This window comes from Pteronotus mesoamericanus, unplaced genomic scaffold (assembly GCF_021234165.1).
Source record: "Pteronotus mesoamericanus isolate MK-2021 breed Mesoamerican mustached bat unplaced genomic scaffold, CSHL_Meso_final contig_164, whole genome shotgun sequence".
Classification (NCBI taxonomy): domain Eukaryota; kingdom Metazoa; phylum Chordata; class Mammalia; order Chiroptera; family Mormoopidae; genus Pteronotus; species Pteronotus mesoamericanus.
Window position 1 is genome coordinate 558,667 of NW_026555065.1, and position 144,179 is coordinate 702,845.

Genomic DNA, 144,179 nt, shown 5'->3' on the forward strand with positions numbered 1-144,179 from the left:
TTGTTTCTGCAAGTCTGTTAGGGAGACAGTGAACAGCAGGAGGGTGTTGGAGAGGCTGCAGGGGGCAGTGATGCTGGTCATCCCAAACCGAATGTAAACAGACTGTCCAGGCACGCGGAAGCAATGGGGTGCACACCAAGACTTGATTGCTGAAAAACCTCCTGTTTCGGGGCTCTTCTAATGTTTAGTGGGCCAAGTACCAATCTGAGCAGACCTGTTATAGAGCCTACAGATGAAATGGGCTCGTTTTCTCGTCTAGCGGGCGCGGGAGAGCGCTGCCGTGGACATCTGCACCCCAGGCTGAGCACGCTCTGCGGGGCTCCTGGGGTGCCGTCAGGAGATGGGGGACCATGGCTCCTGCTTGGGGACCATGGTTTAGAACCTGGCATCTGGGGTCAGACATACCTGGTTGCTAGACCTTGGCTTGTCAAATAACTGAAAGTTGTTTTACTTCTCCAAGTTTGTTTTCCCATCTGTAAAGTTCACATGATGTTTTCAGAATTAGAAAGAATGCATGTGGAGTCCTTTGGCAAGAGCTTCACTGTAGGCCCTTGGCCACTTGAGCTTCAATGACACCACTGCTCAGCCTTTGATTGCGCAAAGGGAAGGCTGCCCAATGCTTACCAGAGAAGGGTCCTCCAGGCTGCGACTGGGGCAGGAATGGGGTCCTCTCTCCTCTTCTGTCTCGGTAGGTGGGTAGTACACGATCAGCAGAAAGGTGTTCAATAAGTACTTAGTGAAAAGGATTGCATGATCTGCAGCAAGTTACTTTGACAGTGTTTCCTTTTCTCACCTATCTCCAGAGTCAGGCTTCCCCCGCAGTGAGTTGTAAATGAGATTTAGCTTGGGGAACTCCTACAACGGTGCTGGTTCCTTCTCCCTATTCCCAAACAAAAATGCCCCAACCAAGAACCATAGTGTGCTCTACCCAGACTCTAAGAACTCTGAACATTTATTCAAGCTTATAAGAAGCTGCCCGGACAATGTCTTGTGGTGGGTATCAGCAGGTGAAGCTAGTGCTTCTCTAGGTTACCTGCAGGAGTTGAGAAGATGCACTGTTGTCCTACCTTGCCATGTCATTGAAGGGATTTGAGAATTAGTTTGGGGCCTCCCGCTCTACACTCAATTGAATTGCACAGTTAATTTCACCTAAAAAAGACAGAATAACAGGCATTTAATGAAAATCATGCACTTTTGCCAAGACCCCCACCCCTACCTAGGGATTTACTTCTTTCTCTAGACTCCAGAGATTAACCCTCTTTACTAGGTTTTCTAAACTGAAAGGGGGCAGCCATGTTTGTCTCAGTGATTTCACTAGGTGCTGATGAGAGCAGCACAAAGTCCCAGGAAGGCACTTGCTCTTCCAGATGGTGAGCTTGGGTGCAGTGAGGTTGAGGTGGCCGAATAACAGCCGGTATAAACTGTTTACCATTACATCATGGACTGCTCTATTTCTTTCTCTGGAGAGACACACACTTCTTTTATTTACTTATTTATTAGACATGGAAATATATTCCCAATATACATTTACAAGGGCTGCTCTATTTCTGATCCTTCACAGGGCATTTTTCTTCCCCTTTTGTTGCTCACTTTACTACTGCTCCTCGATGGTTTGCTTTGCGGTCCTGTCATTTCACAAGATCCTTCTACTCCTGGAAAAGGATGAGCAAAATTACACAGTGTTGCTGCTACTTAACATTCAGGAAACGCAGCACACACACGCGAGTTACCAATCATGCTTACCAGATGGTAAATATATCTCGTTTCATCAGAAAGTGAGCAGCAGCAAACATTCAATTTCATCACCAATACAATGTTTAAATTCATATCTATTTTCAATTTGACATTCTTAATGAGTTGGCAAAATAAAAATCAGTATTTTATCCCTATATTAATAGTTTGTAAGTTACAATAATGCAGGCTTGAGATTTAAAAAATTGTCATTAAACAAATCTAACAACTTGCTATTTTGACATACTTTGAATCTCTATTTTTTCAATACTTCAGTGTTCCGTATTCATAATGGGCTAATGGAAGTGGCACAGGGTAGGAATAAAAACCTACCAGTTGATGTTGGCGCCTACACGTATTTTTTTTTAACACCACTGTTTAAGTTTAGAGGGTACCTTTTGTTTGTTTACTAAGAAAAGTTTAAGATCAATTAGTTCTCCCTTATTGGACCACATGATGAGGCAATGGAAGCCCATGGGGTGGAGGAAGTTCCCGGTGCTGCAATGGCAGAGCCAGGGAGCCCTGTCTCCGGAACCCAAAGTCTAGATTTCTGCCCATTGAATAGTCCCTAAATATCCGAGTTTTAGCTTTAACTGGTTATTACCAATTGAATGGCAACTCTGGCTAGTTCAGTTTCTGGGTGCTTGAGAGTAAAGAGTGGTTGCTATGGGCTTCATTGTGTCCCCCCCAATCCATGTAGAAGCCCTAACTCTTAGGCACTCAGATTGTGACTGTAGTTAGAGGTAAGATTTTAAAGAGGTAATTAAGGTAAAATAAAAGCACATACATGAGCCCTAATTCAGTATGACTGATGTCCGTTCACGAACAGCTTCAGAAAAAGGTAACATAGGGAGGACACAGGAAGGAGGTGGCTATCTGCCACCCTAGGAAAGAGGCCTTGGAAGGAACCAAGCCTGCTGACACCTTGATTTGGGATCTTTAGCCTCCAGAATTGTGAGAAAATAAATTTCCATGGTTTATGCCACCCAGTGTGTGTTATTTTGTTACGGCAGGCCTAGCAAATACAGTGGTCCAGGTTGGAGGAAAAGGTAGAATTTACATTGTATTTTTCTCCATAGTGGGACACGGTTATTAATTAGTTTTAAGTACTAGAAATCAAGTCCAGCTGACTTAGCATACGCAGGGATTTATCCTAAGGATACAGCGGTGTCTAATGGAGCCAGAGTGCGACGCTGCTGGCCCCAGAAGTGCACTGGGCCCAGGATCTCGAGCACTGCCAAAATTCTCTTTCATCTCTTATTTTTCACTGTGAAACTTATTCATTTTTTTGTTTTGCTTTTTTTATCCGTCCCAATTTTGGATTCCTGGGGAAAGAGACTCATTGGCCCAGCCTCAGTTAGGGACTCACCCCTAGTTTAATAGTTGTTCCCAGAAAAGGCAGGGTCCCAGAGCCCTATGGATACGGAGGAGGCGTCCTCAGGAAAGGAGTACTCAGCAGACTGTGGAGTAAGTCCTCTGTGGCATGGAGGGTCTGTCCCCTCTCAAGAGCAGTGGGGAGATAAATATGTGTTCAGTGTGCTACAGCAGAATGGCTAATGTATTAACAGCTTGGCTACAAATGGCAAAATCAAAGCAAGAGCAGCCTGCGACCTCATCCAGACCAAGAGCTGCTTGCCCTCTTATGGCTATTTCTCAACTGAGGATGACAGAGAAGGAAGAGAGGCCAAGAATATGGATTAGCAGCCTGTCAAAATGTGTACCCATCAGTTGGAAAATGCTGATTGGTGATCAATTGGAATTCTGTTATATAAATGCAGAGTGTTTATAGCCCAACAGATAATGTGCAAAGAAACATAATATGAAGCCAGGCTGGTCTACAATTTTATATGTATTTGGGAGCCCAAGTTTACTCTCTGAGAAGGGGTGGTGGGGGGAAAGATTAAATAGTGCTTATTGTTCTGGAGAAGGGACAGCTATAAAAAAAAATAAAGGACGAAATTTCCAATAAATCGAAATCAGATATAAATAGTTCCCAGCCTGAATTAGCATGGGGAGGGCGCCCTTACAGCTGGCACGGCAGCCCAGTTCCGCTCATGTTGCCTTCCCTTCTTCTTCTACCCGGCAGCCAGGCTGGAAGCCCCTGCTTAGCCTCTGTCTCCTTCACAGCAGCTTCTCTGACTGGCCACATATTCACCATTTTATTTTTCTGGAACTGTTTTGTGGACATTGTGTGCTCCCTGTAGACCAGACCTCTTGGTTAAGGCCCATGCGATATACTCCTCCCCATGTTGTCTTAAAGGGTCTGATACCCCTTTTAATAAACATCTGTTGCCTGTCCAGTTGTCACAGGCTGAACAGAAAATATGGTCAGAAATCTGCTTGTTGGGATCAAATAACCTTAGAATAATTAAAGAAGAAAGAGAAATATCCAGGTATATTCCTTTTAAGATAAAAACTTTATTTTACAATTTTATAAAGCAGCTTTACATTAAGCACAAACAATCCATTTACTTTGTATAGAAACAAAATACCTTTCCATCTGCAAAAAATCAAGTTTTGCTGTATATAAAACTAACATGTGCACATTGTGCTTAAACTGCAAAGTCTGTACAGCTTTACAAAGGACTACCCTTCAGAAGGGCATCCAGTAAACACTTTATTGCATATTTAACACATGGTATATAACCCACATGTACAATGGAGGAAAACAAGAAAAAGAATTTCAAGGAGGATGCGAATAGCAGCTTTCAGTGGAAGTTTGCACACTGACAAAGAAAAAGGACTGCCACATCTGGAGAGTTGTGCTTGTGTGTCATTTTTTGTATTTGCTCACATACACTGGATGGTTTTTGGATGAAGCCTTTATGTACAGTAACTGCTTAAGGGTCAAACTTGACCTTTATCTGAAACTTTTGGCTGGTTTAAAAACTGAAGTGGCAATAGATTTAACTTAACATCAAAGCTAACTCAAGATAAGTGTAAACTAATACCCATAATCTTGAAACAAAGACAAATTTAAGGAAACTAAAACTTTAAAACACCTTCCTGATTCTCTCTAAGCTCAGAATAAGTAAACATTTCACATGATTTAAAACCCTAGAGAACTCCACGGGGGTTGAGGAACAAAAATGCAATGGATCGTCTTGGGCAGTGTCCTCCCATGTACGCCCCCAGGTCACCCGCATCAGGGTCACCTGGATGCTTGTTAAAAACTCAGGTTACCATGGTTCACAGGCAGATTTACTGAATATCTGGAATCTGTATTTCAGTATGTTTCCAGGTGGTTCTGAGATATCCTAAAGTTTGAAAACCATTAGTTTGTACGGACGGTGCTGCTACAGGTTCAATTCCCTCTCTTAGAAAACTCTGGGATCACAGAAAAATCAAGTTGCTGTCGCAATGTGGAAGGCAGTGTGAAACCAACAACAGTGAAATAGCAATGCCATTTCTAGATCAAAATGCCTGTCCTTTTTTTGGTGGAAAAGGACAGACAAGTTGTAAGGCACTGATATTTGTCACAGAAGCAGTACCATACTGTTTTCATTGAGTCCCTTAATCTGAAATACCAGTATGCAAACGCAAGGCAGAAGTCAGACTACTCTAAAATAATAACAAATATGATGAAGTAAAAAGGGTTCCAGACTGGAGAAAGTTTATTTTTGAGCACTGAAATTAAAAATGAAGGCATCCAGATATTCTTGTTGAGTCATCTAATGTATAAGAACTACAAAGGCCAAAAGCTATGGGGAAACCTAATAACTTACAACTATTTTATTGTGGGCAAAATAGAGTTGGTGTGCATTTAATATAGGTCACAGACAAACTGTACCGTTTGTATGTGACCCCTAAGAATGTGGGGTCTCATATTTCCAATCTGTTCAGTTATAGTATTGATTTGCTGTATTGTCATGCACGGAAACAAAAGCCAGCAAAACCGACTTCCCTTGGTTCTGACCTAATGCTTGAAGCCCTACAGCAGACACTGCCCGGGGTATGTGGGCAAAGAAACCAATAGATAGAGTGGGATACGGTGAGATATAAAAGCTAATAAAGTCTGATCATACTTGTACAACAAATGCAGTAGCTTCACTTCTATCCAATAGTTTAAATAATTTAAAATTAAAATTGCAAAGGAAAAACAATGATACATAGAGTCAATGGGTTGAAAAGTTGATGACCAAGAATGATCTAAATAGGAAAAAACCTACTGTGATGCTTGTATGTAGTATCTGACCGAGTATTTTTCTTTAAGGGGAAAAAAATCCTAAAAGGGTAGTGGTGGTGGACTTATCAAAATTAGTAGCTCCTCCCCAAATTCAGGTTTATAATAAAATTTCCCAAATAATATTCCCCCAAATGTCCCCTCAAATAGAAAAAAACTCTTGAATGTAGTCTGAAATGAAATACAAAATTCTCGATAGTAACAAAAGAAACCATCACAATGGGGATAGAGGAGGGACAGATTGATTATCAAATCTTTACTGATTGTAGATCAAGTTTCATAAAACAGGTAACATTTTTGTAATTTCTTGTGCAGTCAACGTGTTTCATTTTAGTTGTGCTTACATTACATAACTGTGAAGCCTGAACACTGACTGTGTTTTTAATTCACACATCAAGAAAACCATAAATTCAAAATAGTCTCCATATATAACAAATTGAACAAATGCAACAAATGATCATTTGCCCCCAAGAGGTTAATCTATAGAAAAAAAATCATTTAAAAAAGTTGCACACAGTCCACTATTCAGGCTACAAGTAAGTATTTACTGTATTACAGCACATTATTTTGTAAAGTCTGCTTTCAACATAAACATAAATAATCACATTTTAAAAGCACCCCATACTAAGTTTTCAGGTAAGTGATAGACAGTTGGCCAGTTATAGCTACTTACCATTCATTTTCCCAAACCAAGAGGGACCGGGCTACCTGCGGCACTGCACAGGGTGATAAGCAAGGCAAGGCTAAACATCTTCGTTCAGCCCACTGACTAACACTTTCCTGCTCTAAATGCTCCCCACAGTTTTGGACATCCAACCCGTGGAATGCAGTTATCTCAGAAGATCGGTTTTCAGGATCATTTGTCACTTTGATGCCATCCACAAACACCTAGTCTGCGGCCTTCGGCCTTCGAACATGTGCCTATGCTCTGCTGAGACAGGGCCTGCAGTTTTCGTGCACAGCAGAGGCTGAAATAGGGTTTTGGTTGTGAGCTCTAGTTGTGCTTTGCCCTGCTGCCTTTAAGGTAGCTTTTCCACCTCTTGACAAATTCTTTGAAGATTGGGGACTCATCAATGGTGCTGAGGAGCTGCAGCTGATTGATGTGAGTGGTGTGATAGTCCCAGCGGGCCAGATTGGGAGCGATGCCAAGCATGAAGTGCCGGAGGTCATAGATGGTTCCTGAGCCAGTGTCATACAAGGGGAGCATGGCTTTCAGGGATTCCATGCCATGCTCATACAGGGACTTTGCTTCTTTCCCGAGTTTTTCTCCTGCAGTTTCTTTTAAGTCGTACAGCCCAATTAAAGAATACATAAAGCCATTTAAAACAAAAGAGCTAGGTGTGGTTGGATACTCTTCATACCAGTCATGTTTATTCATAAACACCGCTTTAACTCCATGCTGCTCTGATAGAAACTTGTAAGGGGCTGTTGCCCTTAAAGCTGAATTGAGGAATATATGGTCTTTTGTTAGTAGATAGGCCCTGACTAATGTAGAAATGGCTTGCCCTTGGGCCATGGCAGAGTACCACCCTGGCTCTAAAGACTTGAACCCTTCCCCTAACTTACGGGTTACCATAATTGGCCAGCCACCTTTCTCATCCTGGTTCCTTACCAGCCAATCACTGGCAGCGAAGAATGCAGCCATGTGGGCTGTTGTCGAGATGGTAATGTTATCAAGGAATCCTTTACCTTTTGCAATCAACCGTACCACCTTCTTGGGCATTATTTTGGTTGGCTTGACAGCTTTTGTGTTGGAGAGACCCACTCCTTTCCTGAGGTCAGTGACCAGGTCCCTGGTAATCGTGCTCCATGAAGTTCTGGGTCCAATGCCATAGTATATGTCTCTTTCTTTAAAAGCAATTAGCTGGGTATTTGAGACATAATGTATAGTGAAGAGCTGATTCTTTTCTGTAGTCTCCAGTACCACGGACACACTCCCATTTGTCAAGAACTTGAGGTCAAATGAAATAATAAAATCTTTTGTGTTCCCCAGCTGCAAAGATACACCTTCACTGGTCTCTGCAGGGGATAAAATATGCCAACAAAGACTGATTAGAATAAAACCTCTTTGTTTAAAAGTTAACTACAATTCATCTTTGATAACTACCAATCATAAAAGATTCATACTTCAACATTTTGTGTCAGATCATCATTATTATTGTTGGTCTTATTATTTTTACTAAATTAACCACAAATGATAGGTGAGTCCATGACGCTAGTGAGCATCAGGCAAAAGCTCTTATCTTCTGGCCCATGTGGTTTACATTAGAGGGTTAAGAGCAAATGGCTAAGGTATTGTGATCAAACAGCTTTATATAGATCAAATGCTGGCTGATCAGCAATTAATATACCCATTCTACAAAAAGAAAAAAATAGCCAAAAGCTAGCTGAACCCAGCTGGTCTGGCTCCACAATACATGCTCTCAATCACTATTTGATATTAAATACGATAGGTCTGTTTTCAGGTATCTGCTGGAATTGTGAATAGAATTTCTGGTAATTAAGGAATAAGTTCATGTAGTCAACAAAAAGTGAGGGAAACTGAGGGAAGTAGAGGGAGAAGCACAGGCTTTGGGGTAAAAAGAAAAAAAAACTGCCTGTATAAATTCTTACTCTACCAACTTGCTAGCTTTGAGATGTTCAATAAATATACCTCTTTGAGTCTCAGTTTGTTCACATGTTAAATAGAGATAATATTACTCTGCAAGGTAACTGTGAGAACTTAAGATTATGGCTTTGACCACAATAAAAAAACAATGATAGTGATTAGTATTAGTATTCTGAAGCCATTGGCTTCAGAAGCTGACAGAATAGTAGAAGCTGTTCAGTCTGGCAAATGATTTGGCAAATTATCAAATAGAAAATTTCTCTTGAATATTTGTAGTACAATAATAACTGACTCCCCAGAATGTGGCTTTATCTATACTGCTGTGCTAGATCTACCACACAAAGAAATTAAGGACATTAAATCAGAGAGCATCAGCAGCAGCAGCAAGAAAAACAACCAAAAAATGTCATACGAATTTTATAATATTAAAGGTAAATATAAATATCTTGGTCTTTATAGAGCTTAAATATTCAAAACACATTCACATGTATTATCGCATTTGATCCTTAAAATAATCTACTGAGGCTGGAAGAGCAGGAATGACTGCTTTCATTTCAGGATGAAGAGATAGAAGCTTTGCAAGGTTAAAAGTTTTGTCCAAAGCCAAACGCTCATTAGTGGTGGAGTAGGGACTAGAAACTCAAAGACTGTGAAAAAGAAATGATATTGGAAGTGGCATTCTCATGAGAATAATCAGTGGAAGAGTTATTTCTCTTAAATATGACCAGAGAATCAGATCTGCTTTGAGTAGTCCTTGAGGAAATCTTCAGTGTGTCACCAAGAACGAAGATTGGAAAGGCGAACAATGATAGTGTATGCAGTGTGGTTAGTTTGGAGAGTATTAGCATGCTGAGTTGATCGTTAACTCTCCTAACACTGGACTTTACCAGTCTGGATATAATTGACCCAAGGCTCTTAATTATTTCATCTGATGGACAATTATGGAAATTATATTAAGAGTGAGAACATCTTGACAGACTGATGCATCAAATGATGCTCTGAGTGATTTTTGAAAAAGGGATAACAGAAGTATACTTATACAGTAAAAATCCATTTAATCTGGAAAAATGTCAACATGCAATCTCTCTCTTAACTACTATTTTTCTGCATCAATAGTAAAATGGAATCTGATGCTCAGTACATCCCTGAACACTACAGGATTCTGTTGACTTCGAATCACTCATGATTGAATTATATTCAGCAAAGCAGACTATTTTGAGTGCTTATTTTTTCATTCTTAGGGTAATGCCTCACTGTCAGACAGGAGTATTAACTAGGACATCTATTTTCACCAAAATGGGTAACAATGACTTTAGAAGTCCAAATGGGAGGAAGATGAAGAAGTACCTATTTTTCTCCCAGAATTCCATTCTGATTTTCACTTTCTGTGTACAAATTCAATGAAATCATATAGTGTAGTCAATCATTTTATGTCTCAATATAACAAATTAGTTCAAAGAACTCCTATGGAATGATGCCATGGAATGTAACATTAAAAAAAAACCACTATTAATTTTCCTAAAACCTCACACCACCAGAGGGGATTATTGAGCCACACAAGAGAAGTGACAGAGAAGTCACAATCCCCAATTTAAATCAATCTACTGACAATCATATCTTCATGGCAATTTTATGAGATCATTTTTTTTAATTCCCATTTTATGGACGTACAGAAAGGTTAAATAACCTGTCAACATCATTCAGAGGAGCTGAATGGCAGAAAATGCAATGTGACTATGGTTGGGGCAACCACAGTGCTTTAAATCTACTAATAAAAAATTCTGAGTTTCCTAACTGTTTGAAATCCATGACCTTTTCTCTCTCTAAGTAGTTATTCTTGGGAATCATGACAAGTGTCTATTTTTAGTACATGTGTACACGTACTTTAGGCAACACAGAATGATAAACATTTAAGAGTAGTAGCCTTTAAATCAATGTTTTCACAAACCGTTATGACTCATAACAGTATAAAACGCGAACCGTTATGACTCATTCATTTAATCAACAGGTTTACTATGTGGAATGAGAAGAGGCCCTACTCAAAACCTCCAGAAACGCTGAGAGATAAGGGTCAGGCAGAGGAAGAGAAGCTCACAAGAAGCCTGAGAAAGACTGGCTGCAGAGAGAGGGAAAAGTAAGGTCACGGGAATGAAGTAAAGAGAGTGCTTTGAGAAAGAAAAAGCTAATTTAATTTTTTAAAAAGATTTCATTTATTTGATTCTAGAGTGAGGGGAAAAGAGGGAAAGAAATATCAGTGTGAGAGAGAAACATGAATCAGTTGCCTCATGACTCAACCAGGGTCCCTGGCCCACAACCCAGGCATGTGCCCTGGCAGGGAATTGAACTGGTGACCTTTTACTTTGCAGGCCTCAGCTGGACCAACTGAGCCATGCTGGTCAGAGCAAAAACTAAATAATTTAATACAGTAGGACAGGTATAAGGTTTTAGTTCATTCCATTTTAAAGAGGAGGAACAAAATATCATTCAACAAACAAAACAATAAAAAAATATGCTGCAGACCCATGTTATGATTCTTTCCTCTCAATGATTTTGTACCTTTTCAAGAAGGAAAAAAAATCGATGCCAAAAAAGAAAAAAACAAAAGGCCAACAGCATTCAGGCCTTGGTTCTCCAGGGTGGCCTCTCACTTAGGTACATACTTTTACGTACAAGTCCCGATTTCTTCTCAACAGTGATTTTCTGAATCTATCTCCCATGAGGTCTATGTTTTCTAAGAAGCCTTACCTCACATACCAACACCTTAATGAAAAAGACCCACCTCTGGGACTTCTTTCTCCTGCTCTAAGCAACAACTCCCATGTAACTCCAACTCACTCTCCCTCCAACACGTGTTGACTGCAACACCAGGCATACCCAGGCTATCAAAACAAGCACTCCATCCCCAGCATGCACACTCCCACCAACAGGGAGTTCCAACTGTAGCTTGCGTCCTATGGCAGAGTTCACAGACAGCGTTCCCTCCTCCACATGCTTAAAACCACCTTAGGAAGTAACTATATCTCCAGCTACTGGCTCCAGAAAGAAGGGCTAAAGTGAAGGTCCCTCACTTTGTATGAGGGGACCTATCTTTTGTATTACCCAGGGCATCCAAAAATGCACCATGAAGCCTATTGCTCTAAATAAGATAAAGTTCAAAAGATTGTTCTAGAAAAATTCCCAGCACTTGAGGGGATCAAAATGAGGGTTGCTATTTTCCACCCTACTCCAGACACCATTAGTAATTAGTGCAAAAATAAGTGTCTTTGGTGCACCCTAAACCAGATATCCTTTTGCTTAATCTAATCATTTCCTTCTGCAATAACCTCTTAGGTATCACAAGCTCTAAATATTCTTAAACATTTCCACATACTTTCTCACCCAGCCAAACCTGCTGTCTTACAATAAGCAAAGATGTTCTATATACTGGAATATCACAGAATGGCACAGGAGAAAAGTTCTAGTTACAATAAAAATGAAAGGTCACTCATTATTTGCACTGCATTAAGCACTCATAAATCCATTACTTAAGGCCATTCAGAATGAGTAGATTTGTATTGTGGCTTTCAAGGTCTGTGAATTACACAGTCATCAATAAAGGACAAGGAGAGAATACAGAAGAAGTTGTATAACCTTTTCTCTTTTTCTATTTACTGACTGCAAGGTTGGCGGGAGGGCAAGAATGAGTTCTGTTCTTGACGACATTTCCCTATAGAGAATTTAAGCCTGAGGTGCTAAAATTATTTCATTGTCTTTTTAAGTAATGGACTCATTAATTCTCATGGATATTGATTAGTAGAGAAAAATGCATTACATCCTAATTAATGAGACTGTCTTAGTAAAAGGGGAAATGTTGCATAAAGTTAATTTGATTTTATAAATGATTTTATTAATGAAATTGTTTTATATGAAGTTTGAGACAATCTAGTACATTAACAAAATTCAATATGGGAAGCAGGCCTAAGTTGCTAATGCTGTCTTACCTTGAAAAAAATTAAAAGCTATTGGTAAAAAATAGGCAAAAGAAAGGATAGCTCTTTCTATAAAGGAATATTTCTACCTTAATGCCAAATATTTAAAAAATTAAAGAATACTGTACTGAAATATTAAAATAAACAAAGAAACTTCATTCTTATGGGATATGGGTCCCTGGGAGGTGATGCATGCCATGCAGTAACCTGGGTCTAAATATTCAATCTATGCATAGAGTTTGGCTCTTTACACAATAAATATGCCTTTTGTAACCTTGAATGTTTAGCTGTTTCTTTATTAGGGATTTCTTTCACTTAGGGAGTGACACCATTTGTTTCTTTATATACGTAATATAAAGGCTCTGCTGCTGTGTGTTTTGAAACAAACAAAAAAAAGTTTTAAGAGTGACTCAGATGCCATAAATTAATATAAAATTAGCAGATACACAATATATCACTTACCTGGAGCAATGAATTGTTTAACATTGGTGAATCTAGACTTATCAGCCACACTAGCCATAAAGCAGCCCTTTGGCACAGTCCAGTCACTGGGCTTGCTAGTTTTGTCCCTATCTTCTGCTGCCTCATATACCTCTATGTGAGGAGGTTTCTCCGTTAGATTCTTGCTGTAATGACTCAATCCATACTGTGCAATTTGGATTGGGTAGAAATAGCCTTGAGGTCCCCATTGTGTAGATAAAGGTACACCTATAAAATAGAGAAACAAAATAAATAATCATGTCCAGATACTTATAAGTTTGTTCTGAACACCACTCTTCACTGTCTTACTTCTCGGGATATTATATAGTTATCAGCAAAATTTGAGCTTCCTTATTATACTGTCTTCGTATTTGACTAAAAAATAGTACCAAGTTAACCAGGTATGAAAAACAAAATTAGGTATTCTCTCACTTTCATTTATTATTCAATGACAGACAGCAATGCAATGTTGTAGATTATCTTTTAAGGACTGACTTTTTATGTAACTTTTGCTCATAGCTACAGATGTGATGTTTCATACTTCTGTTTCATAGACTGAAGTTTTACACAATTTAAATACATGTAGGTAATGTTGCCATAGTTTTATTATAGAATATCAATCCTAAAACTTCTTAAACATTTATAATTAACAATAAAGTTAATTGCATACTCCTCTCTCTCCGATGTCAAGATGTATTCTCAAAAGTATATAATCTGATGGTTAAAGCATTTCCTTAAGAGCTCAGTTATGATTAAGCAACTTAAAGTATAAACAAGCTTGCGACTCTTTTTCACATCCTTCATGTCAAAATGTAATTCTTGAGAACAAGGAGTGTTTTTTAAGTGAAGAAAAGCTGTATATTTAAACATAGATTCTTGAAATAATTCATTAATGTATTACCTCTTCGAAAGTTCTAAGGAAAGCCTTTAAGTATTTGGTGTCAGTATTTATTTTAGTAATTACCTACATGGGAAATACAATCATACCACATTGTATTGTTGCATCATGGTGTACGTGGTGAGTGATAAACTCCTGTCTGTATGTAGTTCTGGTCCTAGCAGAAACTAGGAACCTATAAAACTGTATGTGTTCTGACGTAGTTTTGACACAGTTGAAGAAATTAGGGGCCAAAGAGGCCAAGAATCCTAGGCTATAAACAAACATTTTAATTTCTGAATTCTTTCTCCAGAGGGGGATTTGTTTTTTCAAAATTCAAACAGAATTATTTTCATTTAATAAAAGGAAGGCTTATACAAGCCCATTAAAGATGGGTGATAACTATTTACAATAATGTACAATTGGTCTAAGAACTGATAGACTTGATCAATGGAACAGAGGGCCAGAAACATACTCTAGTATTCAATATATTTTAGTATAATGATAAAGCTTGTATCATGAAAAGAGGAGACTATTCAAAACATGATAGGAAAAAAGTCTAAAGTAGATCCTAACTTTTTAGCATTTACCAAAACATTAACCAATTTAGCTTTGCTAAAAAGTTAAATGTTAAAAAAAAAGACTGTTAGAATAGTTGAGCATGGTGTGGCAAATGACATAAGCACAAAAGGAAGAGGTTAAAAAACATCCCTAAGTTTAGTAAATAGGACTGAAAACTTCTAACATTAGCAAATCATATGTAAATGAAAAGTCAAATTCAATGTGGCTTTCTGATCCTAGGTTTGAAATACAAATTTCAAATAGTACTAATATACTCATAAGAAATACCCACTGCTCCAAGTTTGAAAGAAAATCTGCAATAGGTTATAGCAGTTCAGAATAGGTTGAGAGAAAATTGTATCTATCTATTGTCTAGTTCTGAGGACCTGAAGCCTCCATCCAGAGATGGGACCTGGCTAATCTGGTAACAAGACTATATATTGTGACATTGATGGGTCCACTGAATGACCTTTGTTCTTTTCCCATCTCCTCTCATGGGATAATTCTATATTTGAACCAAAATTTCTAGAGATCCTGTGCCTTGGTCTTACTAGTGAAAATTTTAGATTCTGAGGCAGCTTAATGGACTAATCCTATTTGATCTGGTATAAATCACACCATCTAGAAAGCTGCCCTAGGTTCAGAATAAATTGTTTCTCCCTGCTAAGTCAGAGTGATGAAAGGTCTCTTGATAGTAAGCTACATATGTACTTGCTATACAATGAATACCTACAGTTTCTTATTCCTCAACACAATCAGGATAGAAAAATGCAGTGTAGCAGAGATATACTAACCTTCAACCCCACTTATGCACTTGACTCTGTCTCGGACTTCCACATTGTAGCCTTCAAAGGACATAAACACACCATCAGGGTGATAAGGAGCTCTCTGTGCATAGACTTTGGAATAGCTATGAGAGAATTCAAACCGATCATAGCCATCATACTGAACCACCTTTCCATAGACGTCAAAATATTTCTCTATCCAAGTGAATGGAAGAAAGATTTCATTCCCCTCTCGTCTCCCTTTAATTGTGTGGTCATCATTTATGAGACAGTCAATTTCTTCATATTTGAGCCCTAACACCTTGCTCCCCCCATTGCTATTGAAGCCCCCAGCGACAGGGGGTGCTTTCTGCTGTTCCAGAGGAAATGCCTCCTCTGAGTGTTTGGCCAGATGATTCACATAGTTGTTACTCTCAGACGCTGCTGCTCTTTTTTCTAATCCATCCACTCTGAAGCCACTACTCAAGTGCCGTGGAAACTGGATAGCTTTGTCGCTGGAACACTTATTCCACAAAAGTACCGTCACCAAAGTGAAGAGTGCGCAGATGATAATCAAAGTCTTATAGTTGACCCGAGCTGCCAAGCAACGCATATTCAGACCATACCTATGGAGTCAAGAAGAAAAATTCATGCAAAGATGTACTACTGACATTTCACAAGATAAGGTTTTATTTTTTATGTTGAATAACCACATTTGGGAAATTTTATTAATTGCATGTAATCTAATCAGATTTGAAATTACTAACTCAAACTTTTCAGCAGTCACAAAGAGGTGCTTGCCTCTCTTATTGGTTGGCCCAAAAGTTCATTTGTTTTTTTCCATAAGATGGCTCTAGTAGTGCTTAGTTCTCTTTAACTTCATTTGAAACAATTCTGTTAGAGTGTATTGTGACAGCTGTCATATCAGCGTTTATTTTTAAAAAATTTACCAAATTGATGAATTTTTGTGCAGCTATTTTAATACTGAAGATGGAAGGAAATATGCAACATTTTTGGCATATCGTATTTTATTGTTTCAAGAAAGGTAAAAGTGCAACTGAAACACACAGAAAAGATTTGTGCAGTGTATGGAGAAGGTACTGTGACCGATGGAATGTGTCAAAGTGGTGTGCAAAGTTTTGTGTTGGAGAGTTCTCACTGGACTATGCTCCATGGTCTGGTAGACCAGTTGAAGTTGATAGTGATCAAATTGAGACATTAACTGAGAACAATCAATGTTCTACCATGTGAGAGATAGCCAGCATACTCAAAATATCCAAATCAATAAAGTTATTGGTGAAAATGAAAAATATGTCTTTTAGGTTACAGAAAAAAAAAACAAACAAACTTTTTGGCTAACCCAATAAAATGCTCAGTTGGCACGATCCTCTAAAGCAGATATTCCCAAACTTTCTCTGTTTGTGGCTCCATTTGTACCTTAGTCATTTTTTTCACAAAGCCCATGGGCCCAAAGAAACATCTAATAGTTTCATTTATTAATTAAGTAGCTGGGCCCAAACAACTTAGTACACATTTTTGTCTTAACAACTTAGTAGCTGTTTAAAAAAAGGCAACAGGTCTTGCTAAGGTAAACACTGACAACCATGCTGTCCAATGCAACAGTGAATTTTTAGTGCTCGCCCTACTTGATCCCTTAGCAGTATAAAACAGTCTATGACTCCTTGTTCAAACACTTTCTTCCCATGGCTTCTAGGGCACCATTCTGTCTTGGTTCTCCTTATACCCCACTGACTGCTCCGACTCGCTCACGTTTGATCGCTCCTTCTCGTCCCTCTGAATCTCAGTGTTGGAGTGCCACAGGTCCCAGTCCTCAGACCTCTTTTTTAAAAAAATCTCTTTATCTCCCAAAGTTCCATCTCCAGGCCAGACCTTTCTTCAGAACTGCAGACACATATATCTAAGTGGTAATCCAAATAAATGTCATCTTTACTTGGTGGTCAAAAGGACTTTGAAATATAACACCCAAAACTTAACTCCTAATCTTTCCTCTCAATCTGTTTCTCATTTCTAACTGCTCAGATCAGAAATCTGGAGTCCTCTGTCGCTCACCCCATATCCCATCAGTCAGCAAATCCTATTGGCTCTACCTTCAAATTATACTCAAAATCTACCCTCTTTTCTGTTACCTCTATTACCATCTCAGAGCCACTGTCATCGCTCATTTGGAATACTGCAATGATATCCAAACTGGTCTCCGTGCGTCTGTCCTTGCTCTACCACTCTACCCCTGAGTCTGCTTTCAACACAGCAAGCAGTCAGAATGACGCTTTTAAATATAAATTAGATCATGTCATTCCAGTCATGACTGGAGAAGAATTTGATGCTGTTGTCCCTGCTGGCCTGCATGTAAGCAGCCCCAACTGCCTGTTGCTGGGGTCATTGGGAAATATGAAAAATTATGGGTCAGTTAAAATATGTGCAATATATGGAATATTTCAGCCTGCTGAGAGTAAAGGGAATAGTCTCGCTGCTGTTTGCTATAGTAGGTCTGTAATTTATTTTGTTGTAAATCCACAACTATTTCTTTAGAAGATTTTACATATATTTCTAAAAAGAGGGTAAAAAGAGGGAGAAAGAGAGGGATAGAAACACTGCTGTGAGAGAGAAACATCCATCAGTTGCCTCTCACATGTGCCCCCATCAAAGATTGAACCTGTAACCCAGGCATGTGCCCAGGCCAAGAACTGATCCAGGGACTTTCACTTTGCTGGACGACGCCCAACCAACCGAGTCACACCGGCTAGGGCGGCACAGCTAATTCTACCGTTTGTAGTCCTCCTTCCCCATTTCCTTTCAATAGCGTCAATGAGATTTTTCTCTTTAAATCAAAGCCCAAGATGAAAACGTTTAATGAAAAATTACACAATGAATTTCTGTTTTTCAAGAAGATCGATGGTGAATGTGTAATCCATTCATTTAATTCCAAGAGAAGGTAAACTTTGAGCCCCTGCCTGTCTGAAAACAACTTTGTTCTGCTTTCACCTTTGATTGTTTGGATCCTATATCCTTGGTTGTACAGTATTTTCTTTAGAAATGTAGGCAATATTTTCCTGTCTTAAAGCATTAAAGGTTACTGATGAGAAGTTTGATTTCGGACTGATACTTATCACTTTGTACACAACTTTTCTCTGGATCTTTTATCCTAGGAATTCTGCAGTTCCACGTGAATGCGTTACAGTATGATATCTGATTCACAATTTCAGTACTTCATGTGACCTTTCAATCTGAAAACTCGTGTTCTCTTACACTTGTTTAAGGATGTAGTATCTTCTTGCAGCTCTGAGTATATTAGAGTTCCTTTTTTGTAAAGTTCTCTCTGGTTAACTGTATTTTTTCTAGTGCAATTTTTTCTGATTATTTTAGTCTTTCATGCCATTAGTTTTCTTCACATGCTTGGTAATTTCTAGTTACTTATTAATACTTAGGCCCGAATGACTCATTAGCCAACACAGATTTTCTCTGTAGTTACAGAGAAACTGTCTAAGTGGTCTGTTTTTTGATTCGATTGCTCTCCTGAGGGGGCCTCTGTGTAGGCTAGATATACAGTGTTCTTTTAGGGTGTGTAGGAGAGGAGCCAGCAGGCTCTCTAAATGCCAGAATAAAGATGGCATTTGTTTTGGGGACATAACTTGTACTCTAGAAGGCTTAGCTTTCTCCAATTTTTCTAAAGAAAACCTGCCTGGTGTTTTGCCTGGGTTCATGCCAGCTATCTATGGTCCAAGTGTAGGGGTAGGAGAGGTATGGGGAAGTGAGAAGAGGGTGCCTTCTAGTACTCAAAAAGAGATCCAGAAATTGTTCAATTATCACTCTTGAGTAGTCTTTCTATTTGCTGTTTTTGGCTTCTTCATTTTTTTTTTTTTTATCTCTATACATTTTATTTCAGTGGAGCATCAGAAGGAAAAGGAGGCAGAGATATGGGTTTAATTTATCTTGGAAATAATAACAGATTTTAAGAGCTAGAATCAAATAACATTTTATCATCTGCATTATTACTATGAGGGAAATGTGTTGAATGCTAAAAAAACAAAGTGTGGTATAAGCAAACCTTCAGAGAATTTCCTTATATTGTAGTATGAGTAAACTGATAACACTAAATGGTGTTTACTTTACAAAATTCCTTTATTAAAAACATGTATCTGGCCCTGACTGGTGTGGCTCAGTTGGTTGGGCGTCATTCCACAAACTGAAAAGGTCACTGGTTCAGTTCCTGGTCAGGACACATGCCTGGGTTGTGTGCTCAGTCCCTGGTTAGGGCTAAGAGGCAACCAATTGATGTTTCTCTCTCACATCGATGTTTCTCTTCCTTTCTTTCTCCCCCCTTTCCCTCTCTCTAAAGATAAATAAATAAAATCTTAAAATAAAACCCCAAACACTTATCTGCCAAAATTTGAATCATCTGTCAACATTCAGACCAATTAAAATAGAAATATGAAGCTTTTTGTCCCATTTTTGAGAAGTGTTCATTTTCTGTGACTCAAATGAGTATAACCTTGCTTACGAGAACTAGGCTACTATTACGATGGGGCACATGAGGCAAAGGTAAAGACAAATCATAATTAAAAACTTTCAATAACTTCTATGCCCAGATTTTATCTGATACCATTTCTTACTAGAAAGCAATCAGGGCTTCTTAGAGAAATAGAAGATTCCAGGTCTGGGGCCTTACCATGACAGAAAACAAAGAAGACTTTCAAATATCAATGGGATCATAATCTAGGGGATCAATAAAGTAGAAGAGGACAAATAAAAGAAGACTGAAAATGTACTGATAATTACTGAAGCTGAAAGATGCCTGGGAGGTTCACTATATTTTTCTTTATACTTTGTTTAAATGTTGCCATAATTTAAAACATAGTATCATAGCAAAAAGACACAGGACAGGGATTAGCCTGAAAGATCCCCTTCCCTACTTGTCAAAGTTGGGAGAATTAAGACTGACACTAACTGACCCAATAAAAGTCAGTGAGTCACCAATGATATTAAAAAAGAAGAAAGCCAGAAAAAAAAAAAACTTACATCATCTTCTGAGCTGGTTAAAGAACTTACATATCTGACCTTTGAAGGAGAACAAACCAATAGCCTCAGATGTTGAAAAAATCATATTTTACAGAAAAATTGTGGCTAATAATGTAGAAAAAATTCGTTTTTTAAAAAATAATTATTGCATTTTTTCATTACTATTTAGCCCCCTTACACCTTCTCCCCCACGGCAATCACCACACTGTTGTCTCCGAACATCAGCCCTTTTTCCTTTTGCTCCATTCCTCCATCCCCTCCTGACAGTCCCCCCACCCTCCCGGTTAGCTGTCGTCCTGCTATCTACGGGCCTGTCTCTATTTTGCTTGTTAGTTCAGTTTGTTCATTAGATTCCACATATGAATGAAATCATGCGGTACTTGTCTTTCTCTGACTGGCTTATTTCACTTAGCATAATGTTCTCCTGGTTCATCCATCCTGTCACAAAGGGTAAAACTTTCCTCTTTTTTACAGCCATGTAGTATTCCATTACACAATGTCCCTTATTTGTTTTACCCACTCATATGCTAATGGACACATGGGCTGCCTCTGTATTTTGGTGACTGTAAATAATGCTGCAATAAACATAGGGGTGCTTGTGTTCTTTTGAATTAAGTGTTTTGGATTCCTTTGGATATATTCCCAGAAGTGGGACTGCTGGGTCAAAAGTCAGATCCATTTTTAGTTTTTTGAAGTATCTCCATACTGCTTTCCATAGTGGCTGCACAAGTTTGCATTCCCAACAGTGCAGAATGGTTCTTTTCTTCATTCATTGATTTTTGGTTTATTGATGAAAGCCAGTCTGATAGGTGTGAGATGGTATCTCATTATGGCTTTAATTTGCATTTCTCTGATGACTAGTGACATTGAACATGTTTTCCTATGTCTATTGGCCATTGTATGTCCTCTTTGGGTAAGTGTCTATTCAGGTCTTTTGATAGTTCACTTGAGATTTAAACTCAAATTTGTTTATCTGACTTCAAAACTTGTGTTCTGACATGTCATAGGTATAGATATATATTTGAGTAGATATATATTGCATTTCTGAAGCTGAATACTACCCTCCCTCAGGAGATATTCTAATTTATAATAGGTTACCAGTTATGAATTGAACTCAAACATTAACAGGTCTTATTCTAGACACAATTGAATTCTGATGTCAAATCAATAGTTTTGCAAAGGTAAAATACAATTTTAGGAAGAGTTATCTAGTTATTCTAAAAATTCATTAGTATTTCTGAATGAAGCTGCAAGAATTTTTGAATTTTCTTCAAATTCAATAGAGTAACTACATGCCATATTAAGGAGTTGAAATTAGTAATAATTATGAATATTTACATATATACAGTCCAATGAAGCCCTTGAAAATAGGATCCCCATTGGTCCCACAAATCCAGCAACAACTTACAAATGCATTACAAAGCTTCATTCCTGCTAATAATTATACTGATGTTCTGGGACAGCTTGTTAAAGCAAAAACTTTCTCCAGAGATAGAAGTGGAGCATAAGAGTTTCATCAGTCCATGTTAATTTGAGGCTTTGAAAATAATGTGCTGGTGTTCTAAAAATCCCAAGGTAGCAGCATATATAAGGAAAACAACTAGCATTAGTATAAAAAGTTAGGGTGTAAAAAAAAGTATAAATCTTAAGATAAAAATATTTGCATTTCATGATTGTCTTTAATTAGCCATGACCGAAAAACAAAAACAAAGCCAAAAAACTGCAACCTGGAATATAAATGTTTTAACCTTCTTTTTCCTATTTAGCTTAATTTCTGACAAGAATTATAATCTTGGATATAGATTGCCTATATTACCCTCAGAATGAAAATGATCTGTGACATCAAAGCTCAAATTTTTCTGCTCAGTTAACACAAATCTGCTTTGAAGCAACTCAACCCAATACTTTTTGCTTTCTCTGCCATTCTCCTATAGACATATCCATTGCCCCAAAAGGAAAAAACAAAAACAAAACAAAAATGAAAAACTTCTAACTACAGAAATAAAGGAGAACCATTCAATAAAGGATATGTTAACTGTATACATAAACACTCAAAATGAAACTCGGGAGTTGGGGAAGATACACTTGTGGTTCTCATGTACTGTATCTGCAAGGAGAGCAGAGACTGCCTGTTGTCTTCTATTACTCTAGAGCATGGAAGCTCATTTTCGTTTTTCTCCTCAAGTTAAAAAAAACTGTGGTAAAATACACATAACATAAAATTTGTCATATTACCCATTTTAAGTGTATAGTTAAGTGGTATTAAATACATTTATAATGTTGTACTACCATCACTACCATTTATTTCCATAATTCTCTTCACTGTGTAAAAGTGAAACTCATTAAATATTAAACAACAACTCCCTATTCTCTCACCCCACCAGCGCATGGCAACCACCACTCTACTCTCTGCATTTATGATTGACTTAAGTATTTGATACAAGTGAAATCATATGGTATGTTTTCTTTGTGACTGGCTTATTTCATTTAGCATAATGATCTCAAGTTTCATCCATGTTGTAGCACATGCCAAATTGTCTTTTTTTAAGGCTAATATTTAATTGTATGTATATACCACATTTTGCTTATTCATCAATTGATGGATACTTGGATTGCTCCCATCTCTTGACTTTTGCAAATAATGTTGCTAGAAGCATGAAGGTACTATCTTTTTGAGATCATGTTTTCAACTCTTTTGGCTATATACCCAGAAATGGAATTGCTAGATCATATGGTAATTCTATTTTTAAGCTTTTGAGTAGCCACCATTCTGTTTCCCACAGTGGCTGTAACATATTACATTCCCAATAAATACGCATTTCCTTACCAACACTTGTTATTTTGTTTGTTTTTTAATAGTAGCCATTAATATTTATGTGAGGTAGCCTCTCATTGTGGTAATGATTTGTATTTCTCTAATGATTAGTGATGTTGGGCATCTTTCCATGTGCTTATTAGCTATTTCTGTATCTTCTTTGGAGAAATGTCCATTCAATTCCTTTGCCCATTTTGAGTTGGACTGCTTATTTTGTTATTAAGTTTTAGGAGTTCTCTATAATCCCTTATTAGATATATGACTTCCAAATATTTTCTGCCATTCTGTGGGTTGTCTTTTTACTGTTGATGCTGTCCTTTGATACCAAAATTTTATTTTCAGGAAGTCCAATTTGTCTATTTTTTCTTCTGTTTCCTATGCCTTTGGTGTCATATTCAAGAAATAATTGCCAATCTAATGTAAAGAGCTTTTGTTCAAAGTTTTCTTCTAAGAATTTTACAGTTTAAGGTCTTATATGTAAGTCTTTGATACATTTTTTGCATATGCTGTGAGATGGGGGTACAATTTCATCTTTTTTGCATGTGGATATCCAGTTTTCTCAGCAACAGTTGTTGAAAAAGGTTGTCCTTTCCCCCACTGAATGTCTTGGTACTCCTGTCAAAAATCATCTGACCACATACGTTAGGGTTCATTTTTGGACTCTTTATTCCATTCCATTGATCTGTATGCCTGTTGTTATGATAGTAGCAGACTATTTTGATTACTGTAGTTTTGTACTAGTAAGTTTTAAAATTAGAAATGTGAGTCTTCTGGTTTTGTTCTTCTTTTTAAAGACTGCTTTGGCTATTTGGGGTCCCTTGAGATTCCATATATATTTTAGGTGGGTTTCTCTATTTCTGCAAAAAGATACCGAAATTCTGATAGGGACTGCCTTGAATCTGTAGACTGCTTTGGGTAGCATTGACATCTTGCGATTAAGTCTTCTAATCTATGAACATGGGATGTATTTCCATTTATTTATGTCTTCTTTAACTTGGAAATTCACATTCTAAGCCTACTGGGGTCTTCTACCTGACACACCTACTTTTGCAGGAAAATCTTAGTGTGCCAACAGACCACCAAAGCAATTCCAGTTTTTATGAATGCAACATAACGTAAAATGTTTTAAATTATTAAAATATTTGTTAAATAATTTTAAGCAGTAAAGTATGGACATTGATTAGTTGCATACTAATCATCTGTCCAAACTAACAGACGGAAAGAAGCTTTGTTTACACAAAAACATTAAATTAATGAAGTAACAAGGGAAATCCTTATCAATTCCTATAGTACCAGTTATGACTGTGAGCTAGTGAACAGACTAAAATCAATTAAATTATTTTACTTGGTATTATTATGTACATAGTTTAGCCTAAGATCTAATACTGAGGAAAACATAAAATGTTAATGTACAATCTCTGCTCTCAAATGACTTACAACCTCAAAGAGGCAAGACTTGAACATACAGGAAAAAAGTGAAAAAAATCATGTTGAAAGGGTGTAAAATAAATATACTGGCTGAATTTGCTAGTTAAGTAAAAAGTAATGTGGCGGGTAGTTAGGAAAGGGAAAGATGCTTGAAAGGGATGAATGGGGAAAACATTTACTGAAGCAGAACACAGATGATATACATTGGTCTACAAGAGAATGTTTACAACCATTATGTGAATTCCTTTTCAAAAAAAGAATGACATACACTTATGACTATGCATTTCCTTAGCTACATTGCAAGATCCTTTTTTATTCATCTCTTCATTTAATTCCTGCAACAACCCAATGAAATGGCAGGAAAATGAGTGCTATTTTACAGGAGAGAAAACTGAGGCTTGGCAACATTAAACAGCTGTGGAGTTAAGTACAGAATCGAAATCTGATTCTAAGCTCTTATACCATGATTCCCAAACTCAGAATATTAAGTCTCATCTAAGCTGGGAAGAGATGTTTCAAGATGTTCCCAGGTGGTTCTGACGATTAATTAGGTCTGGGTGCCAATATACTATACCAGCAGTTCTTAATTTTTACTGAGCATCAGAATTACCTGAAAGGCTCATTCAAACATAGATTGCTAGGCCCCATCCCTAAGGTTTCTGATTCATAAATCTGGGTAAGGACCCAATAATTTGTCGTTTCAGGTGAGAAATATATGCTGCTGGACCACACTTTGAGAATCATTATGATACACCATATGCACTAAGTATATTTAACTAGTAAGTACTATTTACAAATGATGAAATATGAGTGCTGCCCAAACTCAGAACCATTTTAGGAAATTCTGTATACTAAGGTCAATTAGCACAATGATTTTTACAAAATAATTCATTCATATTCCACTGAGAATAACTTCAGTTAATGTCCTTGCTTTCTAAAATTAACAAAGCAGTGATTCAAGAATAGCTAAACCCCAAGCATGAAGTCATACTTGGAAAAGAGTTGTAAGTTGTAGCTTTTGCCTGTATATTGAAGATTCTCTCAACTAGAATATATTTTCAAATAATTCTTTCAGAAGGGTAGGTGTGTGGCATATACTTTGAAGCCTTGTAGAATTAAAAATTTGTGTTGCGTCCTAGTCAAATATCTTGGCTGGATTAAGAATTTGGGGGTCCAAATTGCACACAGAACTCTGTAGACACTGCTCAATTGTTCCCTGATGTTTAATTAAAAGGACAATCTAAGCCTAGTTTGCCTTTTTTACCTTTGTAACTTGTGTGTGTGTGTTTTTCCCCTTCCCTAGATGCCTGATTATTTTTAACAAGAAAAAGCACCAAGTTTCGCCAGAATAGGTTTAGTTGTTAAGTTTCTTTTTATTAAAATTTTCTAGTATTTGGAAACAATTCTGTTTAAATTATGGGCTAGGGTCATCATTCAACTCAGGAAAATGTTTTTCCTACAGTATGTTTAATAATTGTTGCTGTTCAGTTTGTTCTGGTCTCTTGCAAAACATCACTTATCTCTATGTTGGATCTCTTTTATTCTATCTTTTATTTATGTCTGTCGTCTTTTCATATTTTTTTTCCATCTCTTTTCTTCTATTCCTTTGCATTCTGGTAGAGCTTTTCAAATTTGTATTCCATATCACTGAATCAATTTTCTTAAGTTACTTATTCGCTCTCTATTGTTTCTACTGTACAATTTAATTTGGATACTGCATATCTGGCTACTATTCTGCTATTTCTTATTTGGCTACTGCATTTTTAGTTTTCAATCTACTATTATTTTATCCAATACCCTTTTATGTTATGCTTCCCGATCAATTAGCTAGCCTACCCTTTCATCTCAGTCTACTGTCTTATAAACTCATTTTCCATGTTTTACTCCAAAGACTCCACAATTTTTGAAATTTGCAAGTATTTTAAAAAGCTCCCAAACATTCTCTTGTTATTAAAAGTGACCTTTAGTATTGTGGACAAAAAAGGGCCCACAAGCTAAACCTGACAAGCTCAGGGAAGGCCTGCATGGTGGGCCTTACACACTCAGAGACTGAAAGAAACCACTTCAGACGGTCTGAATATAAAATTTCTAACTAAAAGCATGTCATGGTGGTAGTCACCTCCTAGGCCTGTGGCTTCCTTGACAACCTTTACTTTAAGCAAGCCTGTACTATAGTTTTTTTGCATCTAAGAACATATCTTTGAACTGTCAGAGTGATCCCCTCTTCCAGACCCTTCAGCGCACAGCCTCTGCACCAGAACAGGAGATGGCAGAACCCTGTTTTCTTGTTCCCCGTATACCATCTCTGTGTGCTATGAATGGTAATTATTAACTATCTTGTACCCACCAATATAAAATAAGTATGTGTCTCTCCATTTTACTTTTTATCTAATTCCAGAATTTCCCCACTTCGCTTACTTTCGCCCCCTGAATGGATATCATGCAACCCTCCTCACATTTCCTTTTATTCTAATATATAAAATAAGCTGCAAAACTGCCATTCTCCAGAGCATTTTCTCAATCCGTTGAGAGGTTGCTTTCTGCTAATTGTCAACAATTTGGCTCAAATAAACTCATAAAAATTCTTTACAGGTTTGGATGTTTCATATGTCAACAGTATCAAGTGTATGCTTTTGCCCTGTATGGAGTGCCACATTCTTCTTTTTTAGTGGCGGCAGAGTCTTATCTCAGATTCCACTCTGGGTATTTTCTGTAAACCAGCAGTTGGATCTACAGATTGATAAAAGTAGGGCTTGATTTTTTCAGCACAGCACTTTAAGGCAGAGGTGTGGACTTTCATCCGGAAGTATATAATGTCTGACAGTTTCTCTTTTAGTTATGCAGGGACTAATTCCTATGTTCGGGTGTTGTTAGCCTGACCCAGCCATTATAGAGTTCTTCATTAGCGACGCCCCTAATAGTTTTAGCTATCACTGATTATTGTTTCAGGCATAAGAAAATGGCGCTATTCTAATTCTGTAAGCCCTTCTTAATGCATTAGCTGAATTACTTCTGCAAAGAAAATCTTGCCCTTACCATCTGTTTAGTTATTCTGAGTTGAATAGTTTGTATAGGAAATGCAGGAGTAATGCGTGAATCTTTCCTTTCGCTTACCAATTTTAGAAAGAATGAATCGGCTCCCTAAAAACCTCTACAAATAAGCAATACGTTTTTCAGTAATATATGAACTCACAAATTCTAAACATATCCATTGCAGTTATTACTTTTTGATGCTCAAATTATCCCATCATCAGTGCAAATTCTTCAAGTTGGCTTCTAAGTCCTTCTGACACAACTCAAGTAGTTTCTGATAGTTTTCCTGCTTTTTTGTATGAGAAGATACCCCAGGTTCATCATATACACTTCATGCCCAAGACCTGAAACAGCCATTCTTTTAAGATTTCTAGTTACCCTCAATAAAATATCTAGATTATTTCTTGACATCTCTGTATTTTAGGTATATAAACACCCCCTTTCCTTCTTGCAGTGCTGGTGTACTATTTTTAGATATATTAGTCATTTCAATAGTGACTAGAGGTGGGGTTTACAGGGAGTCAAATGCCTGTACCCAAACTGGTATCTGAAGCTGTTAGGATTAGGTTCTGCTGCTACTAGCAGACACCAGAAAAAAAAATCCTTATATATTCTAGCCATTGTTATTTCCTGTCACAACAGGAAAAGAAACTGTTGACTAAAAAGAATGTCCCTGCCAAAAAGGACTCCTCATGGTTAACTGAACTCAAATTCTTAACTAGAGTTTAACAGCCATTGTTTAGAGGTCTCTTACACATGCTGCATTTCAGGGAAAAGCCACAGACTGGGCTGTCAAACCTTCTGCACTGTGTACCTCCTTTCTGAGCCAACCCTCATGAGAGGGCTCCTAGGATAATATTTCATCCAATAGGACTGAGACTTTCCCTGTCCAATGGGAGCTGTGCATCTGTATCTTCATTTGCATCTTCAACCAATTAGAGCAGCTCCATTCTGACCAATTAGGATAATGCTCTTTGGATCAATCCAACTGAGAGGATTTGGAGCCCTCATGTGTACAAGAACAAACCAATCAGAGATTGGGGCAGGTACTACTATCTATAGAGGCTACTTCTGCCTTGTGGGCATGCACTTTAAGTTTCCCCCAAAGACTGTGTTTCCCCAGGCGGCATTGTAACATCAGAGCTGGAGCTGTAGCATCGGAGGTGGAGCTGTAACACCCCAGCCTCCTTGCCTGAGTGGTTTGACAGCCATGCTGTTCCAAATCATGCTATGTCACTATTGAGCTGTCTCAGAGCTGTGCTGTCCCACAACTGAGCTATATCACAATTGAAATATTTGTATTGAATAAAGTGTCTCTTCTCTTCCTTCACTGCCCTTCAAATTGGGGACTCCTGTTGCTGTTGAATTGTCAACTACACCTTCAGTTGACAAAACTTAGAAGTAGTAGGCAGTCCAGAGCTAATATATATCTACATCATCAAGGATCTAGGCACCTTTCCTATTTTTACATCATGCTGTGGCCCAGGAAAACTGCTGAAGTCTCAGCCATCATGTTTGTGTTGTAGCCCAAAACAAAGAGGAGAGACAAAGGGCATAATAGCAAATCATCTCTCAGCACAATGTCTTATCCATTGTAGGTACCCCTCATATATTAAGTTGGAATGTGCCTTATTTAGTCATACTGAAGGTATGTATCTAGTCACAGTGTTGATAGTCATGTATACTTTCAAACAACTCTATTGGCTTGAACTAACTAATATGGCAACCTAGTCTTCCCAGAGTCCACACCTTGTCCTGGAAATCATCCTCAGCATTCCACAGGTAGGTTCACCCTGTTATCTTTATCTATCCTCAAACCTTCATGAGATATATTTAGGGTTAAAAAAAAAGTCACATTTGCCTGGCTGTGTGGCTCAGTGAATTGAATGCCTGCCTGTGAACCAAAGGGTCACTGGTTCGATGGCCTGTCAGGTCACATGCCTGGGTTGCAGGCCAAGCCCCCAGCAGGGGGTGCTCAAGAGGCAACCACCCATTGATGTTTCTCTCCCTCTCTCCCTCCCTTCCCCTCTCTAAAAACAAAGAAAAATCTCAAAAAAACCCCAAAACTAATCACATTTGAATGATGACTTTTTTTTTTTGGAGGGGGGCAGGAAGAAGGGTTACAGAGAAAGGGAACATTTAATGGGTAGTTTTACCATATGCCAGGTGCTATACATACTTTCAGTTGCTGAAATCCAGCCCTAAGAAGGAGCTCTTATTATTGGCATAGGTGAAAAACAGTAGCTTTAACGCTGATGAAAAAAAATTATCAGCAAGCACATACTGGGATTTAAACCTAGATTTATCTGGCTTCAAAGTGTAGGTTTTTTATATCAGACCACAACAGCATATTATCTGGCTCCAAGTTACCATTTACTTTTTCACCAACTAGACCAGAGCACAATGATTTGTCCTTGCTTTGTGTAGACGTCTTCAACTGCTAACATTATACAGCAACTCCTGAAACTAAAATTTGTTTCTGAAAAGAGCTTCTAAATATATTCAGCTTAATTTTCTCTCACACTGAAAGCAATAATGTAAAGAACTAGGACAGGAATGTTTTTTAAAGAGCAGCTTTGTATCCAGAAAAGCTAAACAATTATAGTGGAGCTAAAATGTTCTTTGAAGTATTGTATAGTACTTAACTAAAAAAGGTTTCTGCTTCTTCTAAGCAATGTGTCAAACTAAGCATATGCTATGTAAATAGATCAGTTCAGAAAGGAGTTCAAGGCCTCTCCAGCTGTGTAGATTTCTCCTCTCATTAGGAAAGTCAGGAGAAGGAAAAAACCTAATGATGTGTTTACTCTGCATGACTCATGGACAGGGGGATTTACAATACAAATTGGTGGAATTACCCTAAAAAGTTCTACAAAATGGCTGCTGATAATGTTTTATCAAGTTTGGTGCAATCCTGCAAAACAGGAATGACAGAAGGGGAAAAGTCCCTCAAGTTGCTTGCTCATAGTAATTTAAACAATCATAAGGAATAAAGATATAGTCTTGGCCATGCAGAAGATGCAGGTGGAAGAAATTAGTGCTGATTTTTAAATATGAGAAGTTAGTTACTGGGCTAATTTTTGACACAGAAGTAGTATATGCAGTTGTGAGCTATTTCACAAAGCAATGCAGAAAGCATCACATTGGGAAAAAAATATAACTGAGAGAATGTGCTAACAGGAATCATGTGAGAATGATCTGTCAGGTTGTTGGGCTATACTGTGAAGTCTATTTGCTAGGTGACATTGTTTTTCTAATGTTTGTGATAAAAAGAAAAATGTTTGTGATAAAAAGATTGTGCCAATCTGCTGACACTATAGAATCTTTTGCAATTAAGAAAAGATAAGGTTAGCACCCAAATTTTAGATTTCTCTTAATAACAATTAACAGAATAGCAGGGCAGGAGGCAGAAAAAGAGGAGCCTTTGTAAAAAAGAAATGAGAGGAAGAGAACACCAGTTCTGAGTCCTTATTAATGTAATTGTGTATAATTATCATAACTACTCAGTGGGTATTAATGTAGTACCTCTAAATTTTGAAAACAGTCAACATGTTTTTCATTCCCAATTTCTAATAGAGAGCTCAGAGCTCTTGTGAGGAGTCTTGTTTTAGATTATCTAAGACTAAGGGGTCTGTGATCTAGTCACTCAAGAGAATACCATACTAACCCAGAAATTCTAAAACTAATTAGATTTTAAATATAAATGTTTGTAGTTTATTCATAATAATCCCAAACTGGAAAAAACCCAAATGTCCATCAACTGGTGACTGGATAAATAAACTGTGGTTCATTCATACAATGAAATACAACTCAGCAATAAACTGATACCTGCTATCTGCAGCAACATGGATAAATCCTTAAAGAATTTTGCTAAGTGAGAGAAGCCAGGCACAAGAGGTCACTTAACATGTGATTCCATTTATGTGACACTCCGGAAAAAGTAGGCAAGAGGAGGTTTACCATTGTGAGTAGGTAAAACACAGAGTTTATCCTTGCATTATTATTTATTATTGTATTATTTTCCATACAAACAATTGTAAACCTGTGTTTGCCCCACCCCTGTATTATTTGCTATGCACCTATTATACGAGGTCCCCAAAAAACTGGAATTATCTTCTAGAAGGTGGGTCCCTTGTAATAAGGCTTCCCCTGCTATGTGAGTGTTCTATGAACCTATGTGCATCAGTGTACCAGCTGGATGTTGTGAGAGGCTGCGTTCAGCTTCGCCTTTGCCCATTTAATGATGAGTGATTTACAAATGCACCTGCCCAAAGAGCTCTGCGTGTTCAGCAGGTTTTGATCAAAAACAGCACAGACCCTGTGCCCCACTTTCCCTATTCACCTGATCTTGCCCCAAGCAACTTTGTTGTTGTTGTTTCCCTGGGTTAAAAAAAGTCCTCAAAGGGAAACATTTTTCCCATGCTGAAGAGGTAAAACAAAAAATGGCAGACACATTAAAGGCATCAAAATCGATGAGTTCAAAAACTGTTTTGAGCAGTGGAAAAAACATTATTGCATTGAATAAATAAAACTGAAGTTTAAATATGTTAAGAATAAATACACACTTTTTTTAATGAATAAATTCTGGGATTTTTGGGGGGTCCTCTCTATATGACATGTTAACATTTTCCAAATAGGCAATTTGAAAAAAGAGAGAAGTACATCTCCCTACCCCTGAAAAGAACACCTTTCTCTAAGCTTCAGTAATTTTTATTATGTCATAAAAGTTGATAAGAACAGCAATTGAGACACACATACAATCTGCCTTTCCACAGAATGATATATTGGTATGTAACATAAATTTTATCAGCAATAAATGTAAATTAAATAAGATTTAGGCTAAGATTTCCCAGATGTACAATTTTCTAAGCAAATAGGAAGGTTACCAAATTGAATTAACTTCAGCACTGTAGGAACTTTCACTTAACTCCTACTTCAGACCTTACTGCACACTGAGCAAAGGGTACAGATACTTTCTATTGGTTTTTAAATTTGAGACAAATGTAAATTACAACACAAATTCCATTTACCTAAATAGGGGGACTGAATTAAGAGATGAAATTTATCCAAAATAGTATTTCTTAATGTATAGAAATATATTTCTATATATTTTCTAAGGGCTGATACTAAGTTTTCACTGACATTTACAAAACAGTCTCAGATCTTGGCACTGGGATTATTTACAAAGGTGAGATTTGAATTATAAATATTTGGCAAAGAGAAAATTACATCTGTTTTTCTCCCTAAATCAAATTCTTTATTCCATAAATGTGTATCATGTATGTTCCATATACCTATATCTATACATACATAGCTATATATTTTCTTTCTGCAACAAGCTCTCCACTGCTTCATGTTTTTAAAATTTGCTCCTTCAAAGTAGAATTTAAAAATATTATTTCACATCTTATAAGCTTTAGGTTCTGAACTGTGGAAAATATTAAGGAATAATAAATTATGATGATACACAAAGCCTCTCTTCTCTATTAAGCCAACTACAAAGCAGCAAGGAGCTCCAAACAATCCAATAGGAATCTAGGTTATTAACTGAGCTTCTCTTATGCTCTATGATGCAAATTTGTAATAAGGATAATGATCATTTTTCTTTGGTAGTACTAAAACTGCACCTCTAGGAAGTAGAGTGAATTTAAAAAGAAGTTTAACATTACACATTGTATTTGAAGACATGACACTATTGTTTTCTACTCCCTTACTACTTACTGCCTGAGGTAGGGAAGAAGGGTATTCAAGTGTGTTACTGATGTTCACTTCTTGACTAAAAATTAAATTCTTCTGGCAGTTTCTTGGTATAAATTTACATAGCCTGAAAACATAAACAAGAGGATTTTATTTATAGGCCAAAAACAAACAGGTCATAGGGAAGTTGGTGGTTTCACGACTTTTGGGGGTCAAGGAAGCTTTTACATGTTTTTCATATACTTTAGACCTGAATCTCTTGGAGGTTATAGAGCACCCTAACCAACCTGAACATATTTTTCTGGAAGGAACGCCTAAGATGACTCATCAAGTTCTAAGCCAGTATACCTTCCTTCAACCCTCCCTGAAAAATAAGAAATTACCATAAAATGCCCCAATATAGATACTGTACCATCTTAGGTCAGATAAGTTATTTCTTTACAGTACTAGAAAATTATTTCTCATTTGTATATTCTCTGCCTCAATTCTTCTGGTTGCTGCTCTCCCCAAATAGCACATCCTCCACTCAAACAGCAACCCTCTCAATTAGTCCTAGGATTTTAGACTAATCTAAACCTTGCAACTCTCCACGGATGAATTTCTTGTACCCCCTTGCTGTTGCATTTATATCAGAAAAGAAATTCCATTAGGGGCGAAACCATGTGTAAATGGGTTATTTACCCCCTCTAAAAATGCCTAAAAATATGCAATATAAAAAATTAAAAATAAAAAATTTGCAGTATATTTGTATGGTGAAGCTTAAGCACAAAAGATAATACATATCCATATGCATTTTAGGGTAATGCAGCTTTGTTTTCTTTCCTTGTAATAGTCTAATTATTCCTGGAAAATGTTTGAATAAATTCCTATGAATATAATTCCCACTTCAAATTCTACTTTGCTCTCCTAAACAGAGTTACATCTTCCCTGTAAGGAGAAGTAGTTAGTGAAACCCATTTTGGACTTCTGACTTCCAGAACTGTAAGATAACGAATTTGTATGTTTTAAGCCACTAATGTTTTGGTAATTTGTTACAACAGCAACAGGAAACCAACACACCTAGCAATTAGTAAGGCCCAATACTTACTTATTTTAACTGATTTTGGTTGTAGATACTTAAATAGAATCTTCACCTTTAATACTATTTCTCTAATCAGGTTTAGCCGGCATAATCTTTTGGCTAATGAGAGAGCAAATATTAATTAGAGGGAAAACATTAAAACTAAAATAGTTTCCAACTATAATTGTGTATTTATCTATTTCTCCTTTCAATTCTATTTGCTTTCCTTCATCTATATTAAATGTTATTAGATACCTATCCATTATGGAATAGCTCATATTTCTTCCCCTGAAATCCACATTTCTGATATTAATATAGGAACTCCAGCTTTTTTAAAATTAGTGTCTACATTGTATACTATTTCTCATCTATTTACTTTTGATTTGTATATTTATATTCAAAGTGTGTTTCTTGTACACAGTATATAACTGAACCTTTCTTCTTAAAAAACATCTAATCAGACAATCTCTTGTAATAAGGGTGTTTAGACCATTTACATGTAATGTGATTTATACTTAATGTGGTTGGATTTAAAGCTCTATCTTTCTATTTGTTTATTTATACCATGTTTTCTTCGTTTTCTTTTTCTTCTACCATCTATTGGTAACTTTTATGATTCCATGTTACCTCCACCACTAACTTAGTAGCTATACCTTTTTATTTTTTTTTTACTTCTACTTATGTTACAGACACAACATATTTTTATTTTTGTTGTAAGCAATTCTTGAAAAAAAATTTTAAATGAAGAGAAAATAGCTTTTATATCTACCCATATAATTACCGTTTCCAATGCCTGTCATTTCTTTTTGTAGAAGCAAATTTCTATCTAATACCATTTTCCTTCTGCCTGAAGAACTACTTTTAACATTTTTTATAGTGCAGGTTTGTTGACAAATTTTATCAGCATTTTTACTAAAAGTTTTTATTTTGCCTTCATTTTGGAAAGATCTTTCTTGCCCGTTACAGAGTTCTAGGCTGTGTTTTTCCTTCTTCTTCGTCTTCCAGTACTTTATGAATGTTACTTCATTGTTTTCTGACATGCATAGTTTGTGACAAGAAGTCTACATTCATTTTTATATATCTGTTCATCTGTTATTTAAGGTGATACCTTTTTCCTCTGGCTGCTTTTAGGACAATTTTCAAGATATTGTCATTTGGTTTCTACAATTTGATTATTTTGCCTGGTTCCTCTGCTTGGAGATTTGTGAAATTCTATAATCTGTGGGTTTATAGTTTTCATCAAACTTAGTAAATCTCTGCCCACTTTTTCTTAAAATTTTTTTTTCTGTATTCCCATCTCCTTCTGAAACTTGTGTTAACTGCATAATAGTGTCTCATGACTCACTGATGTGTTTTTTTCTAAGTACTTTTTTCTCTTAGTGTTTTTTTTTTTTAGAGAGTTGCTATTGCTGTCTTCAGGTTTTAACTAATATTTTTTCCTTCTATGTCTAATCTGTTCATCTTATTTGTTGAATATTCCATTTCTGATATTGTATTTTTCATTGCTAGAAGTCCTATTTGGGTCTCTCTTTCTAAAAAATAACTCCAATTTCTCTCCTTGGCATGTTCATGTTTCCCTCTATCCTCCTGAACATATGGAGTATATTTGTAATTGCTGCCTTAATGTTCTTGTCTGCTAATTCAATCATGTGTGTCATTTCTTTCTCTCTTTCTGTTGGTTGATTTTTGTCCTGATGATGGACTATATTTCCCTACTTCTTTGCATGCTGGTGATTTTTAGGATGCAAAACATTTAAGAATTTTACATTTTTGGGTACTGGATTTTTTTTTTTTTTGGATTTGTTATGGACATGTATTATCTTTTGTGCTTAAGCTTCACCATACAAATATACTGCAAATTTTTTATTTTTAATTTTTTATATTGCATATTTTTTAAAAAGCAGAAAACGCTACTTATAAAAATGAGTGGACAAATAAATTTGTACAATTTATCTTCCACAATATTTTAAGTGTACATACAGTACAGTGCTATTAATCATAAACACAGTATTATACAGCAGATCTCTAGGACTTTCATCTTGCACAACTGAAACTTTATACCCATTAAACAGCAACTGCTCATTCCTCCCTTCCTCTAGCACCTAGCAACCACTATTCTTCTTTCTGCTTTTATGAGTTTGACTACTTTAGATATCTCATATAAGTAGAATCATGTAGTATTGGTTCCTTTGTGATTAGTTTATTTCACTTGGTATAAGGTCCTCAAACTTCATCCATGTTGTTTCATGACAGAAGTCCTCCTTTTTCATTATATGTATATACCACATTTTCTTTATTCATTTACATTGCTCCCATACCTTGGCTATTGTGAATAATGCTTCAATGAACAGAGAACTGCAAATATCTCCACAAGGTCCCAATTTTATTATTTTGAACGAATACCTAGACGTGGGACTGCTGGATCATATGGTATGGATTTTTTTGTATCCCTTCAAGAGTTTCTGAGCTTTATTCTGGGCGTAGTTAAGTTACTTGGCAACAGTTTGATCATTTAAAAGGCTAACTTATAAACTTTGTTAGGTGGGACCAGAGTAGCTTTTATTTCAGGTCAGGATTTTCAACCTGTATGCTGCAAGAATTTTTAAAACATGTTGTATCTATTTAGTCAGGTGTACTGACCTCTTTCCCTTGGATTGTCAAATAAAAAAATGAAAACAGCTAACACAACAATAGCAGTCCAGTGTGAATGCCCTGTCATGAACTATAAAGATATAGGCCATATAATAGAGCTGCATCTTATTGGTCATGTTGCATACTAAGATTGAGTCTAATTGGTTAAATCTTGATACCAGAAATTCTTATTTACAAATATAGGAACCTGATTTTTTTAAGTCATTTGGACAGTTGGTTAGAGCATCATCCTCATACACCAAGGCTGCAGGTATGATCCTTGGTCAGGGCACATACAAGAATTAACCAATGAATGCATAAATAAGTGGAACAACAAATCAATGTTTTACTTTTTCTCTCTCTCTAAAATCAATAAAAGCAAACATTTAAAAAAATTTTAAAAGTCACTCTGGAGCAAAATGGGTAGGTAACTACTATTATTTTTTTGTATATCAAAATTATACCTATTATTTTTGTCAGATCAGCAAAAAAAAAAAATCTTTTGGTGTGCCACAGAATTTTAGTAATTAGTTATGTGTGCAATGAGATGAAAAGGTTGGAGATCACTGGTCTAGGGCAATACCCTTCTTAAGAATTTACCCAATGCCTGTCCATTAGGTCTTTCCATTCTGGTTGGTGGGGAGGCCACCTTACTCTCTGTGATCTCTAAGACAGAGGTCCCCAAACCCGCCCGCCCCCACCCTACAGACCCAGCCGCACAGCAGGAGGTGAGCGGCAGGTGAATTACCAAAGCTTCCTCTGTATTTAGGGCTGCTCCTCATGGCTCACATCACCGCCTGAACTCCATCTCCTGGTAGATCAGTGGCTGCAATAGATTCTTATAGGAGTGCAGACCCTACTGTGAACTGCACCTGCAAGGGATCTCAGTTGCCCTCTCCTTACGAGAATCTAATGCCTGATGATCTGAGGGGGAGCTGAGGCAGTGATGTGAGCACTGCGGAGCAGCTGCAAATGCTTATCATTGGCAGAGAGGTTTGCACAGAAACCATAATAAATCAAATAATAAATCAATTGCTTACAGACTCATATCAAAACCGTATTAGCGAGTGGTATGTGACAAGCTGCATCTGGTGGCAGGTTACAAAGCCATCCTCCACAGCCCCGGTCCATGAAAAAATTGTCTTCCACGAAACTGGTCCCTGGTGCCAAAAAGGTTGGGGACCGTTGCTCTAAGGACTTTTTTTTTCCCCCCTATTCCTTCCAGTGGGTCTTTTCCTAGTGTTGAGCAGTTACTTCATGTAGATGCACAGATTGATACTGAGGCAAGGACTTGAAGAGGCCCTCTGAAGGTCTCTTGTGTGCTCCTTTTGTGCAGCCCTCTCCTTTTCCATATTGTGCCCTCAAAATTTTAGCTTCCTTCTCATCTGTAAGCCCCAGACTCAATTATGTGAGACTGCTAGGCCTTTGATGTTCCCTCTCCCTGCACTGGGGCTTGGAAACACTGTGGGCTCACCTCATTATTTCTCTTTTCCCAGAGATCATTATCCTAGATTGACTTTTTTCCAAGTCTGAGAGTCCACAATTAGAAAAACAGAAGTAAAGTTGAGAGCCAATTCTTGCCATTAATAAGTTCCATTTAATTATTATGCCATTGTTTTACTGTAACTTAAAAAGCCTTACTGTCTTTGTAGCTGACTTCATAGTAGCGAGGGTTAATTACTAAACTATCTCATAAAATTTAATTCTTCTGTTAAGCTCATTCTAAATCAAGGATGACTGAGGATATGGTTCTGTGGAAACGTAAAATTTTCTTTGTATCTTCTTGTCCTATAAACTGAATGTGTAAATTTTTGGCTCACTCTTCAACTATCCTTTTAATTTTTTTAAATTAAGGAATTTAAATAAACATTTTTATCACAGTATAATATACACAGTATACACATTGATTAATGTTCACAAAGTGAATACCAGTGCCCAGATCAGTACTATTAAGAACACAAGGTTGGTTTCACATTCAGAATTCTAAACTTCTATCTAATAGAAGCTTTTGATAAAATTTACCCCCTCCCCCAATTTTATTAAATGCTTGTAGCAAACAATCAGTGGAACAGTATTTCCTTAACCAGCCACACAGGATCCATTCATGTTATTTCTCTGTCAAAACCACTCCCACAAAGGACTAACTCTCCTGACTTTAACACAATAAATTGGTTTTGCCTGTTTTTAAACTTCATATAACTACAATCATACAATGGGTACTCTTTTGTGACTGGTTTTTTCCATGAACATTATATCTTGTTCCTGAGATTCATCTGTGTGGTTGTGTACTGCAACAGTTCACTTATTCTCATTGCTGCATGGCATTACATTGTATATATAAATACGTAACTACTTATTTATCCAATTTGCTGTTGTTGGACATTTTGGATTGTTTTCAGTTTTTGGCTAGGTAAATACTGCTCTGTGAATATTCTTACACATGTGTTTTAGCAAACAAATGTTTGCATTTCTGTTGGATAGACAGGGTGGGCAAAAGTCGAGTCACTTCGAGTCACTGTGCCATTGTGACATTCTTTTGAATTAATAAAGCTATTTGTAATAATCATAACCTGCATGTCTTTTTCCATATGAACAACGGTAAACCTCCTTTTGCCCACCTTTGTACACCAAAGACTGGAATTTTAAGATCAAGTGGTATCTCATCATGGGTTTATCTGTACTTTGCAGATGACTAATGTGACTGAGGATCTTTTAATATGTGTTTGCTTTTTAAATATCTTCTGAGAAGTGACCATTTAAGTGTATTGCCCATTTTTCTCTTGGATTGTTGGTCTTCCTTATTGCTGAGTAGGAATTTTTTATATATTCTATATTATCAGATTCTTTGTCAGGTGTATGTAATACAAATTACAAATATCTGTTCCCCACTCTGTTGCTTGCTTTTTCATTGTTAATGGTGTCTGTTAATGAACAGCATTTCTTAATTTTAATGTAGTCCAATTTAACATTTTTTATTTTGTTAATGTTTTACATATTCTATTTAAGAATCTTTGCCTACCTCAGGGTCATGAAGATACTATTTACTTCCAGAAGCTTTATTATTTTACTTTTTGTATCTATAATTAATGTCTTTATATGGTTTGAGGTTGAGATCAAGAATTCATCTTTTCTTTTCATATGGATATCTAATTGACCTAGCACAATTTATTGAAAAGAACATCCTTTCCTCTATGCACTACAACGTTATCTTTGGTATAAATCAAGTACCTATATATGTGCATCTGTTGCTTCTATTTTGTTTCATTAGTTTGTCTTTTCTTGTGCCAGAGCCATGCTGTCTTTATTACTGTAGTTTTATAGTAAGTCTTGATATCTTACAGTATAAATCCACCAGGTTTATTATTCTTCAAGACTATCTTGGCTATTCTTGGCCCTTTATATTTCCACAATAATTTAAGAATCAGCTTGCCAATTTCAAAGAACAAACAAATCTTCCTTTGTTTGAGATTGCACTGAATTTTGTTTTGAGACTGTATTGGGTTTATATAGAGAGAAATGACATTTTTATAACACTAAGTCTTTTAATTCATGAATTGACATATTCCTCTCTTTGTCGTCTTAATTTTCTCTCAATAATGTCTTAAAATGTTCAGTATATCCCTGACTGGTGTGACTCAGTGGGTTCTGCATTGTTCCTCAGACCTTTGCAAAATGAAAAGCTGCCAGTTTGATTCTCGGTCAGGGCACACACCTGAGTTGGGGGTTAACCGAGATGTTTCTTTAGCACATTGATACTTCTCTTCCTCTCTTTCTCCCTCCTTTCCCCTCTAAAAATAAACAAATAAAATATATTTTTTTAAAAGTTCAGCATAGAGGCCTTTTGTAAATTAATTTTGTGTATTTGATGTTTTTGATAGACTGATATCACTTCTTAAATTTCATTTTTTGTTTGTTTCTGGTATACAAGCCTAAAATTGATTTATATATATCAATTGTGTACCTGGCATCCTTGCTAAATTCACTTTTTAATTCTATTCTTTGTAGATTAAAAAAAATTTTTTTTGTAACAATCATGTCATTTGTAAATAATGGCAGTTTCATTCCTCTCTCCCTAATCATTATGCTTCCTTCCTTATTGCACTGTCCAACAGAACTTTCTGTGGTAATGGAATCTATGTGTGTGGGATATGATAGCCACTAGCCACACGTGCCTATCGGGCACCTGATAGGTAGCCAGAGTGACTGAGGATCTATAATTTTAAAATCAAAGTACTTCTAGTTGATAAAATTTATTGATATTATTCTTTCTCTTTTTCTGTTAATTTGGTCAGTTACATTTACTGAGTTCTGAATGTTAAGCCAAACTTGTGCTCCTAAAGGCAACTTGCTCATGGCATCTACCTATGACTGTCTATCTAGATTTGATTTGCTAATATTTTTAGAATTTGTCCACCTATATTCACAAGTGAAAAGGACTTGAAAGTTTCCTCTTATAATGTTCTTACTAGGTGTTGATATTAAGGTTATGCAAGTCTCTTTTTATTGTCTGAAAGAATTTTAGTAATATTGATGTTCATACTTCTGAAAATTCTTGGAAGAATTTACTTGTGAAGCCATCTGAACCTGGAAACTTCTTCATGGAAAAAAGTTCGAAATTACAGGCTCAATTTCATTAAGAAATATGGAACTATTCAGATTTTTACATTCAAATTTGTGAAAATTTTCAATTACTGACATTAAGTAATTTTAAAAATCCTCTTATCTTTTTTTTTAATGTCTGTAGTATCTAAGACATCCTTTTTTCATTCCTGAAGTGGAAAATTTATGCCTTTTCCTTTTTTTCTTCATCTGTCCTCCTGTGGGGATTTATTATTTTTATTAAATGTACTGATTTTGTTGGGTGTTTCTTCGTTTTTTACTTCACTAATTTTTGCTTTAACTTTTATTTTCTGTGTTCTACATTCCTTATAGGAGAGTGCTTCTTGCAGGGCTTACGTTTGGCCCAAAGCTTTTGCTCAGAAAAGATTATTCCCCATTTTTTACTGTTATGTAAAAAAAGTTATTGATGACTCTTCTTATTAAGTTATCCAACAGTTCATTCTACTGAATGCTGTTTTTAAAAGCTTGGTCTGACATACTCTAGTATCATCTGTATAATGAGAAGATAACATTCAAGGCTAGTGACTAATGTTGTTACAGGGCTTCACTAATACAGATGTTCTCTCTCCAAAGTATCCGTTTATATAAATAGGGGTCATCTCTAATGATTAATTGGATACCCTGACTGTAAAACATACAAATTAGTCTAGTCAGGATAATCAAGGCCTGGGGCAGTAACAAATATTCCCAACACTCTTAGTGACTTAGCAAGCAAATTTATTTCTTGCTCACACATGGTCCACTACCTCAAATTCAAATTACGTGTAAACAATTAATCACCACTGATTTAACTCACCATTGATTTAATTAGGCGCTAATCCCGTGTGTGTGTTTCTACTGACATCTATTCGAGATTATACTACTTAGCAGGCTTACTCTGGCTGAAGACATGAAATCTATATTAAAAGCCCTGATTTACAGATTAGAAGTATGCATTCACATGAAGTCCTTATAATCTTTCCATGCAGCCAGGTTTTGATTTTCACCAAGAAGTTGGAATTGATTTTAGTATGAACTTTTCTGCTTGGCCATTTAGCATTACTCTGAGGACTCCATTCATTATTCCTCTGCTATTTTGCAATAAACACCATGGACAAAGTAAAAATGCTATATTTAAAAAGTGACTGACTGGCTATATATTATTGCCTCAGTTTTTCCTATCTTCTGCACTTGTACATTTGTGAGACAGGTAGGATTTATACAGACCAGGAAGTTTGTGAAATCTTTACAAAAGTGTATCATTTGCATTGTCTACTCACCTTTATAGAGCAGTGTGTGGAACTTTGCTAAAACTGTGTTTATTACTCATGAAATGATTCCAAATTGTTAATAATTTGGAACAAAAGTGATATTTGTGTCAAAGACCTAATTCTTTTCATCTCACCTAAAGATAAGCAGGTTAGCAACAGAAAATGCTAGGATCACAAGATAGGCTAATCCACATACCTAATAACAAAGAATTCAAATGTGTGCGTGTGCACACACACATACTTAGGGAGGTGAGTTACGATGAATTTAGGGCCTCAGTCCAGCAAAAATCTGAAACTTCACACATATAATTTTAGGAAGCTATACAGATTAGTAGTTAAGGATATAGGCTTCTGGGTTTGAATTCTAGCTCTATCACTTATTAACTCTGTGTCTTTAAGGATATTTATCTTGTTTACATCTCAGTTTCCTCATAGACCCATGGGCTTCAAGAATAGGGTAAGATTAAATGAGTCAATGCTGTATGGAAACTTCTTCATGGAAAAGTACCAAATTACACTCAATTTCATTAATAAATATAAAACTATTCAGATTTTTACATTCAAATGTGTCAAAATTTTCAAACTTATTGACTTAATGTTATTTAAAAAACCTCTTATCTTTTTTTTTTAAAGATCTGTAGTATCTATGATATCCTTTTTCTTAGGTCAATGTTTTTAGATCAATGCTAGGCACACAGAAAGTACTCAATAAATGTTATTAAATACCACCACCACATTAAAAAAAAAGTGAGCTGCAGTTAAAAATTAAAAATGTAAACCAAAGTTAAAATTTTTTAATTTAAATATATTTTACAGGAAGTTATATACACTTTCAACCTAATGTCTACCCAAGTTTCAAAACCTTCACTACTCTACAAAACAATATTATCCCTTCTACATGATGACCCAATCAACAAGTGTTTATTGAATACCGACTGCGTAGGTAGGCACTGGGATATGAAAACAAGAGGTAAAACAACTGCCCTTCAAAACCTATAATCATCATGAACAGATTACCATATTTTACCATGTATAACGTGCAATATAGTGCCCAAGTTTTTGAGGGAAAAATCGGGTGTGCATTATACATGGGTAGTACCTGAAGTACCCTGTATCTGTTCTTGTGCTTTGTAATTATTTGTTACTTAAAATTTCTTGTACCATAATATGTTAAAAAATAAATGCTAAAATTCCTTTATAATACAAAAAACAAGTATCTAAATATAAATAAATAAATAATTGAATTTAAAAATTAAAACAAAAGATTTTTTATCCCCTAAAAGTTTGGGCCAAAAACATGGGTGTGCATTACACATGGGAGCACATTATACATGGCAAAATATGGTATTTAGTATTAAGGCCATATGTAATTAACGCTGATCTTATGGCAAAGACCATATATTTTGTCTAACGACAGAATTCCGTGAGAGTGAATGCAAGAATACCTAATGTATTGCAGGCCTTTCCAGAACTAAGGGCTGACTCTGCCAAGCCTAGAGATAACAAAATAACCTAACCCTTCCCTACCTTGGGGGAAAGCTTTAAAAAAATATTTGGCTAACATGATAGTCTCTTATTCCTAATGGCAAGAATCATACTTTTTTACATGTACTCTTTTACATTTACAGTATAGGTATATATAGTATTATAAGCACTTATATTCACCAGCATAGTTACCCTGAGCTGCCCATTCTAAAAACAAAAACAAACAAAAAACCCCCCACAAAAATCCATCCCTATTTACTGAATAAGAACCAGAAAAGAAAAGTAGAACAACTATACTTTTTATGTCAGGTTTAGTACTGATTTAATTTTTGGCATAAGAATGATAGAACTGGGAATAATCTTGGAAACCACAGTCCAAGTACTTTATTTATAGACAAAAAGTTAAAATCTAGAAAAGTTTAATGACTTGTCCAAAGTCACACAGCTAGTATTGGCTGCACTGACATTAGACCTCAACTCTACTAATTTCTAAGGCTGTGCTTTCTATTTCAGCCTACGTCCTTTATTGCTCTACCTGCAACACCAAAATAAATACATAAGAAAATAAATAAGTAGACTCATGTAATGCTTTGAAATTCTGAATTCTGAATTCTAGACTTTTTCCTAGTTAATAAATGCCAACTAACATTTAGCACTTTTTAAACAAAAAGTCTATAGTTTGACTGCTTATACATACTGAAACAATTTCCCATACAATTTTATCATACTTGAAATACTTTTATATTTAGTCATCTGAGAATTTTTGTACGTTAGAAATAAATACTAAATAACTAGTAACTGGCCTATAGATAAATTAAATGTACAATGAGATCACTAATGTAACAAAAATGTTAAGAAAAACTCTTACAACCAACAATTCTACATGTAACCATTAATTTTGACAGTACAGCATGACTACAGAATAAAATACCATTAAGATAAAGAAGGTCTAATCACTGTGCAAATGGAGTCTATTGATCTACCATAAAATGAGTTTATTGACAAAACAATTTAAAGTGCTATTTGCTGTTACACAAGGGTTTGTTTTGCAAATGTTATACCACGTATCATTTCTAGAGTTTAATTAGACTATTAAAAAGTTACTGCAAAGGCTCTCTGCTCATTCTATTCGACAGACAGCCTTGTCTTCCTGTGCAGTGCCAGCCTCAACCCTGAGACATGATAGTGAAGGTTGGAGTGAATAGATTTGTTCCTATTTGGCACTTGGACACTAGGACTGCTTTTAACTCTGTGGCAAAGTGAATATTGTTGCCATCAATGACCCCTTCATTGACCTCAACTACATGGTCTACATGTTCCAGTATGATATTACTCATGGCAAGTTCAAAGGCACAGTCAAGGCTGAGAACGAGTAGCTTTTCATAATGGAAAGTGCATCTCTACCTTCCAGAAGCACGGCCGTATCAACATCAAATGGCGTGACGCTCATGCTGAATATGTTGTGGAGTGCTTTGGTGTCTTCACCACCTTGGAGGAGGCTGTGGCTCCCCTGAAAGGGGGAGCTAAGGAGGTCATCATCTCTGCCCCTTCTGTGGATGCCCCCGTGTTTGTGATGGGTGTGAACCATGGCAAGTATTACAACTCCCTCAAGATTGCCAGCAATGCCTCCTATACCACCAACTGCTTGGCCCCCCTGGCCAAGGTCATCCATGACAACTCTGGCATGGTGGAGGGGCTTATGACCACAGTCTGTGCCTTTGCTGCCACCCAGAAGACCATGGGTGGCCCCTCTGGGAGCTGTGGCATGAGGGCCGAGGGGCTGCCCAGAACATCATCCCTGCTTCTACGGGCGCTGCCAAGGCTGAGAGCAAGGTCATTCCTGAGCTGAATGGGAAGCTCACTGGCATGGCCTTCTGTGTCCCCATCCCTAATGTGTCAGTTGTGGATATGACCGGCCATCTGGAGAAAACTGCCAAATACAGTGACATCAAGAAAGTAGTAAAGCCCTGGCCAGATGACTCAGTTGGTTGGAGCATTGCCCCATACACCAAAAGGTTGCGGGTTTGATTCTCGATCAGGGCACATACTGAGGTAGTGGGTTTGGTCCCTGGTCAGAGCATGTATGGGAGTCCATCAATCACTGTTTTTCTCTCTTACTCTCTCTTCCTTCCTTTTTTTCTAAAGTCAATGGACATGTCCTTTGGTGAGGATTAAAAAACAGAGGGAATAATGAAGCAGGCATCAGAAGGCCCCCTCAAGGACATTCTGGGCTATGCTGAGTACTAGGTTGTCTCTTATGACTTGAACAGTGACACCTATTCCTTCACCTTTGATGCTGAGGCTGGCATTGCCCTCAGTGACCACTATGTCAAACTTATTTCCTGGTATGAGTGAATTTGGCTATAGCAATAAGGTGGTGGACTTTATGGATTACATGGCCTCCAAGGAGTAAGAGTCACATTGATCACCAGCCTCAGCAAGAGGAAGAGAGGTCCTCGTCCCAGATCAGTCCCCCAACACACTGAGAATCTTCTGCCCTCCCCAATTTCTGTTCCAGACCCCCTGAAAAAGGGGAGGGGCTTAGAGAGCCCTACCTTGTCATGCACCATCAATAAATTTCACTGTATCCTCCCAAAAAGTTACTGCAAATATACTGAATTTTTAAGATACTTTTACTGCTAACAGCAACATAGACATGTATGATTTCTGAAAGTAGATGATTTTTATTTTCAAAAAAGATACTAGTTATCACTAATATCATTAGAGAATTCTTTCTAAGATATCATTTGGAGGCTCATATAATTAGCATTAACGAGTACTATGTTGGCTGTTCCCTCATATAGCATGTATAAAATAGGTTTTCTAAAAATGATGTCCCTTAAGGGTGAAGAAAACACTACATAAGGTTGAGATAACCTCAGTTTTATCTAATTATTACTTTCCCTCCCAGGGGCTTAAAAGTTGAGAGATTTTTCTAATGATTTTCATTATTTTTTTTAATCTTAGGAGAAGTAGTGTAGTATAGTAGATAAGAGTGTACTTTTAGGTAAGAAAGCAAAGATTTAGCCCTGACTGGTGTGGCTCAGTTGGTTTGGCATTGTCCTACAAAGAGAAAGGTTGCTGGTTCAATTCCCAATCAGGACACATGCCTTGGTTATGGGTTCGGTCCCCGTCTGGGGTGTGTAGCAGAGACAACAGATCGATGTTTCTTTCTTACATCACTGTTTCTCTCTTCTCTCTTCCTCCCTTCCCCTTTCTCTAAAAATAAACAAATGTTTTTTAATTTAGAAAAAAAAAACAAAGGTTGAAATCCTGACTTTTGACAATACTAGCTGTGTTACCTTGGATAAATTTTCTTATAAAATGTGGGTAATTGTGCATAGCATGTAGGCTAACCATGAGGAGTAAGTTAAATAACATGCAAAACAAAGTGCCCAACTTGGAGTTAACCAAAAAACAGTTGCTTAAAAGAAGTTAGACTTTATCCTTCCTCAATTCCCCAATTACAGAAATGCTTGTTTCAACACTGTCAGGTAACACTGTCAACTGTCACATAAGCACAACTGTTTATAGCTGCCACTTCATTAGTCTTGGGCTCTACAGAAGTCACAAACCTCATCTTCTGAGTCTTCCATAAATAAGGAAGTAGGCTGCCATCAAGACCTTAACAGATAAAACCATATACTTTCTTTTTTTATCCCTACTGTTCAGAAAAAGGGAAGGGGGAAATAAAATATATATGTATAATATAAATATAAGCATATATAGTCCCCCCTCCACCCACAAGGCTAGGAAAGCTGTCTTACTTACATCTTATTTACAAAGAGAAGCTGATGAAGTAGGACAGTATAAGTTATGTTATGTATAGTGATCAGAACAGCCACTACAGAAATGTTTGCACTTTCCACTTTAACACCTGCTGGATTAGACAGCAGTACTGTCCCCTCTCCAACCCTTTCCCCACATACTGAGCCACAGAGTGGTGAAGCAGATTGCCCCATCTGGTGCATAGCTATGGTTCTGCCCCACACAACTTAACAGGTGTGCCAAGACAGGGAGTCAAAGCAACTCTACCTAATACACAGAAACAAACAGAGAGGTTGTCAAATTGAGGATACAAAGAAGTATGGCCCAAATGAAAGAAAAGAACAAAACTCCAGAAAAGGAACTAAATGAAATGGAGATAGCCAACGTATCAGATGCAGAGTTTGAGATACCAGTGATCAGGATGCTCAAAGAACTCACTGAGTACCGCAACAACATAAGGGAAGAAATGATGGTAACACGAAGTGAAATAAAGAAAAATCTACAGGGAACCAACAGTGGAGAGGACGAAGCTGAGAATCAAATCAATGATCTGGAACACAAGGAAGAAAAAAGTTTTCAATCAGAACAGCAGGAAGAAAGGATCCAAAATAACGAGGATAAGCTTAGGGACCACTGGGACGACTTTAAACATACCAGCATCCCAAACCATAGGAGTGCCAGAAGGAGAAGAGAAACAGCAAGAAATTGAACACTTATTTGAAAAAATAAGAAATGAAATAAACCTAATTTGGTGAAGGAAATAGACACAGAAATCAGTCCAGGAAGCACAGAGAGTCCCAAACAAGTTGGACCCAAAGAGGACCACACCAAGACACATCATAATTAAAATGCCAAAGGTTAACGATAAGGAGAGGATATTAAAAGCAGCTAGAGAAAAGCAGAGTTATCTACAAAAGAGTTCCCATAAACTATCAGCTGATTTCTCACAAGAAACTTTGCAGGCAAGGAGGGACTGGAAGAAGTATTCGAAGTGATGAAAAACAAGGACCTAAAACCTAGTTTACTGTATCCAGCAAAGCCATCACTTAGAATGGAAGGACAGATAAAGTGCTTCCCATACAAGGTAAAGTTAAAGGAGTTCATCATCACCAAGCCCTTATTATAGTGTTATGTTAAAGGGACTCATTTAAGAAAAAGAAGATCAAAACTATGAACAGTAAAATGACAACAAACTCACAACTATCAACAACTGAATCTAAAAAAGAAAAAGAAAAAAAAACTAAGCAAACAACTAGAATAGGAACAGAATCATAAATACGGAGACCATTTGGAGGGTTATCAGCGGGGAAGGAGAAGGGGAAGAGGGAGAATGGGGGAAAAGGTACAGGGATTAAGAAGCATAATTAGGTAGGTACAAAATAGACGGGGGGTATAGAACAGTATAGCAAACGGAGAAGCTGAAGAACTTATATGCACAGTACGTGAACATGAACTAAGGAGGGGAGGAAGGTGGGTACCAGGAGGAGGGGAGCAAAGGGGGAAAAACTATGACAACTGTAAGAGGATAATCAATAAAACAGAATTTGAAAAAAGGAAAAATATGCAAATGGTCAATAAACCAAAAAAGGTCAACGTTACTACGGGTCAAAAAAATGCAAAAGTCAGGCATGATAGCATTTCTGCCTAACAAATTAGCAAAGCTTTTTGTTTTTAATAGGAATGTCCAGTGTTAATTTAAGTAGAAGAAAATACTCTCATGCATTACTGCTAGAATTTTAAATTGTTATGAAACTTTTTATAGGTTTCAATTACAGTCAATTGATGCATTTTGGCATTCAGTAACAACAATAGAAAACTTAAAATATGCATGCCTTTTTTCACAAAAAATTTGCTTCCAGCAATTTAAGACAAACATTAAGTTACAGATTTAACTATAAGAATGTCAATCAATAATAGCACTGTTTATAATGATTAAAAATTTAAAACAACCTATATCTCCAACAATATAATAAGAAGGTAGTTAAATTATGGTAAAACTGGTTAAGACACCTTTAAAAATAGTGATATAAATATCTACTTATTGACATGGAAAGATGATATATTGTTAACTCAAAAATGTAGGTAACAAAATATCATGTGTAATATAAGCCTAATTTTTTAAAAGAAAAATTACATGAAGACATGGAAAAGAATTAAAAATTTACCAAGAATGAAAAAAACACACCCTGCTGGTTTAAATTCAAAGACTGTCATCATCATAACAACAACAAACCTGGGTTTGGCCACTAGAAATATCAGTGAGATAATCACACTATCAAATAAGATGCTAAAAGAGATACAATCATTCTGAAGTACACAGGACATCTTTCCATTTGTAATGACTTCTAACACCAACACTTTCAGAATCTGAATATGTAAATAAAATACTGTTTTGGCTTTCTCATACTGAAATAAGGGAATAATTAACTAGTTAACTAGACCTAGTTAACTAGAATCTCTATCAAGGAAATCAATCATAATTACCCAAATGATGTAATAAGAATGCTATCCTTCAAGGCATATAGTAGCTTGCCAATATAAGCATACATTTTATGTAATATATTAAGTTCTTTAAATAACTTTATACAGGAACCCCCCCCATAAAAATCTATTTAAATAACATGGTATCCCTGTACATACTTCAATAGATTAAATACAGGTCTTTACAAAAGTAGTAAATGTAAAGATCAAATAGGGTAAAAATCACTCACTAAAGCTTTGTCTTTAATTCCATTCCAATAAAAGTTAAATATAGGCTAAGAATTCAATTAGTTATTGAATTATAGGTTTTTTAGCAGTAGTCTTTGAAATTCTACAAAGTAGGTAATGAGTATTCCCCACATTTTTATTAATTCAGCTCAATGAAGCAATATAGTAAAGTGTTTTTAACCTATCAGTCAATTTAAATGTTTACATAAAGAGCCCCAAGTTTAAAAACATTCATTTTGTAATCTTTCATCTAATATTAATTGATTAGTGATAAGAGCATACCAAAGGCATGTACTGAATAGACATAAAAGTATCAGCTTTCCTTTTTTATTTGATAGTCAAGGGGGAACGATCTTACCTAAGGCTCTAAAATTCTTTTTCTAAAGTGACATTTATCAATCCAATGCCAACTATTAGCACTAGCAGAATTTACTACATTTTACGATGTCTTGCGTGTCTTTTCAGCCCAAGATGTAGTTTATGAATAGATTCTTATAAAGCCATCTAATTTTGGACAACAATGAAATTATTCTTCAAATACTCAGCTACATAAAAACTAAAAATTACTCTATTGCAATGAGCACAGACAACTGAAACTCATACATGGAAATGTGTATTTTTATTATAAAATATAGCCAAACATTCAGAGATGATGGCAACTTGTTCAATCAAAAATATATTGGAAAAAACTCTCTATCTACCTGGTTGATCTTAAAGGAGAAAATAAAGAGAAATAAAAGAGACCAGCTTCCCCTTCACAAACATATGGATGGCATATCAACATCATTAGTCTTTGAGAAAATGCAAATTAAAACCACAAGATACCAATGCATATATAGCTGAACAGCTAAAAGACAGAAACAAACTGACAAGTACTCAAAACTATGGAGAGCAACAGAAACTCTCATACAATGGTAGTAGCGATGAAAAATTGTAAAGTCACTTGGAAAAAAGTAAAGTTAAACATAGTTACACTAAGGTACATAACCCCACTCCCAGGTATTTACTCAAATGAAATAAAAACAAAGACAAAGAAAGACCCACACACATAAAAAATACAAAACACAGTTATGTAAATGTTGGTAGTAGCTTATTAATAACTGCCCAAAGCTGCAGACAATCCAGGTGTCCCTCAAAATGTAAATGGATAAACAAGCTGGTAATACAATGGAATGGTACTTGGCAATAAAGGAAAAAAAAGAACAAACTAACGATTTATGCAACAGATGGATGAATATTAAATGAATTTTGTCAAGTGAAAGAAGCCAGTGATTCCATTTATGTGACATTCTGGAAAAAAAATAACTAAAGGCATGGAAAATACATCAGCAGTTGCTAGAGTCTGGAGTAGAAAGAGCGGTTGACTATAAAGGGGCAACACAAGGGAATTTAGGGCGCGATGGAGCTGTTGCTGGTAAATACATGACTCTATGCATTTCTCAAAACCCGCAACTGTGCAACACAAAGAGTGAGTTTTACAGGATACAAATTTAAACAAACCAGGGTGTCAGGGAAACCAAAGATGGAATGCAAACTGTGACAAATGACTCTAACTGTGTTAGAAGTGAGTGACATAGCAGACTGAAGGAGATATGGCAGAAAAGACCTGACTTAACTAACTTTGGAAAAGAACATTTTGGCTGGATACTGTGAGAATAAAGATAAAAAAGAACTGTTTACAAACACTGTATTTGTTTGGTAAATTTGTTTCTCACAGGAATATGGGTTAGCAATTCTAAAACTACTATCTCTACATGTATACATGTATAGCAAATATGTAAATGTAGTTACAAATAAACAAAAGAGAAGTGCTAGAATAATCTCTATGGTGCTAGATTAGATTTGGAGGTATCAATATAAATTAACTTGTTTTCTGTATATACAGATAGATAGTAATACAGAAATAAACACAGATGTGTATATACACAGGACAGGGTAAAAGTAGGTTTACAGCTGTGAATATGCAAAACACAGAGCTTATTCTTGTATTATTATTTATTAATTATTATATTATTTTTCACACAAACAACTAAACCTACTTTTGCCCCCACCCTGTATATGTGTGGATTAGTATAAAAGTATGCATTTCCTAGCTGTGACCGCTGAAAGGCCTAGAGGCAGTAACATTTCAGTAGCAATGAGCACAGCTAGTACCCAGAAGCTGGTTTCTAAATACTATTTTCCAGTAAGATGGACCTGGGCTCTTTGGAAAGTGGGTAATCCAGGCCTGGGGCAGGGGAAATACAAGATGAGCTTCCAGCTCATCTTGCAGAGCCAGAAAGTAAGAAATTACTTAAAAAAACACACACACAACATACAAAACATGTTGAAAGGACACAAAAGCAAACTTCAAAGGGCTCCCTGTGGCCAAGGCTTGAAAAATTTGAGCAACAAAATAAATAACAATAGCTGCTATTCTCATCCAGAGAATAAAATTAAATATCTATCAGTGAGCACTGATATAAATACATGATTCAATAAAATAAATGTGGGAAGGGACAATTCTTTCTTATAGATGAATTATAATGAATAAATATAGAAGGAAGGAATAGAAAAGAAAATCACCATTAGAATATCAGAGTAGTAATTGTTGTAGGCAAGACACACCAGTTAATGCTAAAATTAGTGGCCAAAAATTTAAGGAGAAACAGGATCATTTGTGTAACCTCAAAGTATTTTCCCTAAATATTTATTAATTAAGGAAAACCAGTAACTTTACAGTGGAGAAATCTGGCAGACATCACCAAATCAAGTGATCAAGATTAATAACATCACCTGTAATGTGTCACACTGACATCATGTAACCTCTGATATGAGAAGGACACCTCATCTCTCTGGTATTCTTTCCCAAAATCTGTAAGTTCAAGCTAACTACAAGAAACATCAGAGGAAACCAAATTGAATGACATTCTACAAAATACCTGACCAGCAGGCTTCCAAAGTGTGAAGGTAATGAAATACAAGGAAAGACTGAGGAACTGTCATATTGGAGGAGATGAAGGAAATGTGACAAATAAATGTAAGTGGGATCCTGGAAAAAGGACATTAGTGGAAAAATTGGTGAAATCCTAATAATATCTGTACTTTAATAGTCATTGTTGATCCTTTAGTTCCGATCATTGTGCTAAAGTTATGTAAGATGTTAACATTAGGGGAAACTGCCTGGAGAATATACAAAAGCTCTGTACTTTAGAATTTATTTCTGTGTTGTTAGAGCTTATTTGTATATCTAAAATTATTCCAAAATGAAATTTTTTTAAAGTAAGCTTTAAGCCAGTTGGTGAAAGGCAAATACCATGTGATCTCACTTATAAGAGGAATCTAATGAACAAAATAAACAAACAAGCAAAATAGAACCAGAGACATAGAAACATGGAACAGACTGACAGGGGCCAGAGGGGAGGGGCAGGGAGATAATGGTGGAAAGAAAGGAAAGTACTAGTCAAGGAATATGCATGAATGACCCACAGACATGGACAACGGTGTAGGGACTGACTGTGGGAATAAGGGGCATGCTGGGCAGAAGAGGGCAAAGGGGGAAAAATCACAACTGTAATAGAATAAAAATTTTTAAAAAGAAAAAAAATTAAGTTTTAAAAAAGTAGCCTTTATTACTCTCTTTCAAATGTGTGCATACCTTTCTTGATAGCAAGTTCTGTGAATAAAATTGTTTTTATTCTTAAAAAAATTATTTTGGTAGAAAATGAAATGACTATATAAAGGAAACCTATAAAGAATATATTAAAGTTTCTTAAAGAAAACCCCATAATAGTCAATTAAAGTTAGATGTTTTTACATTATCTCCTATGAGGATAAACCTTGGAGGTTCATTTCCAAACTAGTTTCTGTGTTGACCTAAAGCTATACAGTGGCATTAATCAAGGTCTACAAAATTACAAAGTTGACTGCTAGAGTCTGAATGTTTGTGTCACCCCCAAAATTCATGTTAAAATCCTAACTCACAATGTGATGGTATTTGAAGGAGGGGCCTTAGGGAGATGATTAGGACCCTCCCTCATAAATGAAATTGGTGCCCTTATGAAAGGAGCCCCGGAGAGCTCCTCACCTCGTCCACCATGAGAGCACACAGTGAACGGACAGTCCTCTATGAACCAGAAAGTGGGTCCTCACTAGACACCAAATTTGCTAGCACATTGATCTTGAACTTCCCAGCAACCAGAACTCTGAGAAATAAATTTCCATCATTTGTAGATAACCCAGTTATATCAGCCTGAATAAACTAAAACACCAGTTCTGTTTTAGTCTGAAAGCCAAAAATATGAACAGAAAAAGTTCTAAAACAAGTCCATCCAAGCCCTTTCTCATCCAGCCATACAAAAGACATATTCCATTTAAAGAAATTCTACATACATATCTAATTTCAATAACACTGTCAAACTGGCAATGACTCAGTATTTGATTTTTAAAATAAAATATTTTATGTTGACTTAGAAAAAGTAAGATTGTATAGAGGATTATATGGAAGAAAAATATCAAGCTGTGAACTTTTCTGTAAATTTGTTTTTACTTCCTTTACTTTTAAGTACAATACTGAAATATAAATCAAGAATAATTTTTTAAAAAGATATCTTAAGATATGATTTTGATAGAGGCAAAAAGCTTTAGCAGTATCTTCTTGTCATCTATCATTTAAAAGGAAATTCTTGCCCTGCCCAGGTGGCTCAGTTGGTTAGAGCATTATTCCATACACCAAAAGGTTGCGAGTTTGATCCTCAGTCAGGGCGTATACCTAAGACTGTGGGTTTGATGCCCTTTCACGGCCTGTACGGGAGGCAAGCGATCCATGTTTCTCTCTCACATTGATGTTTCTTTCCCCTCCTTCCTCTCTCTCTAAAATCAATAAACATATGCTCAGGTGAGGATTTTAAAAATATATTAAAAAATAAAATAAAAATAAAAGGGAATTCTTATGCATAAGTCTCGGTCTATGAATCAAATAGGTACTTTACAAATTCAATCCAGTTTAGACCACAACACACAAAATATACTAAGGTGGCATCATTCACATATTCAATCTATCAAGATTCCTATTGCTTCTTCTGCAGCTTAATTTTATCCATCTTTCATAATTCATATGTATAAGCACTCTAATTCTAAATCTATACTGATTTAAATATAAAATGTATGATGGTATAAAACTATGCAGAGATATTCTTACAGATAAATTAATACACTTCTCTCCTTTAAAATAAACTTTAAAAAGTTTTAAACTCACTTTTTAGAACACAAGTAAAGATACCTCACAGAAGTCTGTTAGGAATCCAAATATGTCTCAGGTTACGCCTAACATAACAGAGCGTGTTTTTCAAATCATTTGACTCTTAAGAGATGAAGATTTCAGAGACTTATTTTATTCTGTTAAAATTATCCAAAAACTAGCAAAAAAAATCTTTTAACAATTTTGGTTTTCAAAACAAATTCAAAACAAGAAAATTCCTTTATCATGTATTTCATTAGACACTGTATTTAATTTGATATTGCTTAGAAATTATAATTTATATGTCATGTTTAAAAAATATGCTTTTTTCTTCAGTAAAGAGATTCCTGAGAAGCCTTGAAAACATTTTACAGGCTCTCTCGGGTCAAATTTTAATTTCTCCTTCTGTGTTATGTTTTTTAAATACTCATAAATTTTAGGAATCACGAGCAGGTATAAGTGATTCAATATAAACTTCAGAGGTAAATATAATTCCAACTTTAACCATTAAACAGTTTTATAGCAGGATTTTTTCATTTAAAATTTCATGTTATCTAAATCACTATGTCACTAAGGCAGATACTAAAAACACATAATCATTATTCTCAAAATGTTACTACTTCTGTTTAAATTTACCAAGAAAGACAAGACGTAATTAAACACATCAGTGTGAAATTTTTTTTAGAGCAGGAATAAACTTGACCTTTTTCATATAAACTTTTATTTTTAAAGATCTAAGCAAAATAAAGACCTACTCAGAAACAAGCGCTTGGCATTTAGCTGCTCACAGCACTGTCTTATTTTTGAAATCAATTATTTCAGAAAATTAATACCTCTTTCTAAGAAATAATACAGACCCTTCACTTCAAGAAGTATGGCTTGGGATAGGAGCACATCTACTCATACGCATATTGAAATCTTCAAGTAGTTTCATAGTTGACAGCACTTACTGACAACTAAAAATGGGTCAGCTATCACTTCACATGCTATAATTATATAGCATAGTAGGACAGTATGATTTAATCATCTATGCCAAGGGTCATCAAAATTTTCTTAAAGGGCCAGATTTTAGGCTTGCAGGCCATACAGACACTGTTGCAGCTAATCCACTCTGCCACTGTAGAGCTAAGGCAGCTATAAACAACATGTAATTAATGGGTGAACTATGTTCCAATAAACCTTTATTTACCAAAACAGGCCTGTAGGCCACAGCTTACCAACTTCTGCACTAGGCAAACAGATCTGATTATACAACCCCTTCAGTAAACATATAATCACATGTTCCCCTCATATCTGGAACTTGTTACCTGGGCCATTAGTTATTTAAATAATAAAGGAACCATGAAAATATTTTCTGAGGTCAGAATCTCAGGTAGACTTAAAAGTTAAAATCTGTTAATAAAGCACACATTAAAATATAAGTTGGAAAATGTAAAGTAAGGGTATGATTAAATTTTATTAAACAATCTTACCTTAATCAAATGAAAGAATCTAAACTCTAATACATGTCTGATTTCAAACTCAAAATAATTTTTGCCCAACACTTCAGTTTCTTGTCAAATTCCTGGAAAAACAAAATTAAAACTTTTAAGTCAGATTCCAATAACAGATAAAATGGGGTAATCACACTCCATTTTGTGAGTGTAGCTACAAGATCTGGGTAGACTCCATGGAGCACCTACGTGAGGAGTCTGAAAAGTAAACAGTAAAAAGCAGATTGGGTAAGATGATCAGAATTTGAAGTATCACTGAAAGAGCATTTTGTTTCCCACTGATTTCTTCTGGCCTGAACTTAATACAGCCCCACTCGGAAGTAGGCATTAGCACACAGAAAGCTTCCAAAGACGTCTGGGGCGGGGGTGGGGGGTGGGAGTGCTCTAGGAAAAGGAAAGGGATCTCTTAACAAGAAAGTATAGAAATCCTTCCCCACTTTTTCCTCCATTCTCGCAAGCTTAGCCTCCTGTGGCAGCTGTGGCAAAAGAAGCTATCAGGACCCTAAGACTGATGGAGAGGAACACCTTCCTCTCTGATTAAAGTTGCTGTGGTCCCAAGAGGATGTGGGGAATCCCTGCTGCTTTTTTTCCTCTCCCGCTGTCCTAGATGGGCACAGCTGTAGGTAATGTACATTAGAGAGGGATAAATAAATCCCTACCTTTCTGATCAGAGAATGGAAAAGGGTGACCCCAGAGAATCAGAAGTTACTGGGAGACCCCAAAGGAAGAGCTTGGGAAAGCAAAATTTCAAAATTCCTTATGAACTCCCAGGCTTACCCTTAAGCAGCACATGCACGGATCTGACCCAAACAAGCATACACAGACTTTGAGACTTGAATCCATGGGACAGAGCACTACTAAGTTCCAGGCCAATGGGTGGTGCACATGTGGGACAGATCCAAATCCAAATAGCAGGGCAAAGTCTTTGAAAACTAAACTGAAAATTGATGTTGTAACCACTACCCCCATGGGAACCTGCAGTTTGAACCTAACTGGGCTGATTGCCTACTAAACTAATACATTAACATTCTGCATAGGGTTTAAACAAGACCCAAAGTTTCACAACATTAAGAGTCAAATGCTCAGAATATAGTCCAAAATTATTTGACATAAGAAGAACCAGGAAAATTTCAACTTACGTGTAAAAAGATGACTACACGAAGAAAACACAGATATTGGAATTATCGGAGGAAGATATAAAAAATATTAAAACAACTATTTAAAATGTTTTACCAAGTAAGATTAGACATTCTTAAAAAATGTGGAAAAATAAAAAGACTCAGAGAAGAAATAGAAGGTAGAAAGAACCAAATGTAAATCTTAGAATTAGAGAAATATAAATAACCAAAATTCAAAGCTCACTAGATGAGCTCAATAGTATAATGAAGATGACAAAGGAAAAAGTCAGTGAACTCAATGTAGATAAATAGAAATTATCTAATGTGAACAACAGAGAGAAAAAGACTGGAGGTAGATACACTTCACCTCCTCGCACAACCAAAAGAAGGACAACAATAAATTTAAAAACAAAACACCAGAAATGCCAGAAAATTGAACTATACGGAAGTCCTGCAATCAAGGAGTTAAAGAAACATTCATCCAGACTGGTAGGAGGGAAGGAGACGGGCAGCCGGGGTAGAGAGGATGCATGGCAAGGCGGTGGCTGGAGGACTGGGAGAGCAAGGTGGCGGCTGGCGGTCCCACATTTTTGCACGGATAAACTGGGAGGAAAAACTGGGGAGCTAGACAGACCATGCAACCCAGGGTTCCATCTTGGGAAAAGAAAATCTCAAAACCTCTGGCTGTAAAATTCTGTGGGGATTGCGGCGGGAGAAACTCCCAGCCTCACAGGAGTGTTCACTGGAGGGAAACACAGGGTCCTAAAATGAACACAAACTCACCCACCTGAGAATCAACACTCAAGGGCCCAATTTGCTTGTAAGTAGCAGGAAAGTGACTGAAAACCAGGGAGAGCAGAGCAAGAGGCATTTCCCTCTCTGACCCCTCCCCCACATACAGTGCCACAACGCAAGGACATGCGTCGCCCTGCCCTGGGGAATACCAAAGGCTCCACCCTTTACAGCATAACAGGTGGGCCAAGACAAAGAAATATAGCCCAAATGAAAGAACAGATCAAAACTCCAGAAAAAGAACTAAGCAACGAGGAGATAGCTGACCTCTCAGATGCAGTGTTCAAAACACTAGTAATCAGGATGCTTACAGAAATGGTTGAGTATAGTCACAAAATAGAGGAAAAAGTGAAGGCTATGTGTAGTGAAATAAAGAAAAATATACAGAGAACTAAATGAAAGGAAGGAAACAGAGGATGCAAATCAATGATCTGGAGAAGAGGAGTTAATCTGAGGAAGCTGATGCTATCTCTGGATAGATAGTATCAGAATTGAGTTGAATTGTAGAACACCCAGCTGATGTCTGAGAATTATTTGCTGGTGTGGGGACCCCCTGCCATACACACATCATAGCTGGGTCCTTTAAATAGGATGACCTTTCAACAGGAGAATTTTTTAGAATGATGAAATTATCTGTATGGTACAGGGGTAGTGCCCAATGACCCTGTGCATTTGTTAAAACCCATATAGAATTATACATCACAAAGAGTGAACTTTAGTGTATGCAAATTTAAAAAAATCAGCTAAATGTTCCGGGAATTTCAAGAGAGAATACAGTCTGTGACAAATGAATCTGGCTGTATTATATGTGAATAGCATATACCCACTGAAGGGACTATAGGAATATGAGTTGACCTAAGTAAATCTGGAAAATAGTGTCTTGAATGGAAATTTTAAGGCTAAATATAAAAGGACCTGTACATGAACACTGTATTCTAGTTGGTAAATTTATTTCTCATGGTGGTACTAGTTAACAATTCTGAACTTGCTTTGCATGTATACTAGGGTGGAATAAATAAGTAAAAGAATGATTGAAGCCAGGTTTCTCATTGTCAGAGAGAAGTTATAATAGGCCAGGGGGAGAGAGCTAGAATGAACACTGTGGTACTAGGTTAGAGTCACAGACATTGGCATAAACTTAACATATATACTGCTTAATATGTAATACAGACATAAAATGAAGCACACCCATAAAATGAAGCAATCACCCCACCACCTTGAGTGTAGGCTGCAATTAGTGACTCACTTCTAAAGAACAGAGGTACAGAAAGACAAAATAATAACTTTACAGTGGAGGAACCTAGCAGACATAACCTTAACCAAGTGATGGTAGCATGTACTCCCCAATATGATGTGATGAAAATCTTCCCTAAAATGCTTAACCTCCATCTAGTCATGAAAAAATCAAACACAAACTGAGAGGCATTCTACAAAATAACTGACTGGTACTCAAAATTATCGAGGTCACAAAAAACAAGGAAAGACTGAGAAACTGCCACAAACTAAAGGAGACTAAGGAGACATAACAAATGCAATGCAGAATCCTGTACTGGATCCTGGAACAGGAAACAGAAAGCTAGTGGAAAATCTAGCAAAATCTAAGTTTAAAATTTGGAGTTTGGTTAATGTACCAATGGTGGTTTCTTGGTTTGGATAAATGTACTTGGTTTTGAAAGATGTTATCATTATGGGAAGCTCTGTATTATCTTTGCAACTTTTCTATAAATCTATAATTATTCCAAAGTAAAAGTTTCTATTATTTTAAAAAATGGACACAAGACTTGAACACACAGTTCACCAAAGAGGACATAAATATATGGCAAAAAGCACATGACAGCATGTTCGACAACATTAGCTATAAGGAAAATGCAAATTAAAGCCATTATCAGACATCACTGCAAACCTACTAGCATGGCCAAAATTACAAAGACTGACCATACCAAATACTGACAAGTAGGCAGAACAACTAGAATTATCATACATCACTGATGGGAATACAAGGTGGTATGGACACTTTAGAAAACAGTTTAGCAATATCTTATAAAGTTAAATTACACACTTATCATCTGATTCAGCAATCCCACCACTGTGTATTTATTTACCGAAGGGAAATGATTGCATCCATGCAAAAGCCTGTACACAAGTGTTTATAACTTTTCTTTTCAACTTAGTTAAAAATTGAAGCAACTCACAGTCCTTCAATGAATGAATGGATAACCAAACTTGGTACATTCACACAATTGAATACTACTACACAATTAAAAGTAATCTTAAGGCATTATGCTAAGTAAATAAATGCATATATAAGTTTCAAATGGATACATACTGTATCAATTCCATTTCATGATAATTACTAAAGTGACAAAACTAACATGACAGAGTGGTTGTCATGAATTACTGACAGGGTGGGAAAGGTACAACCACAAAGAGATAGGGATAGATCATGAAGGGGTTTTATGAATTAATCAAACTGTTGGGACACAGACTGGGATGATGGCTACATGGATCTAAATACGTGTTAAAATTCATCAACTGTGCATAGAAAGAGTCAATTTTACTGCATGTTCATTTAAAAAAATAAATTTATGAACTAAAACAAACAAATAACCTTTCAATCAGCAGGGTTTGTCCAGGATATTTAGTTTGGATTTTATAGTCTATAAAAATTCTCGTTTATTTTGGCTACTTTTAAGATAGAGCAGTGACAAATATCACAGCTCAGTCCTGACATGTAGTCACTGGGAGATCAATAGCCTAAATGTCAGTTCCTCTAGGGAGTACATCACCTGCAAAGGAATCTAATCTGCTAACAATCACAGCCCCACCTAATTAAAGAGTAAATCCTGTCATCTACTTAATGGCATCATAAAAGAGCTTCCATTAAAGATGAAGAATATTGATTTATAGTTAGAGAATGCCAGGGAGGTAAAAAATGTTTGTGTTTAATTCTACTTCAAATGCATAGAGAACATTCTAAAAATAAAAAAGTAAAATGCAATAATTTATTTTCACCTTTATTATCAGTGAAAAAATAATTGTTTTATTTGAATAAGTAGGGCAGGGTGAAACAAAAATGTAAAACAGATAACATATATATTACATGTAAATCCCATAATGTATATACTATACATACACAAGGCACAAAACATTCAAATCCATGTACTATAGGAGTTAATTTAAATGAAAAAAAATTTTAGATTTTATTTATGTTTTAGAGAGAGAGAGGAAGGGAGGGAGAAAGAGGAGAAGAGAAACATTTATGTGCAAAGAGAAGGTTGCCTCTTGCATGACCCCAGTGGGGGACCTGGCCTGCAACCCAGGTATGTGCCCTGACTGGGAACTGAACTGGCGACCTTTAGGTTTGCAGGCTGGTGCTCAATCCACTGGACCACACTAGCCAGGGTGGAATTAATTTAAATTTAAAAAGCATAAGTACAAACGTGTACCTTTCCTAAACCCCTTTATCATAATACATAATCTATTCAATTCCTAAGTTTACTTTAGGTGTTATTTTTAAAAAGTAAATTCAGCCTTGGCTGGTGCAGCTCAGCTGGATTGAGTGCCAGCCTATGAACCAAAGGGTCACTGGTTTGATTCCCAGTCAGGGCACATGCCTGAGTTTCGGGCCAGGTCCCCACTTGGGGACATGCAAGGGGCAACCACACATTGATGTTTCTCTCCCTCCCTCCCTCTCTCTCTAAAAATAAATAAATAAAATCTTTAAAGAAAAAAAAGGCATATTCAGCCAAATACTTGTATTTAGTGAAACTCATTGATTACTTATTTTTTAAGGACACAACTGTTCTCAGCTGTGCTAATTTTAGCAACAATTTCACATTACTACACTTTATTTAAAAGAATCACATTTTTTAAAAAAATAAGGCCAATCTACAATTACACTAATTTCAAATAAAAAACAAAAAACTTCTGTAAGAAATAGCTTTTGCCTTAAGGCTTTTTGTTTTCCTAACATTACATTTGATTTGAAGTGAAATGGCTTGCTTCAAGAATTTAGGAGTATTTTGCCCAGAAATACTTTGGAAAAATATATAACTTACATCTGGAACCTTATCCTTTTCTAACTGAAGCCATTGGTATGTAGTCACTCTAATAGTTCACTAAGGCCATTTTAGTTTTAACATTCACTAAAACATGCATATTCCTCCATGTAATCTCAGATGTTCAATTTACTAAACAAAGGCTGCTTTAATAATTCTGATCTGACTTCTAAGGATGCAAAGCACCTGTCAAAAGCTTTCAGTAAGACAGTAAATTTTATCTGTCTCTCTGTGGCATTGCATGTATTTAAGTCATCTTTATTTTAATGTCCATAACCACAAAGGGGCTTTTCCCTCTCTTTTCAAAAGAATTGAGAACCTCAGTCATTTTTACCATAGTGCATTCACTGACATACTTCCAGCTGTCTTCAAAAGTTTCCATTTAATAAGAATTTTTACATATGAACAAAACCCAACAGTCTGCTACACTTTCCTAGACACTGAGACAGCAAAAAAATTCAGAGCTTGGCTGAGCTGGAAGAAAGATGGCGGCAGCCATGTGACAAGGTTTGACCCAGCTCATGAATTAGAACAGCTCTTATAAAGATCTGATGGGCAAGTATAGTCAGATCCTGGAAAATACCATTCAGTTATCTGGGGCAGAAAACTAGAAGCTTTGAAAGCTTTTGCAGAAGCAATGGTAAACAAAAATGTCAGCCTCATGATCTCTCGACAGTTGCTGACTGATTCCTGCATGCTCTCCCTAATGTGCCTGATGGCACAGCCAAAGAAATCTTTTTTTTCACCTTGGAAAAGATCCATCCTAGAGTTATTTCATTTGAGGGGCAGGGTGCTTCCATAAGACAGCATCTTGCATCCACATATGAGAAAGAAGGTTGGAGAAATGCAGCACAAGTGCTGGTAGAATTCCTTTGGAAAGAGTAACAAAAAAAAAAAAAGTACAATGTGGATTATAAACTAGAGATGCACCTGAAAATTGCTAGGTTATATCTAGAGGATGATGACCCAGTCCAAGCAGATGCTTACATAAATAGAGCATCATTGCTTCAGAATGAATCAGCCAACAAACACTTACAGATACATTATAAGGTGTGCCATGCATGTGTTTTAGATTATAGAAGAAAATTCAATGAGCTGCACAAAGGTCCAATGACTTCTCTTACAAGACAACAGTGCACAACAGTGAAAGGCAGAGGTCTTAAAACATGTTTTGCATTGTACCATGATAGCATCAGCAGGACAACAGTGTTCTCGAATGTTAGCTACTTTTCTTAAGGATGAAAGATGCAGCTTGCTGCTTATGGGATTTAGAGAAAATGTCCCAGAACAGAATCATCAGATGAAATCAACTTCAAGAATTTGTTGCCATGCTGATGCCTCACCAAAGAGGAACATGAGCTGATGATTCTAGCATGTTGGACAGAGCTGTTAGTGAACACAATTTGTTGTCTGCAAACAAATTATATAATATTAACTTTGAAGAACTTGGAGCTCTTTTAGCAGCTAAGGCAGAATAGACAGCATCACAATCATAACAGAAGGACTCATGAATGCATTTATTGACCAGATTGGTGGAACAGTTCATTTTAAAACATGAGAGACCCTGCCAACATGGGACAAACAGAATTAATCACTTTGTTTCCAAATAAATAACCTTTTGGAGAAAATTAGCACCAGAATAAACAGCATAATTCTTGGAAGCCCAAATGTGGCTGTATAGGGAGAGGGCTCAGGAAAGGAACAATGGCTTTTGCCAGCACTTGCTTGCAGAATTTCTGTGAAAAATACCTTTTTCCATGTTATACAGACTAATGTCACTATATCCAAAGTATTTGCATCATGACCTTATATATTTCAATCCCTTTTATGCTGGATTCCATTTATAGAAGACAATATTAGGGCACAGGTACAAGCATTTAAAAATATGTAGTTCCCTCTTCCAGTCAAGATGGTGGCATAGGTAAACACAACTGGCCTCCTTGCATAACCCTACCAAAATTACAACTAAACTACAGGACAACCATCATTCAGAACCATCAGAAATCAAGCTGAATGGAAGTCCTACAATTACAAAATTAAAGAAGAAACCACATCAAGACTGATACAAAGGGCAGAGATGCTGAACAGGCTGGTGCCACACCCATGTGTAGCAGATAAAAATCAGAAGGGATATCTCAGGACTGAGGGGTCCTAGCCCCACACCAGGCCTGCCAACCCAGGCTTCCAATGCCAGGAAGATAAGTCTTCATAACTTCTGGAGTCCTTGGCAGTTCCTCTTAAAGGACTCATGCCCAGACTTACTTAAACTCACTCCCTCTGAGCTCCAGCACAAGGCAGCAGACTGAGAGGCATCAGAGACATATGGGGAGGAACTGAATTGTCCAGCATCAGGGCAAGAGCTGAGGGGAAGCTTTCTCCCAGACAGAAGTGCTGACAGAGGCCACTGTTCCTTTTCTGAGCTCCCCTGGATCCCAACCCGACAGAGCCACAGAGCCAGCAGGCATGCGCTGTATCTGAGACTACATCAAAATGGCTCTTACTGTTAGCTCCATTCTGGTAATTCCCAGAGGCTCTGCCTCACCCAATTTTCAGACCCACCCAAGCTGTTTCCAGTGGCTTTTCCATACCAATGGCTTATCTTGGCTCATGCTTCAGATTTTCCAAAGTTCTCTCAAAAAAGCAGCATCTGGCTTCAGCAAACCCGTACCACTTGCAAAATGGCCTTGGGGGGGCACTAGCAGCAGCCTGCCTTAGTTCACAGCTTGGCCTTGCCAGAGCACCTCCAACCCCAGCACAAGTACTAGCCATCTGTAGATTGCTTGTGGCTTTTTCTGTGTGACCACGGACAGAACACAGGTGGTAGCTGACCTTGCACGTGCCAAAAGCAATCAAGGCTCTACTATAAGAGGAGTGTGTAAACACAGTAGGGGCACCATAAGTGCCCAGCTTGGGGAATAGGGTGCCACTGGACTCTGCAAGACGCCTAATGCATTAGGCTACTCTACCAAGTCCAGGAGATGTAGCAGCTCTAACTAATACATAGAAATAAACACAGGGAGGCTGCTAAAATGAGGAAACACACAGGGCCCAAATGAAAGAACAGAACACAAAACTCCAGAAAAAGACCTAAACAAAATAGAGATAAGCAATGTACTAGATGCATAGTTCAAAACACTGGTTATAAGGATACTCAGTAGGCTTAGTGAGAACCTCAACAGCATGAAAAAGTTCCAGTCAGAAATGAAGGATACACTAATTGATATAAAGAACGGTTTATAGGGAATCAACAGTAGAATGGATGATGGTGAGAAACAATCAGGAATTTGGAATATAAGGAAGCAAAGAAAAACACCCAAACAGAACACCAAAAAGAAAAAGAACACAAAAAAGTGAGGATAGTGTAAGGAGTCTCTGGGACAACTTCAAGTGTACCAACATTTACCTAATGGGGGTTCTGGAAGAAAAGAAAGAGCAAGAAATTGGAAACCCATTTGAAAAAATAGTGAAAGAAAACTTCTCTAATTTGGTGAAGGAAATAGCCATGCAAGTCCAGGAAACATAGAGAATCCTAAACAAGATGAATGTAAAGAGGCCCACTTCAAGACACATCATAATTAAAATGCCAAAGGTAAAAGATAAAGACAGAACCTTAAAAACAGCAAGAGAAAAGTTAGTTACTTACAGGGGAGTTTCCATCACACTATCAGCTGATTTCTCAAAAGAATCTTTGTGGGCTGGAAGGGACTGGCAAAATTATTCAAAGTCATGATAAGCAGGGACCTACACAGCCAAGATTGCTCCATCCAGCAAAGCTATCATTTAGAATCGAAGGGCACATAAAGAGCTTCCTGGACAAGAAAAAACTAAAGGAGTTCATTATCATCAAACCAGTATTATATGAAATGTTAAAGGGACTTATTTAAGAAATAAAAGATCAAAACTATGAACAACAAAATGTCAAAAAATACAAATCTATCAACAATTGAGTATAAAAAACTAACTAAGCAAACAAAAAGAACGGAGACAGAATCATGGACACAGTGAGTATTTTGATTGTTGCCAGATGGGAATGGGATATGGACGAACGGGTCCAGAGGTAAGGGGATTAAGAAGTAAAAACTGGTAGTTACAGAATAGCCTGGAAATGTAAAGTACAGTATAGGAAATGGAGTAGCGAAAGAACTTATGTGCATGGACAATGGTGGGGAGACTGCCTGAGGGAGTCGGGGATGCTGGGTGGAGAGGGGGCAAAGGGGAGAAAATCAGGACAACTTGAATAGCATAATCAATAAAATATAATTTTTAAAAAAAACTTAAGTGCTTTGAGCCTCTCCAAATGTGCTTATTTTAAGATGGAGTAGTGAGCCAAGAAAAAAAATTTTTTTTTCACACAAATCAACTTTATCTAGTAACATTTTATAGATTATAATACACTAATCCACCTTTATAAAATGAAAGTAGCTATTATTTTCCTTCACCCAAGTTAGTATCATCCAAACTAAATATGACAATAGCCATCTCTTCATAAGTAAATTGAATGAATTTTTTGTCCACTATTTCAAGTTAGTTTTTGAGAAATTAAATTTTGTATAAACATATTTTGGCTACTTATTTGGAGACATAAAGAGTTCTACTGATAAGAAATCATCTATAAATAATGTTAAATTGCCAAAGAATCATGAAGGAATTTTGAATGGAGAATTCAGTATCTATTAAGGTAGCCTAAGAACCCACGTGATATTTACACTTTGTAGCCCACAAGTGTAGCCTACAAGCATGTTTAGCCACACACTAGTGGTTCCAATTTTTTTAAAGAAGATTTAAAAAAAGAAAGAAAAAACCCTCTTGTAATGGTCAAGATTGAAACTAATGCCAAGGTAGATTATCTATAAATCACATGTACCCATGCTTACCCCAATATATCAGATACTAAAATTCCACATTGCAGTTTTGGGAAGCTACCTAGTACAGAACTGTAACCTTGACTATGTCTGAAAAAAATTAAGAATAACTGTCTCTAGAAGTCTCTGAACACTTGATAAGAATCCCGCGGTTTTCCCAAAAAGAGCAGATTAACACACAGCACATAATGGGAGAGCAATAGGGAATTTTCTGTGAGGAAGGCAGAAGCTCTAAGAGAAGTAAACAACAAATAGTAACTCTCATTAATTATTTTAAAAGTCTATCCATTCACAGAAAAGCCATATTGAGAAATATGGTTTTAATATGCTTCGGGGTTGGCAATTCTTTACTACCTATTGATGACTACTTATTTAAAGCAACTCCTCATCATTTTTTAATTGGGTAAGTACTTTCTGGCTATTGAATGCAGGAGGAAAAAGGTGAAAATTTATCAATTTATATGACAGCATTTCTAAAGCTGCCTTTAGCACTTTAGAATTTTTACTAAGAAAAATGGGAGTATATGAAAATTTTTTCATTTTTTAAAAAATCCTCCTCACCTGAGGATTTTTTTTTTTTAAAGAGAGAGAGGAAGAGAGAGAAAGAGAAACATTGATCTGTTACCTCCCGTACACACCCTGACCAGGAATTGAACCCACAACCTAGGTGTGTGCCCTGACTGGGAATCAAACCCACAACATTTTTGGTGTACGGAATGATGCTCGATCCAACTGAGCTACCCTGCGAGGGCATACATGATGATTCTTAAGGACTTTTTAAAAATTCTTCAGCGAATCTTAAATTGTCACCTGAATCTGGATAACTGAACTGAATATTCCGCACTGCTTTTGGAGTGGAAAATAGCAAAAAAGAGAGCAAAGTCAAGTTCCTAACAACACAAAGGAAAAGGAAGTAAACCTTTGTTAACAATATCTGTTGAGTCTCTAGTCTAGTATGTAAAACACTTGTAGTGGTGGGGTGAGGAAAGGACCAAAATAGAAAACACTAGACTAGTACTTGCTTTCAAAGAACAAACATAAACATAAAATATACAAAGAATCCTTTATAAGGCACTGCTGTATCTGTGTTGCTTGTTTTTTGTAAGTGTACTGCCATATACATAAGGGCAGGGACCGTGCCTTGTCTTGTTCACTACAATAACCTCAGTGCCTATTGTAATACTTAGCACAGAGTATAAAAAAATTATTTATTGGATAAATGAAGACTTTAAACAGTTATGTCAATACTGACACCTGGCTTCCTGGACTCCAGGAACCTACCATCTTAGGTAGAATAATGGCCTCTGAAGATATCCCTGCCCTTCTTCCCTACCCTCAGCCTAGTTTTCCTGACATGGCAAAAGGGACTTTCAGCTATAATTAAGGTAAAGGACACTGAGATGGGGAGATTATCCTGGATTATCAAAGTGGACCCAATTTAATCACAGGAGTCCTTTAAGGTGAAAGATAAAGCAGGAAGGTGGATCAGAGAGATGAGACAGGAGGAGGAGGAGATATCGGAAGTCTTAAAGACTTGACCTGTTGTTGCTGGCTTTTAAAATGAGTAAGGCAGGCTGCAAACGAAGGAATGAGGGTGGTCTCTAGGAACTGGGAAGTGCCCACATCTAACAGCTTGCAAGGCAGTTAGGATTTAAGGCATCAACTGCAAGGAAAAGAATCCTGCCCTACAGCCTCCAGAAAAGAACACTACCATGCTGAAATTTTGATTTTAGCCTTGTGGGACCCCCCATGTTGTCCTAATGACCTACAGAATATAAGATAAATTTTTGTTGTTTAAACCACGGAGTCTGTAGTGATGTGCTATGGCAGAAATGGAAAAACTAATACCTTCCCTTTAATCTCTATTCTAGCAACCTCAATATATTACTTCTTGCTGTCATCTTGTTACTACTTCAATAAAAGATCTAAAATTCTTAAATGCTTCAATATGATCACAATCTCCTATTCTTATTAACCATTCTACTTCATACTTCTCCCACCTGCCTTAGGAAGGAAAAAATCTTATTTAAAAGAATGGATATCTTGAAACAAAAATAATTAGTATTTTCTAGTTACAATGTTTGGTCAGCATTGTGCCAAAAAGTACATGACAGCTCTGTAGAGTAGTTACAATGAAACTGCAAATTTCACATTCTTTGCAACATACAGTACCAAGGGCATACATGGAAATGTGCTATTAAACAACCCAGTGTGTCAAATCCTGATTAATTTACTTTCAAAGGAAAAGCCTTTTGTTTTTAAATTTGGAACTATTTCTTTGCCTCTTTGCACTTACTCTAAAATATTAAAAACAACTTCATAAACAATCTGTTTAACCATAATTAGAATTTTATCTAGTTAAAACAACAGCAGAGCATGCCACAACACAGATGGCAGAGGCTTTCTCCTTTCCTGATCAGTGTCAAAGAACTGTTCTCCTATTTCATGAGTAAGAAGAATCTTGTTGCAGGCTATCTCATTTACAAAATACATAGTTATGAGTGGAAGGGAAGCTTTATTAAGAAAGACTTTGTTCAGCAGAACTGTTGGCTCTTTCTCAACGTAAAGATTTTTCTTACTGCCCAGAAAAGAAACCTAGCCAAATATATGATTAAGGAATCAGAATGGATGGAAGTCTGTACTATTGATTTTTACCCTGGTTTCAAGTCCTTAAGCATACTAATTCCTTTATGGAACAGGTTCCCAAACTTGGAACTTTTAAAAATCCCAATTCTCATGTTCCACCCCATACCAATTAAATCAGAATGTCAGGGTATGGGACAGGCATCAGTATTTTTAAAGATCCCTAAGTGGTTCCAATATAGTTTATTATTAGCAATGTGGCATGGTAGAGTGTGCTGAATGGAATCAGGTCTGGGATCTGGCACTTGCTCTACCACCAGCAAGCCTGGGTATGTCATAGGGTAGCCATTTCTTTCTCCATAAAAAGATAAGGTTAGACAAGTCCTTTCTAGTATCTAACATGTTACCAGTCTAGGATGAGATTCCTTAGTTCTCTCATAAAGGTTAAACTGCCTCAATATATAAACCCTGCAAAAAATTTAAAAAATAAAAATACATGATCTAATACTTATTATAGCCTGTTTAAAGCTATTTTATAAGGAAAGATTATCTTACAGTAGAAATTTAGCCATACTTCAACTACAATGATTTTAACATACCATTATGTCTCCCCAGGTCATAAAATGAAATGTGCTGGAATGGCAGAGATGCTTGAATTATCTGAAAATATAGCTTGCTCTTAGACTATTTCTTGAATTCTCCTTAAATTATATACTGCATGCATTCTGATTTTTTCTTTTTTTTTAATCATCTCCCTATATATTATATTTTGTTTTCCATTTGTTTGAAATTCATATGACCTTTGGAAAATCATATACATATACTTATTTCCATTTAGTAGTTGTTTCTAGTTTATAAAGTTGACATTATTAATCATTTCTATAACTTTAAATATATACATTGTTCTGAACTATCCATTTCAATGAATAATCTTTTTCTAAGATTCCTCCACATTCTATTCTGATTTAGATTCCTATCAAGAGTTCAAGAGAATTGGCATATTTCCTGCACTTACCACATTTAATATATACCTACTTAAACAGGTAAATCTATCTTTACATTTATATTTTAATTTTATATCCTTAATTATCAGTGAAGAAAATTCTAATATTTTTAAGTTGTGTTTTTACATTAGTTTTCCTGTAAACTGCTTCTCTTCAAGTCATAATTATTTTTATTTTGTTCCATATTTTCTTGACAATATCTTGAAAATGTTATTAAACAAGGCAGCCTTTCAATTGTCATGTTGAATTTCTCCAGTGTTTTAGTTATTCTTTATACTTTTTAGTGGTGTTTCTTATAGCATAGATTTATTAAAGTATGCAAATTTATTTGTACTGTGCTTTATTCCTTTGGAAAATTGTGACTTGCCTAGTGAGACCTGTCTAAACCCAGATGATCAGGGAGAGGAAAAAAAAAGGGCACAACTTTTGTGCTTTCTTATAATAGTAATATTTAATCTTTAAATATTTTAGTTATTTATTTTGGTGAAAGTAGTGAATGAGTGATTCATACTCCCTAACTCTAAATGCATTTCTGATTATCATGGTTTATTATATTTTCTTTTTTTCCCCAAGTAGATCAATGAAATATAATGAGCATTCTAGAGACAAACGTATATATCTGTCTAACAATATAATATATGATTAAGTTGATATTTCAAATCAATGGGTAAAATAAGGCTTATTCAACAAATAAGGTGCATGGACCACTATTACTTGAAATAAAACAAATATAGAGCCCTATTTCACACATTATACAAGAAGTATTCAGGTGAGTTAAAAATCAATATGTAGAATCTAAGGAGTTTTAGAAGAAAATAGAAATAATATTTTTCATGACCTGAAGTAAAATATTCAAACCCAGAAGTTACAAATATTGACAATATGACTATATTAAACATTTAACTATATAGTAATATACATATAAAAAAGTTAAAGGACAAGGAATAGAACAGAAAAGTATTTGCAACACATCTAAAACATGGTTAATAGGTTTTTTGTTTTTGTTTTTGTTTTTAGGGAAAAAAGTTCTACAAACCTTTAATCAATAAATGGATAAAGAATACCAAGTCATTTAAAGCTTTTCTTTAAAATAATAGAAATAGGCAAGAAATATACTAAAACAGGTTTAGTTTCAACAAATAGTAAAGAAACAATTAAAATAACATCATCGTCACAATCAGATTAATGAGTATTAAAAATATTGGTAATATTAAGTATTGGCAACTCTGAAAGGAAGTATTCATAGAAAATTTTTCTTCATCTTAAAGCAGTTCCTTTAGCATATTTTGCAGTGCTGGTTTGCTGAAGGTGTAGTCTTTTAGCCTTCTTTTTTCTGGGAAACTCCTTATTTCGCCTTCCATTTTAATTGAGAGCCTTGCTGGGTAGAGCAGTCTCGGTTGCAGGCCTTTGCTTTTCATGACTTGGAATATTTCTTGCCATTCCTTTCTAGCTTGCAGGGTTTCTGTTGAGAAGTCAGCTGCTAGCCATATTGGGGCTCTCTTATATGTTGCTACCTCTTTCTCCCTTGCTTACTTTAGGATTCTCTGTTTGTCTTTGATATTTGCCATTTTAATGATGATGTGTCTTGGAGTGGGCCTCACTGGGTTCCTCTTGAATGGGACCCTCTGTGCTTCCTGGACTTGTGTGATCTTTTCTCTCCTCCAATTAGGGAAGTTTTCCATCATTACTTTTTCAAACAGGTTCTCTATCCCTTCCTCATCCTCTCCTCCTTCTGGTATCCCTATTATATGGATATTATTACGTTTCAGGTTGTCCTGCATTTCCCTAAACACCTCTTCATTCTTTTTGAGGTTTTTTTTTTTCATTTTCTTGTTCTTTCTGGGGGCTTTTTTCTACCTTATCCTCCAGCTTGCTGATTCGGTCCTCAGCTTCATCTAGCCTGCTTTTGATTCCTTCTACTGTGTTCTTCAATTCAGAAATTGTATTCTTCATTTCCTCTTGTCTCTTATTGAGAGTTTCTATGTTCTTTTTCATGCTGATATAGTTTGCAGTTAATTCCTCATAGTTTCCCTGTAGTTTCTGGTAATTCTCTCTGAGCTCACTGAGCACATTGAGCTTCCTTAGAACCGTTGTTTGGAACTCAGTATCTGATAGTTTACTTGTCTCTATTTCATTTAGTTCTCTTTCTGGGGACTGCTCTTTTCCCTTCGATTGGGGCATATTTCTTTGTCTTCCCATTATTTGTGAGTCTCTTCTCTTTTGCTTCTGATTCTTATGCTGATCTGTCTTGATCTCTTGACTTCGTGGTGTGAACTTCTATGGTTGGAAACCACTGTTTTTACTTTCTGGATCTGCCTCTGATGATATCAGATGTTGATCCTGTCCGACCTTAGACAGTCTGTTCGAGACTTCCAGTAATCTACTGTTTGTGGGTGTCTCCTTCAGCTGGTAATCTAATCTCTGATTTTCTTAACTAGTATTCCTGGTTTCATTCAGGTCCTAAAGATATAAAATGATTTTGGCTTTTTACCAATATTAACTTATTTCATTAAAGCAAATCATTAATTATACCAGGAACATGGGTTGAAAGAACCCCTAAGTAACAAGTTATTGACAGTCTCAAACTGAATTTATACCCTTGGCCAGCCCTCTTACAAAGAAATGCTACCAGCTAGGAGGGTGCATGGGAAAAGGTAATTCACTCAACAAGTAAAACATTTTATAGTACCAGGGTTTGGGGATTGGGAGGCACCACCAATGATCTCTGCTTCATGATATTCACATGCTTGTGATGTGTCCTGTTTTTTTGAGGGTGGGCTAGGCCTAGTGACTATTCTAAAGAAGAGAATATGGCAAAAGTGATGGGCTGTCACTTTTATGATTAGGTTATAAGACTGTGATTTCCTTTTTGCTGGCAATTTTTCTTGCCCTTTTGCTTACTTGCTCTGATCTTAGTTGCTTATTGTGAGGACGATGCTCTATGAAAAGGTCCATGCAGCAAGAAACCAAGGGCTGGCCAATTCCAAAAAGGAAATGAATCCTATTAATGACAATGTGAGTGAGCTAGGGAGTGGATCCTTTCACAACAAGCTCTTAGATGGTTGGGCTGCATGCCCAGTCAATTCATTGATCATAGCCTTGTAAGAGACCAACCTAAGCTGTTCCTGCACTCCTGACCTACTGTGAGATAATAAATGTTGTTCAGAGCTACTATATTTTGAGATGATTTACTATGCAGCAATAGGTAACTAATATAGGCATATAGAAGTGAATAAAAACACTATAGTGGAGGAACCAAGAGTTGAAAAATGAATAAGTATCAAGAATTTACTAATGGGTGAGAGACATGTAAATACAATAGTAAGCACTGTATTAATATTTGTTTAATAAATGATTGAACCAACCAAAAGGATTCTCTCATTGACCCAGTAATCTAAAGAATTTCAAAGGTACCAAATTTTACATTCATATTTTAATCATTGTGATTTATATTCTGACAGATTTAACTTCTTAATTATACTCACATGAGGCTTATATTAAATTTGTTTGCTTTCCCCTCAGTGCATACTAAAAGGGAAAATGTAGTCCAGAATCACCAAAGACAAGGGGCAACCAGGGTGATTTTAAAAAAATAATTTTTCATAGATGATCTGAAGTGGGAAATCTGCATGCAACATTTCATAAAATGTAACTGTTAAGAATTTTAAGTTCTAGGATAAGAAGAGAGTATGAGTAAAAATTTCAATCAAAATTTTACTAGTATAAAAAAAAGCCCATAACACTTTAAAGAGCTTTTATAAATTTGTTACAGGTAATGTATAGCCTTTGCCTAAGATAATACCATGTATTTCCCATCCATTTTCCAACCTACATATACTTCATTTCCTTTAAAACTATCAGTGATAAAAGAAATTACTTAAGTGAAGCAATATTTAAACAGTTTCTCAAAGATAAGAACAGGACTTGATTGAGCTGAGAAAATAATTTTATAAACATTATTTTTACATTTGTATAGTTTTACACATTTTCCATGGTGCTATTACATCTTTATCTATTATGATTTTCATATTGACATATATATACTTAAATAAGCAGGCAGATGTAATCACATCCTCCCCTACCTCCAGCATACTTACACATTTCACAGATGGAAAAAATTGAGTCACAAAGAAATTAACTGACTTGCTCAAGATCAATAAGCTGTAAGTGGTTTAACCTGTACTACAACAGTTCTTTCAAATCTAAGTCCACTGTTTTTTATCATGACATTACCTCACCTGATGATTAAAGAAAGGTATCGCTGCTAAGTCTACAAAGACTTGACTGTCCAGAGGACTGCCTTCAGGATTGGGGTGTTTCACATTTCTATTATAAAAGTGTTCTGCAGATGTTACAAGTGTGCTAATATTCTTATAGAAAACAAGAAGAAAAAAATCTAAGAAGTCACTAAAAATCATCTAAAGAAAACTTAATATGCAAAGCAATAGAGACATGGGATTAATGGTTATTCTCCGTACACAAGAGCAATGTTTTAGAACCTTTGAACTATTAAACAGATACCACTGCAGCCAAAGGAAGATATTTAACAGAGGATATTTCAGGTAAAAGACACATATTACTGCTGGACCTCATTACGAGGTCCTTATATGAATAACCCTGGAAATCTGGACTGAAAATAGTAAGAATGAATTCTTTTTGTCCTAGTAGAAATCTAAATTCATTTCTAAAACCATGTCAGACTTATTGGGACTCTCAAACTGCAAATATGGCTGCCAGCCCAGTGGACAATAGCACACTTGGAATTAACAGAATTTGGCCTTGATGGAGAGGGCCATTCATTTCTAGGGCCAAGTCAGACTAACCTAAAAATAGGTAAGGCCTCAGTACATATGGTCTGGCTTGTTGGGAAATGCCCCATCTGGTTTCAGGGACTGTAGCCCCACCAACAGGCAAGAGGGCCCCAAGGCTGGAGCTAATCAAGGAGGCCTTGGGAAAACAGGCCACTGAGGAGACAAAACTTGTCCCCCTGGCAGGGGCTGCGCACCTCACCTCACCCTGCTTGGCCCTGTAACGGTTGGTTAAGTCAATGATGGGTAAGATCTCTCAAGAGGAGGGACAACCTAAACCAGACACGGCCAGTATGGGCAGCAGACAAGGACTTGGGCGACATGGAGAAAGGGCAAAAGACCCTCACCCCCCACCCCTGGCTTTGATACGGCCGGAGTCCTCATTCTATCTGAAAGAAGTCTCCTTATTTCTTGGAGGCTCTACCCTGCCCACCTGGCTCAGGCTAATACTAAAGGCAGGTACAGCCCTAAACTGGATCAGGCTGTTCCCAGGGGGGAAATTAAGCCTAAAAGTAAGTTCCTTGAAGCATGCTTTCTTCTTCCTTCAAGAGCTATGATAACTGGCTCATACTGGGAAGAAGATTTACATTATTCATAGACCCTGATCTAAGGCACACCTCCTGTGTTTCTTCAATTGTTATCTATGATTTCTGTTTTCTGTAAACATAGCCTTTAGACATTGATTGATGAGCTTTGCATCCGTACCCCTGTGCACATGGTTCCCAATAAAAGCCTTTGGACACGGGGCTCAGGGCCTTCTCCACTAGAGGGAAGAGCCATGTCCCCTCACCTGGCAGAGAAGTGTTTGTGACAACTCGTGTTTATTCCCCACATCAGTGACAACCCTGGGACGGGCTCTGTGGGATTCAGAGCCCTGTTCCCTCCTCAGCTGGCTCGACAGTGACGTGCAGATCCGGGAGCGTCCTGCACGGTGCTCCCTATGACACTGGCTCTGCAGAATTGTATTTGCTACCTCAAATACTCTTTTCTTTCTTTCACTCGCAGCTAATACTGAGACATGTTACCTCAGGCTTCATTACAGTTCCTCCAAGAAAATAAGTAGTTGGAGAGAAATCAAAACAATTTAACTATGAAGGTAAAAACGATTTACACCTACTCTAAAGAAGACAGGAAAAGGGGAAAAACACAAAGGTAAGGCAAACAGACAACAGCAAGATGGCAGACATAAGTCCAATCACATCAGTAATCACATTAAATGTAAATGGTCTGAACTCCTGATTAAAAGGAGATTATCAGATTGCATAAAATGCCGTATACAGGAGCCCACTTTAAATATATAAAACAAAAAATTTTAAATTAAAAGACAGTAAAGGTATACCATGGTAACACTAATCAAAGGAGAGCTGGAGAAGTGTATTTCACAGCAAAGACTATTACCAATGATATATAACATCATTGCATAATGATAAAGCAATCAATTCATCAAGAGGATATAAGAATCCTAAACTATAACAGCTTAAAAATGCATAAAGCAAAAAGTGAAAGAATTGGGAGGAAGAATAGAAAAATCATGATTGTCAGAGTTTTCAATGCTCCTCTACCAAAAATTGACAGAACAAGACGGAAAATAATATAGCAGATTGAACAATATTATCACTAACTTAAATTGACTGACATTCAAAGAACATTCCATTCCACTCAACGATACAATACACCTTCTTCTCAAGCACACCTGGACCATTACCCAAGACAGACTACATTCTGAACCATAAATAATTCTCAATAAATTTTAAAGATTTAAAATAATACAAAGCATATTTTTTAAATTTTAACTTAAGTATATTTTATTGATTATGCTATTACAGTTGTCCCAATTTTTCCCCCTTTGCCCCTCTCTGCCTGGTTCCCACCCCTTTCTTCCAGCACTCCCCTCCCTTAGTTCATGTCCACAAGCTTTGCATGGAAGTTCTTTGGCTTCTCCATTGGTATACTATTCTTAACATCCTGTCTATTCTGTACCTACCCAATTATGCTTCTAAATCCTTTTCCCCTATTCTCCCGGTTCCCCATCCCAGCTGATAACCATCTAAATGATCTCGATATCTATGATTCTGTTGCTGTTCTAGTTGTTTGCTTAGTTTGTTTTTATTTTTTAGATTCAGTTGTTGATAGTTGAGTTTATTGTCATTTTTGCTGTTCATAGTTTTGATCTTCTTTTCCCTAAATAAGTCCCTTTAACATTTCATATAATAAGTGCTCGATGCTGATGAACTCCTTTATCTTTACCTTCTTTGGGAAGCACTTGATCTGCCCTTCAATTCTAAGTGATAGCTTTGCTGGATAGAGTAATCTTGGTTGTAGGTCCTTGCTTTTCATCACTTTGAATACTTCTTGCCAGTCCCTTCTTGCCTGTAAAGTTTCTGAGAAATCAGCCAATAGTCTTAAGGGAACTCCTTTGTAGTTAATTCTCTTTCTCTTGCTGCTTTTAAGATTATCTTTAATCTTTGGCATTTTAATTATGATGTGTTGTGATGCAGACCTCTTTGGGTCTAACTTGTTTGGGACTCTGTGCTTCCAGGACTTGTATGTCTATGTCCTTTGCCAAATTAGGGAAGTTTTCCTTCATTTTTTTTTTCAAATTAAGTTTTCAATTTCTTGCTCTTCCTCTTCTCCTTCGGCATCCTTATGATTCGGGATGTTGACCCTTTTGGAGATGTTCCAGAGTCTTCTTATTCTCTCCTTGTTTTTCTGAATTCTTGTTTCTTCATTTTGTTTTGGTTGAATGTTTACTCAATTCCTTATGTTCCAAATAATTGATTTGTATCTTAGCTTCCTTCCCTCCCATCACTGTTGGTTTCCTGTAGATTTTTATTTCCCTTAGTAGAGCCTTCATTTTTTCCTTTATTCTTCTGCCATATTCAATGAGATCTTTGAGCATTCTCACCACCAGTGTTTTGAACTCTGCATTTGATAGGTTGGCTATCTCCGCATCGCTTAGTTCTTTTTCTGATTCTGTTTTGTTCATTCATTTGGGCCATATTTCGTTGTCTCCTGATTTGGCAGCCTCCCTGTGTCTGTGTACTAGATAGAGCTGCTTTGATTCCATTTTAGCAACCTGTTAAGTCTTAAGGGGTGGAGCCTTTGGTATTTGCCAGAGTGGGGCAACCATGGCTCCATATATGGAGAAGGGGTCAAAGAGAGGGCAATGCCCAGCTGGCTGACTTCTAGGGGTTTTCCTGGCCTTCGCACCATTTCTAGTCACTTCACCCACTTACCATGTGCGACTGGAGCCCTTTCGGCTGCTGTCCTGGTTGTGGCTCCCTGGTTGGGCACATTCAAGTACATTCTGAGCTCTCCAGCAGTGTCTTCCACTGCTCCCATCCCCACTGGGTTTACAGCCAGAAGTTACGAGGCTTTATTTTCCCAGCACTGAAGCCCTAGACTGAGCGGTCTGGCCTGGGGCTGGGCTTGCTCCTCACAAGGTGTCTCCCTGATTTTTATCCCCCACATGTGAATGTGGGGTTGCCCATTCTGCTGGCCACCATGCCTCGCCACCTCTCTGCCTCTCCACCTCAAGCTCGCCAGGGTCACCCACACTGAGTCTTCTCCTCCCCAATATCCTTTCTCTGCCCCTCCTACCCATCTGAATAAATACAGCTTCTTTAAATCTTTGGTTGTCGAACTTCTGTATAGGTCTGGGTGTTTTTTTCTGGGTGATTTTCTGGCAGTTCTGGGTGTTTTTCATTATTAAGTTAGTTGTGTTCCATCTCATGGTTGTGCAATGAGGTGAAGTGTGTCTACCTATGTCTCCATCTTGACAGGAAGGCCCAGAGGATATTCTCTGATCACAATGGAATTAAAACAAAATCAGAACACCTAAAAAACAATCCCGTAAAATCTGGAAGCTAAATGACACACTTCTAAATTTTAGAAAAGGTCAAACATCAATGACCTAATAAACTTCTACCTTAAGAAATTAGAAATAGAAGGGCAAATTAAACCTAACCAGTAAGTAAAGTGTTTGCTCCTTTTCTGTAAGAAAAGCAACCAGAAGAGAGCAGAAAAAGGGAAAGACATAAAAAATAAAGGCAACAAAACACGAAATAGAACAAAGTCAAAGGGATAAAAAGCTAGTTCTTTGAGATCAGTAAAATGCAAAATGGTAAAGACACTTTGGAAGACAGTTTGGCAGTTTCTTCTAAAACTAAATATACTCTTACCATAAAATCCAGCAGTCATGCTCCTTGGTATTTACCCAAATGAGCTGAAAATTTAACCCACAAAAAAACCTGCCTATAGATGTTTACAGCAGCCTTATTCAGAATTATCAAAACTTGACAGCAACCAAGAAGTCTTTCAGCAGGTGAACGGATAAACTGTACTAGATCCAGACAATGGAATAGTACCCAGTGCTAAAAATAAATAAGCCATCAAAAGGCATGAGGAACCTTAAATGCATTTTATTAGGTAAAGGTAGCCCATGTGAAAAAGGTATATACTATGAAGCCTGTCCAGAAAGTATCCAGCCATTTACTATAAAAAAATAGCGGCACTTATTGAAGATACAAGACATAAGAAACATTGTACATAGGATGTCCCTTTCAAAGCAGGTATCTTGGGACCTCACACAGTTCTCCCAATCACCATCAGCTGCCCTGTAGTATTTTCCTGAATCTCATCAATGGTCTGAAATCTCTTCCCTTTCAAAGGTGATTTTAGTTTTGGGAAAAGCCAGAAGTCACAGGGCACCAAATCTGGGCTGTAGCGGGGCTGAGTCACCTGGGCAATTTGATGTTTTGCCAAAAAACTGCATGAGATACTGATGCATAAACAGGCACATTGTGGTGATGAAGCTACCAATCACCAGTTGCTCATAGCTGCAGTCTTCTGAATCATCCCAGTAGTTTCTGTGGAGGAATGTTAAAACTTAACCCAAAATCTGATGCAGATTCATTGCTCTGTTCTCAGCCATTTTGAATGCAACAGCCATACAGTGCACATCCTCACTCAATGGCATCTACCACCCCCACTGACTAGTACAGTGAAGTCATCATTGTTCATGCATGCTCATTCAGGTCCACTCTCCTTGACTGCCCGGTTATATCAACGTCGGGTAACTGTTCTTGTTATATCGAAAATGGTTAGACTTTTTTCTGACAGACCTCGCATAATTCCAACTACATGACATTCTGGAGAAGGCAAAACTATGAAGACAGTAAAGATCAGTGGTTTCCAGGGGTTGCAGGGAGGAAAAGGAGAGTAGGCAGAACACAGGATTTTTAAGGCAGTGAAAGTATTCTGTTTGATGCTATAATGGTGTACATGTCATTAAACATTTGTACAAACCCATAAAACATACAACACCAACAGTGAACCCTAATGTAAACTATGTACTTTGGGTAATAATGTACCAACATAGGTTAATCAATTGTAACAAATATACTACTGTGGGGATGCATACTGGTAGTGGGGGAGGCTATGCATGTGTGGGAGGAGGTGGTATATGGGAACTCTGCACTTTCCACTAAAATTTTCTGTGAACCTAATACTGTTCTTAAAAAATAGAGTCTATTTAAAATTTAAAATGTCAGTGAAATGAAAAACTGGTTGAGATCAATAAAACTGATAAACCTTTAGCCAGATTAATCAGGGGGGAAAAGAACCCCAGCAGCACCAGAAATGAGAGGAAAAAAAGACATTAAAAGAATAAGGAAAGACTTCCAGTCAAGATGGCGGCACAGATAAACACAACTGGCCTCCTTGCACAATCACATCAAAATTACAATTAAAATACACAACAATCATCACTCAGAACCATCAGAAACCAAGTTGAATGGAAGTCTGCCAACTGCAGAATTAAAGAAACCACATTCATCCAGACTGGTAGGAGGGGCTCAGATGCAGACCTAACTGGTCCACATCCATGTGCGGTGGATAAAAATTCAGGAGGGATATCCCAGGAGCAAGGGGTCCCAGCCCGACATGAGTATCCCAACCCAGGGTTCCAGTGCCAGGAAGATAAGTCCCTATAACTTTTGGCTGAAAAAACCAGCAGGGATTGAGTTGGTGGAAGAAACTTCTAGAGTCCCAAGAGTTCTTCTTAGAAAACCCACACATGGACTTAATCAGACTCACTCCCTCTGAGCTCCAGCCCTGGGGTAGCAGCTTGGAAGGCACCACTGGCATACAGGAAGAAAATGAAGTGTCTGGCATCAACGCAACAGCTGGGGAATAGTTTTTTCCCCAGACAGAAAGGCAAGCAGAGGCCATTCCATCTTTTCTGAACCCTCCCTACACAGAGCTACAGAGCTGGCAGGCTGGTGTCACATCTGAGACTCCATCAACTTGGCTAACACTGTTTACCCTGCCCCAGAGATATCCAGAGACCTTGTCCAACAGTGAGCCTCAGTGAGCTCCCAGCTCCCACACCTCTTGCTAAGAGGCCCTGGGCTCAGCACTAGCAGCAAACAGCTAGATTTACAGCTTGGCTTTGCCTGGGAATCTCCAAGCCCACCATAAGTAGCAGCCATCTCAGATTGTTTTATACCTCAGACAGGGTAGCCTAGGACAAAACACAGGTGGGGCTGACCTTGGCCTGCACCATCTGGAAAATCCCAGAGCCTGCACACCCAGTGGATAGCTACAGACCATGTTGGAGTACCATCACTCTGCACAGCTGATCCTCCACAGAGGGTGGAGTTTGGTGGTCAGCGGTCACAGCCAGTTCTTGTAGCTGACCGGCCTAGGTAAATCCCTTCCATTGACCTGTCAACAGCAATCAAGGCTCAACCACAGGAAAAGAGTGTACTCAGCCCACATGAAGCGTGGACCTTGAGTACCCAGCTTGGATGATAGGGGAGGCTGTGCCAAAGGACCCTACAGGACACCTACTACATTAGGCCATGCTTCCATTAGGCCAAGACAGGGAGTCATAACAGCTCTACCTAATACCTAGGGAAAAAAATAAATAAAATAAAAGGAGGCTGCCAAAATGAGGAGGCAAAGAAATGTGACCCAAATGAAAGAAGAGATCAAAACTCCAGAAAAAAAGCTAAACAAAATGGATATAAGCAATCTATCAGATGTAGAGTTCAAAATACTGGTTATAAGGATGCAGAATGATCTTAGTGAGGACCTCAGCAGCATAAAAAAGATCCAGGTAGAAACGAAGAATACAATGATTAAAATAAAGACTAATTTACAGGGAAACAACAGTAGAGTGGATGAAGCTGAGAATCACATCAATGATATGGAAAATAAGGTAGCAAAAAACCACCAACCAAAACAACAAGAAGAAAAAAGAACCAAAGAAAAAACAAGGGTAGTGTAAGCAGTCTCTATAAGCAGATAAGATGTAAATGTTGGAACTTCTACTATTTCAACATTCATATTGTAGGGGTGCCAGAAGGAGAAGAGGAAAAGTAAGAAATTGGAAATCCATTTGAAAAAATAGTGAAAGAAAACTTCCCTAATTTGGTGAAGGAAATAGACATACAAGTCCAGGATGCGTAGAGAGTCCCAAACAAGATGGATGCAAAGAGGCTACTCCAAGACACTTCATAATTAAAATGCTAAAGGTTAAAAAGGTTAAAGACAAAGAGAGAATCTTAAAAGCAACAAGAGAAAAGCAGTTAGTTACATACAGGGGAATTCTCATAAGACTGCCAGATGAGATTGGCTAGACTGGCTAGAAGAGATTGGCAAGAAATATTCAAAGTCATGAAAAGCAGGGAGCTACACAGCCAAGATTGTTCTACCCAGCAAAGCTATCATTTAAAATTGAAGGCCAGATACAGAGCTTCCTAGACAAGAAAAAACTGAAGGAGTTCATCATAATCAAACCATTATGTGAAATGTTCAAGGGGCTTATTTAAGAAAAAGAAGAAGATCAAAACTATGAACAATAAAATGGCAAAAAATACAAATCTATCAACAATTGAATCTAAAAAACAAACTAAGTGAACAAAAAAAACACAGACAGAATCATGGACACAGTGAGCGTTTTGATGGTTGCCAGATGGGGGTGTGAAGTATGCAGGAAGGTGTGAAGACATGAGTAAGTTAAGAGGTACAAACAGGTAGTTATAGAATAGTCATGGGAAGGAAAATACGGTATAGGTATTGGAGTAGCAAAGAGCCTGCATATGACCCATGGACATGAACAACGGTGTGGGGACTGCCTGAGGGAGTGGGGGGTGCTAGATGGACAGGGCTAAGGGGGAAAAATTGGCACAACTGTAATAGCATAATCAATAAAATTTAAAAAATGTTATGTTTACATCAATAAATTTAACTCAGACAAAACAGAAAAATTAATTGAAAGACAAACTACCAAAGCTCACTTAAGAAGAAAGAGATAACCAGAACAATTCTGTATCTATTAAAGATATTGGAATTACAGTGGTACCTCAGTACTCGTCATTAATTCGTTCCACCACTCGTGATAAGTGCCAAAACCAGTGAGTACCAAATGATGAGCATTTTCTTTTGAGGGGCTGTCATGACTCATACAAGTTCTAGCAAGTATGATGAGTCCCAAGCAAGCACTAAGTGCCAAAACATTTTTCCCTCAAAAAAATGCAATGAGTACAGCGTTTGACAAGTTCTAGAGTTGACAAATTCTGAGGTATGTATGTATAGTTAAAAAACTTTACTTTAAAAAAAACCTGTAGGCCCACTGACTTCACTGGTGACATTTTCAAAAACTTAGGAATAAATTAATGCCAATTCTAAAAAAAAATACAGAAACCTGTAGAGGAGGTAATACTTTTCAACTCATTGTACAAGGCCAAATCTCCCATAAATGTAGATGCAAAAATTCTTAACATTTTTGTAAATCAAATCCAACAATAAATAAAAAATATATTTTATTTTGTGACCAAGTGGTGCTTTTTCAAGAAAAACAAAGTTGTTTTAAGATTTGAAAATGAATTAATGTTAAAAATAGAAAAACTTTTATATAAGATTCTACTCCTTAATGTGGTGTGCATGTTCTTATTATTCTTAAACTGTACACTCCTGTTAGTTCTTTTCTTTATTTGAAAAAGAAAATAACATCTTCCTCAAAGAGGAGTCGTAGTAATCAAATGAAAGTAGGTATGAAAAATGTAACTAAAGTAGGAGAGAGGGAGGGAGAGAGGATTCCTCCATTGGAGTACTTTTGAGTTTACATAATCTCTAAATTTAAATGTTTCTTTTGTAAAAATGAAGATACTAATACTCTCACATCAGACTGGAAGAAAAATAAAGTGACATAAATGTTAGGTACTTGGTATGCTTGTACGTAATAGCAGACTCAACATGTTAGTTCTTCCTTCCCTTCAATGTCAGTAAGTCTCCAATATAACAGAAAAAGACATACTGTAAGATCAATCTTCTCATTTAGAAAAGGGTAATGTCCCAAATCCAACACGATAGATAACAGCAACTAGCTCAAAACCAAATGTAAATGATAATTAATTCAAGAAGCATATATGCTTTGTTTCACCAATTACTACTGGTACAGAAACTATACTTAATACTCTGTAGTGTATTAACATAATCAGACTCAACATCTACATCAACTGAAGACATGAGGAATATATTAAATAGTATTTTAAAATGAAATTTCTTAGTGTCAACTTAATTTCATTCAACTCCAAATACAGAGTTTTGCTCTTGAGTTCTCAGCAATGAAATGTGACATCTCATTTGGTAATAACAACCAAATTCCACCCAAATTTCTGTGTGAAACCTCAGGGTTCTTTAAAAAAATAATGTTGCAAGAAAAGAAGGAGAGTGTATGAGAACAGCCAATAACTGAAATAAATAAATGTATCCATCATACCCTTCAAGCCACATAAAACATTGCATTTTACATTTACTCCATACTTGTTATCTTCAAAAACAGCTTTAACCAAAAAATCAGGGCAAAAATTGGAAGCAAAAAAAATTCTGGGGAATACTTGAAAAGTAGCTACTAGGTTACACTAACTAAAATCAAGTCTTCAAAGAGATGTTTTATAAAACATCTTTCTTTTATTCATTATGCATTTAATTTTAAAAAACCTGAATACATCTTTATTTCCCACTGATATATCTTGAATACTCAGAATATAAGACCAATTATTATTTTTTTAAGAATAAAATATCCCATGTTATTTAGTTCCCTCCTTTTAACTGCCTACTCTTTAATTAGTGTAATATTAAAACAATTTAAAATTGTGTATTGCTCTATACTTTTCATATTTCTTTCACATCACTTTATTGAACTCTCATAAACACAATGTGGTGAGAAGATAGGTAGTTATTATCTCAGCCTATAGACAGCTGAAGATCTGAGAGATGAAGTGATTTGCCCATGATCACATAAAACTGGAAGACAGTGAAGCTAGAATTAATTAGAACCTTAATCATAACCCAGCTCACTTTCTACTTTATCACAAAGCTTCAGGCAACTTAAAGAGAGGAGATACAAACCACTGGTCTTTATGTAAATGGTGGCTAAGTCAATTATCTGGATGTAAAAGCCGTTAAAAATTATTGGTTACCAGGAGATACAGATTCATATTTGCCAACTATTCCAATCTTTTCACAACTCTAACATTCTTTTTAAAGAAAGGAATGCTTAATGATTGCTATAGTGCTTTATATGATAGAAAGCTTTGAACGTGGATAATTAAATGAATAAAACATGACTAAGCATATTTTGTCTCATTATGAAAAGTATAACCACCACCAAAAAAACGGAGGAAAAAAACCTCAGAGCCACAGGACACAACCAAAGCAGACACTGTGATTGCCTGTTTCAATAACCATTCCATAACACCAACTGACAGGAACTTAAGATAACTAAGGGTGAGCTGTATCACTACCAGAAATTGATTCACAAATGACGAATCATGCCAATAAGCCATGAAAAGGTTTTCTGGTAGTTTCTGGTTAAGTTTGTCCTTTCTGCTAAGAGGAAGCCAGACTTTGTCTTCCTTGTAGAACATATGGTTACTTCCTGGGAACCATCACACAACTATAAAGAAAATCTGTCCTTGGTAGAAAGCCAGCATCATGGTGTAGAACAATGCAAAGAATCTGTCCTTGCTGTCTTCATTAAAGTATTGACCAAACTAATCCCGAGGCCTACTCAGGATTACATACTTCCAGGTATGTTAAACTAATAAATATCCTTATTGTAGAAAGAAGGCTGTTTGAATTGGGCTTTCTGATACTTATAGAGGGAAGGGGCCTAACTGAAACAGACATGGAAGTAATACATGTAGCTGATGGGCAATAAAAGTTGCCTAAGAACCAAAATGAGCTCTTGGATTTTTAAAAAGATTTTTCAGATCTCTGTTATTCTCTCAGTGGGTAATTTAAATATAGTCATATAAAATAAATGAAACAATTTAAAGAACTTTTAGAAAGAAATGGAATAAATCTATCCTTAATTTTTATATTTAATATTTTTCTCTGGATTGGATATTCCTTTAGACTTGGAGGGAGGTGGAGTTCATGAGAGAGGAGAGGTGTCATTATTCTGCACTACAAGACTTGTACACTGAAAGTGACAAAAGATTGTTTAAAGACATTCAAGAAAATCTAAATAACTGGAAAGGCAGCCCATGTTCCTGAATGGGAAGGCTTAAAATCGTTAAGACGGCAATATCCCCCAAAGCGACCTACTGACTCAATGCAATCTCTATCAAAATTTCAACAGGTATTTTTGCAGAAATGGAAGAGTGATCCTAAAATTTATGTGGAATTAAAAGGGATCCCAAACCACACACACACACACACACACACACACACACACACACACACACACACACAAAACCCCCCTAAAAACAGGACTCATGCTTCTCTAATTCAAAATGCATTAAAAGCTACGGTAAACATGCAGTACTGGCAAAAAGACAGACATACAAAAACAATGGAAGAAAACTGAGAGTCCAGGATTAAACCCATTCACCTATGATGAACTGACTTTTGACAAGGGTGCCAAGACCATCAATAGGAAAAGTATAGCCTTTTCAACAAATGTTGCTAGGATAACTGGGTGTCCACATGAAAAAGAATTTGGACTTCTATCTCACAACATATAGGAAATTTAACTCAAAATGTAGCAAAGGCCTAAATATAACACCTTAAACCATAAAAATCCCAGAAGAAAACATAGGATTAAATCTGCATGACCCTGGAGTGGGAATGGCTTCTTATACGTTACACCAAAAGCATGGGTCACAAAAGAAAAAAAAAATGGCATCAATTGGACTTTACCACAATTAAATTTTATGCATCAAAAGATACTATCAAGAAAGCAAAAAAGAAACCTACAGAATGGGAGAAAATAGTTGCAAATCATATCTGACAAGGATCTAATATGCAGAATATATAAAAATCTCTTAAAACTTAACAAAAAAAGACAAGCCTATTAAAAACTGGCTTGAATTGCTATCTTCGAAGAAAATATACAAATGGACAATAAGTACAATACATGAAAAGATGCTCTGCATCACTAGTCATTAGTGAAATTCAAATAAAAACCACAATGAAAGTCAAATCAAAAACCACCAATCATACCCACTAGGATGGCTATAATTTTTTTAAAAAGTTAACATCAAGGATGTAGAGAAAGTGGAACCATCATACATTGCTGGTGGGAATGTAAACTGTTACAGCCACTATGGAAAACAGTACAGGGGTGGGCAAAAGTAGGTTTACAGTTGTAATACAAATAAATAATAAATAATAATATAAACTATTTCAAGTACTTACAACTATAAACCTACTTTTGTCCACCCCTGTATAGTAATTCCTCAATAAATTAATCATATAATCTCCATATTACACAATTTTCATCATAGGTGATATATCAAGCAGATGTTTAAACAGAAAATATTACACAAATGTTCACAGCAGCAATATTCACTGTAGTCAAGAAGTTGAAACAACACAAATGATCATCAATGAATGAATGGATAAACACAATGTCTTATATCCACACTAGGAAGTATTATTCAGCCATAAGAAAGAATGAAGTAGTGCTACATGCCACAACTTGAATGAGCCTTGAAAAGAATATGCTAAGTGAAAGAAGCAAGACACTTAACGGGTACATATTGCTTGATCCCATTATGTGAAATATCCAGAATGGGCAAATCCATAGAGACAAAAAGATTACCTGCTGCAGGGGGAAGAGGGTGGGAGAAAAGAGGAATGGGGAATGATTGTTTGACGGGTACAGGTTTCTTTTTGGGGTGATGAAATAGTCTGGAACTGGATAGTAGTGACAGTCATACATTATTAATGTATTAAATGCTTTGCTATAGTTTAAATTTGCATAATAATATTTTATTACTAACACTTGCTATTAGATAAAACCATTAGGTATTGAGAACAAGTAATGTACCTAACAAAAAGTTTTGTTTTTGAGAATTATAATCAATAATTTTTTTAAAGAAAAGGTTGGAGCTGGAAAAGTCCTTAGAGAATACTTTGATTAAACTCTGTTCAATACATACTTTAATGCCTCAATAACAGAATGTCTACTCTATTTTCATTTCCACTGTTAAAAACATCGATATGCACCAATGTTTCCCTTCCTCTTTCATTCATTGTTCCTAGTTCCGTTCTCTGGGGGTGCAAAATGTAAGTTTAATTCCTCTTTCACATGCCACTCCTTTTTGTGTTTCACAGAATCACAGATCTGAGACAAGAAGAATTTGAAAGATCATTCAATTACTCAATTTTAAAAGAATTCCTAGTGAAAGTATCCTTTTTTCCAGGCTGAAAATCTTAAATGTTTCATTTATTTTGCAAGCACCTGTTTCAAGACAAAAATGTGACAAATGAAACTGAAAACACTAAGCTAAATGCAGAGTACAAAAGGATAATCAACTAAGTTTTGACAACATGTTTCAAAACAATGTTGTTTTTAGTGGGTGTTAGCCTTTGGGGCAGTTATAATAAACCGCTGACTCACCAACTTCAGACAAAGACAATGACATACCCAGGCACATATCTACTTTAAAAAAAAACAAAAACAAAAAACACCTACTGCTCTTAGGTCTCCAAGTCCCGAACTCTGTATTTGTGCAGAGCTTTGTTTGTTCCTATCTAATACACACACATAAAATATAAAATTATTACAACAGACAATTTATTAGGTATAGTCTTTCATTCTAATTATTAAAAATAAGGGGGTGAGGGACTACAGGGAGGATCTTGATTCTGTCACATAACAAACTAGCACTCCCCCTCACAATTTTAAGAATAAAAAAATATGGAACTGGAGAGTATTATGCTAGGTGAAATAAGCCAGGAGGTGAAAGACAAATACCATATGATCTCACCGATAAGAGGAACCTAATGAACAAAACAAAGGAGTAAAATAGAAGCATGGAAACAAGGAACAGAATAACAGCGATGACGGGGATCGGGGGAGGCGGGGAATAGGGGGGAAAAGAAGGGCAAGAGTCTAACCAAGGAACAGGTATAAATGACCCATGCACACAGACAACAGGGTGGGGACTGACTGTGGGGGATGGGGAGCAGGGGGGAGAGCAACGGGAAAATTGGGACAACTGTAATAGAACAATAAAAAAATAAAAAGCAAATAAACATTTAAAATAGGACATGGGGGAAGACAGCATCTTGAGACACACCACTAGGAATAAACTGCAGTTTATTTTTACCATCAGCACATTAATCAATTACAAATCTGCCTACTTACCTAACTATTCAGACTATATTTCTCTTGTCTACAAAGATATCTTAAAAGGCTGTCAAATGTATAACTGTATAACCTTGGGGGTCCTTTTCTTTATTTATGAAACAGGACTAAATGAGGCCATCTATGTTTACAGTATATAGCACAAAATTTAAAACTCCAATAAATGTAGCTATAATTTTAGATCGAATATAGTTAAGAGTATCTCCTGGGGTACCTACCAGTTCACTTGCCCTGTAGAAAAGAAGTGAGGCTAAGAAAAGAACAAGTATAGCACAACTTGTTCTCTGTGAACCCATGCTGGCTCCTAGGGATCGCTGTCCTACCGCTTAAGTGCCAACAATACATGTGTTTAATAATCTGAGAATTTGTTCAAGAATGACATCAAGGTTACCAGTTTATTATAATTAACTGCAACTTTTACTTCCTTTCCAATATTGTACATACTTAAGCAGCTAAAACACTCTTTTTAAAAATATTTTATTTATTTATTTATTTTTAGAGAGGATGGTAGGGAAGGCGAAAGAGAGGGAGAGAAACATCAATATGCGGTTGCTTCTCGCAAACCCCCTAGTGGGGACCTGGCCTGCATCCCAAGCATGTGCCCTGACTGGGAATTGAACCAGCGACCTTTTGGTTCGACCCTTTGGTTCACAGGCCGGCATGTGACCCACTGAGCCGTAACAGCAGGGGTGCTAAAAACACTCTTTTACACAAAGTAGGTATTCAAAAACAAGGTTTGCTGAATTCATTCAAAAATCGAGATGTCTTAGTTTTGATAAATGTACCATGATTATATAAGATGTCAACATCAGGAGCCCGGACCAGTATGGCTCAGTTAGTTGGGTGTTGTAGCACAAAGCGAAAGGTCGCTGGTTTGATTCCCAGTCAGAGCACATGCCTGGGTTTCGGTCAGTCCCCAGTCAGGGTGTGTGCAGAAGGCAAGAGATCATGTTTCCGCTCTCTCCCTTTCTCCCCCCGCTGTCCCCCCTCTCTAAAAATAAATAAAAATTTAAAAAAAGAAAGATGTTAACATTAGGGAAAGCTGGGTGAAAGGTATATATACGAATTCTCTGTACTATCTTTGCAATTCTATGAATATATAATCATTTCAAAAATCAAGCATTTTTTAAAAATCCAGATTATCGTTTCCCACCTCTGCTAATTCTTTCTTAAAACTCCTCAAATGTTACTGACTATTATTAGGTGAAAATTCTTTAGCAGCCTTTATATCCCTATAAATAATCTGGAATAGGAGAGACAAATTCCAGCAAATAGAACTCTTATAAAATTACAATTTATCCTGGACGACATAAGACAGTTATTATTCAGTGAACAATAGTCATACCAAAATTTTATTCTTGGAAATAAGGGCCTTTAAAAAATCTATCCCAAAGCAAATATCTTTTCCTTAAAAAAATAAAACTCTGTAGAATCCAACTAAAACCTCTGACTACTTATTTAGCAGTAGCACTCAAGTCAAGCTCAAAGATCTTAGACGTATGAGACAAATTACTATTATAACTATTAGCATGAAAATCTTTATAAAATATATTTTTTAAATGTGTTTATATCATGGCTGATTGGTTTTTGAATCAGGTGAATAAAAATTTAGTACTACCACTTGCAACAATTTGAATGGACCTTGAGAATATTATGCTAAGTGAAATCAGTCAGAAAAAGCTAAGAACCATTTGATTTCACTCATATGTGTGATATAAAATGGAACTCATAAACACAGACAACGGTATGGTAGTTACCAGAGGGAAGGAGGTGAGGAGTAGTAAAGGGTAAAGGGGAGCAGATATATCATGACAAAAGATGATCTGACTTTGGGTGGTGCACACACAATGCAATATACAGATCATGTATCATAGAAATGTACACTTGAGCCCTGGCTGGTGTGGCTCAGTGGATTGAGTGCTGGCCTGTGAACCAAAGGGTCTCTGGTTTAATTCCCAGTCACGGCACATGCCAGGGTTGTGGGCTGTTCAGGAAGCAACCAACCGATGTTTCTCTTTGCACATCGATGTTTCTCTCCTCTTTCTCCCTCCCTTCCCCCTTTCTAAAAATTAACAAAAATCTTTAAAAAAAAAAAAAGAAATGTACACTTTAAACCTATATGATCATATTAACCAATGTCACCTCAATAAATTTAATTTAATAAGATTTTTTTAAAATAAGGAAAATGATGAATTTTATTCACAATTAATTTAAGCTCAAACTATTACTGTTAAACAGGGAAGTCATGAAAATTTTGCTAAAACTGTAACCATTAAGCAAAGAAATCCTAAAATACCTAAGAACAAAGTATCTTTCCCCTAAATGTTCTCTTAAATACCTCCAAATAGCTTTTCTACTTTAAAGAGTTTCTTTCAGGTACCAACTGCCTAATTTTCAATAACTTGGCTTTCCATTTTAGAACAGTACTATAGAATCGGTACTATAATCAGAAGTGCTATTGTCAAAGAATCGATCCAGTAATAAAAAGAGCTAAGGCCACTTGTCTTATAGAAAATTACTGCCAAATACTGCCAGACCCTGCTCTTCTTCCTTCTGGGCCAGTAGCCAGATACTAATCATTTTTAGACCCTTTCTAATTTTTACTACACAATTTAGTATACAATACCACATCTGAACTAGACACAGTATTTTAATGTTCTCCATAATTCATCTAATGTTCCCTCCCGCACGCATGCACATGCACACGCACATACACACACACACACACACACACACACACCATCTACAATACCTCTGGAAGTGTACAGAAGGAACTGACAACAGTAACTGCCTCTGGGGCAACTGTTTGGGTTTTTATAACTATTCAAAAAATTAATTTTTCTATTAAAAGGAAAAACAACAAAACATTAATTCTAATTAAAATATTTCACCTTAAAAATAACGTATAAGGAAAAAATAATATATGAGGCATTACCTTTTTAAAATATTTTATAGCTGAAAGTACTCATGGACATAGACAACGGTGTGTTGTCTGCTGGGGGAGGGGATATAAGGGGACTAAATGGTAATGGAAAAAATATAATAAAGATTATATATTAAAAAATAAAATAAAAAATAGTTTATATATAATTGTTTTAAAAACAATTTACAATGCTCAACTTATAATCAAAGAAATACAAATTATAGTAAGATCATTTTTGATTATCAAATTAGAAAAGGTTTTTAAAACTAATATTGAATACTGGCATACAGATTGACATAACATTTCTAGAAAGCAATGTGTCAATATCTATAATTTTTAAAGTTCTTACCTTTTGACTGAACATTTTTATTCATGCCCTAACAAAATAATAAAGTATGGAGAAACGTTTATGCACAAAGATTTTCATCAATATTATCATCAGAGGAATAAAACATTCAATAATTACAAATGATTAAATCATTATATATCCACTTAATAGAATGCTATGCTGATATTAAAATTAGGGTTTTTTAATTTGTTTTATTTATTGATTTTAGGGAGAGCGAGGAAGAGGGGAGAAAGAGAGAGACATCGATTTGTTATTTCACTTATTTATGCATTCATTGGTTGATTCTTCTCTGTGTCCTTACCCAGGATGGAACCTGCAACCTTGGCATATGGGGGTGGGGGGAATGAAGGGGTGCGGATGCTCTAACCAACTGAGCTTCCTGGCCATGGCCTAAAAATTAGGTTTTGAAGCATTTTTTTTTATCCTCACCTGAGAACATTTTATTGCTTTTTAGAAGAAAGGGAGAGAAACATCAATGTGAGAGAGAAGCATCAATTTGCTGCCTCCTGGATGTGCCTGGACTGGGTCTTGCACACACCCGAACTGAGGACCAAATCCTCAATCTAGGCATATATCCTGACAGGGAACCAAACCCACACTCTTCGGTTACAGGACAACACTCCAACCAACTGAGCCACACTGGCCTGGGCAGGTTTTGAAACAATTTTAACGAAGTAGAAAAATCTTCATGATTTACTGCTTGCTGGAGGGATAAACATTATACAAATAAATAAATATATTCATGGGAGGAAGAAGAATACTTGCATATACCATAATATTAGCAATGTTTATGTTTGGGTTGAGGCATTAGAGTTTTGTCCTTTGTGTTTCTCCAAGTTTTTAAAATGAGTTCCTAGAAATTATAAAATCAGAAGGCAATATTATATATGTTATATATGTATAGACCACACACAGACTTTTACATTTATAATATGGCAAAACTGATGTGGTATTTAAACAGCTAAAATAAATTAAGTTTAAACCTTCTAATTAATAACATTTATGGAAGCCAATGACAAACTAGCCTATGTACCATGTATAATTAAGGTAATTCCTACCACACAATAAGCACTCCCCGGCTAGCTTATTTTTAAATGAATACAATAAAAAAGAATACTTTAGACTATCATATGATTATAGATTAAAAAATTAAATCCCAAACAAGATTAATAATGTAATTATGAGTTAAATTATAATATGTATTAGCATAAATAATACCTCTGGAAGAAGGAACTGATTAAACTAACAGATAACATCTAAATTAATAAATAAAACCAAACGTTTCCTTTAAATGGACTGAGTCTGCTAGTGGGAGAAACAATACTTTTATCTGTATAGTTTGAAATGTATAGATAGAGTTTACCCCTAAAGATTATTTCTACCACTAGTCACCTAACTCAGAAATCACCAACCTCACAGTCGCTATTATGCTTAGCATCCTTCAGTAGGTTACCTCTGCTTTAAATGCAGTCTTTACATTGGTTATTAAGTCTTGCTTTCTTTCACTCCCTACTCTTGCATTCTCACTTGCTTTCTATGCTCTAGCTCAGTGGTTTGCAAAGTGTGATCCTTGGACAAGCAACATCTCCATCACCTGTTAATATGTTAGAATTCCAAATTCATGAGTCTCCTACCAGGAGATTCGTATCACATTATAGCTTCAAATCCATTGTTTTAGTCCTCCTGAATTGCCTGCAGATCCCCAAATGTGCCCTGCTCTCTCTCTCTGCAAATGCATTTCCCTATCTCTAGTGTGCTTTTATCTACCCAATTCCCTACTAGGTATCCCATCCACCTTGTTTCCTATTCATCTTTCAAGACTTAGCTTAGGGGAGGAAGTATGAGGGGATTAAACGGTAATGGAAAAACACAATTAAAAATTTTTAAAGAAACGACTTAGCTTTGGAATCACTTCAAAAGAGAAATGAAAACTTTTCCAGAAAAATATTTCTCAGGATTTTTCTATTACTGTAGGGGCTCTCATTTGCATTCTTTACCAACTAAAGTCACTTCTCAAATGACTTAAGGCCATCAAAGACTCTGCTTCATATATCCTCAAACATGTTATTAACACATGAAAGAAATAAAAACCAGATTCACAGTTCTTCTACCCATTGATTTCAAACTATAAAATAGTAGGTAAATATAATTATGGTAAAACCAAACTGTCAGAAAAAATGACTTTTATTATGGAAAAAATATAGGAGAATAGCCAAAAAGATCTGAAATTCACACTTTGAAATTAATTTTATTTTTCTCTTTTATACACATTTTTCCCATCATTTGGAGAAAGGAAAACAAGTAATAAAGAATATAAATATTTTTTCTTTAAAGCCTAAGCGAGAGGAAAGAGAATGTGTAAGGACCGTTCCCCAATATTTTTAATAAATTTGAGATAATCTCATAGTATGATTAGTTAATAATTTATCTTCAATCATTTAATGACCATCTAGCATGTGCTAAGACCAGTGTGGGATTAAGAATTATGTGTGTCTATATAGGGAGAGAGAGAGATTAGGTTAATTCCTAGTTATTTAGCCAAAAAAATGAATCCTTATGCCCACTAAAATAACAATTATAAAATTGTTCATAGCAACTTTGTTCCTAAGAGCTTAAAGCTGGAAATGGCTCAAATATTTATCAACAGTGGAACAGAAAAATATTTACTCATAAAATGGAATATTACACAATAAAAAATAATAAATTATTGCTAACTCTAAAAACATGAATCTCACAGACAAAAGGTTGAACAAAGGAAACCAGATATAAAACAAAGGATTTGATTCCATTTATATGAAGTTCAGGAATAAGCAAAACTAACCTACTACGATGGAAGTCAGAATAGTGTTTACCTTTGGAAAGTAGGAGAGAGTGTGAGAAAGTCTTCTAAGGTCCTATAAGTATTCTATATCTTGATCTGGTTGCTGATTATATGTTTACATATGTAGAAATTCATGGAGTTGTTCATGACTGCTGTTTCTAACTTTTCAAAGTCCTATAAAGTTAAAAAAAAAACCAAACATGGAAGACAAAGCTCCTCCTCCTCCTCTATGCCAGCAAGGAGGGAGGGAGGGAGGGACGAAGGAAGGCAAGGTTAGATCAAATGATCTTCACATTCTGTTTTAAAGTTCAATTGTCATATTCATTCAACAAAAATTTGAGCACCTACTTTGTAGCAGGTACTGTTCTGGGTACTGTGTATATAAGCACTGAATGAAATGTGTAAAAACACCTGCCCTCATGGATCTTATGTTATACCAGGGATAAAAAGGCAATAAAAACAGAGTATGTTGGACAGCAAAAAGGCACAAAAAAGAAACAAAGCAGGGAAGAGAAATATGAAGAGTACGTGTGCAATAGATAGATTGATGTTTCTCTCTCATATCAATGTTTCTCTCTTTCCCTTCCTCTCTCTCTAAAATCAATAAACATATCCTTGGGTGAGGATTAAAAAAAGCAACAAACAAAAAAGACCTGAAGGAAGTAGGGAAGGGGACATATGGATATCTGGAAGAACACGTTTTAGACCTTCTGAAAAAGCAAGGAGGTTACTGTGACTGAAGGGAAGTGAGCAAGAGTAAGATTAAAAAAAAAGAAACAATAGCTAGAGGTTCTTTCCCCCAGTCTTGCCCTCCACACCACTCCAACTCTTCATTTAAAGGCTAATTTACGATAAACCTTTTATACGCAGAAACTTCTGTAACAACTAGCCACTCTGTACTTCTCATCTCTGTTTCTAGAGCTGTATTATTCATGGCATCTTTATATACTACCTTGCAATTAAATACAGGAGTGGACAAAAGTAGGTTTACAGTTGTTTGCAATACAATAATTAATTAAATAATACCAGAATGAACTCTGGGTTTTGCATACTCATAACTGTAAACCTGCTTTTGCCAACCCCTGTGTATACTGCCTCCCAATCCCAAATAAACCAAACCTCTTCAGGGTAGTGACTAGATTTTATGCTTTTTTGTATCCCTAGTACTTGGCACATGGTTGGCACTTAAATGGTTACTGGTAAAGGCCAAGGCTAATAGTAACATCAGGCAAAAGATTAGTAAACCTTGAATAGATTTTTAAAAATAAAAAAGGAGGGAATGAAACCAAGGCTAGGGAGCTATTGTGTTGGCCAAAAAGTCCAGTTTTTCCATAAAGTAAAAGACCCATTTTTCATTTTCACCAATAACTTTATTGATTTGGATATTTTGAGTATGTCAGCTATCTCCCACTATTGGCTTCTAGTAGGTAGAGGCCAGGGGTGCTGCTAAACATCTTCCAGTGGATAAGACAGCCCCACAGCAAAGAATTATTTGGCCAAAATGTCAATACTATCAAGAAACTTCACAAACCACTTCTGACATGTTCGATCAGTCACAGCACCTTCCCTATATGCTGCAGAAATCTTTTTTTGTTTCGGTTGCATTTTTACCTTTCTTGAAATAATAAAGCATAATACGCCAAAAATGTTGCATATTTTCTTCTATCTCCAATATGGCTGCACAAAAATTCACCAATTTTGATAATTGTTTTTAATGCACATTGATATGACAGCTGTCACAATATAATCTAACAAAATTGTTTTGAATGAAGTTAAAGACAGCTAAGCACTACTAGAGTCATCAAATGAAAAAAAAACAAACCCATAATGGACTTTTTGGCCAACCCAATACACGAGGTAAAGGTACTGAGGTGTCTCTATGTGTCATTATCCAAAGTCAGGATGATCTCTGAGCCATGTCCTTAAGACACTGAAATCCTCAACATCATTTTCCTAACACCTACTCTAAGCTTTTTTTGATTTGGGGGTGGGGGGTGTGGGAATCTGGCATCTGGTATTCCTTTCAAATAATGGTTTTATAACACCAGTGTTCACAACTAACAACTCTTAACCAACTGGCTGTGTGATCTTGAGCCAGTCATTCAACATCTCTTTCCCATGTAAGTTCCCTTATATGCTAAATGAGGGAGTTGGATTAAATAGTCCCTAAAGTCCAACATCAAATTCTCTATTTTAGTTTTTTATGAAAAATCTGAATGAACAAACCTTGCAACCTTCTTCTTTGATTTATAAAACGAGTACAGTATCTATAATAATTTTTGAATACTTTAAATAAGTAGTCATACTCAGGAAGCAGTGTAATAATTTCAAAAATCATAGCATCTGGAGTAAGACAGAACTGGATGTAGTCAGAGCCTGTTTCTTAGTAGATAATGTCCCCCAGTAACTTATTTAATCTACAGGACTTGTTTTGAAAACTAAAGGCAATGTATATAAAGCAATTATTAAGCGAATATAAAAACCAACACATATTGGCAACAATAATTTCCCCTACAGAAACTATCCAAGGCAAAATATCTACCAAATATTGGATATCAAAGATCTGAAAGACCCAAATTAGTTTATAATTCTCTTAGCAATTTTAGATATAGAGATTAGTGGTTGCCTCACTATTCTGCAAGACTTTTCTGCAAGTTTAACAGAGTACTCTTAACTTCTATAGTGCTGGGGAATCTCACAACTTAAATGAGGATAAAAACTACAGATCTACTATCAGTTTCAGGTCACTGAGGCAAAAGATTAAGATAATTTAGAAGGACCCAAGCTTTAGAATAATAGAACAAGACTGAGATTTGGGCTTATCTCAGATATTATGAAGACATTAATCTTGGCACTGAGAGTTTCAAACATGTAATGAGTGCTAACAGTGTAAAATAAGGAATAGAGATTTAAAAAGTAGTAAGACAAATATAAACCAGCCTTTCAGTCCAGGAGGCGACAGACAAACACTTATAGCAGACTAAGAAACATAAGAGAATGAATGAACAAGGCATAGAGAGTGAATAACCTTGTGGAGTGGGAGGAGGGAGGACCAGAAGACACAGAAGACTTTAAAAGCTGATAGTGCTTACGATGTATCTAATAAAATCAGTCACCCTTGTCAGTAAGACAGGAGAAGGAATAACATTCTAAGCATCAAGGAGAATACATGCAAAGACTCCAAATGGGGATACAGTATGGCTCTTTCAGTGAACTGATTTTCTTAGTACAGTTGAGCTTGAGGTTTATGGTGGGGGAATGGCAAGAGATGATCTCAGATGATGAAGGGCCTTGTAATGATAAATAGTTTGGACTAAATACTGTAGGTAAGGAAGAAGCATGGGTTTTAAGAAAGAGGCAAGAGGTGGGGTAGGATTGAGGGAGGGAGGCGGAGGTGGGTGGGGCAGGGGAAAGTGGTGATGGGAAAATGGAGACAAATGTATTTGAACAATAAAAAAAAAGAAAGAAAGAGGCACTGGACAGACTTGCATTTTAGAAAAATCAGCTTGGCAGTAGGGTAAAGGATGGATTAAAGGGGGTCAACCACTAGAGACCTCATTCTACAGTCAGACTTAAATAAGGATATTAGATTATCTTACAGATATTCTACTAGAGAACCAGGAATCAAAGATAAAAACAATAATGCTTTAACAGATAAAGCTAAATTATCGTAAGGAAATTATTTGCTCTTATGAATGAATATTCTAGAATTAAGTATTTCCTACATATCTTAAAAATGAGGAGGCTTCTAAAATTCGGTATGATACGTAAAAATTACATGGAACTAGTTTTATCTTGAGAACTAGCTACTCTTATGGCACCTATCTCTTTTTGTACATAGAATATGGTAAATCTGCAACATAAAAACCAGTGCAACAGAATCCTTGGAATTGGAATTTATACTGACTAATTACAGAGACTTCTTTTGCTTTAATTTTACATATGCAGAAACTGAGACCTAAGAGACTAAGGAATTACCTAAGGTCATATGGTTAGTTGCACAGTGAAGAACAGAATTCATGTCTTATGATTTCCTTTCTAGAAACTGCCTCAGTATATCATATTTATGATTGTAGAATGTTGAATGATAATCCAAAAGACACTCTGGTATTGTAATTTTCAGCAGTGTAATAATGAACTATAAAACTATTTTTATGTTTCATATACCTCACAAGAAAAACATTAGATCTGCTTCTGTTTCACAAAAAGAACTCTCTTCTTGATGTCTGTACTACAATAAGAACACTTCCTCTTCTGCCATATAACCATACCCTATTCTTCTGTGGGGAATTGCCAAACTTAGGACACAATTAAATTTGAAAGAAGGAAGGTCAAATATCAATTTATCTTTATATAATTAAATTTCCAATATCTTGAACATGTTTTAACATTTTACTTAGGTCTCAGTCTTTTTCTTATTTTGTTGTGCTCCCCACCCCACCCCCGTAATTTTGGGATCCTGAAATATGTGTTTTTCCTCCACTAGTACACACAAGTAGAAGTGGCAACACTGACATGAAGCCTGATACTGTACTTTTCACAAATTCAGTGACCAAAATGTTTTAAGTTTTTGACTTCTCTAAGTTACACTTAAATAATAATGTCTGCTCACTGAAATAGATTTAAAAATATAAAAACACAAAATTAATAGCTGTCTTGTGCCTTTGCAATTTTCTCTTTAAAAAAAACCCAAAACTGATAAATTTGATGTGTGTCCTTATAGACTTTTATATGCTTACACAACGAAAGGTGCTAACCCTCAAAGAGACAATACATATTCAACACCCAAACTCTACTTATCATAATTTAATACTTCTTTAGTGATTCAGAAGGCAGATCATTACCTTGCTTGGTTTCTAGTTACCACAATAGACATCAGTTATATTTGCATTCAGGGGTGTGAGCTTAGCCCCAAATACGCTGTTTATTTCTTCCCCATCAGCATCTCAATTATTTTATTTGTGTATTTATTTGTTGTCTTTCTCTCTCTCCATGTAGATTACATGAGAACTGGAATCATTGTACCTCCAGTGCTTGAAACCTAGGAGATAATCAAATATTTGTTAACTTAAATGTATGTTTACTTGAAAGTTAAAAAAGCTGCTTTAAAAAAAGGTATTGAAATCTGCTTAATTTCTCATTTGTCTTTCAAAAGTGAAGGGAGTTTGCTTATGTTTTGGGTTTTTTTGTGTGTTTTGTTGTTGTTGTTGTTGTTTTTGGCCACAGTTTTATACAAATATCTGTTTCAACATCAGTTTCAATAGCTATAAAAGTCAATCAGGTATTTTGGTTTGAATTACAGCAGTAACAACAAAAAACAACTTAATCTCTGCAAATATTTAATATTGCTGTGTAAGATTCCACTGTTTTTTAAAATGATTGCAAGATTCAAGGTAAGTATATTATCCTTAGCATTTCTGGTCCTACGACCAAAAGAAAAAGACTAAGATAGGCAAAAGTCTTTGCTTTGAAATACTCAAATTTGTCTATTTACCTAAAATTACAGAATTACTGTTAGTACAGGTTTCACTTCCTGCCACATTAGACTTCATTTACAGGCCTCTATCATAAAAAGCCAGACAAATGCACAAACTTTCTGACCTATAGATTTTTTTAAACCTCATACACATACACACATTAAAATTTTATTTTAATGTCACCTTAATCTGGGTTAGTTACCAAGACCTCTGCATAAGTTTCACCACTAACTGTACCTTTACAATAAAATTGGTAAGCAAGATTCTCTACAAGAACTCTGCTGGTCACCCTTACAGGTCTCAAATGATGCTGTTGCCAAGTTCTAGCTTAAGGACCTCAAATTCCAGTACGTTACTTGGAGGCTACGCTTGAAGCTATCCCTCTTCACAAATGTTTTTCAAAGGAGAGAGAGAAAATGCAGAACACACCTCCCAGCACGACCTGCCTCTGCCTAACATTCAGGGAAGACTTGCGTACAGATCGAATAATGCAGTATCAGCAAAGCAGACCACCTAAGGAAAGGAAGCCAAAACCACCAAAACTAGACATTCTTCCCCATCCTTAGCGGCTTCCACACCCAACCTGAGGACACTCGCCTCCTAAAGAACCTACAGTCTACACCCCAACCTAAGGTGTTGCCGCTCTTGTTCCCAGAGCAGCGAGACCAGCACGCCCCACAGGGATCCTGGGACAGAGAAAAGAAAACTGCAAAACAAACCCACTGTTTTCCAACTAGGCAACAAAACGGACCACAACTAAGCATTGAGAACATTCTCATCTGGAAAGAAAGACCTTTTCCAGGATGCTGACCAGCCACACACTGTCTACTGGGCCGACTCAGGATGCCACTTAAAGTCCCCTCTCGCTGAGAGCCACTCCAGCGCCTGCTGAGCCGCACCCTCCATTCAAGATCACTCGGGGACCCACTAACTCGCCCTGTCTCCCCCGAAAAGACTCAAGACCATGCCAAGTTACCGCCCCCCTCTGGGCAAAGCAAAAACCCCGGTAAAGACGTTGATCTCTGCGGTACACCCTTTCGCCCCCAGCAACACACCAAGGCGGCCCGGCCCCTGCAGGACGCAGAAACATCGCACTCTAGCCCCGAGATCCAGATACACAGACCCCTTTCCCCGGAGCCCTAATAAACTGCTGCTTCCTCCCAGGAATGCGGAACAGGCACCCACTCCCGCTCAAAGGACCCCTCCATACCCCAACGATCTGCCCCTTCACAGACCTAGCACCTTGCTAAACTGAATCTTTTGCCCCGAAGAGCCTAAGACCCTGATAAAGGAACCCCTTGTCCCAGAACCCCGCTACACCACCTCAAGGAACCTCAGGACTCTGATAAATCTCACTCTACCCCGAAGACCCCGCACCCTCTCTGCCACCGCCCCCCCACTCCAAGCCAGAAGAGCTCTAGGACCCCCAATGAACCGCCCCCTCACCCTGAGGAGCCCTGGCACCCGCTACACCGCCCTTGGGCGCCTGCAACCGATCCCACCACACCGCCTCCTCACTCTCCGCACTGCCGAACCCAGCCAAAGCCTTGCGCCCACCAGGCAGCGCCACGCTGCCCCAGGAGCCGCCCCCGGAGCCGCCCCCGTCGGGAGCCCGCCTGCCCCGGCTGCTCAGTGTCCCCGCTCCGCGGCAGAGACATGCTCAGGGCTATCTTACCTGGGCAGCGTCGGAGGGCGAGCGGACCAGGAAGCCCTGAGGAAGAGGAGACGACAGAGAAGCAGTGGCCCAGGCCTGCGGCTGCTGCAGCTCCAACCTCTCCGCGAGGAAGCGCTTGTGTGAGTAGAACCCTCCCGCTCCCCGTGCAGGCAAGACCCAGCCACAGCCGTGCCCGCAGCTCTTCCCGCGAGATCCCTGCCACGGCGAGGGGCGGGGCCACGGCGAGGGGCGGTAGCGGCGGCTCGAGTGACAGCGCCCAGAGCCTGTCGGCGGCAGCGTAGGAGGTACGACTCAGACCCTATTATGGCCAATTGTAAAATAGGAAAGGTGATTCGCCCCGCCCACCGCTTCCTTCCCTCCTCCGCCCCTCACCAATAAACTAGGGGCAAAGGTACTACTGACCTTAGGTAGTTAGAGGCGGTGGACCTTCGCGGGAAAGTAACAGGCATAGCGAGTTTGGCTTGTATCTGGACCTGCACAGCCTTCGCAGATACACCTGATTTAGGGAAGAAGCTGGTCTTCACACCTGTGTAGGCAGAGGCTCTGTTACCCTTGGTTACAGCGCTGCCTGAAGTGCGCAAAGGTTCGCGTCTTCCTAGTCGAAGGCGCACCTTCGTGGATTACCCGGTCTACACTACCTTTTCCACTTCTCGACCTCTCTTCCCTTTCACCTCAAACATGGTGCCCTTTTTGAGATGTCCGTGTTTTCCAAACCCCGGCGCAGGACATCTGGTTTTACAAAGAACTCTCTTCTGATTCGTGCATTTATTTCTACTTAAAACCTTCTAGAAAAGTAAAAAGTAAATCTTACTTGAGTCACCAATATAGCAGATTACATGAAAAGTCGTGACTCTGTAGACCCCAGTGTCTGGCACACACAGGACACTGAATAAATGTGAAAGGAATGAATGAAGAATGTGATATTAAAATAATGGAATCTGATCCACCCCTGAAAATTCTGGCTCTCCTAGCCTGTCCTCTACAATGACAGCCACGCCCTTAAATCCAATCTCTTCGTTGTTAGGCCTGTTCTGTAGGCTTCTTTCAAGGTCCCCTCCTCATTGCTTTACCTACAGCAGCAAGAAATGCCCTTTCTTCTCATCAAGGTTAACCCCAGCACCTGTGCACTCTGGATCTCAGCCATTCCCAGATTTTGTTTAATTAACTATCTTTTCTTTCCTCATCAGCTTTCCCCCTCTAATCTACACGTTTCTCCACAAACACACTCGAGCTCCTCCATTTTTTGAACAGAACAAAACCACCCTCTCAAGCTACTAAACCTCCTTTCTTTTCAGAATCATACTTTTTGAGAAACATTAAAGTATATTTGCTATCTCTACTTTCTCATCTCTATTTTTCCCCACTACAATGTTGCTTTTGCCCATACAATCTGCTATTCTTTCAATGATCACAAAAGACCTCTTTCCTAATGGACAAATGGCCTATTTGGGGACATCTTTCTCAATGACCTCTCTGCAGCCTTTAGACAATGCTGACCATCTCCTCCTTTGGTACTGATGAACCACATTCTCTTGACTCTCTAGCTATTCTTTTGACTTCTTTTTTTTTTTAATCTGCTTTCCTGGTTTGAAAACTATTGCATATTGATGTCTCCTTATCTTATAGCCACACATTGTGCATAATAAGAAAAATGACTTCACACCATTGTACACTTTGAGTGCCAATAAGTGGCTCAGACAAAAGCTATTAGAAGAGTCCAGAGGGAGGAGACACAACTCAGGCTGGGTCTTAAAACAGTAGCTTGGCCTATTCAAATGCAGGACAGAAATGGAGGCCTTTCAGAGAAAAATAGAGTGAACCTGAGCCCAGAGAAAACGATGTGAGCAGAGTCTGGCTACGGGTAAATCAGTTTGGTGGATGGGAAATTTCTGAAGAAGAGCAGTGGGAGGAAAGATTAGAGAGGAGCCAGTAGTAAAAGGCCTTAAAAAACCAGGCGAGCTGATTCAACTTGCTTCTGTATTAAATGAGGAAACAGGACCAACCATAATGTTTGCAGAACCTACAAAAAGGCTACATGTGGAGACCCACATGTCAAATGTCTAAATATGTAAAAGTTATAAAGCCAAAAATATATGAAATTAAAAAATTGGAAGACCAGGTTTGCACTTAGAATTCTGGGACTTCTCAGTGTTTCCTGCTGGAACAGGGAGAGCTTGTCCCCACAAGAGCAATTTTGCCCGCTTTGTTTCCTACAAGCAGTTCAGCCCCACACAGCAAGGTACTCCACATTCCCTGGGCACTCCAACCCACATGCCCAAACTTTGTTCCCACTTTTGCCTCTATAAAACTGTCAGTTCTTGGCTGTTCCACAGGTCCAAGAGTAATATTTCAGGATCTTGGGGAGAAGTCCATATTGACCCTGGATGCAGGCTCACGGCCATCTGGGCAAAGAATTCTGGCTTCTGTGTACCTGGAGCAAGGTCTAAAGGGGTCAAGTCAGCTCCAGACAGGCACACTTTTTTTTTCCCACCTGATGATCTCCTGTTCAGTAGGTAGGAGTGCAGCTGGAGAGGGGCCAGGGCAGAACCCCTTAAAGGAAGGCCTCTCCCACCTGCATCTATAGGTAGTACCAGGAGAACAACTAAATTTCTTTAGTAGGGTAATGATGTGTATAGTCGATCTGTATCTAGAAGTATAAATTGCTGTTTTCTATGTTTTCCACCTTCTCTGTTCTTGCACTGGTATATTAATGGCAGGAATGTACTGGAAAGAAAACTTCACTCTACTTTGTCTGTATATGGCATCTTCTTTTGCCCAACTTCATAAATTATACTATTCTATGATTCCCTTATTAGTGTTTCAGAAGCCCAGGTGTCTCTAAATTGGAGAAAAAAGAAAAGCTATGAAGTGTTCAGCCTGGACTAAAGCTTGGACCACTTACATTTGACTTCTAAATTAAAATGCTTTGTAAGTAGAAGCTCTCGAAGAGGCCCTGTGTGAAGGGTACACAGGCAGGATAAGTACTAAAAAGGCAGTAAGCCACCACAGACGGGGGCAAGCCCTCTTACCATCTGTCTTTATGGCACGATGCTTCACTCTGTGGTCTGACAGTCACGCTCTGTTCTTGCAACCTCTCCATCTGGTACCAAGTGCTCCTTTCCTCACATCCTGCCATAAAAGCCAGAACCACCATGGTTTCTGTTTTTGAGATCCAAGCCTAGAATTCCTCCCATGGATTCTGCACCTCTCTCAGTGGTGCTGCGGATAATTTCAGCAGGAGGCTTTTGCGCTTGCTTGATCCCAAGAGTCTGTTCTACTCATAGTCTCACTCTCACCATCTGTGGCTGATCTTTGCCAATCAGTAGCGGAACAGAACCCGCTAACTCCTTACTCAGGTCTTACCATCTGCTGCCTGTATCTGACCTATTAGCTCAGGCAAGCACAACCAAATGCAAATATATCTATCCCTGTTCACACCCATCCTTATTGGTGTCCCACTCAGTGAATACCCTGGGAAGAGCTACCTCCTGGCCGCTGCATGTTCACAAGGGACATAGAAAACAGTATTATTTGAAAAGCTGGAAGAAAAAAGTATGGCTCTTTTAGACCCAATCTCCACTCCATCCTTTTAGAATTTTGGTGGAGCACATCTTTGGTTAGGTTGGAAGGCTGAAATTCTGTATGACTTACCCCAAGATTGAGGAAGCAGTATTCATCTGTCCATTTGCTGACCACGAACCTCTGACTTAAGTTTGTTTTTTGCAAACACCCTGTAACAAAGGGGAGAAATCAAAAGTAGTGGTTTAAAGTATGTCCACAAATTTGATATACTTCCCTTCAAGAGATTGAGCTTAATTCTCTTCTCTCTGAGTATGGGCTAGACTACTGATTCATTTCCAATAAAGAGAATATGGCAAAAGTAGCAGTATATGACGTCTGAGACTTGGCTGTAAGAGGCATTTCAGCTTCTTCCTTGGTCTCCCTCTTTGACCACTCACACTGGAGGAAGCCAGTGCTGTTAGGTACATTCAAGCAGAGATCCACATGGGAAGAAATGTAGGCCTCCAGCCAATTGCTGTGTGAGTGAGCCATCTTGGAAACCCCAGCCCAGCCTTCAGAGACCTGCAGCCCCAGGCCAATACCTTGGTCTTCCCTCATGAGAGGCCCTCAGCCAAAACCACCCAGCTAAGCCTCTCCAATTCCACCCCAAAACTGTGTGAGATAATACATGTCAATTGTGTTAAGCCACTTCATTTTGAAATCATTTGTTATGCAGCACAGCTAGCTATTACGAGAGTCTTGAAAATATTTCAGTTCACACCTACTCCTGAACAGAAATCTAAAAACTCACATCCTAGTAATGATCAGGCACTAACATGACCTAAAGAGCAAAGAACAATGGATTTGTTGTCATATCTTACTACATCTAAAAGCCACGTGGTGCTTCACCAAAAGAAAGTGGAAAAAAACATTTCCTGGTGGGAACAAAGGTTCTTGTGCCCTGCAGACTATTAAGAACATCATAGCATTCAGAGATAACAACAACCCGGCAGGAGGAGGGGTGGGGGAGGCAAGGGAGGCCATCTGGAGGCAGTTAATAGTAGGTTTTGAGCAGTACAGAAACTTTTCACTCTCAAAAGCTTAGAGTGCTTTACAACTATATTACTGTCATCCAGTCTTATGGTAGAGTATGTGTTTCCATGAAAACAAAGAGGGAGAAAACCTCAAACATCCTCCTACCTATCCATATTACCTAAGAATAAAAAAATTGAAAGTTCCATCTACGGGGGCTGTGTCAAAGTTAAACTGACATCCTGACCACAGTAAGTGTCCATGTTAGATGAGAGTATGTTTGACAGCAGGAAGATTGAAATTCTTTCTGAATATAAAACTGTATTTCTGAAGTCTTAACATTGTGAATTAAGATTCAGTGGGAGAGCAATTTTCCTATTAAATAAAAAATGGAGAAAAGCCAAGTAAAAAGGAGACCAGTTAGCTAAGTGACATACGTTGCCTGTCTAAATTCATTTTACATATGTAAGAGTCATATAGATGGGCCATACATACAGAGTCAAATAATTTACAAGTTACCCAGGAGATAACTTAGAGCTAAGAAGATACGTTTGAGATTCATTTACATCTTCATGATTTAAATGGCCACAACACAGACATGGTGATCTTTCATTTCCTTTAACAGTCAAGGCAATAATTAAGTGAACCACGAGGTCTCGGAAAAACTGAATTCTCTATACCCTTCTCTCAGCCCTTCACCATCAAATTGAATAAAATCAGCAAAAACTTATTGGATGACATCTCAGTGCATAAGCCATGGTTTCTTCCCGACATTAAAAAAAAAAAAAAAAAAAGAAGGCCACACGAACTAGATGGGAATCAGAAATATACAGTGCCTTGAATGCAGTAAGTTCTCAATTGCTAACAAATAAGCTGATGACTAGGCATCCTGGGCAGTCACTCCTGATTACCAAGCCAACGGCAAGAACACCACCTCCTCTTTCCTTCTGAGGGAAACCTGCTTCAGTTCAGCAATGTCCTTGCTCCAGGGAAGAATCTTGTTGGAGCTAATCCAGTCTTCACTATTCCATTCCCCTTTGCCAGATACAGTAAGTCTTCACTTAACGTGGATACGTTCTTGGAAACTGACTGACAGCAAACCGACATATAAGGAAACCAATTTTATCATGACCCAATTGATATTAACAATAATTAAGTTCCTATGGTGTATTTCTGGTCACAAAAACATCATGAAACTTCTAAATAAAGACCCAAAACACTTTCTAATATTAAACATGAACCAAGTGTGAGCTATACTTACATTTAATGAAAACAAGTAAGAGAATTGTTTTCCAGCCCGCTTATTCCAGTTTATGGCTGCAGCTGACCAGAGCCTCTCCTGGCAGCTCAGGGCTCAGGGCAGGCACCCACCCTGGGCGGTATGCCCTTCCATCGCAGGGCCACTCGCACCCGCTCACACTCACTCAGACTGCGATAATGTAGACGTGTCCGTTCACCTCACGCGCGCAACTCCGGCATGTGGGAGGACGCCAGAGTCCCCGGGCAAAATCCATGCATATGCAGGGAGAGCATGCGGACTCCCCGCAGACAGCGGCCCAAGCCAGGTATCAATTTTTTTTTCTCATCGCGATTACAATGAAATGACATTGAACGAAGCAACATTATTCGAGGACCTGCTGTACATAGTACATGCTCAACAAATATATGTAAATATAAACAGAGGAAGGTAAAAAAAGAAATCCTATAATTTTACCAAGACGTGGCATCTATTGCAAGCAAGCAAACTAATGCTTTCTCCCTGAGCCTGTACATACCACGTATTGGGAAGATGAGAGAGAAGGAAAGGGGAGGAGAGAACACAAACCACATTTTCCAGGAGGTCCTCAGGGTATGTGGAGTATGACTTGTGATCCAGTCGGTTCTGGGATCACAGGATAAGACAATGGCTTTGCCTTCCAATGAAAAGACAACCAACTCTTCCCTAGGAAGGCTGGGAGCCTGGGGAACAGTCAGGGGTGGAACCCTGCGAAACTAGTGGGCAGATAACCATGGCAGGCATTGCACTTCTGTGCCTGCAGGGCAGAGGCCCAGCACCTGGGCCACGGTGACCACATATCTCTGAGGCCTCCCTTGCAAAAGTCACTGCCCTTCTTCTGACATTTCTTTTTAGTAGCACCTGGAACAAACTGTTCATTAGCAATCCCCAGAGGTTTTGTTCAAACATCCATATTAAATCATTACACTGACAGAGAGTCCTCCATATCTATAAAATTTTGTACATATGTTGGGGCAGAAAACTTTGAGAAAAACTACTTTTGAGTAGTTAAGGATGGCTCCTCTTTTTCTTTCCATGCAATGCAAAAGATAAACCTTTCATTTTCCTTGTGCACATTTCCCCATATTCTTATAAGCCTCTGCTGTCAGAATAAAAATACTTCTGGAAGAGCTTAGTAAACTCGCTGTGTTAGTGGTAACTTAACTTTCACTGATTTAAATTAACCAACAGAAAAACAATAAGTTGCCATAATTATCTTCATTAAAGATTATTAGATGGGGAAGAAAAGGTCTCCCTGAAAACCAGCATGTGCTCTTTGGGTATAACAACACCAGAATTTTGAAAACAGAATGATTGAAGGGTCCAGAATTGAATTTGATGATTGGATATCTCTGCAAAATATGAAGCATGTTAACAATGATTCTTTCTCCCTAGTGTGTTCTAAAGATTGTTTCCATGGCAATCTACATTGTTTTGTCTAAATTATTCTTCATGCCATTTTCCCCTCTATCTAGATATTTGTGAGGCACCTATCACTTGAGTATCTCTTTTCTGAACAAGTTTTCAGTAGGAAAAAGAGAATATTTCTTGGAAGAAATGAAAGGCTGACACTTGTCAAAAAGGGCCCAATTTGTGAGATCATGTAGGGCCTGAGGTTCTCTGCAGAGTGCCTGGGATCCATTTTCTGTTCAGGTGGTGGAAAGACAAAAGCCCTGGTCCACACCTTTAGTCACTTCTATGATGTCAACTCAGGAGTCCAGTCCTTTCTAGGCCTTGGACAGAATGAGAAACTGGGGCAGGGGAGGTAGGCTAGATTGGGAGGAGATCACACTTAGAAAACAGGTGCCCCCTCTATGTAGCACAGACAATGCTATTTGTACTCCAACCATTCCATTTTCTCCTGACACACAGGAAGACCGCATTTTCTAGGTGCAGCCAGGTACTAGTTCTAATCAGTGGTGAGGGCAGAAGCCAGGTCCTGAATCACCATGGGGTAGACTGTGGACACTTGAGCTGTGTGGGTGAGAAATAAACATGTTATCTGTTAGGCTACTGAGAGATTTGGGGCTGTCAGAGCAGCTGGTCTAATTGATGAGATTGGGAAGTTTTCTGGGAAGACCCAGCAATGGAGGGCAGCAGAAAGTCCATAGAAGGCGACAAAGAACAGTGACCAGAGATGAGATGGACAGGAAAAGGGTCAGAGTCCAGATCAGGGTCTTTAAGGTGGTGTTAGCTTGTCATTAACTGAGCATGACAAGAGGGAGTCTTGGGATCCAAGAATTGGGGATCCCCTCCCACTGAACTCCAGCTCCTAAGGGCACAGTTTCCAAAGAGATGGCTAGACAGGACCCTCATTCTAAAGAAATGCAATGGAGTATTTAGAGAGGAATTAGGCAGAGCAGAGATTGGAGCAAAAGCATAAGATATAAACCTGGTGACTAGGATTGCAGCACCAGGCAGAGGCTTGGACACGGGAGAACAAAGCAAGAACCTCTTCCCTGACCCAGGGACATTCCAGAGGAACAGAAGCAGTAGCCCTAGTATGGCTGATTCAATGTCAACGGTCTAGGGTAATAATACTCAGAGAGTACCACTTGTAGAGTGGTACTTACAAGAGGTTACAAAGTAGCATTGGCAAACACTGTCAGGGGACAGCAGAACATGGAGAAAAAGCCAGACACACTGTGAAACGTCAGGAAACCAGAGCTCAGGGAGAGAGACAAGAATCAGACCATCTATTGGGTCAGGGGGTGAGAGTTGGCTGGAAGAAGAGGTTAAAAGAGTAATCTGAGAAATAGAAGCAAGAATGGAGCTTAATGATCAGTCAATTGCCTTCTAATACTAGGTCAGGTTGCCTTCAAGGATGGCAACAAGAGGGAGATGAGAAGGGGCACTGATGAGCTAGGAGGCTAGGCAGTAGCTGACACCAATCAACAAGGAAAGGAAGCCAATCACCCCAAGGAAACATCCTCATTCCTCCCTTGTAGCACTGTGGATGAACTGTGTCAATGTGTTGGTGAGGTCTAGCTTTCCCTACACATCACTATAATCCACATGTTCTCATATAGAGAATCAGCAAGTAGGAGGTAGAATTAACACTCTGGCTGTAGGCGCTGGACAGTTGACTGTTACTTAGACACTCATAAAAGAGTTTTTATAGGCAATGAGCCATGACATTGTTAACATTTACACCCTGTCCCATGCCCAGGAGTTTAGCTTGCTGTATGTGAAGGGTAGGAGTTCTGCAGTTAATTATTATGGGGTATACTCTGTTTTATTGGGAAAAGTGGTTAGCAGCTTTTGGGATAATTAAGCTCTCATCCAGAGACTGTGGCAACTCAGAATGACCAAGGATGATGCAAACACATTGAATTGGACGAATGGTTAGCTGAGCCCCAGAATTCAGTGTCTGGTGAAGAGCGGTAGATGTTTCCCCACAAGACTCTCACTGTGGGCTGAAAGTTCATTGACCATAGAAAGAATTTCCACATTTTTTCAAATAAAAGAGACACAACCTTTTGTTTTATAAGCTGAAATCAAATTTCTGATTAAAAAATACTCTACAAGAAAGAATCCATTGGCTTATAGGCTATATAAATAATCTCACTTATGCTCTAGTGTAAATGACTAATATCTGACACTTCCCAGAGAAGGTTTTTAATTGTGGAGCGACAGAGAGCAGGTTCTCAGAAGTGGGGGTAAAGTGGGACTATGAGGAAGGTAAAACTCACAGAAAGATAGGTAGCTAAGGATGCCACTGATACTCTTTCACAATGTGACCTCAACTTACTACTCCAGCCTCCTCCCACTTTTTACACCTGCCTCCAACACTGATCAGATAATCGACCTTTCTCAAGACCTGTCATGTTTTTTTTTATGTCTCTGTGCCTCCCATATCTATTCCCTATGCTTGAAACTTTTTTCCACCCATGGTCTCTGCCTGGACAGCTCTTACCTCTCCCTCCAGGTCTAGATTAAATGTCCTCTCCCCTGTGAAGCTTGCCAATCTCCCAGGCAGTTCCCGTTGCTGCTTTCTCTGTGTCCCATTAGCATTTTGACCAGGCTCTCTTTAACACCGGTTATGTTAAACATCTTTTTCCTTTAGGCTCTGAAGCCCTCAATGGCAGCGATTATTGTTAACTTGTCTCAGGAGTCTGTGTCCAACATAGACAGGTTTTGTCACCTCTCAATCCATGGCTGCTGGTTTGGCGAAAATTTTTCTACTTCGCAACTTCCTCCGGAGTTCAGTTCTTTCCTTAGACTCCACCCTATGTCCTTGGTTCTCTCAGTCTCTTGCCTCTTATTTTTCTCATTGGTAAATTGGAAGGGCATTCAAGTGTTGTGAGAATAAATGAACAAGTAAACTTCAAGTAGGAACAATCAAAGCATCAAAGCAACTTAAGAAGATTGTTTATATGGGCCTGACTTTGGAAAGGATTTCACATCATTTGTTGGTTCATTAAAAACAACAACAACAACAATAAAGCAAGCCTTTTCTAAGTACCAATTATGCTCCTAATGCTTGACTAGAAGCTAGCCTTTTAACTTAATTTTAATGGAATTTATATACATTTTCCATTTCAATATTTTTATTGAAGTTTAATTGAAATGTAACATTATATTAGTTTCAGGTGTATAACATAATGATTCAATATTTGTATATATTGCAAAATGATCACCACAATAACATTCCAATTTCCTGAGAATAGATGAGACCAAAATATTGCATGCACTAGAAGATATTATTCTCCTAGGCTGGTTATGCACCACTATGATGAGAATTCATAGTTGAATGAGTCCTTTCATTAAGTTAATGACCAGTCCATTCAGAGAGATAAAACCCAGAGCACAAAGCAGCATGGTAAAGTAGAAGGAACTCAAATTTGGAGAAAGTAGTTCATGTCCCAGCTTTGCCCTTAGTAGATGTATCTTAATTCTTTGTCTTTTTCTTCATCTTCAAATAAAGAAGGCTTGGCAGATTGTATTTTACAATCATGGCCACAACATTCCACATATTCTTCTTACATGGTGACAATGATTCTTGTCCTCTTCCTTGATCATGGGTAAAGTTTGGGACTGCCTCAACAAATAGAATACAGCAGAAGAAACACTCTGTGACTTCTGAGTTTAGATTATTTTAAAAAGCCATGTAATTCTGCCTTGCTCTTGAAATACCAGCTCTTTGAACTCAGCTAAAATCATGTGAGGAAATCCACATCAGCCCCTGTGATAAGACCACAGAGAAAGACCATGTGTAAATGTTCCAGTCAATAGACACATGAGTGAAGCCACATCCAGATGAGTCTAGCCATTGGCCAAGAATCACCCCCAGCCTTTGCATCTTCCCCCTGAGGTCCCAGGCATCATGGATCAGAGAAAGAATTTCTTGCTGTACTTGCCTAAAATTTTGACCCAAGGAATCCATGAACATAATAAAATGCTTGTCTCCAGAGAACATCTACTATATAAGGCTACCTTACCAAGACTGGGAGCCATATTAGATCTATCTAATACATAGAAACAAATACAATGAGGGAGGCAAAATGTGGAGACAAAGAAACATGCCCCAAATGAAAGAACTGGAGAAATATCTGGAATGAGAGCTAAATAAAATAGAACAAGCAATTTATCAGATATAGAGTTTAAGGAAATAGTTATAAGGATGCTCAAAAGCATGAAAAAAGAACCATACAAAAGAACCAGTGAGAAATAAAGACTACAGTATCTGAAATGAAGAATACACTAGAAGGAATAAACAATAGGTGAGGTGAAGCAGAGAACCAAATCAGTATTTGGAAGACAAGGCAAATAAAACACCCAATCAGAGTAGCAAAAAGAAAAAAAGAATTTTTAAAAATGAGGATAGTTTAAGGGACCTTTGGGGCAACATAAAGTGTAACAACATTTGCATTATAGGGGTATCAGAAGAAGAAGAGGGAGAGCAAGGGAATGAGAACTTATTTGAAGAAATAATGACTGAAAATTTTTCTAACATGGTGAAGGAAAAAGATACACAAGTACAGGAAGAGTGGAGAGTCCCAAACAAGATGAACTCAAAGAGGCCCACTCCAAGACACATCATAATTAAAATGCCAAAGGTTAAAGACAAAGAGAGAATCTTAAAAGCAGCAAGGAAAAAACCAGTTCAGTACCTACCAGGGAGCTCCCATGAGACTGTCTGCTGATTTCTAAATAGAAACATTTCAGGCCAGAAGGGAACATTTCAGGCATGAAATATTCAAAGTGACAATAAACAAGGACCTACAACCAAGACTACTTTAACCACCAAAGTTATTTTTTTAATTGAAGGAGAAATAAAGAACTTCACAGGAAAAAAAAAAAACTAAAAGAGTTTGTTACCACCAAACCAGTATTAAAAGTAATGTTAGAGATTTCTTGAAGGAGAAGGAGAAGAAGTGGGTTGGGAGTGAGGAGGATAGGAGGAGAAAGAGGAACACAGTTACACAAATAAAATGATACTAAATACATACATACCAATAATGGCTTTAAATTAAATGCTCCAATCAAAAGACATAGGGTAGCCAAATGGGTAAGAAACAAGATCCATATGTATGCTGTCTACAAGGTACCCACGTCAGAAAAAAAGGTACACACAGACTGAAAGTAAAGGGATGGAAAAAGATATTTCATGTAAATGGGTAAGGTAAAAAATCTGGGGTATCAATACTTATATCTGACAAAATAGACTTTAAAACAAAGGCTATAATAAGACAGAAAGAAGGACACAACATAATGACAAAGGGAGCAATCCTAAAAGAGAATATAACTCTTGTGAACATTCATGAACCAAACATAGGAACACCTAAATATGTAAAGTAAACCTTGATGGACATAAAGGGAGAGATAGACAGTAATTCAATCATAGTAGGAGATTTTAACACCCCATTGACATCGATGGATAGATCTTCCAGACAGAAAAGCAACAAGGAAACAGCAGCCTTAATTGATATGCTAGATCAGATGGGTTTCATTGATATCTTCAAAGAGTTTCATCCCCAAATAGCAGAATATATATTCTTTTCAAGTACATATGAAAAATTTTATAGAATATACCACATGTCAGGACACAAAACAAGTCTCAATAAATGTAAGGAGACTGAAATCATATCAAGAATTGTCTTTGACGATATGGTATAAAACTAAACATCAATCACAAGTAAAAAGCTGAAAAATATACAAAGACATGAAGGCTAAATAACATGTTACTATACAACGAAAGGGTTAAGATGAGATCAAGGGAGAAATCATGAGATACCTTGAAACAATGAAAATGAGAACACCCAAAATCTATGGGACATAAAAACAGTCCTGGAGGGAAATTCATAGTATCACAGGCCTACATTAAACAAACAAACAAAAACCCAAAACACACACACACACAAAGAAACCACAAGAAAAATCTCAAATAAACAATTTAACCTTACATGTAAAGGAACTAGAAAAACAGTAACAAGCAAAGCCCAAAGTAAATAGAAGAAAGGAAATAATATAGATCAGAGCAGACATAGAGTCTAAAAAAACAATGCAAAAGATCAATGAATCCAAGTGCTAGTTCTTTGAAAAAATAAAAAAGACTGACAAACCTTTAACCAGAATTATCAAGAAAAAAAGAGAGAGGACTCAAGTAAATAAAATCATAAATGACAGAGGAGAAATAACAACTGACTTAACAGAAATATAAGGGATTGTGAGAAAATATTATGAACAACTGTATGACAAAAAAATTAGACAATCTTGACAGAATGGATACATTTCTATAGACATACAATCTTCCAAAACTGAATCAGGGAGAATCAAATACTCTGAATAGACAGATTACAACAACTGAAATTGAAGTAGTAAAAATAATAATAAAAAAAAACCCCAACAAACAAAAGTCCTGGACTGGATGGCTTCACAGAATTTTACCAACATTCAAAGAACAACTAACACCTATCGTTCTCAAACTATTCCAAACATTTCAAGAGGAGGGAAGACTCCCAAGCATATTTTATGAGGCCAGCATTATCTTAATTCCAAAACCAGATGAAGACACTACAAATAAAGAAAATCATAGGCCAATATCTCTGATGAACATAGATGCTAAATTCCTCAACAAAATGTTAGCAAACCAGATACAGCAATACATTAAAGAGATCATACACCATGATAGTCAGAATTTATTCCAGGGATGCAAGATTGGTATACGATATCCTGAAATCAATAAACACGATGCACAAAATAAACAAAATAAAAGATAAAGATCACATGAACATATCATTGCATGCAGAAAAAGCATTTGCTAAAAGCAGGACCCATTTTTGATAAAAACTGTCAGCAAAGTGGAATAGAGGGAACATAATTCAGCATAATAAAGATCATGTATGACAAACTCACAGACAACATCATACTTAATGGGCAAAAACTAAAAGTGTATCCCTTAAGATAGGGAACAAGACAGGGATGTCTGCTTTCACCACTCTTAACTTATTACTGGAAGTCCTGGCCACAGCAATCATACAAGATGAAAAAATAAAAAAGCATCCAAATTGGAAAGGAAGAAGTAAAACTGTCATTATTTGCACATGACATGATACTGTATATAGAGAATCCTAAAGATTCCACCAAAAAAAACTACTAGAACTGATAAGTAAATTCAGCAACGTAGCAGGATACAAAATACATATCCCAAAGTTGCATTTCTTATGCCAGTAATGAATTATCAGAACAGGAAACTAAGAAAACAATCCTACTTACAATCGCATCAGAAAGATATACCTTGGAATAAATTTAACTAAGGATGTAAAAGACCTTTACTTGGAAATTTATAAGACACTGAAGAAAGAAATTGAAGAAGATACAAATAAGTGGAAGCATATACCCTGTTCTTGGATAGGAAGAATTAACTTTAAAATATCCACACTACCCAAAGCAATCTATATGTTCAACACAATTCCTATGAAGATACCAATGGAGTATTTCACAGATCTAGGACAAATATTCCAAAATATATATGGAACCACAGAAGGCCCCAAATAGTAACATCAATCTTGAAAAAGAAGACCAAAATTGGAGGAATAATGCTATGGGTATTAAACTATACTACAAAGCCATAATAATCAAAACAGCATGGCACTGTTACAAAAACAGAAATATAGATCAATGGAACAGAATAGAAGAGTCCAGAAATAAATCCATGCCTTTATGGTCAATTAATATTTGACGAAGGAGGCAAAAACATACTATGAGGAAAAGATAGTCTATTCATTAAGTGGTCTTGGGAAGTTGCACAGATACATGCAAAAAATGAAACTAGACCACCTTCTTACACCATACACAAGGATAAACTCAAAGTGGATTAAAACTTAAATGTTAGACTCAAAGCTATAAAAATCTTAGAAGGAAATACAGGCAGTAAAATCTTGGATATTTCTTGTAGAATATTTTTTCTACTATATCTCCTTGGGAAAACAAAACAAACCAAACTAACAACAGAAACAAAAACAAATGGGACTACATCAAACTAAAAAGCTTTTGTACAGCAAAGGAAGCTATCAACAAAATGAAAAGACAACCCGCTCAATGGAAGAAGATATTCACCAATGATATACCTGCTAAGGGGTTAATATTAAAAATTTATAAAGAACTTATAAAACACAACAACAAAATAACAAGCAATCCAATTAAATAATAGGCAAAGGACCCGAATAGCCATTTTTCCAAAGAGGACATACTAACAGACAATAGACGTATTAAAAGATGTTTAATGTCATTAATCATCAGAGAAATGCAAATGAAACCCACAATGAGGTATCACCTCACACCTGTCAGAATGGCTCTCATCAGTATATCAACAAACAAGTGTTGGCGAGGATGTGGAGAAAAGGGGACCCTAGTGCACTGCTGGTGGGAATGCAGACTGATACAGCCACTGTGGAATGTAGTATGGAATTATCTCAGAATGTTAACAATGGAACTGTCTTATGACTCAGCAATTCCACTTCTAGGAATTTAGCTGAAGAAATCTGTAACTAATTTGAAAGAATATATGCATCCTTATGTTTATTGCAGCATTATTTATAATAGCCAAGATTTAGAAGCAGCCCAAGTGTTCCTTAGTAAATGAGTGGGTAAAAAAGCTGCGCTACATTTACACAATGGAATACTATGTGGCCTTAAAGAAGAAGGAAATCTTACCTTTTGCAAAAGCATGGATGGACCTAGACAGCATTGAGCTAAGTGAAATAAGCAAGTCAGAGAAAGGCAAGTACCATATAATTTCACTCATGTGGAATCTAAAGAAAAAAAATAAACTAACAAAATAGAAACAGACTGATAGATAGAAAACAGATTGAGCTGTCAGAAGGGAGGGTATTATGGGGCTGGATAAAAAAGGTAAAGGGATTAAGCAAAAAGAAGGGAAAAAAAGCTCATAGACACAGACAGCTCTGTGGTGATTACTAGAGGGAAATGGGGTTGAGTGGAGGTAGAAGAGGGTACAGGAGGGAAAATGGAGATGGAAGGACACCTGACTTAGTGTGGTGAACAAAATACAATACACAGGTGATACATTATAGAATTGTACACTTGAAGCCTATGTAATTTTATTAACCAATGTCACCCAAATAAAATAAAATAAAATACAATTAAATTAAATTAAATAGTTGTCTCATGCCATCAAGTTTTGAGGTGTTTTGTTATGCGGCAATAGGAACTGGAATAGATGGTAACATCTGTCCTGACCTACCTCACAAAGTTGTAAAGATCAAATGAGATTAGTATGTAAGACCATGCTCTGCACATTTAAAAAGAGTCTACAAATAAAATTCAATAAGCTTATGTGAAGCAGTTACACCTGGCATTCACTAACCTCCCAGCCTCTCTGCTCTGGTAGGTTCTGAGGCACCGCTATGGAACCATGAGACCCTGAGGAACCCAGTTTGAAAAACACTGTTCTCATCCAACCCATTCATTCTAAGGATGAGAAAATATAGGCTTAGAGTGACTTGGCCAAAATCACATAGCTGGCTATGTGCTTGCTCTAATTTGTCATGCTGCCTGCAAAAAGAGAACTATTTAAGGTAGGACCATCCTTGTCTGAGAGCCAGAAAGTTGCAAGCAGGGACAAGCAAAATCGCTGTACAATATTTCTTTTCAAGTCTCAAACAGACATTTTGAGCTGATGCTCAAGCATGCCAAAGACGAGCCTGTTTCATTTCCCTCGTCCCCTCCCCTATACCTCTCTCACTCAGTACTAGTAGCATAGATCATTTCCTTGGGTGAAACAGAAAGACTGAGCTGCGTGCTCCATCCACACGGAGCCCTGGAGGCTGTCAGCTCAGTGATGAATGTAGAGCTGAGCTAATGTAATGCAGAGGTCTGCTGGGTTTGGGTGAAGCTCTGATCACCCGTCATTGGCATTCACGGAGAGTTCCTAATTGTCACTTGGTGAAGGGGTGCCGCACTGTGGTTAAGTGCGTGGGGACCTCTCCTGGTTATTAACCTTTATGTTGCGTCTATAGCAGTGAGGGCAAAGGCAGGCTGGGATTCTGGTCAAGTCATATTTAATGCACTGCCTCTCTTACTCAGCTAATACTGCAACTATTTCAATCAAAGAAAAAAAATAATAAACCCCAAAACCAAACCAAGCAGGAAGGATAAAGGTGAAAACTATTGACCTGAGTTCAGTAATGGCTTTCCATCTGAGGTGATACGTTCCTGTACCTGGAAAGGCCCTGTGGGTATTGATGAAGGACCCCTGACATTCTCAAAGCCACAGATTCATAAATCATTGTGTTTAAAAAAGGCTTTGGTGCCTGTCCCCTGAAATAAGGGTGTTGTTCATTTCAGATTTATGGCTCTGGGGAAGGGGATATATCTAAATGGCTGTAGAGAACATTAATGGGAGACGTTAGTGTTGCCAGTCCAGTAGGAGCCATGGAGATGGGGACTTTACATGGGAAGCCAGAAATATCAGGTTTAAATGAACCTTCAAAAAATCTATGAATGCAAGAATTACTGCATAATCCTGTGGTTGTAATATTAGTGTCTGTGTACTCGAGAATTAGATAATGAATTATCTTTAAAGACAAAGCAAGGCATTTATTATAGTGTTTCATGGCAGAGTATGGGAATTTTACATTTTAAAAAGACTTAAAGTGAGCATTTTTATTACTGTAAAAGTGCATGTTCAGTAAATAAAACTTGACATGTATAGAAAAGTCTAAAGAAAAAAAATTAAAGTACCCATATTCCCACTCTGCAATAATAATCACAGTAAATATTCTGGGTGTCTTTTCTTCCGGTCTTTTTTTCTGTGTGCATATGTGTACACATACACACAATTTTATATGCACGTATATAATTTTAAAAACTTTTGTACAAAAGCTTTGCATTCAGCTTCTTTATTTGATGTCATGTGATATCATTTCACATTCTTCAAAGTATGCTTTATAGAAACAACATAACATTTAGTCATATACATGTACTGTAATGTAGTCAATAATTCTTCTACTATTAGACACCTAGTTGTTTCCAGCTTTCACACTGTTTCTGAAATTTTCTTTAGGTAAAATCCTAGGAGTGAGATTCCTGGATGAAAAGATACATACTTTTTTATAAGGCACATGACACAAATTGCCTTTACAGTTTCTCCGTCACTTAATTTTCTCTTTTCCTTTGCACTGGGGTATGGGACTCCAGCTTGACTTGTTACCTCTTCTTCAAGAATGATATTGGGTGTGTTACTCTCTTCCTCTACTTCCTAGTCCCACAATTCCACAGTTTGCTTGTTTGCCCTTGTGTTGACTTCTCCCATACCTTACCTGGGATTTTGTTTACTCATTGTTCCCTGAGATGTGCTGCCTTGGCCACCCATGCTTACTTATCCTCTTTTGTCCCCTTCCACAAATCCCACCCGTCTTCAGGGTGCAGCTGAATCTCTCCTCCCCCACAGAGCCTTCCCAGAGGACTCTATCCACAGGCTACTCTCCTGAACTGCTCCATAATTTATTGTCTTCATGCCACTCCTCTGACAATTAATCACCACTTACCAGCTGTATGACCTTCAGTAATCCCAGAAGCTTGTCGTGAGAATTTAATGAGATCAAGCCTATAAAATAAATACCTATCACAGAGTGGGGCACACACTACAATTGAGCAATAAACAGAAGCTGTTATTATTATTATGGCCAGATTGCCTTGTGACATTTCTTCTGTTTAATGTTACATACGCCTTCTCCTACTGCTGTTTAACTGTGTGTGACCTGGATTCTAAATTCCCTGAGGGCAGCTGCCCTATGGCTCCCAGAGCAGTGTATTCTCAGAGTATTGAATATTGCTGCTTGTGGCCAAGGAATAGAGTCATCCCAATCTCTCTCTCTTTCTTTCCCCAATGAGTTTAGCTTCTTAGATGACCTTGGGACCCAAAGCTCTGAACTTTTCTGCCTCTTGAATGACAGTCTGGGCTGCTGAGGCACATAGCAGGGTTCAGCAGGATGCAGTGGTTCCTTGCCAGTTTTGCATTTAATTACATTGAAGGGTAGAAATGGGACTATGTTTATGCATCAGAGTTTCTGAGTTGGGAGCTTATAGGTCACCTGTCTCTGGATGTGGAGAGATACCCAAGTGCTGAGCCTGGCTTGGCAGATAGAAGATCTGAACTCTGGTTCTTCTATTTATGAAGTTTCACATCCTAGCTAAGTCACTACCCTTTCTGTTTTTCCAATCATTCATCTATAAAATGTGACTGTTGGACTAGATAGTATCTAAAGTGCCTTCCAACTAAATTTTATGATTCTGTGAAATTGAAACCTGAAGAGCTTAAGAAACTTTTCCTAAATTATGGAGAACTAAGACTAGAATAAAAATCTGACCCAAATTCCAGAGCTTTGCCGGTTGTGCCGGTCTATCTTGTCGACCAGAGGCATTCATCTAATGCCTTCCATATTTTGGACACCCAGAGTGGCCCAGTTCTCAAAAGCTTATAGTCTTGCTGGGAACACAGACACAAAGAGAAAACTACAAACCTGTTAGGTTGTTTCCCAATATCTATTCAATCCTCTCACTCATACAATATATAGAACTCCCAATTTTAACTTGGCATGTAGCTACACAGAATAATGTCTAATCTCTCAACCTTTTTTGCAGCTAAGGATGGCCATGCGGTCGAGCTCTGGACAGTGAAATGTGATCAGAATTGTTCTGTGCACCGCCTGGGTCATTGCCGTCTCTCACCTCACTTTCCCTTTTCCCCCTGGCTGGAATGTGAACATGGTGATGAGCCTTCTTGGACCATATGAATGAAGGCGCTATCCTAGTGTTCAGCAATAAGATAGCAGAAGTCTGGGTCCCTGGTACCCTGGAGGCCCCACTGGGCTGAACATTCTTGCACTGTTAGGGAAGACAGAAATGTATCTCCACGTGTTAAGTGAAGCAAAAATGTTATTTTTGATCACTGTTACAGCTTCTAAACTCATATCCTAACTAATGTTTGTGCTAGCTGAGGACCAAAGATGTTCATGGATTACAGGTGAGAGGGCCATTCCTGAAAGCTTTAGCAATTAAGATCCTTATAGATGGAGTGTGAGCTGGATTAAAAGAATGATGGGTCGAAGTAGAGAAGTGCCAGTCTAAGTGAAGTCCATGGCATTGAGCAAAGTCCCAGAAAGGGTAAATTGGAAAGTGAGTAAAGAAAAGGTTTGTGTAAGACGATGGTTTCCAAACCAACTCATCATCGTGTCACTTGGGAGACTTAAAATCAGACTCCTGAGTCCCAGCCTCAAGTATTATCACTGTAGTAAATCAGGATTGGGATCCAAGGATCTGTATTTAAAAGCTTCCAAATGATGCTGATGATGGAGAACACAGTGTCTGCAATAAGAAGCTAGACTGGGACCAGACCATGGAAGGAGGACTTTAAAAGTCATGCTTAGAATCTACTGTTTCCCTGGACTGTGCTTGGCACCATCTGAACTTCTTAGATGGTGCTTTAAAACTAATTGTCTGTAACGCCTGCAGAGGATGGAAGTCTGGGCTTTTCACTCTGCCTTTGCGGGATGGGGGATGGGGTGTAGCCACATTTTTTCCTCCAGTTTTGGCTAAAGTAGAGCAGTTGTTGTATAAGATTTCTGGTGATAGAAGTGAACGGGTGGAGGAGGAGAGAAGACGGGTCACTTGAGGAGAGGAGTTTAAGGATCCGAGCAGTCAGGAGATTGGAAGCATTATCCACATTTACATTTAAATCTCTAAGAATTCAGAAAATGGTGCTTTAGAGACAATGACAGGAAGCCAGAGTAAAAAATTTTTGAGAAATAAAAGAAATTCGCTGGTTAGTCACTGACGGTATCTGGTATCATGGCAGTTAAACCTGAGAGGGAGGAAGGAAAGAGAACGGCATGCTATACGTGCCTGTTAGGGAGGGGGCAGCTCTGCTTGGGGATAATGTTTGTTGTTAAATGTAGTTTTATTGACGTTCATATGAGTTGTCGGATTTAGCTAGTTAATATTAATTTAGGATTTTTGTGTCTGCTATCATATATCGTATTTCTCTTTTTTTCCCGCCTACAACTGCCATTAACCTTCTATTGATATCAAGGTTAAAGTAACCATAAATGGAGTTATGGATTTTTCTTCCTTTTTCTTTGTTGTCACCCTTTTTTAATAATGAAAGTAATTGTGTATCTAAAAACAAAAAAAAATTGTCAGATGAGAGAAATTCTAAGAGAAAGCCTACATGGTATCCTAGAAATAAGTCAGATTTAGGCTCTCATTCTGGCTCTACCCCTTTCCAACTGTGTCACTTGGAACCTGAGCTTCAATTTCTTTACCCGGAAAAATAGAGGAAAAAAGCATTGCCGTGGAGATAAAACGGGGAGATGTCCGCACAAATATCAAGCTCAGCTTAAACACCCAATAACATCACTGAAATGTTAGTTGCCCTCCAGGCACTGTGCTCTTGCTCTACCTGTTGTGTAGGAGGTGGAATAATGCTGGGGCTGAGGGTGGGAGTGCAGTTGTGGGCTGGGTGGTCAAGAGGTGAGGACTGCAGACCCGCCTCTGGCATCCACTCCCTTTCGACCTTGGAACCCTGCTAAGAGTGGACCATGCCATCATGTGTCATTGGCTCCTGGATAACTAATTCAACCTTGTTATTATTCAGCACTCTGTGGTCACTGCTGGAGGCTGGCCAAAGGCAGGCCAGGCCTCCGAGGCACTGAAGGGCTCTCGTGGACCCCCTGCAAGCTCAGCCTTCGGCCTTGATCTCCATTAGTTCAGGATGGAGGAGAAAGGGCACGTTCTGGAAGCTCTCAGGGTGCTGCATTGTGACTTAGTGAAAATGAAAGGGCTTAATTACTTTGGGCTAAAGTACACAGGCGTTTGACATTTTGAAAAATGGTGTTATGACATTTCTTTGATAGGTCTGGACCAAAGGCAGCTGCTTATACTTTAAGGAGGTGACAGAAAGGAGAAGGAAGCGAGCAAGTGGGGAACCTCAGTATTTTCATAATACTCCTTTGAATTTAGAGTGCTTTATACATTGCAAAGCAGCTTTACATTCATTACTAAATTACTAGATATTTACAATTACTCAACAAGGGAGGGCAGTGGGTGAAGAAATTCTGCCATTTATTAACTTGATGCGTGCTAGCAAATTAACTTTTCTAACTTCAGTTTTCTAATCTTTGAAACTGGGATGTTTCCTGCTATGTAGGCTTGTGGTGACAATTAAAATGAAATGCAAATGATAAACAAAGACCCTAGTATAGCTTCTAACACAGAACAGATGGTCACTAACTGAGAGTTTCCTTATTGTCCCATTTTATAGATGGGACAACTGAGGAAAGAGAAATAATGTGAGTCCATAAAGTGAAAGGGACCAGAGTCTGGGTAATGCTTGGTCCAAGGATTTTTCTTACTACAACATAGACTGTCAGGAAAGGAGAGGTCACAAAAACAAAACAAATACCGCTTGTCATATTTCCCCCTAAATTTCATACTGGAAGTAGGATCTGAAATGGATTTATTGGGCTCCTAATAAGCAGGATGAGAGGCAAGTAGGAGGAGAGAGACCCACTGTGGAAGGCAACAACCAAGCAGATGGGTGTGGGGAGAAGGAAGCTCATGGTGAGTCTGGCTTCTGGCAGAGTGTCTTCTGTGCCAAGCTCCCAGTGGAACAAACTGGCAGAGCGCACAGAAAAAAAAGGTATCCAGAGCTAGAAAAAGTTCCAGCACAAGGCCAGGAGGACCTGCCACAGCAATGCATCACCCAATCAAGGCCAGAAATGATTTTGGCAGATTGAATAAATGACTAAGATGAAATCCAAAAGAACTAAAACCAAGGTCATACATTAGATTCCAAAAGCAATAGAGCAAAATATTGAATGAGACAATCGGACTTAAAAGCAGAAGATGCTTTCTACTTCCCTTCCGAAATGGTAGCCAATCAAAAGGCGGCCTGATACAGCAGAAAGAGTACCACGTGAGGAATTAAGAGTCCCTGCTCTGTCCAACTCTACATAAGATGGGAGTTACTTCACCTTTCTGGACCTCAGTTTCCTTTCTTGGAAAATTCCTGGATTGGTCTCTTCCTTGGCACTGCCTATTGGAGGTGGCAGCCATTTCCTACTTGACACCATGGTTTCTCTCTGGCCCCTCATGAAACCCAAAATTGTCAAAAAGAGGAACAAGAAGTACATATGGCACCAATCAGACCAATGCGGCAAAATTATGAGGAACTGCTGGACACCGAGAGACATTGATAACTGTGCAGAAGATTCAAAGGCCAGATCTTGTTTCCTAACATTGGTTATGAGCAAGAAAATAACAAAGCACATGTTGCCCAGTGGCTTTCAAAAGTTCCTGGTTCACAATGTCAAGGATCTTGAAGTGCTGCTGGTGTGCAACAGATCTTACCGTGCTAGGATTGCTCACAGTGTCTCCTTAAAGAACTGAAAAGAAATTGTGGACAGAGCAGCCCAGCTGGCCATCAAAGTCACCAATCCCAATGCCAGGCTGTGCAGCGAAGAAAATGAGTAGACAGATTGTGTACACATTGTATTTGTGTTAAAAAAACCAAAAAACTCTGCCATCTGTCAAACAAGAAAAGAGAGTTAGTAGATTGGACTTCTAGATAACTCCTAAGATTTATTTTAACTTTAACATATAACTCTATCTCATTTTAGTCAAGTCAAGAAGACTTGATAGTTTTAGTTGTCTGTAGGTTCAGTAAGAGCCAATGATGTGCAAATATTAGTTGATGTAGACTTAGGGTATACAAGTAGGACTATAGCAGTCATTTAAGACAAGGCAATAGTCCAGCTGACCTCAATTTCTGGGCAGACATCTTTATAGTAGCCAATCTGGGGGATAGGGCTTATTTTGAGGGGTCTATAGGAAAACTTGGGTCTCTCCAGAGAAAGCTCCTCTGGACTGTGAAAGATCATATTTGAATTTGGAAACACTGAGAAACTGGAAATATTTACTCTCAAGAAGAAAATCCTGAAAAGAAATATAATAGCTATAATTCCAATATCTGTCAGGCTGCAGCTCAAAGGATGAATCAGGATTACCCTGAGCTCTAACTTCTGGCAGACAAAGTGGGTCAGCTTAAGCCCAACATATGAATCTGCCACAGTGGAGCTGGGGCAGGAGAACCATTATGCATAGAGGACAGGCTACTGCTAGAAGTGTGGGCCAGCACCCAGGGACCAGCTTCAGGAAGATGCAAGCTGAAACGTGATGCATTCCAAGATCTCTTCTAATTCTGAGATTTGAGGATTCAAATCACGGAAAGAGAAGAGACTGGAAAAACAGGAGGAGAAAGGTGAAGGGAGGAGAAGAGGAGAGAGGGCCTGGCTGCCTCTGTAAATGCCACACTAACTATATGGCCACTGCAGATGGGGATGTTACAGCAATTAGCAAGTGGGCAAGAGGCAACATGGCCAGCGGGCTGCCCCATACAACCTGAATGCAGGGCAGCTAATTAGGGTGGGAGCAATGGGTCAGCAGAGCTCAGTGGCTTCCAGTTTCTGTTGGTTTTATCTTTTAGGTTGCTGGACCCCAGAGAGCAGGGATCTTGCTTAGATCTTCCTGCCTCTCCATTGGTCAGCTCCTGGCACCACTTCACACGCACTACTGGTACTCAATAAACATCTTGTCAAGTGCCTGTGTGAATGGATAAAGGAACAGCTGGAGCTCAATAAACAGCTCTTGACTCAATTAATTAATTAATTAATTAATGGGAAATTGACTCAGACTTTCATTCTAATCTCAGGAGGGTGAAACTGTGAGAAAGGAAGATGGAGACAAAATGGAGGTGATAAAAACCAAGAAAGCAAGAAACATGTTGGAGAATGGAAAAAAGAATGATAAGGAAAACCAAAATGCAAATAAAGATTAGTGATAGAGGGCCATCAATACTGGCTTCCATGATCCATCCATCCATGTGTCCATGAATTTATTCCATTATTCCTTCATTCCTCTGACCAGACTTTTTCAAGGGCCTACTATCATTCCAGCTTGTTCTAGAGACTACCTAAGATACCATGAGGCATAAAATCCAGCTACTGTTTCTAGTGCCTATACCAGAGGCTCATTAAAAAACAAAACAAAACACGAAACCCCCAAAAACCCAACTTTGGCAATCAGGGACTGAATTGGAAGCAAGCTTTAGGAACACTATTTTTAAAATATTTCTTTGGCTGCCTCTTATCCATTCTATGGCACCTCAAATTTCTCCCTATGTGGCTCTGAGGGTTCCCAATGGGTATCACACTATGTTTATAGAGGCCCAGGGTACCTGACACCAGTCTGCTCATCTGCTCTGCCTTACTGAGCTGAGGTTCTCAGTTATCACCAATAATGTGTGCAGTAGTCACGGAAGTTCCTGCCAAAGCTTGGTTCTTTGGGACACCACCAAGGACTCTGCTGCTGCTGGCATTCCCTGGGACTTGTGCTGAAGCCACGCATGTCTAACATCTGCTCCTGCCCCACACCTGGCATAGGTATCCAGAGAGACACTATCTCTCCTCCCACTGAGGCAGCAGTTGCTGGCTTCAAAGCAGCACCTATCTTAGACCATTGGCAACTATAACCATTATTGTGAAGGTATATTTTTTGTAGATTTTCTCACCAATAAGGGCTCAGACATCAGTCCAATGGAGCTGGGCTAGGTTTTTTGAGCAGCAAAATCCGTGCTCCTACTCCCACACATTGGGCATTAGCCTTCAATCTAACTTCTGTGACTCCCTTCTCTCTTCTCTTGGAATAAATTGTTGTCCAGGGGGCCCCTCAGTTCTTCATGTAAATAGATCTCTACTAGGTGTCCCGCCAGTTCACCAAACTGGAACAGCCCTGCTCTCAAGGAAGGAAACAAATGAGATGTAGAGAAAATGGTCTAGGTTCTAACTGGTGCACAGCTCGGAACACTGGATTGAAGATTCTGGGGACTTATTTAAGCTTAACAGGAAAGAGCACAGTGTAGTGATCATTGATGCCTGTCACATACATTGGGAGAGCAGGGACACTACCACATCTACACCCTCCCAGACCTAGGCTACTCTTTGCCTCAGAAGAGTAATGAATGGATAGAAGGGAAGGAACTTAAGATTTGCTTATCAGATATTTAATAGTGGACATTTTATTACATCTCACAACAACTCTGAAAAAGAAATAGTATTAACAACACCCTTTAGAGTTGAAAACCTAAAACCAGAGAAGGTAAGTAATTCACTTAAAACCGGACAGCTACTAAGTGGCAGAAAGCATGCTTTATCCACCATCCCACGCCGTCTCCCAGTGCATAGGCTGAAATGGGATAGACCTCAAGGCCACTGAGGGAAGTGATGAGGCCTTAGTTCTTGTCCTAGACAGAGCTTTATTCAAGCACCATACATAAGCAGGCGTTCCGGTAACTCATCCTGGCGGTGATGGTGGATAATGATAAAGACTGTGGGGAGGCTGCCCAGGTCCCCTTCCTCATAAATGGTTGGACTTCACAGCAGTGGAAAAAGGGTTAGTTGCCCCCAAAGGCATCTTTATATGTGATAGATTACAGACCTGCTCCTGATCATTTCAAAATGCACATATTCATCAGCATTATCTAAGTCCCACAGGAGCACTCAGCCAGGAAATTCACCCAAATGCTTTTCCTAAATGCAGACTCTGTCTTTGTCCTCGTTGCTGACACCAGCCACAGAGGGATGGTCACCTTTGACTTCCAGCTGCCTCTGACCATCAAAGTGTCTGTGCACAGTAGCTGGATTTTATGCCAAGAGCTTTCCTGTGGCATTTTCCAGTTCAACAAAATATGACACGCATATGCTTCAATTCCACATTTATGAACCTCCAAGTCTAGCCACTCCAACTAAGGGGTGTTAAGTTTCCATGAGAGACGAGTAATGTCTGCTCCTGTGTCCGCCCTGTTCCATGACACACTCAGCGATTTCTGCTTTCCTTATCTCACGTTCCTCTAAGTTCAGGAAGAGGGGTCCCAGCCAGGTTGGATGTACTGAGCACTCAGCACGGTGCTGATCACTGTGGAGAAGATAAGAAAAGATGGAATTCACAGAGCTTTCTCTCTAAGAGATAAGGAGACCATGCAGGCACAGAATTAAGTGCTGGATTTTGAGGGGGGAAAAAGAGAGTAAGAAAAAAAAGTAAATATAGACCTGCATTTTCAAGGAAAGCCTCATGAAATGTGGCAGGGGAGAAAGTCCAGGGTGAATTAAATCTGGATCTTAAAAAAGAAGCTGGGATTAGAATTTGGAGACAAATCTGGGCTTGGGTCTGGGATCAGTCCATTATAAGCTGGTAACCTTGGCCATGGGCCTTCTCTGAATCTGTTTCCTAATCTATCACCCCAAGTGCCCAATAAAGTATCAGAATTACAACACAATGCCTTAGTATCTATTCTGATATCCCTAATGCTCTGAGAACCAAAAGTGATATTTGTAACTCATTCGGCAGCCACATCTCCCCTGACCAGGTGAATTTGGTGGTAGAAGCTAACCTCAATTGAGGGAAACCTGTTGATGATCTTATTTATTCCATTCAGTGGGAATAGTTTTAGATGTCACTACAGAAAGAATGAATGTGTTTGCTATTGCATTCTGCTTCAGATCCCATTGGGCATGATATATAATATACTATATATTATGTATTCCTGAACCAAAATCTGAGCAGCTCTGAGTTCCGAAACACATCTGGCCTCAAGAGGCCTGTGTTATTGTACAGCCTTGGCTAGAAGGAGAGCAGTGAGCAGTTCCTTCCCGCCAGCGCCTATGACTGTGGCAATGGCTGTGGAGAGTGAGACTCACAGACTTCCTTTTCTAAAGGACCAGGTAGTAAATATTTTAGCCCTTGTGGGCCACATACGTTCTCTGTTGTAACTATTCAACTCTGAAGCATGAAAGCAGCTACCACACAGGGACTTGGCTGTGTTCCAATAAAACTTTATTTACAGGAACAGGCAGCTGGCTGGCTTTGGCCCATGGACTCTGGTGGGCCCACTCTGATGTAGGGGAACGGGTCCGAGAAGTAGAAACAGCCCCAGAAGTCACCTACTCCATTCCACCCCTACTTCATGTTCTAATCCTTGGGAAGGACAGGAAAAGGCAGAGCCAGAGCCAGAGTTCCAGCCTGTGGCACTCCCCATACCCATGATACCCATGTCATCATAGCAAGTCCCTTTGGTAGGTTCCAGTGTGATAAGTTACTGTGGTAAGTCCCTGAGGCGGACTCTGCCCTGCCGTGCGGGCCTCTGACACCTGGGAACGTGGCAGAGGGCCAGTGAGCTTCTTTGGGTCCTGAGCCAGTGCCACAGAACTTCGGAAGCAGGAGAGAATCTGAATTTTCTCATGTAATGAAGTGAAAATGTCAACTCAAAAATCAAAAGTGATGGGAAGTATGAAACCAAGTCTCAGTGTTTTTCGTCTGTAAAGGCCATTTGGCTGACTGGTCGGGCTGCAGGCTGGGTGCTGCCGGCAAAGAAAGGCCATGACCAGAGTGAGTTGAGGGTGGCAGATGACAGCCACCCAGGGCCTGGGGGCAGGAGTTGCTCCGCTCACCATCTGCCACGCTCCTTCTCCTTCCTCAGCCAGATGGGGGAAGAGCCCTGCCTTTTGGCCAGGAACCCCATGGTACCACCCCCTCTCCAACTTCACACCAAGAAGCAGGAAGGCAATGGCAGATGCTCACTGAAGGCTCTGGGGTGCGGTGGGGGCGGGGCAGAGCTTGGATGGCAGCCACAAGCCTGTGCCTGCTAGGAGAGAGGCAGCTGGGGCAGGAGCTGAGAGGCCAGCCTGGACCCAGAAAACCAATGGAAAGACAAAGCCCTGGGGCAGAACAGGGATCACAGAGCCTTAGCAGAAAGGCGCTTTAGCAATGCTGTACTGCAACTCCTGCTCTTTTCCAGGTGAGCAGACCAAGACCCAACAACACACACTTGTAAGCAGCAAAGTGGGAGCTACAAACTATATGTGCTGACTCTTGGCCCAGTCTTCTTTCCACCAACAAATGCATATCTTACCTAAAAGACCTTTGTCCATGGGAAATGTGTCAATCAGTAAAAATGGATGTAATCATAGTACCTATGTCACAGGGCTGTTTTGAAGGTTAAATGAATACACGGTATAAGCTTTCCCAGAAGTGGGTTTCATTACCTGGACCATCCTGTTGCTCTCCTTTGTTGGTTCAGACTGACTAATTGATTTTTTCACAGATGAAAAGAATGCTCTGACTGGTCATTGATCGGCTCAGCATAAAGACCTCTGCCTTTGTATTAGCCAAGAGAAAAGGGATGATATGCTGTTGACTATATATATCTCTCTCCATTCTCTACCTAAATCATTCTCTTTCCATAGTCTCCATCTTCTTTTTATATTTATAAAACCTTGTCCTTCAGTCAAGCTCAGAAACAAACAATCAAAACAAAATAGGCATTTTCCAATGCCTTCCCCGTCCTCCCAAAGAACAGGCCAAGTGTGGGCAGGGGGCCGGAAAGCCATCTCAGGTGCTTGTCCTCTGTACCCTTGGTCTCAGCAGCTGCAGGAGGCATCGTCAATTGCCTGGTGGCTGCTTCCCGATGCAACAGGTCCCTACCTGAAAGCATCGTCTTCCTCACACACTGGCTCTCTTTCTCAATTATACTGATGGAGACAGCAGCACACAGTGAGCAACTAAGAATTCAGGATCGGGGAGTCAGGATACTGGGTTCACATTTCAACCCTCCTATTTTCTTGTAGGTGACAATGGGCTAGTTACTTAGTCTCTCCATACCTCAGCTTTCCTGTCTGAAAATGAGGATAATAACGATCCCTGCCTTACAGGATTGTTGGGAGAATTCATCAGTTAATATGCTATATATACACCATATTAAGCACCACCATACAAATGTGAGCAGTTAGCATTCCTTGTCCACAGGAACCACTCGTACTTGTCCCAGGCCCAAAATGTGCGGCAGGCATGGCTCCAGTCTTGGGGGGCCACGACTCTGTGCCCCAAACATGCTGTGTGCTTCCAACCTTGCCTTCACTTTCGCCATAGCCTCCATCTTCTCCATCCCACGGCCCTCTGGGTGGCCCCTGTTGACCTCTGCTGGCAGTGGCCGTCGCCTCGTCTGAAGTTGCCCAGCATGCCAGCTCTGCCTTTCACAGGAGCCACCTTCTGCTTCTCATAATAAGGAGGAGATTGCTTTCCAAAAAAAGTTTCTTTAGGACCTTTGAATTGAACTGTCTACCACTGAGTCAGCTCTCCTAACAAGGTCGGTTAATATAGATAGTTGAGCCCTCTTCCTCTTTCCTTCCTTTAATATTTAAAGTCACTGCTCAGCTTTCAAGAGTGGCTCACTTTTTTAGGTGAATGACAACATTTCCTCCCTAACAAATGCCTCCAGGCACAGGTCAAGCACCTCAGTTTGGTAGCATTTTCCAGGACACATTGAGAATTGTTCTATAAAGATCAATCTGTTCCCTGACCAGGTGGCTCAGTTGGCTGGAGCATCATACCATGCACCAAAAGAGTGCTCGTTCGATCCCTGGTCAGGACACATACGTAAGTTGTAGTTTTGATCCCCTGTCAGGATTTGTAAGAGAGGCAACCAATCAATGGGTCCCTCTCACATCCATGTTTCTCTCAATCTCTCTCTTCCTCTCTCTCTAAAATCATAGCCTGGGGGGGGAGGATTACAAAATTAAAATAAAAAAAATAAGAACGACCTGTTGGTCAATTGCTCAGCTGGATGACTGAGAGGTTTCCCAATGAGCTGGGCACAAGGCCCTGGGGCCAGCTCACAGGGCAGGGGGCTTGGTGCCAGGCCAGCGGCACCCAGAGGACGTGATTCCGAACTTCTCTAAGCCTTCTGCCTTAGTTTCTTTGATCTTCCTTCAGTTTCCCTGCTCCTTGGGCATAGTTAAGCCCAAACTGGCTCCTGCAAAGAATCTGCTGGGGGTCTGTTTCTTCAAGGCTGGAAAACCAGCTCCTACAAGTGTTGGTTTAGGCTTGATAGATTCTGCCTGGCAGGGGGACAGTGGCCCAGTTCTCCAATCGATACTACTCAGTGGAGGCCTTTTCAGAATAGCCAAAGAAAAATAGAAAGTGTTGCCTGCTTAGTAAATGAGACTTTGCTGGATCGGGACTGTATTTTCTTTTTCTTCTCTTAGCCACTTGTCAATTACTCTGGCTTCTCTTTCCTCCTTTTTTCCTCCTTCTCCCCCTTCTCTCTCATCACAGTAAAGGTATTGTATGTTCTACAGTAACAAAATAATAGCTTTACGCTGTGTTAATCTGCCTCAAATAATTTTTGGAGGATGCATAAAATAAATGAATGACTGGATGGATGGGTGGAGGAGTGGGCCACAGCAAACGAAGCGTATGGCCCTTGAGCTTGTCTGTACCTTCTTCTAAGGGACTCTTTTCACCTGGTTTCCTAAAGTCATTAGGACAGGGACAAATTAAATGCTGACCACATTTTCCTGACAACACTGTTTTCTTTAATTTGGGAGTTTTCTCATTCATATTTGTGGCTTGGGTTTCACGGGCAATTGTACATGTCATTTGTGATCTAGCTGTGCTGTCGCCACGTGCAGGTCAGCCATGTCCCTTCATAGCCTGCTGTCCAAATAAGAAACTAAGGTTTGTCTCCTGTTCAGTGTCTTTGCAAAAGTCACTTCACCTTTCTACGTCTCAGTTTTCTCACCCGAATAGAATATGTTTTCTTTGAATTTTATCTTAGACACATTGTGAAATCGATGTGTTTACTTTTTTAAGGGTTCCTGACTCCCTTGAGTTGGAATCACCCAGGGACTTGTTAGAAATACACCATCTTTATTCAGCCATCATTCTGAGTAGAGACTGTTAGTTTTTCTTCCAAATCCCATTCTCTGTTTTTTCCTTTTGTACTAGACTTGCTGCGTTAGCTCATCACGTGGCACCCAGAACAAAGACTGTATTTCCCAGCCTCCTTTGCAGTCAGATGTAACCGTGTAACTAACTCAGTCTGCTGGAATGGGAGTGGATACAAAGTCTGCAGCTTCCTTAATGAGAAAGAGTGTGTCCTATACCGCTGTTCTCCCTTCGCCCCCTGTAGAAAAAGTAGTGAGCCAACTTTAGTCAGTCAAAAAATATTTATTGAGCATCTACCATGTGGGGGCACTCTTCTGTGCACTTGGGATAGCAAATAAGCAAGACAAGGATACCTGTCTCAGTGTAGTTTATAGTCTAACAGGTAGAGACACAAAATAAACATATCTTTTGGGGGATAATGTGGGGACCATTCACCCAGCTACAGGCACTAAGAAGCATGCAATATGTTACTTGAAAGTGTATGCTTGGCCACAGTGCTCAGCAAGTCAGACAGATTCTCACAGTCCTCAGGGTGGGCTTCTGCGAAGTGGGCCAACCAGCTCTGGCTGCTGAATATACACTGTGAGCTGAGCTCCAGCCCTGTGCATGTGCCAGTATAGACAGATGGCTAAGAAGAGCCCCTCTTGTCCCATGTTACTCTTTATAAAATAGCTTCATCTCTTTTAAACTTACTGGATCTGAAATCAACCCACAAAGGAGTTAAACATAAAATTACATGGAGAGCTAAGAGTATTTGAAAAGCTACATATAAACAAGGCACCCTCCTCAATGTCTCGGCTCTCGATGGAGGAAACAAGCAGTAGTGTGAAAGCAAGAACAGGGATAAATTTTAGCTGGGCTTGGACTGGGGAAAAGAAAACTGAGAGGCCCAATGCTGGGAAGTATAAGGATTATAAAAATTACCATTGCTCTGAAGTCTCAGCAACAAATGTGCTGGATGCAGCAGGTACATTACTATGCATTGCCAACAACCAGGAAGGCTTGAGCATCAACCTGTCCGACCATACCCTGGACACAGATCTGGAACCAGACCTTCAGGCTCCTGCTGGGTCCAACATGGCCTTCAGGCTGCTGACTCTGTGGATGTCTGGGGGCTCCACAGGGAGGTGGCTAGAGTGTTTGGGGGTGAGGGAAATCCAGGGGCTTAGGGTAGTAGCTTTTCACCAACGGCTCTTGGTGCATTCAAACATTCTAACAACCAGGATACCTCCACTGATATATACTAGCTGAAAAACAATCTTGCAAGGTAGGTGTTGATATCCCTATTGTATAAATAAGGGTGCCAAAGCTCATGGGGTGAGAAGGTTTCCCCCGAGGGCCCTCGGCTAGTAAGTGAAATACTTTGTTGGGGGGGAAAGAAAAGGCTGTCAGAGTTGCTGGGAGGATGTGGGAGTGTCTGGGCCACAGCTCTGAAGGGAGTAAAGGATTTCAGCTAGGAAATCTCCCCTGACAGTTTTCATCCGAGGAGCTTAGAGAAAAGCAGCCACTCATCAGGTAGCTTACTAGGGGGATCTCAAAGCAGCTTCTTCCTCCCCAGGGAGCCCTGAGTCTCATGTTAAATACAGTGAAAACTCATCAGCCGTGCCCAGCCTCAGAGGCGCCCCTCCCCGCGAGGGACCGTGCAGCATTACAGCTGTCCAGCTTGGCAGCGGCGTGCAAGGAAGAGAAAGGAATGCAATGTCCAGACACTGCTGGGCACAGGGCCATGGAACGGAACCCTTCGATGTGGCGGCAGGAAAGGCCTGGCAATCAAACCGAATGGCCGACCATGCGTATTTATGAAATACTTGGCACATGGAGCATTGCCTGGTGTAAGGGGTCAGCGGGGAAGTCCCTTCACCGGGTTTCAAATCTCACAGCCTGTGAGGAGGAGGGGAGGCTGAGTGTCCCACCTTTGCTCCAGCCACAACACCTCTCTTTCATTTGGTTTATACAATTAGGGGGCTGATTCCAATTGCACAAAATGGTTCTACCTCTAAAAGCGTTTTTAAGTTGGTAAACCACGGACCTATTCGCTCATCACATTTTACAGATGAGGACACTGAGACAGAGTTGGAGTGCCTGGCTGCCACACAGTTCGGGAGTGTTTTCCTGACGGACAGTCCACTTCCACCGCAACAGGAGGGCAGGCGAGAGCGTGTGTGCAGCTAGAGGTAAGTTCGTAGGCCTGGTGGTGAGAAGTTAAGGGAGCTTCTATTCTCACAGAAGAGGAGAAATATGAGGTGAAAGGTGTGGGAAAGTGAATTTACTAAAGAAATATGATAGAGTTTCATTTGGATAAAGTGTGGAAGACTGTATCTCAGAATCTTAGTAGATGTCATTAAAATGAAATTTGGGGTGAGTTCTCTTCTTTCTTTTTTTCAAATATATAATCCCCAATTTTCTTTCAATGAGCCTAGATTAAACACCCAATAAAAATATATATTTTTTTCAGTTTGAAACAATATATGTCCTGGTACTGACCCTAAAGGACGAGCCAACTCTTAAGGGTATGTATGCACCATGAAGATGGGAGATGGGGTAAAAGCACAGTGTTGTAGGGTGTGTGTGTGTGTGTGTGTGTGTGTGTGTGTGTGTGTGAGAGAGAGAGAGAGAGAGAGAGAGAGAATGGTTGGAACTGATGAGAAGCCCCAGATATGGACAGCTTCCAACAAGACTCACCATGTTACCATCCTTTAGATAAACATCAGGAGCAAAAGCATCATTACCCAAGGTCACATGTGCCTGGAGAGTCACAGAGCATGGAGGAGCTGGGACATGGAACACACTTCCTTCCTTAAAAGATGTAACTCTTGTTCCTGGAGGCTCTTAACAGTCACGCGTCTGCCAAGAACTTGCCTGCTCTAAGAGAATAGTACGCCCTCCTCTCTCTCCTCCCCATGACTCCACTCTGGCCGTTGCCCCAGCTGTCTTTCCACCTAAGGGACTCATTCTCTGATCATCTCAGTAGCTCAAACTTGCTCTAATATCTCCTCTATTTAGAAACCTGTGCCTTGACCACGGTCTTAGTTTCCTATGGCTGCTGTAACAAAGTCCCACAAACTGGGCAGCTTAAAACAACAGAAATGCATTGTCTTATAATTCTGGAGATGAGAAATGCAAAATCAAGGTACTGGCAGGTCCACGCACCCTTTGAAACCTGTAGGGGGAGTGCTTTCTTGCCTCTTCCTAGTTTCTAGTAATAGTTGTCAATCTTTCATCCTCATGCGGCATTCTCCCTGTGTCTCTTCAAGTCTCTTGTTTTATAATGATACCAATCATTGTGGATTAAGGGTCCACCTTACTCCAGTATGATCTCATCTTAATTACATCTACAAAGACCCTACTTTTAAATAAGGTGGGGTGGGGGGCCTAATTCAATCCATAACAACCACCACTTACCCTCTTGTACCTACGCTGTCTCTGTTTCTCTTCCCTGTGATATTCATCTTAAGGGCTTTTGTCTCATTATCTCCACCTCTGCACCCTCCAGTTTCACCCTTTATCCCTCCATAATGCCACTTGTCCCGCTGCACAATGGGGATGACTTGTGTAATCATCCAAGCCACTGTCACTAGACTACTCTTACAAAGTCCTAGCTGGTCTCCCTAATGTTACTTTTGCCCCTGAATGCATTCTCTGCACTGATCCAGGGGAGAGCTCTTACAAAACGAATCAGAGCATGTCCTTGCTCTACTTAAAACCCACCAGTGGCTTTCTGTCACACTTAGAATAAAATCTAAACTCCTTACGTGGCCTGCAATGTTCTATTTCATCTGCCCCTGCCTACTTCTCTGACACTATCTCCCCCATTCCCGGTGCTCCCTTTTGCTCACTGATCACTGTTTATGGTTACCCTCCTACCTTCTTTAGAGTCTTTCCCCTCCTCCTCTCCTACAATGTGATCTCCAGAAGAGCAGATGCTTTGGATCTCCTCTTATGTGTGTGCCCTCAGTGTGATGCCACTATGATCAGACACTTAGTAGGCACACAAAAACTGCTTATTGAATAGTACAAACACTGTGGTAAACAGTCTCCAAGATAATCCCTGATGATGTCTGCCCCCTGGAATTCATGCTGTTGTGTAGTCCCCTCCCACACTGAATAGGGCTTATTTGCATAATCAATGCAATATTACAAAAGTGACAAGGTGTGACTTCTGAGGTAGATCCTGAATGAAAGACATTGGGATCTTTATATTGTTCTTTAGGATCACTTACTGGGGGAAGGGGGCTGGAGGATCCAGATGCCAGATCAGAAGATGCTCAAGTTGTCCTGTGAGAGGTCCATGTGACAAGAAAGAGGTCCCCTGCCAACAGCCATGTGAATGAGATATCTTAGAAGCAATCTCCTAGATCCTCAAAGACATCAGGTAACATTTTGACTATAACCTTATGAGAGACTGTGAGCCAGTAGCCACTTCTGAATTCCTGACTAACAGAGACTGTGAAGTAATAAATGTTTGTTGTTTTAAGGCACAAAGTTTTGAGGGTACTTTGTTATGCAGTAATGGATAATTAATATAATTAATATACTTATAAATATGTTTTCTTTAAAAGGTAGGATCATAATATACATACTGTTCAGAAAACAATTTTTTCATTTAAATAGTGTATCATGAACATCTTCCATGTCAGTAAATCCATATCTATAATCATTTGTATTGGATGTTCAGAATTTCACTGAACAAATGTCCCACAATTTAGTTCCACTCCTCTAAGTTTCAAATTTTTCACTATTATAATAGAATTGCAATGGCCAGTTTTGTAAGTAATTCTTTATGGTAGTCATGATTTTCTTAGGATAAATTCTTAGAAGTGGAATTGCTGAGTCAAAGGATGTATTGTGGGTTACATATTTTCAAATGGGGCCTCCAGAAAGCTTGTGTGGTTCTTCCCAGTAGGAATTGAGAACCCCTATTTAATAGGCAAACTCTTCAAAAACTTTGACTGTTTTGCCCATCTGATATTTTCTTTATATGGCCTTTGATTTTTTGAACACACTTTTCTTTGATTCTGAATTACAGCAGCTTTGAAACTGTGTGAGCGAGAAGCCCCGAGGCTGGAGGGGTGGTCTCAGAGGAGGGCCGGGCTCTGCCAGCCCGCGTTTTGGCCCAGCCCCCCACCCTTACCCCAAACAGCCTTGGGGGAGCCTGCACTTCCTCTTCTTCTAAACTATTCCCTTTTTTTTCTCCACCAGCGAGGGGCAGAGCAGGGGTCAGGGGTTTCCTTCTGGAGGCCAGGCTCGCCTCTTGGTCTGCCCCTGCAGGCGAAGTCCCCCAGGCCGCTGATCCTGTCCCTCCGGCTGGCAGAGGCAATGGGGAGATGGGGAGATGCCTGTCCTCAGGGACTGAGGAAAAAGCTCGGCCTCCATTTCCCCACTCCCAGTCTACTCTGCCAAGGAGCTTGGGGAAAAGAAAAGAAGTGCTATTGAAATTAGGGCACCAGAGGGAAGGAAAGGAGGGGGAGGGGAGAAAAAAGGCAAAAGGAAATAGAGGGGAGAGAGGAGGGACGGAAAAGAGTCAAGAAGGAGGAAAAAAGGAAGGCAGTGAGGTCGATGGGTTATTGGAACATATGCCTGATTCGTTTGGCAGTCAGTGATGTCGCCGAAACATTCAGCTCTGCTCCCTGAGCTGGGTGGGTAATGTTGATTTTATGGGGATTCCTTGGGGAGGAGGAACAGGTTTCATCGTGCCCTATCAGGCTTTCCCACTTTTCCTCTCCCCTAACTCTCCCATAGCCTATTTTTGAAAAGTCCCTTCAAGTTTCAGAGTGCTTCAGATCTTCATCTCAGCCTAAGTACTCCAAGGAGCAGGAGGACCACCTGGTCTGCAGGTGGCCACATGTCTCACACCTGGAGTCCCTTTCTTCTTCCATCCATCTCTCTGCTCCCCTGAGTTATTCCGGAAGCTAGCTGAACACGCTGGCCAGAGTTGTGTGGTTCCGTGAAGGCTTCTCTCTCCCTGGAGCTCGACAACCCCTCAAAGGCCCGTCTAGCCTCGCCCTGAGTTACTTTCCCTCAGGAATGGGACAGATGGTGACTGCCCGGTGGATGTTAGGGTGTCGTGGAAACATTCACCTGTCCTCTCTGGGGACTCCATTTCTGGAATGTGTGGGTCTCCATCTTCCCTCTAGGTTTTGAGAACTTGACCTTTCATGTACTTAGTTCAAATTCCTACAATCTCCCTTGAACTGGAACCAAGAAGAAGGGGAGAGGAGGACCCCTCAGTCCTCTTCTGACTTGTAGGACACTGGGCCACAAGAAAACCACAGCCCTGGATGAATGCTTTGTTCCAAGTAACACAACAAGGTCAGCGGGGTCTGAGGTGGGACCACAGCTCTGCCTCCGAACCCCATTCAAATCTCTTCTATACCCCATGCTCAGGGCAGCATTATGATTTCCCTGGGCCCTAAGCACTTTTGCCTTTGTGGGCCCCTTCCACTATTAAAAAACAATTAAGAATTATTCTTTATGATCGCATTGGTATAAAGACAAATAATATCTCAACTGGATTCGTTATTTGGTACTCATTATTCTATTCATTTTTTTCTTATAGTTTTGAAACTAAAATCACAACCCTTTCATGTCCCCTCAGAGTCACGGGGGCCCCAGACCCAGTGCCTGCTCTCCTCAGGGCCGGCGGGCTGCCCCGGCAACACACAGGAAACGCTCTGCATAGATTCACTACGGCCGCATTTCAAAGTGCTTCCACAGATGTGGAGGGAGAGGAAGAAAGAGATGTAGCTTATTAATAATGTAAAACACCTGTGTGCCTCTGCGACCTCCAGCTGGGAAACACATGAAAGCCACAATCGACCCCCTGAGTAGCTCAGGCGCTCCTGGGTGCTTGGGGCCTCCAGGTCCTACCTGCCCCTTAGTCCTCGCCGCCCTGACAAAACTGCCTTCCGGATCTGTGCAGTTCACCCCACCTGTCTCGCGCCATTGAAGAGAGCATTGTTCTATCTCCTCCTTGCCAGTCCACGTCACGGGCTTCCATCGGGAAGATCAAGAGGAGGTGTGTTGTGACTGGGGACAGCTCCACCCTTCCTAAAATGATACCAGGAGACAGTGTTCCCTTGAGAGGCTAAGCTGCGCTTTCAGTGCGAGCCTTTGAAGATTCAGGTAATGACTTCTATAATTCTACTGCAGGTAATGGCAAGAATCACAGCCTGTCTTTTTGCCTTCAAGGTGGAGGAAACTAAAGCAGAGATGGTAAATGTGGGTTGCACATTTTCCCAGACCTCCTGCCCAGACTGAACAGACGTTTCCGCTCAGCCATGCACTCCCAGTCTCTCTGAGTCGGTCTTAGAGTCCTTCACAACTCCGACAGTGCAGTGTGCTGGTGACGCCTGCAAGTCCCCCCGAGTTAGTATGACATAGTGGAGACCTATCAGCCACCCCTGATCACAACCATTCACTTCAGTTCTTATTCATGCCACTCTTTTTTTGGTAACTTTAAAGAAATATGTTCGTTGAAAAAGTGACATGTTCATAAGGAATCCAAAAGGCACTGCTTAT

General features: G+C 38.4%; 1 protein-coding gene and 2 pseudogenes across 5 annotated transcripts; 2 read left to right on the plus strand and 1 right to left on the minus strand.

Annotated features, from left to right (window-relative positions):
* Positions 1 to 6,130: 6,130 nt before the first annotated feature.
* On the minus strand, positions 6,131 to 104,702 carry GLCE (glucuronic acid epimerase). 5 transcript variants are annotated; one of them, XM_054565218.1, is made up of 6 exons: positions 104,552 to 104,702; positions 102,244 to 102,440; positions 57,393 to 57,484; positions 15,203 to 15,798; positions 12,953 to 13,198; positions 6,131 to 7,933 (listed from the first exon to the last, which is right to left on the minus strand). In XM_054565218.1, the coding sequence occupies exons 4-6, from the start codon at positions 15,783 to 15,785 to the stop codon at positions 6,909 to 6,911; spliced, it is 1,854 nt and encodes a 617-aa protein (XP_054421193.1). In that variant the 5' UTR covers positions 15,786 to 15,798; positions 57,393 to 57,484; positions 102,244 to 102,440; positions 104,552 to 104,702; the 3' UTR covers positions 6,131 to 6,908. The 5 variants fall into 5 exon arrangements, with proteins under 5 accessions (XP_054421193.1, XP_054421195.1, XP_054421194.1 ...); XM_054565220.1 differs by lacking the exon at positions 102,244 to 102,440; XM_054565219.1 differs by lacking the exons at positions 102,244 to 102,440; positions 104,552 to 104,702 and adding an exon at positions 58,191 to 58,293.
* Positions 45,515 to 46,654, plus strand: LOC129064142 (glyceraldehyde-3-phosphate dehydrogenase-like; annotated as a pseudogene).
* LOC129064141 (COP9 signalosome complex subunit 4-like) lies at positions 63,867 to 64,939 on the plus strand (annotated as a pseudogene).
* Positions 104,703 to 144,179: the final 39,477 nt, after the last annotated feature.

Coding starts and splice junctions, on each gene's coding strand:
- GLCE (XM_054565221.1), bottom strand. CDS start 15,785: ATGCGTTGCTTGGCAGCTCGGGTCAACTATAAGACTTTGATTATCATC. Junction 13,199..15,202: donor GTGCATAAGTGGGGTTGAAG/GTTAGTATATCT, acceptor TCTATTTTATAG/GTGTACCTTTATCTACACAA. Junction 7,934..12,952: donor TAAACAATTCATTGCTCCAG/GTAAGTGATATA, acceptor TATCCCCTGCAG/AGACCAGTGAAGGTGTATCT.